The sequence below is a fragment of the Pseudophryne corroboree genome, chromosome 9 (genome assembly GCF_028390025.1).
Source record: "Pseudophryne corroboree isolate aPseCor3 chromosome 9, aPseCor3.hap2, whole genome shotgun sequence".
NCBI classification, from domain to species: domain Eukaryota; kingdom Metazoa; phylum Chordata; class Amphibia; order Anura; family Myobatrachidae; genus Pseudophryne; species Pseudophryne corroboree.
In genome coordinates this window covers 11,259,031-11,389,197 of record NC_086452.1, presented here as the reverse complement: position 1 = coordinate 11,389,197, position 130,167 = coordinate 11,259,031, and the positions used below count along the sequence as shown (strand labels likewise).

At 48.5% G+C, this 130,167-nt stretch overlaps 2 protein-coding genes across 3 annotated transcripts; one reads left to right on the top strand and one right to left on the bottom strand.

Annotated features, from left to right (window-relative positions):
* Window positions 1–12,966: 12,966 nt before the first annotated feature.
* Window positions 12,967–62,025, top strand: SAMD13 (sterile alpha motif domain containing 13). 2 transcript variants are annotated; one of them, XM_063938968.1, is made up of 4 exons: window positions 12,967–13,082; window positions 41,453–41,537; window positions 48,997–49,108; window positions 56,674–62,025. In XM_063938968.1, exons 1-4 carry the CDS (start codon window positions 12,995–12,997, stop codon window positions 56,815–56,817), a joined length of 429 nt encoding a protein of 142 aa, XP_063795038.1. In that variant the 5' UTR covers window positions 12,967–12,994; the 3' UTR covers window positions 56,818–62,025. The 2 variants fall into 2 exon arrangements, with proteins under 2 accessions (XP_063795038.1, XP_063795039.1); XM_063938969.1 differs by having other exon boundaries at window positions 13,020–13,053.
* Window positions 62,026–69,474: 7,449 nt separating this feature from the next.
* Window positions 69,475–125,985, bottom strand: LOC134957253 (uricase-like). Its single transcript, XM_063938967.1, has 8 exons — window positions 125,879–125,985; window positions 120,471–120,689; window positions 120,097–120,213; window positions 111,798–111,876; window positions 81,648–81,834; window positions 76,948–77,071; window positions 73,207–73,290; window positions 69,475–69,655 (listed from the first exon to the last, which is right to left on the bottom strand). The coding sequence occupies exons 1-8, from the start codon at window positions 125,894–125,896 to the stop codon at window positions 69,581–69,583; spliced, it is 903 nt and encodes a 300-aa protein (XP_063795037.1). The 5' UTR covers window positions 125,897–125,985; the 3' UTR covers window positions 69,475–69,580.
* Window positions 125,986–130,167: the final 4,182 nt, after the last annotated feature.

Below are 130,167 nucleotides of genomic sequence, written 5' to 3'. Positions count from 1 at the left end.
CTCACATATCCCCCCATTCATGTATCATCAACTAAAATGTGCTCCCCCATTTTGTTGCAACCAAAAGCCGAAAAGAGCTCGGTAAAGTTTGACAGCCCATCCACAGACCCGTACTACGGGATAAGAAGGAATTCAAATGTATACTTCGCAATACCTCGAAGCTTGATTTAAAACACGTACGGCACGATGATACATGACCCCTCAAACATGGACTCATACATACATGCTTCTACTATCTCACTAGGTCATACCTTTTTTTCCACCTTCTTCTCTTCTCCCTTACCCAATCATAGAAATGTATTTTTACATGACATATATTTTTCTCTTTTTGAACTGTTTTTAGGAAGTGGCAGTTATTGATGATTGCCAAAGGGTGGACTGTCAAAGTCAGAAAAATATCACGCTGCACGTTGCCATATATTCACCTCATGCGCGTGCCTGCTGCACGTGCACATTCTCTCCCGTGCGTGCGGATACTCGCAGCCGCGTGATGGCGCCTCGGCCATGCGCTCGAGCGCGTGGTATGTGCATTTACGGTAGAGTTTGTGTGCGTCTAGCGGGCGACTCAATCGTTAGATAATAAATCCATATAGCATATTTTATAGATAATGTTCCCCTTAGTAATAACTGTAAGTTTGTTTAATGTGACTTGTTCACGGACTTGGGAATCCCTCTTTGTATGGTACGAAGGGTCAGACAGGGTTTGAACAGCGGTGTCTGGTACCTAACTGAAGAGTATTTTAATAGCAACAATCCGGTGCTGGTTAGGTAAAGATTAATCGCTCCTGCGTATAGTTATGGCCATTAGTAGATTCTGGACATTTCATATATTTGCGATTCATTATCCATGCGGCGGGAATCCGGAGATTCCCACCCACCTGAGCTGTTTGAAATAGTCACAGCCCACCTGTTCAAACTAACCTATGACCTTTTGATATGATGCGAGGAGACATTCCTGTGTCCAATGAACAATGAGATTGTAGGTCCCTTTGTAGTATACTGTACTCAGTGTATATAAGATCAGCCAGCCTGAACAGCTCCCCCACTCTCCACAAACGGTTTTCATATTGACTAACTTGGAGCTGGTACCAGGCTGCGCTGCGATCGTTCCCAGTGTGTGTAAGTAATTCTCTGTGATTATCTCGCTCTTTGTTTGTATTGGCCACATTCTCTCTCTCTCTCTGTTTAGTTTAAGATTGTAACGTTATTATATATTTCTGTCTAGATATTCTGTTAGAATTATATGTTAGTATGTAGTGTATGACTTGTAACTGTTTTACCCCTTTTCGATATAACTAAAAGCTTGTTAGTAAAGGTGTTGGATCCTTAGCACGGTATTGTGTGTTCATTACATTGCAGAGGGTAATAGGAGCGTCTCGATCGCTCAAACAGCTTTAGTGTTAACAAGGTAAAGCAGCGTTATATCGCTACAGTGTTTCAGTACAAGGTTTACAGTATAAGAATATCCTTTCTGTGTGTTACATTCAAGGTTTACTGATTGTCATCTTGTGAGCGTCTGCGCCGCTCGTGATCTCCTCATGGTCTCGAGCGTCCGCTACGCTGATAGCGTAGCATTACGGTAGTCGCTCGCCTATAGCGTGCTCGACACCACGCATTAAGCTGTGAGCGAGCGTGCCGCATGTGCGTCTCGATCACGGCCTAGCGTATGCTACGCTAAATACGTACCCTTACGGTACCCCATACGCCAATTGCGTACTGTGTCTCTTACCCATTATTGTGAAGTTATAAGGTAATCTAAATCAGCATTATCAACATAATACCCCAGTACAATGCCGGATACACATAATGTCCGCAGTATAGTGCCAGATACACATAATGCCCCAGTATAGTGCCAGATACACATAATATCCTCAGTATAGTGCCAGTTACACATAATCCCCCAGTATAGTGCCATTTATACATAATACCCCCAGTAGTGTCAGATACACATAATGCCCCAGTACAGTGCCAGATACACGTATTGCCCAAATATAGTGCCAGATACACATAATGCCCCAGTATAGTGCCAGATACACATAATGCCCCAGTACAGTGCCAGTTACACATAATTCCCCAGTATAGTGCCAGTTACACATAATGCCCCCAGTAGTGCCATTACACATAATGCCCGAGTACAGTGTCAGATACACATAATGCCCCAGTATAGTGCCAGATACACATAATGTCCCCAGTAGTGTCAGATACACATAATTCCCCAGTATACTGCCAGATACACATAATGCCCCAGTATAGTGCCGGTTACACATAATGCCCCCAGTAGTGCCAGTTACACTCAATGCCCCAGTACAGTGCCGCATACACATAATGCCCCAGTACAGTGCCGCATACACATAATGCCCCAGTATAGTGCCAGATACACCTAATGCCCCAGTATAGTGCCAGTTACATATAATTCCCAAGTATAGTGCCAGTTACACATAATGCCCCAGTATAGTGCAATTTATACATAAGGCCCCAGTAGTGCCAGATACACATAATGCCCCAGTACAGTGCCAGATACACATAATGCCCCAGTATAGTCCCAGATACACATAATGCCCCTGTATAGAGCCAGGTACACACAATGCCCCAGTACCATGCCGGTTACACATAATGCTCTAGTATAGTGCCAGTTACACATAATGCTTCAGTACAGTGCCAGTTACACATAATGCCCCAGTACAGTGTCAGTTACACATAATGCCCCAGTACAGTATCAGTTAAACATAATGCTTGAGTACAGTGCCAGTTACACATAATTCCCCAGTACAGTGTCAGTTACACATAATGCCCCAGTACAGTGTCAGTTACACATAATGCCCCAGTACATAACGCATGCAACCCACGTCCTCCTCGGCTGCCAGGCCATGCCCCCTCCTAGTCCCACCCGCGGTTGCCTTGGCCAGGGTAACCCAGGTAACCCACGTCCTCTGTCGGTTCCCTTCTAGTCCGCCTGCTGCCGTCCCACTAACCCACGTCCTGCCTGCAGTTTCCCTGGGTACCTGGCCGGGCCTGGCAAAATGACTTTGCGGGCCTTATACGGACATTCCCCACCCCTGCCTTAGACTCTAAAGAGACGCAAATCCCAATGGAAAAAAAATAAGAATTTACTCACCGGTAATTCTATTTCTCGTAGTCCGTAGTGGATGTTGGGAACTCCGTAAGGACCATGGGGAATAGACGGGCTCCGCAGGAGACTGGGCACTCTAAAAGAAAGATTAGGTACTATCTGGTGTGCACTGGCTCCTCCCTCTATGCCCCTCCTCCAGACCTCAGTTAGGGAAACTGTGCCCGGAAGAGCTGACACAATAAGGAAAGGATTTGGAATCCCGGGTAAGACTCATACCGGCCACACCAATCACACCGTACAACTCGTGATACTATACCCAGGGAACAGTATGAATAACAACTGAGCCTCTCAAACAGATGGCTCCAAACAATAACCCTTTAGTTAGGCAATAACTATATACAAGTATTGCAGACAATCCGCACTTGGGATGGGCGCCCAGCATCCACTACGGACTACGAGAAATAGAATTACCGGTGAGTAAATTCTTATTTTCTCTGACGTCCTAGTGGATGCTGGGAACTCCGTAAGGACCATGGGGATTATACCAAAGCTCCCAAACGGGCGGGAGAGTGCGGATGACTCTGCAGCACCGAATGAGCAAACTCAAGGTCCTCCTCAGCCAGGGTATCAAACTTGTAGAATTTTGCAAACGTGTTTGATCCCGACCAAGTAGCAGCTCGGCAAAGTTGTAAAGCCGAGACCCCTCGGGCAGCCCCTCGAGCAGCCGCCCAAGAAGAGCCCCCTTCCTCGTGGAATGGGCCTTTACTGATTTAGAGCCCCCTTCCTCGTGGAATGGGCCTTTACTGCAAGTTGAATCATGGAGCAGATCCAGCGAGCAATAGTCTGCTTAGAAGCAGGAGCACCCAGCTTGTTGGGTGCATGCAGGATAAACAGCGAGTCAGTTTTTCTGACTCTAGCCGTCCTGGAAACATAGATTTTCAGGGCCCGGACTACGTCCAGCAACTTGGAGGCCTCCAAGTCCCCAGTAGCCGCAGGCACCACAATAGGTTGGTTCAAATGAAACGCTGATACCACCTTAGGGAGGAATTGGGGACGCGTCCTCAATTCTACTCTGTCCATATGGAAGATCAGATAGGGGCTTTTACAGGACAAAGCCGCCAATTCTGACACCCGCCTAGCCGAAGCCAAGGCCAAAAGCAATATGAATTTAGGAAATCCAACACAACGTTGAGATCCCAAGGTGCCACTGGGGGCACAAAAGGGGGCTGAATATGCAGCACTCCCTTAACAAACGTCTGAACTTCAGGCAGTGAAGCCAGTTCTTTTTGAAAGAAAATAGACAGGGCCGAAATCTGGACTTTAATGGAACCCAATTTTAGGCCCATAGTCACTCCTGACTGTAGGAAGTGCAGAAAACGACCCAGCTGAAATTCTTCTGTGGGGGCCTTCATAGCCTCACACCAAGCAACATATTTTCGCCATATGCGGTGATAATGCTTTGCTGTCACATCTTTCCTAGCTTTTATCAGCGTAGGAATGACTTCAACCGGAATGCCCTTTACCATCAGGATCCGGCGTTCAACCGCCATGCCGTCAAACGCAGCCGCGATAAGTCTTGGAACAGACAGGGCCCCTGCTGTAGCAGGTCCTGTCTGAGAGGCAGAGGCCAAGGGTCCTCTGAGATCATTTCTTGTAGTTCCGGGTACCAAGTCCTTCTTGGCCAATCCGGAACGATGAGTATAGTTCTCACTCCTCTCTTCCTTATTATCCTCAGCACCTTTGGTATGAGAGGAAGAGGAGGGAACACATAAACCGACTGGTACACCCACGGTGTCACTAGAGCGTCCACAGCTATCGCCTGAGGGTCCCTTGACCTGGCGCAATATCCTTTTAGCTTTTTGTTTAGGCGGGACGCCATCATGTCCACCTGTGGCCTTTCCCAACGGTTCACAATCAGTTGGAAGACTTCTGGATGAAGTCCCCACTCTCCCGGGTGGAGGTCGTGCCTGCTGAGGAAGTCTATTTCCCAGTTGTCCACTCCCGGAATGAACACTGCTGACAGTGCTATCACGTGATTTTCCGCCCATCGGAGAATCCTTGTGGCTTCTGCCATCGCCATCCTGCTTCTTGTGCCGCCCTGTCGATTTACATGGGCGACCGCCGTGATGTTGTCTGACTGAATCAGCACCGGCTGGTTTTGAAGCAGGGGTCTTGTCAGGGGCGGATCCAGAAAAAAATTACAGGGGGGGGCACCATAAGGGACGTGGCTTTGTTGGAATGGGCGTGGCTTCGTTTGAATGGGCGTGGTATTGCAGGAAAAGACTACCTTATACCCCAGTTTTGCAACCTGCACGCCCAGACGTTGGCCACCACAGGAAAGAAAAATAATCCTGATTCATGCCCCTTACATTATTTGTCATTTTTCCTCCTTATAGTAATGCCCAGTATACATTATTCCACATACTGCAATGGCCCTTAGACCTTATTCCACACACAATAATGCACATGACACAATATGCACACACTGTAATGCCCCCGACACATTATGCCACACAACGTAATGCCTGTGACACATTATGACAGGAATTGCAATGCCCGTTATACATTATGCTACACACTGCAATGCCCCTGATATATTATAGCACATACAATGTCTGTGACACAGTATGACACACACTGCAATGTCCGTGATACATTATACCACACACTGCAATGCCCGATACATTATAGCACATACAATGCCTGTGACACATTATGCCACACACTGCAATGACCTTGAGACATTATACCACAATGCCCGTGATATAGTATACCATACACCGTAATGCCTGTGACACATACCGCAATGCCCGTTATACCCTATGCCACACACCGCAATGCCCGTTATATATTATGCCACACTGCAATGACCCTGAGACATACCACAATGCCCGTGATATAGTATACCACACACCGTAATGCCTGACACATTATGACACACACCACAATGTCCGTGATACATTATGCCACACACTGCAATGACCCTGAGACATTATACCACATATCACAATGCCAGCGATATAGTATACCATACACTGTAATGCCTGTGACACATTATGACACACACCGCAATGTCCGTGATACATTATGCCACACACCGTAATGCCCATTACACATTAAGTCCTACAGTAAGGCTTCTAATTACTTTTCAAATACCTGCTCGTTGTCAGGGGTTTCATGCACTGGGTGTCATGCTCGTTGCCAGGGGTTTCATGCTCTTGGTTCCATGCACGGTGCCAGGGGTTTTCATGCTCAGGGTGTCATGCTCGTTGCCAGGGGTTTCATGCACTGGGTGTCATGCTCGTTGCCAGGGGTTTCATGCACTGGGTGTCATGCTCGTTGCCAGGGGTTTCATGCACTGGGTGTCATGCTCGTTGCTAGGAGGTAGTCCTTGTTGCTAGGGCTGTGCTCCCAGTGCCACATATGTCCCCAGTGCCAGATATTCCCCCACGGTGCCAGGTACTCACATGCCCCCAGTGCCAAATATAGCCCCCCCCCCCCATGTGCCAGGTACACATATACCCCCAGTGCCAGATATTCCCCGACAGTGCCACATATGCCCCCAGTGCCAGATATCGCCCCCCCCCAGTGCTATATATGCCCCCAGTGCCACATATGCCCCAGTGCCAGATATTCCCCCCCCAGTGCCACATATGCCCCCAGTGCCAGACAATGCCCCAGTGCCAGATATCCCCCCAGTGCCAGATATTCCCCCCAGTGCCAGATATCCCCCCCCCCAGTGCCACATATGCCCCCAGTGCCAGATACCCCCCCAGTGCCAGATATTCCCCCAGTGCCATATATGTCCCCAGTGCCAGATATTCTCCCCCCCCTCCCTGCCAAATATGCCCCCAGTGCCAGATATTCCCCCCCAGTGCGTGCGTGCGTCCCCCGTCCCCCCCCCTTCCTCCGCCGCCGCTGCTGCTCCCCCCGCTCCCCTGCTGTTAGGAGGGACACGGAGGGCACAGTGCACGCCTCCCTGTGTCCCTCCTGTGTCTCCGGCGGCCGCGGGTCACTGTAATAAAGGAAGTGCTCACGAACGGCACTTCCTTTATGAGACCCGCGGCCGCCGGAGACCCAGGAGGGACACAGGAGAGGCGCGCACTGTGCCCTCCGTGTCCCTCCTAACAGCAGGGGACGAAACGAGACCGCAGACTGACATGCGGACGCTCGTCCGCATGTCAGTCTGCACTAAAAATGACAGGGGGGGCATGTGCCTTGGTGCCCCCCCCCTAAATCCGCCACTGGGTCTTGTGTAGGGAAGCCTCCTGACTCGACCATTGTCCCTGGAAGTTTCTTCCCTGTGTGACTGCCCCCCAACCTCGAAGGCTGGCATCCATGGTCACCAGGATCCAGTCCTGTATGCCGAATCTGCGGCCCTCTAGAAGATGAGCACTCTGCCCTTGGAGACAGGGTTATCAGCCGATGCATCTGAAGATGCGATTCGGACCACTTGTCCAACAGATCCCACTGAAACTCCTTGCATGGAACCTTCCGAATGGAATTGCTTCGTAAGAAGCCACCATCTTTCCCAGGCCTCGCGTGCAGTGGTGCACCGACACCTGTTTTGGTTTTAGGAGGTCTCTGACTAGAGATGACAACTCCTTGGCTTTCTCCTCCGGGAGAAACACTTTTTTCTGTTCTGTGTCCAGAACCATCCCCAGGAACAGTAGACGCGTTGTAGGAAGCAGCTGCGACTTTGGAATATTCAGGATCCAGCCGTGCTGTTGAAGCACTTCCCGAGCTAGTGCTACTCCGATCAACAACTGTTCCCTGGACCTCGCCTTTATAAGGAGATCGTCCAAGTACGGGATAATTAAAACTCCCTTTTTCCGAAGGAGTATCATCATTTCGGCCATTACCTTGGTAAATACCCTCGGTGCCGTGGACAGACCAAACGGCAACGTCTGGAATTGGTAATGACAGTCCTGTACCACAAATCTGAGGTACTCCTGGTGAGGAGGGTAAATGGGGACATGCAGGTAAGCATCCTTGTTGTCCAGTGATACCATGTAATCCCCCTCGTCCAGGCTTGCAATCACCGCCCTGAGCGATTCCATCTTGAACTTGAACCTTCTTATATAAGTGTTCAAGGATTTTAAATTTAAAATGGGTCTCACCGAACCGTCCGGTTTCGCTACCACAAACATTGTGGAATAGTTACCCCGTCCTTGTTGAAGGAGGGGTACCTTGATTATCACCTGCTGAGAATACAGCTTGTGAATCACCTCCAGCACTGCCTCCCCGTCCGGGGGAGCTGTCGGCAAGGCAGATTTGAGGAAACGGCGAGGGGGAGACGTCTCGAATTCCAGGTTGTACCTCTGAGATACTACTTGTAGAATCCAGGGATCCACCCGTGAGCGAGCACACTGGTCGCTGAAGTTCTTGAGACGGGCCCCCACCGTACCTGGCTCCGCCTGTGGAGCCCCAGCGTCATGCGGTGGACTTAGAGGAAGCGGGGGAGGACTTTTGTTCCTGGGAACTGGCTGTATGTTGCAGCTTTTTCCCTCTACCTCTGCCTCTGGGCAGAAAGGACGCGCCTCTAACCCGCTTGCCTTTCTGGGGCCGAAAGGACTGTACCTGATAATACGGTGCTTTCTTTGGCTGTGAGGGAACATGGGGTAAAAATGCTGACTTCCCAGCTGTCGCTGTGGAAACGAGGTCAGAGAGACCATCCCCAAACAACTCCTCACCCTTGTAAGGCAAAACTTCCATGTGCCTTTTAGAATCTGTATCTCCTGTCCACTGCCGAGTCCACAATCCTCTCCTGGCAGAAATGGACATTGCGTTTATTTTAGATGCCAGCCGGCAAATATCCCTCTGTGCATCTCTCATGTATAAGACAGCGTCTTTAATATGCTCTACGGTTAGCAATATAGTGTCCCTGTCTAGGGTATCAATGTTTTCCGACAGGGAATCTGACCACGCAGCTGCAGCACTGCACATCCATGCTGAAGCAATAGCCGGTCTCAGTATAATTCCTGAGTGTGTATATACAGACTTCAGGATAGCCTCCTGCTTTCTATCTGCAGGCTCCTTTAGGGCGGCCGTGTCTGGAGACGGTAGTGCCACCTTTTTTGACAGACGTGTGAGCGCTTTATCCACCCTAGGGGATGTCTCCCAACGTGACCTGTCCTCTGGCGGGAAAGGGTACGCCATTAGTAACTTTTTAGAAATTACCAGTTTCTTATCGGGGGAAGCCCACGCTTCTTCACACACTTCATTTAATTCATCAGAAGGGGGAAAAACCACTGGTAGCTTTTTCTCCCCAAACATAATACCCTTTTTTGTGGTACCTGGGGTAATATCAGAAATGTGCAACACATTTTTCATTGCCGTAATCATATAACGAGTGGCTCTATTGGAATGTACAGTAGTCTCATCGTCGTCGACACTGGAGTCAGTATCCGTGTCGACATCTGTGTCTGCCATCTGAGGTAGTGGGTGTTTTAGAGCCCCTGATGGCTTTTGAGACGCCTGGGCAGGCACGGGCAGAGAAGCCGGCTGTCCCACATCTGCTATGTCGTCAAACCTTTTATGTAAGGAGTTGACACTGTCGCGTAATTCCTTCCACATGTCCATCCATTCAGGTGTCGACCCCGCAGGGGGTGACATCACATTTATCGGCACCTGCTCCGCCTCCACATAAGCCTCCTCATCAAACATGTCGACACAGCCGTACCGACACACCGCACACACACAGGGAATGCTCTGACTGAGGACAGGACCCCACAAAGTCCTTTGGGGAGACAGAGAGAGAGTATGCCAGCACACACCAGAGCGCTATATAATGCAGGGATACACACTACACACAGTGATTTTTCCCCTATAGCTGCTATAATACACAGTTTGCGCCTAAATTTAGTGCCCCCCCCTCTCTTTTTTACCCTATTGAGCCTGGAAACTGCAGGGTAGAGCCTTGGGAGCGTCCTTCCAGCGGAGCTGTGAGAGGAAATGGCGCCAGTGTGCTGAGGGAGATAGCCCCGCCCCCTTCTCGGCGGACTTCTCCCGCTTTTTTCAGGATATTTTTGGCAGGGGATTTTACACATACATAGTCTTACTGACTATATTATGTGTTTTTTTGCCAAGCTAAGGTACTCTTATTGCAGCCCAGGGCGCCCCCCCCCCCCAGCGCCCTGCACCCATCAGTGACCGGAGTGTGTGGTGTGCATGGGGAGCAATGGCGCACAGCTGCAGTGCTGTGCGCTACCTTAATGAAGACCGGAGTCTTCAGCCGCCGATTTCCTGGACGTTCTTCTTGCTTCTGGCTCTGTAAGGGGGACGGCGGCGCGGCTCCGGGACCGGACGACCGAGGCTGGGTCTGTGTTCGATCCCTCTGGAGCTAATGGTGTCCAGTAGCCTAAGAAGCCCAAGCTAGCTGTAAGCAGGTAGGTTCGCTTCTTCTCCCCTCAGTCCCTCGTAGCAGTGAGTCTGTTGCCAGCAGATCTCACTGAAAATAAAAAACCTAAATATACTTTCTTTTCTAAGAGCTCAGGAGAGCCCCTAGTGTGCAACCAGCTCGGCCGGGCACAAAATTCTAACTGAGGTCTGGAGGAGGGGCATAGAGGGAGGAGCCAGTGCACACCAGGTAGTCCTAAATCTTTCTTAGTTGTGCCCAGTCTCCTGCGGAGCCGCTATTCCCCATGGTCCTTACGGAGTCCCCAGCATCCACTAGGACGTCAGAGAAATAATAATAATAATAATAATAATAATAATAATAATGAATGGAAGGGGGTAATCTGAGCTAGAAATACATGGGGGATAAACAATTGGGGATTGTTCTGTTAATATATCAGTAATGTCAGTGCCAGTGGCTATGCGTGCCCAAATAGAGCAACACTCAAATTGCTCAGTCAGGTCACATCTAGTGGCTGCCAGCACGCAAACACTTCAATTCCCCCCATAGAGGTGAGGAGCAGCTAATACTTTCATTATATGTATGTCACACAGTTCATTCTCTGAGGGAAGCAGCCAGGAGCTGGTAATGCACCATGGCCCTCATTCCGAGTCGTTCGCTCGGTATTTTTCATCGCATCGCAGTGAAATTCCGCTTAGTGCGCATGCGCAATATTCGCACTGCGACTGCGCCAAGTATCTTTGCTATGAAGAAAGTATTTTTACTCACGGCTTTTTCATCGCTCCGGCGATCGTAATGTGATTGACAGGAAATGGGTGTTACTGGGCGGAAACACGGCGTTTTATGGGCGTGTGGCTGAAAACGCTACCGTTTCCGGAAAAAACGCAGGAGTGGCCGGAGAAACGGGGGAGTGGTTGGGCGAACGCTGGGTGTGTTTGTGACGTCAAACCAGGAAAGACAAGCACTGAACTGATCGCACAGGCAGAGTAAGTCTGGAGCTACTCTAAAACTGCTAAGTAGTTTGTGATCGCAATATTGCGAATACTTCGGTCGCAATTTTAAGATGCTAAGATACACTCCCAGTAGGCGGCGGCTTAGCGTGTGTAACTCTGCTAAATTCGCCTTGCGACCGATCAACTCGGAATGAGGGCCCATATATCTTCCATTGTGAGATCCCTCCACACAGAAAGCTAACTGAGGTTGAGTAAGTTAGGCTTCTGAAATTATTCTCTTTTTGTTTATTGAGACTGCTAGTAACCTGTATATCTTTTCTAAACTCCTTATATTCTTTGTAATCTTTTTACCATTGTAAACCCGAAGATATTTCTTGATTATAATAAACATATAATTAGATCTGACTGCTGTGTTCTTGAACCCAAGTCAAGCCAAGTGAAGTACGTTACCTATGGTTTTCATGAGATATTGAGACAGGTGATCACAGGTGAAGCTAAAGACACCTGCAACGTCCGCAATACGTTGAAAAGTCTTTGCTGGTGGCAGCGGAGATTCGCACGGCGCTGGCGCAACTCTCGGATTGGTGTATCTGGAGAGTGAGGCGGCCAGGGGTCCGTGACAAAGTGGTCTCTATGTACCCCATCTGTCTCACCCCTGTCTGTCTACCCCTCCCCGTTAGAATGTAAGCTCTCACGAGCAGGGCCCTCTTCCCTCATGTGCTTACCCTTTTCTTACTTTAATAATATTCAACTGCACCAAATCCAGCAGTCTTCTGCCACCTGATACTTATTCCAGTGTCATCTGCTGATGGAACTATGTTTATTTACCCTGTACTTGTCCTATACTGTCATCAACTGTAAGTTGCTGTTTTCTTGTTTGATTATTTGTTTATGTACTCTGTAATTGGGCGCTGCGGAACCCTTGTGGCGCCATATAAATAAAGGATAATAATAATAATAATAATTATTATATAGGTTAACACATACTTGCCTAACTGACCCTCTCCATGAGGGAGAAAATGCTCTGTTCCTGGACTTTCCTGGTAATGTGTTATTGCCATCACCTGTGGTGAAACACCTTTCTTATCAATTACCCAGCTCACCACAGGTGATGGCAATAACACATTACCAGGAAAGTCCAGGAACAGAGCATTTTCTCCCTCATGGAGAGGGTCAGGTAGGCAAGTATGGGTTAACATAATAATTAAATTAATGATGGGGTTATTAGTGCATGCATATATTAACATGACACCGCAGTGCCTTAGCCTATGATCCTACTGCACACCAGTGTGACTGCCAGTAACTACATACATGGTACATGTGACTGCCAGTAACTACATACAAGTTACATGTGACTGCCCATGTGATGATGACACACTGCTGTAGCTGTGACTGCCAGTAACTACATACATGTTACATGTGATGATGACACAGAGCAGGGGTGACAGAGGCAGGGAGGAGAGGAGCAGCCACAGGTGAGTGACAGGACAGGACAGGCTGCTGCTGCTGGGAGTAGGATTATTATTCCATTCCCCACCATGCTAGCAGAGACTACAACTCCCGGCATGCTCTGCGGCTGAGGGCGGCTTCTGATTGGCCGGATCGCGGCTTGTAATGGACTGTGCATGTGAGAGAGGAAGCTCAGCAGCAGCAGCGTTGGCCCCTGGCCCCTGGTATGCAGCAGCAGCAGCTATGAAGAGGGGTGAGATGTACCTGCGTTATCCCGAGTATTACCCATTGCTGAGCACTGTACCCTCCCCCTGCTCTGACTCCTCCCCTCTCTGCCTGTAATATATATTATATATATACTCCAACTGTGATGTATATATCCCCAGCACTGACTGTAATATATATTATATATATACTCCAACTGTGATGTATATATCCCCAGCACTGACTGTAATATATATTATATATATATACTCCAACTGTGATGTATATATCCCCAGCACTGACTGTAATATATGTTATATATATATATATACTCCAACTGTGATGTATATATCCCCAGCACTGACTGTAATATATATTATATATATACTCCAACTGTGATATATATCCCCAGCACTGACTGTAATGTATATTATATATATACTCCCACTGTGATATATATCCCCAGCACTGACTGTATGTAATGTATATTATATATATACTCCAACTGTGATATATATATCCCCAGCACTGACTGTAATATATATTATATATATACTCCCACTGTGATATATATATCCCCAGCACTGACTGTAATATATATTATATATATATATATATATATATATATATATATATATATATATATACTCCCACTGTGATATATATATCCCCAGCACTGACTGTAATATATATATATATATATATATATATATATATATATATACTCCCACTGTGATATATATATCCCCAGCACTGACTGTAATATATATTATATATATACTCCAACTGTGATATATATATATATATATCCCCAGCACTGACTGTAATATATATTATATATATATACTCCCACTGTGATATATATATCCCCAGCACTGACTGTAATACAGGTTGAGTATCCCATATCCAAATATCCGAAATACGGAATATTCCGAAATACGGACTTTTTTGAGGTAGAGTGAGATAGTGAAACTTTTGTTTTCTGATGGCTCAATGTACACAAACTTTGTTTAATACACAGTTATTAAAAATATTGTATTATATGACCTTCAGGCTGTGTGTATAAGGTGTATATGAAACATAAATGAATTGTGTGAATGTAGACACACTTTGTTTAATGCACAAAGTTATAAAAAATATTGGCTAAAATTACCTTCAGGCTGTGTGTATAAGGTGTATATAAAACATAAATGCATTCTGTGCTTAGATTTAGGTCCCATTGCCATGATATCTCATTATGGTATGCAATTATTCCAAAATACGGAAAAATCCCATATCCAAAATACCTCTGCTCCCAAGCATTTTGGATAAGGGATACTCAACCTGTATATATTATATATATACTCCAACTGTGATATATATATATCCCCAGCACTGACTGTAATATATATTATATATATACTCCCACTGTGATATATATCCCCAGCACTGACTGTAATGTATATTATATATATATACTCCCACTGTGATATATATATCCCCAGCACTGACTGTAATATATATTATATATATATACTCCCACTGTGATATATATATATCCCCAGCACTGACTGTAATATATATTTCTCTAACGTCCTAAGTGGATGCTGGGGACTCCGTCAGGACCATGGGGTTTAGCGGCTCCGCAGGAGACAGGGCACAATAATAAAAGCTTTAGGATCAGGTGGTGTGCACTGGCTCCTCCCCCTATGACCCTCCTCCAAGCCTCAGTTAGATTTTTGTGCCCGGCCGAGAAGGGTGCAATCTAGGTGGCTCTCCTGAGCTGCTTAGAATAAAAGTTTAAGTTAGGTTTTTTATTTTCAGTGAGTCCTGCTGGCAACAGGCTCACTGCTACGAGGGACTTAGGGGAGAGAAGTAAACTCACCTGCGTGCAGGATGGATTTGCTACTTAGGCTACTGGACACCATTAGCTCCAGAGGGAGTCGGAACACAGGTCTCACCCTGGGGTTCGTCCCGGAGCCGTGCCGCCGACCCCCCTTGCAGATGCCGAAGTTGAAGAGGTCCAGAGGTCCAGAAACAGGCGGCAGAAGACTTTCAGTCTTCATAAGGTAGCGCACAGCACTGCAGCTGTGCGCCATTGTTGTCAGCACACTTCATACCAGCGGTCACTGAGGGTGCAGGGCGCTGGGGGGGGCGCCCTGGGCAGCAATGTATTATACCTTTTTTATGGCTAAAATACATCACATATAGCCCTTGAGGCTATATGGATGTATTTAACCCCTGCCAGATCTCACAAACTCCGGGAGAAGAGCCCGCCGTTTTAGGGGGCGGGGCCTATTCTCCTCAGCACACGGCGCCATTTTCCTGCTCAGCTCTGCTGTGAGGAAGGCTCCCAGGCTCTCCCCTGCACTGCACTACAGAAACAGGGTTAAAACAGAGAGGGGGGGGCACTTATTTGGCGATATGATTACATATGTGAAAATGCTATAAGGGAAAACACTTGTATAAGGGGTTGTCCCTGTATAATTATAGCGTTTTTGGTGTGTGCTGGCAAACTCTCCCTCTGTCTCCCCAAAGGGCTAGTGGGGTCCTGTCCTCTATCAGAGCATTCCCTGTGTGTGTGCTGTGTGTCGGTACGTGTGTGTCGACATGTAGGAGGACGATGTTGGTGAGGAGGCGGAGCAAATTGCCTGTATTGGTGATGTCACTCTCTAGGGAGTCGACACCGGAATGGATGGCTTATTTAGGAATTACGTGATAATGTCAACACGATGCAAGGTCGGTTGACGACAGGAGACGGCCGGCAAACAAATTAGTACCTGTCCAGGCGTCTCAGACACCGTCAGGGGCTTGTAAAAACGCCCATTTACCTCAGTTGGTCGACACAGACACGGACACTGACTTCAGTGTCGACGGTGAAGAAACAAACGTATTTTCCTTTAGGGCCACACGTTACATGTTAAGGGCAATGAAGGAGGTGTTACATATTTCTGATACTACAAGTACCACAAATAAGGGTATTATGTAGGGTGGGAATAATCTACTTGTAGTTTTTCCTGAATCAGATAAATTAAAGTGTGTGATGATACGTGGGTTTCCTCCGATAGAAAATTATTGGAGGTATACCCTTTCCCGCCAGAAGTGAGGGCGAGTTGGGAAACACACCTTAGGGTGGATAAGGCGCTCACACGCTTATAAAAACAAGTGGCGTTACCGTCTCCAGATACGGCCGCCCTCAAAGAGCCAGCTGATAGGAAGCTGAAAAATATCCTAAAAAGTATATACACACATACTGGTGTTATACTACGACCAGCAATCGCCTCAGCCTGGATGTGCAGCGCTGGGGGGGCTTGGTCGGATTTCCTGACTGAAAATATTGATACCCTTGACAGGAACAATATTTTATTGACTATAGAGCATTTTAAGGATGCATTTCTATATATGCGAGATGCGCAGAGGGATATTTGCATTCTGGCATCAAGAGTAGATGTGATGTCCATATCTGCCAGACGATGTTTATAGACACGACAGTGGTCAGGTGATGCAGATTCCAGACGGCACATGGAAGTATTGCCGTATAAAGGGGCGGTCCATCGGACCTGGTGGCCATGGCAACAGCTGGAAAATCCACTTTTGTTACCCCAAGTCACATCTCAGCAGAAAAGGACACAGTCTTTTCAGTCTCAGTCCTTTCGTACCCATAAAGGCAGGCGGGCAAAAGGCCAGTCATATCTGCCCAGGGTTAGAGGAAAGGGAAAAAGACTGCAGCAGGCAGCCCATTCCCAGGAACAGAAGTCCTCCACAGCTTCTGCCAAGTCCGCAGCATGACGCTGGGGCCATACAAGCGGACTCAGGTGCGGTGGGGGGTCATCTCAAGAGTTTCAGCACGCAGTGGGCTCACTCGCAAGTGGACTCCTGGATCCTACACGTAGTATCCCAGGTGTACATTGGAAATTCGAGACGTCTTCCCCTCACAAGTTCCTGAAGTCTGCTTTACCAACGTCTCCCTCTGACAGGGAGGCAGTATTGGAAAAAAATTCACAGGCTGTATTCCCAGCAGGTGATAATCAAAGTACCCCTCCTACAACAAGGGAAGGGGTATTATTCCACACTATATTGTGGTACTGAAGCCAAACGGCTCGGTGAGATCTAAAAGATTTGAACAATTACATACAAGGGTTCAAATCAAGATGGAGTCACTCAGAGCAGTGATAGCGAACCAGGACGATATGGTGTCACTGGATATCAGGGACGCTTACCTACATGTCCAAATTTTGCCCTTCTCACCAAGGGTATCTCAGGTTCGTGGTACAGAACTGTCACTATCAGTTCAGACGCTGCCGTTTGGATTGTCCACGGCACCCCGGGTCTTTACCATGGTAATGGCCGAAATGATGATTCTTCCTAAAAGAAATATGGACGCTTTCCTGATAAGGGCAAGGTCCAGAGAACAGTTGGCGGTCGGAGTAGCACTATCTCAAGTAGTTCTACGACAGCACGAGTGGATTCTAAATATTCCAAAATCGCAGCTTTTTCCGACGACACGTCTAATGTTCCTAGGAATGATTCTGGACACAGTCCAGAAAAGGATGTTTTCTCCCGGAGAAGAAGACCAGGGAGTTATCCGAGCTAGTCAGGAACCTCCTAAAACCAGGAAAAGTATCAGTGCATCATTGCACAAAGGTCCTGTGAAAAATGGTGGTTTCTTACAAAGCGATCCCATTCGGTAGATTTCACGCAAGAACCTTTCAGTGGAATCTGCTTGGAAAATGGTCCGGATCGCATCTTCAGATGCATCAGCGGATAACCCTGTCTCCAAGGACAAGGGTGTTTTCTTCTGCGGTGGCTGCAGAGTGCTCATCTATGAAAGGGCCGCAGATTCGACATTCAGGACTGGGTCCTGGTGACCACGGATGCCAGCCTGAGTGGCTGGGGAGCAGTCACACAAGGAAAAAAAAAAATTCCAGGGAGTGTGATCAAGTCTGGAGACTTCTCTCCACATAAATATACTGGAGCTAAGGGCAATTTACAAGGCTCTAAGCTTAGCAAGACCTCTGCTTCAAGGTCAGCCGGTATTGATCCAGTGGGACAACATCACGGCAGTCGCCCACGTAAACAGACAGGGCGGCACATGAAGCAGGTGGGAAATGGCAGAAACTGCAAGGATTCTTCGCTGGGCGAAAAATCATGTGATAACACTCTCAGCAGTGTTAATTCCGGGAGTGGAAAACTGGGAAGCAAACTTCCTCAGCAGGCATAACCTCCACCCGGGAGAGTGGGGACTTCAGCGGGAAGTCTTCCACATGATTGTAAACCGTTGGGAAAAACCAAAGGTGGACATGATGGCGTCCCGCCTGAACAAAAAACTAGACAAATATTGCGCCAGGTCAAGGGACCCTCAGGCAATAGCGGTGGACGCTCTGGTAACACTGTGGGTGTACCAGTCAGGGTATGTGTTCCCTCCTATGCATCTCATACCAAAAGTACTGAGAATCATAAGAAGGAGATGAGTAAGAATGATACTCGTGGTTCCGGATGGGTCAAGAAGGACTTGGTACCCGGAACTTCAAGAGATGCTCACGGAAGAACCGTGGCCTCTACCTTTAAGAAAGGACCTGCTCCAGCAGGGGCCTTGTCTGTTCCAAGACTTACCGCGGCTGCGTTTGACGGCATGGCAGTTGAACGCCGGATCCTGAAAGGGCATTCCAGATGAAGTCATCCCTACCCTGGTCGAAGCCAGGAAGGATGTAACCGCAAAACATTTTCACCGCATTTGGCGAAAATATGTTGCGTGGTGTGAGGCCAAGAAGGTCCCTACAGAGGAATTCCAACTGGGTCGTTTCCTACATTTCCTGAAAACAGGACTGTCTATGGGCCTAAAATTAGGGTCCATTAAGGTTCAAATTTCGACCCGGTCAAATTTCTTCCAGAAAGAACTGGCTTCAGTGCCTGAAGTTCAGACGTTTGTAAAAGGGGTACTGCATATACAGCCTCCTTTTGTGCCCCCAGTGGCACCTTGGGATCTCAATGTTGTTTTGAGTTTCCTAAAGTCACATTGGTTTGATCCACTCACCACTGTGGAATTAAAATATTTCACATGGAAGGTGAAGATTCTATTAGCCCTGGCTTCAGCCAGGCGTGTGTCAGAATGGGCGGCTTTATCATATAAAAGCCCTTACTTAATTTTTCATTCTGACAGGGCAGAATTGAGGACTCGTCCTCAATTTCTCCTTAAGGTATTTTCTGTTTTTCACATGAACCAACCTATTGTGGTACCTGCGGCTACTAGGGACTTGGAGGACTCCAAGTTACTTGACGTTGTCAGGGCCCTGAATTCCAGGACGACTGGAGTCAGAAAATCTGACTCGCTGTTTAGCCTGTATGCACCCAACAAGATGGGTGTTCCTGCTTCTAAGCAGACGATTGCTCGCTGGATTTGTAGTACAATTCAGCTTGCACATTCTGTGACAGGCTTGCCACAGCCAAAATCAGTAAAAGCCCATTCCACAAGGAAGTGGGCTCATCTTGGGCGGCTGCCCGAGGGGTCTCGGCTTTACAACTTTGCCGAGCTGCTACTTGGTCAGGGGCACACCCTGACTGAGGAGGACCTGGAGTTCTCTCATTCGGTGCTGCAGAGTCATCCGCACTCTCCCGCCCGTTTGGGAGCTTTGGTATAATCCCCATGGTCCTGACGGAGTCCCCAGCATCCACTTAGGACGTTAGAGAAAATAAGAATTTACTTACCGATAATTCTATTTCTCGTAGTCCGTAGTGGATGCTGGGCGCCCATCCCAAGTGCGGATTGTCTGCAATACTTGTACATAGTTATTGTTACAAAAATCGGGTTATTCTTGTTGTGAGCCATCTTTTCAGAGGCTCCTTCGTTGTTATCATACTGTTAACTGGGTTCAGATCACAGGTTGTACGGTGTGATTGGTGTGGCTGGTATGAGTCTTACCCGGGATTCAATATCCTTCCTTATTATGCACGCTCGTCCGGGCACAGTACCCTAACTGAGGCTTGGAGGAGGGTCATAGGGGGAGGAGCCAGTGCACACCACCTGATCCTAAAGCTTTTATTATTGTGCCCTGTCTCCTGCGGAGCCGCTAAACCCCATGGTCCTGACGGAGTCCCCAGCATCCACTACGGACTACGAGAAATAGAATTATCGGTAAGTAAATTCTTATTTATATATATACTCCAACTGTGATATATATCCCCAGCACTGACTGTAATGTATATTATATATATACTCCCACTGTGATATATATCCCCAGCACTGACTGTAATATATATTATATATATACTCCCACTGTGATATATATCCCCAGCACTGACTGTAATATATATTACGGTATATATATACTCCAACTGTGATATATATATATATATCCCCAGCACTGACTGTAATATATATTATATATATACTCCCACTGTGATATATATATATCCCCAGCACTGACTGTAATATATATTATATATATACTCCAACTGTGATATATATATCCCCAGCACTGACTGTAATGTATATTATATATATACTCCCACTGTGATATATATCCCCAGTACTGACTGTAATGTATATTATATATATATATACTCCAACTGTGATATATATCCCCAGTACTGACTGTAATATATATTATATATATACTCCAACTGTGATGTATATATCCCCAGCACTGACTGTAATATATATTGTATATATACTCCCACTATGATATATATATCCCCAGCACTGACTGTAATGTATATTATATATATACTCCCAGTACTGACTGTAATGTATATTATATATATACTCCCACTGTGATATATATATCCCCAGCACTGACTGTAATATATATTATATATATACACCAACTGTGATATATATATATATATATATATATATCTATCTATCTATCCCCAGCACTGACTGTAATATATATTATATATATATATACTCCCACTGTGATATATATATCCCCAGTACTGACTAATGTATATTATATATATACTCCCACTGTGATATATGTATATCCCCAGCACTGACTAATGTATATTATATATATACTCCCACTGTGATATATATCCCCAGCACTGACTGTAATATATGTTATATATATATACACCAACTGTGATATATATATATCCCCAGCACTGACTGTAATATATATTATATATATATATACTCCCACTGTGATATATATATATCCCCAGCACTGACTGTAATATATATATATACTCCCACTGTGATATATATCCCCAGCACTGACTGTAATGTATATTATATATATACTCCCACTGTGATATATATATATCCCCAGCACTGACTGTAATATATATTATATATATATACTCCCACTGTGATATATATATCCCCAGCACTGACTGTAATATATATTATATATATATATACTCCCACTGTGATATATATATCCCCAGCACTGACTGTAATATATTATATATATATATACTCCCACTGTGATATATATATCCCCAGCACTGACTGTAATATATATTATATATATACTCCAACTGTGATATATATATCCCCAGCACTGACTGTAATATATATTATATATATACTCCCACTGTGATATATATATCCCCAGCACTGACTGTAATATATATTATATATATACTCCAACTGTGATATATATCCCCAGCACTGACTGTAATGTATATTATATATATACTCCCACTGTGATATATATCCCCAGCACTGACTGTAATATATATTATATATATACTCCCACTGTGATATATATCCCCAGCACTGACTGTAATATATATTATATATATACTCCAACTGTGATATATATATATCCCCAGCACTGACTGTAATATATATTATATATATACTCCCACTGTGATATATATATCCCCAGCACTGACTGTAATATATATTATATATATACTCCAACTGTGATATATATCCCCAGCACTGACTGTAATGTATATTATATATATATACTCCCACTGTGATATATATCCCCAGTACTGACTGTAATGTATATTATATATATATACTCCAACTGTGATATATATCCCCAGTACTGACTGTAATATATATTATATATATACTCCAACTGTGATGTATATATCCCCAGCACTGACTGTAATGTATATTATATATATATACTCCAACTGTGATATATATATCCCCAGCACTGACTGTAATGTATATTATATATATACTCCCACTGTGATATATATCCCCAGTACTGACTGTAATGTATATTATATACATACTCCCACTGTGATATATCTATCCCCAGCACTGACTGTAATATATATTATATATATACACCAACTGTGATATATATATATCCCCAGCACTGACTGTAATATATATTATATATATATATATATATATATATATATATATATACTCCCACTGTGATATATATATATCCCCAGCACTGACTGTAATATATATTATATATATACTCCCACTGTGATATATATATCCCCAGCACTGACTGTAATATATATTATATATATATACTCCAACTGTGATATATATCCCCAGCACTGACTGTAATATATATTATATATATACTCCCACTGTGATATATATATCCCCAGCACTGACTGTAATGTATATTATATATATATACTCCAACTGTGATAAATCGGCGGCAGAAGACATCCTGTCTTCACCAAGGTAGCGCACAGCACTGCAGCTGTGCGCCATTGCTCCTCAGCACACTTCACACTCCGGTCACTGAGGGTGCAGGGCGCTAGGGGGGGGCGCCCTGAGCAGCAATAAAAACACCTTGGCTGGCGAAAATACATCACATATAGCCCCCAGGGCTATATGGATGAATTTTAACCCCTGCCAGATTCCACAGAAAAATGGGAAAAAAGGCCGCCGAGAAGGGGGCGGAGCCTATCTCCTCAGCACACTGGCGCCATTTTCTCTCACAGCTCAGTTGGAGGGAAGCTCCCTGGCTCTCCCCTGCAGTTACTACACTACAGAAAGGGGTTAAAAAAGAGAGGGGGGCACTAATTAGGCGCAGTATAACAATACAGCAGCTATAAGGGGAAAAACACTTATATAAGGTTATCCCTGTATATATATAGCGCTCTGGTGTGTGCTGGCATACTCTCCCTCTGTCTCCCCAAAGGGCTAGTGGGGTCCTGTCCTCTATCAGAGCATTCCCTGTGTGTGTGCTGTGTGTCGGTACGTTGTGTCGACATGTATGAGGAGGAAAATGATGGGAGGCGGAGAAATTGCCTTTAACAGAGATGTCACCCCCTAGGGAGTCGACACCTGAGTGGATGAGCTTATGGAAGGAACATGTGACAGTGTCAGCTCTTTACAAAAGATTGATGACATGAGACAGCCGGCGACTCAGCCTGTGCCTGTCCAGGTGTCTCAAAAGCCATCAGGGGCTCTAAAACGCCCGTTACCGCAGATGGCAGATACAGACGCCGACACGGATACTGACTCCAGTGTCGACGATTAAGAGACGAATGTGACTTCCAGTAGGGCCACACGTTACATGATTGAGGCTATGGAAAATGTTTTTAAACATTTCTGATAATACCAGTACCACTAAAAAGGGTATTATGTTGGGTGAGAAAAAACTGCCTGTAGTTTTTCCTGCATCTGAGAAAGTAAATGAAGTGTGTGATGATGCGTGGGTTTCCCCCCAAAAAACTGTTAATTCCTAAAAAGTTATTAGCATCATACCCCTTCCCGCCAGAGGATAGGGCACGTTGGGAAACACCCCCTAGGGTGAATAAAGCGCTCACACGCTTGTCTAAACAGGTGGCACTACCGTCCCCGGATACGGCCGCCCTTAAGGAACCTGCTGATAGAAAGCAGTAAAATGTATATACACTCACACGGGTGTGATACTGCGACCAGCAATCGCCTCAGCCTGGATGTGCAGTGCTGGGGTGGCTTGGTCGGATTCCCTGACTAACAATATTGATACCCTAGATAGGGACAATATATTACTGACTATAGAGCATTTAAAAGATGCATTTCTATATATGCGTGATGCACAGAGGGATATTTGCCGACTGGCATCAAGAGTAAGTGCGCTGTCCATTTCTGACAGAAGAGGGTTATGGACAAGACAGTGGTCAGGTGATGCTGATTCCAAAAGGCATATGGAGGTATCGCCTTATAAAAGGGAGGAGTTATTTGGGGTAGGTCTAACAGACCTGGTGGCCACGGCAACGGCTGGGAAATCCACATTTTTACCCCAGGTAGCCTCTCAACATAAGAAGTCCTTTGGGCCCCATAAGGGCAAGCGGGCAAAAGGCTCCTCATTTCTGCCCCGTGGCAGAGGGAGAGGAAAAAGGCTGCAGCAAACAGCCAGTTCCCAGGAACAGAAGCCCTCTCCCGTTTTCTGCAAAGTCCTCAGCATGACGCTGGGGCTTTGCAAGCGGACTCAGGCACGGTGGGGGCCCGTCTCAAAAATTTCAGCGTGCAGTGGGCTCACTCACAGGTGGACCCCTGGATCCTTCAGGTGGTATCTCAGGGGTACAAATTGGAATTCGAGACGTCTCCCCTTCGCCGTTTCCTAAAGTCTGCTTTACCGACGTCTCCCTCCGACAGGGAGGCGGTATGGGAAGCCATTCACAAGCTGTATTCCCAGCAGGTGATAATCAAGGTACCCCTCCTACAACAGGGAAAGGGGTATTATTCCACGCTGTTTGTGGTACCGAAGCCGGACGGCTCGGTGAGACCTAATTTAAATCTGAAATCCTTGAACACTTACATAAAAAGGTTCAAATTCAAGATGGAGTCACTCAGAGCGGTGATTGCAAACCTGGAAGAAGGGGATTATATGGTGTCTCTGGACATCAAGGATGCTTATCTCCATGTCCCAATTTACCCTTCTCACCAAGGGTACCTCAGGTTTGTGGTGCAGAACTGTCACTATCAGTTTCAGACGCTGCCGTTTGGTTTATCCACGGCACCCCGGGTCTTTACCAAAGTAATGGCCGAAATGATGATACTCCTTCAAAGGAAGGGAGTTTTAATTATCCCTTACTTGGACGATCTCCGGATAATGCAAAATCCAGGGAACAGTTGGTAGTCGGGGTAGCACTATCTCAAGTAGTGTTGCGGCAGCACGGTTGGATTCTTAATATTCCAAAATCACAGCTGATCCCGACGACACGTCTTCTATTCCTAAGGATGATCCTGGACACAGTCCAGAAAAAGGTGTTTCTCCAGGAGGAGAAAGCCAGGGAGTTATCCGAACTAGTCAGAAACCTCCTAAAACCAGGCCAAGTGTCAGTGCATCAGTGCACAAGGGTCCTGGGAAAAATGGTGGCTTCCTACGAAGCAATTCCATTCGGCAGATTCCACGCAAGAACTTTCCAGTGGGACCTGCTGGAAAAATGGTTCGGATCGCATCTTCAGATGCATCAGCGGATAACCCTGTCACCAAAGACAAGGGTGTCTCTCCTGTGGTGGTTGCAGAGTGCTCATCTTCTAGAGGGCGCAGATTCGGCATTCAGGACTGGGTCCTGGTGACCACGGATGCCAGCCTGCGAGGCGGGGGAGCAGTCACACAGGGAAGAAATTTCCAGGGCTTGTGGTCAAGCCTGGAGACATCACTTCACATAAATATCTTGGAGCTAAGGGCCATTTACAATGCCCTAAGCCAAGCAAGACCTCTGCTTCAAGGTCAGCCGGTGCTGATCCAGTCGGACAACATCACGGCAGTCGCCCACGTAGACAGACAGGGCGGCACAAGAAGCAGGAGGGCAATGGCAGAAGCTGCAAGGATTTTTCGCTGGGCGAAAAACCATGTGATAGCATTGTCAGCAGTGTTCATTCCGGGAGTGGACAACTGGGAAACAGACTTCCTCAGCAGAAGTCTTCCACATGATTGTAAACCGTTGGGAAAAACCAAAGGTGGACATGATGGCGTCCCGCCTAAACAAAAAATTGGACAGGTATTGCGCCAGGTCAAGGGACCCTCAGGCAATAGCTGTGGAAGCTCTGGTAACACCGTGGGTGTACCAGTCAGTGTATGTGTTCCCTCCTCTTCCTCTCTTACCAAAAGTACTGAGAATTATAAGACAGAGGGGAGTAAGAACTATACTCGTGGCTCCGGATTGGCCAAGAAGGACTTGGTACCCGGAACTTCAAGAGATGCTCACGGAGGACCCGTGGCCTCTACCTCTAAGAAGAGACCTGCTCTATCAAGGACCCTGTCTATTCCAAGACTTACCGCGGCTGCGTTTGACGGCAGGGCGGTTGAACGTCGGATCCTGAAGGAAAAAGGCATTCCGGATGAAGTCATCCCTACCCTGATCAAAGCCGGGAAGGATGTAACCGCAAAGCATTATCACCGCATTTGGCGAAAATATGTTGCGTGGTGCGAGGCCAGTAAGGCCCCGATGGAGGAATTTCAACTGGGTCGATTCCTGCATTTCCTGCAAACAGGAGTGTCTATGGGCCTAAAATTGGGGTCCATTAAGGTTCAAATTTCGGCCCTGTCAATTTTCTTCCAGAAAGAACTAGCTTCAGTTCCTGAAGTTCAGACGTTTGTAAAAGGGGTACTGCATATACAGCCTCCTTTTTGTGCCTCCAGTGGCACCTTGGGATCTCAATGTAGTTTTGGGGTTCCTAAAGTCACAATGGTTTGAACCACTTGAATCTGTGGAGTTAAAATATCTCACATGGAAAGTGGTCATGCTGTTGGCCCTGGCCTCGGCCAGGCGCGTGTCAGAATTGGCGGCTTTATCCTGTAAAAGCCCTTATCTGATCTTCCATTCAGGCAGGGCGGACTTGAGGACTCGTCCTCATTTTCTTCCTAAGGTGGTTTCAGCGTTTCATCTGAACCAACCTATTGTGGAACCTGCGGCTACTAGTGAATTGGAGGACTCCAAGTTGTTGGACATAGTCAGAGCCCTGAAAATATATGTTTCCAGGACGGCTGGAGTCAGAAAATCTGACTCGCTGTTTATCCTGTATGCACCCAACAAGTTTGGTGCTCCTGATTTTAAGCAGACTATTGCTCGTTGGATTTGTAATACAATTCAGCTTGCACATTCTGTGGCAGGCCTGCCACAGCCAAAATCTGTAAAAGCCCATTCCACAAGGAAGGTGGGCTCATCTTGGGCGGCTGCCCGAGGGGTCTCGGCTTTACAATCTTTGCCGAGCAGCTACTTGGTCAGGGGCAAACACGTTTGAAAAATTCTACAAATTTGATACCCTGGCTGAGGAGGACCTGGAGTTCTCTCATTCGGTGCTGCAGAGTCATCCGCACTCTCCCGCCCGTTTTGGGAGCTTTGGTATAATCCCCATGGTCCTTACGGAGTTCCCAGCATCCACTAGGACGTCAGAGAAAATAAGAATTTACTTACCGATAATTCTATTTCTCGTAGTCCGTAGTGGATGCTGGGCGCCCATCCCAAGTGCGGATTGTCTGCAATACTTGTACATAGTTATTGTTAACTAAATCGGGTTATTGTTGCTGTGAGCCATCTATCCAGAGGCTCCTCTGTTATCATGCTGTTAACTGGGTTCAGATCACAGGTTGTACGGTGTGATTGGTGTGGCTGGTATGAGTCTTACCCGGGATTCATAAATCCTTCCTTATTGTGTACGCTCGTCCGGGCACAGTATCCTAACTGAGGCTTGGAGGGGGGTCATAGGGGGAGGGGCCAGTGCACACCAGGTAGTCCTAAAGCTTTACTTTTGTGCCCAGTCTCCTGCGGAGCCGCTATTCCCCATGGTCCTTACGGAGCTCCCAGCATCCACTACGGACTACGAGAAATAGAATTATCGGTAAGTAAATTTCTAATTTTTTATATATATATATATATATATATATATATAATATACTCCCACTGTGATATACAGTATATATCCCCAGCACTGACTAATATATATATATATATATATATATATATATATATATATATTCAACTGTGATATATATATCCCCAGCACTGACTGTAATATATATTATATACTCAACTGTGATATATATATCCCCAGCACTGACTGTAATATATAATATATATATATATATATATATATATATATATATATATATACTCCAACTGTGATAGATATATATATATATATATCCCCAGCACTGACTGTAATATATATTATATATACCCTAACTGTAATATATATATATATATATATATATATATATATATATATATCCACAGCACGGACTGTAATATATATATTATATATGTCCCCAGCACTGACTGCCTGTAATTTATATTATATATATCCCCAGCACTGATTGCTTGTAATGTATATTATATATATCCCCAGCACTGACTGCCTGTAATATATATTATATATATATCCCCAGCACTGACTACCTGTAATATATATTATATATATCCCCAGCACTGACTGCCTGTAATAAATATTATATATATATATATATATATATATATATATATATATATATACTCCAACTGTGATATATATATATATATATATAAAAATAGAAAGGAATTACTGCGCCACTTGTGTTCATCAACGTTTACGTATCCTGAATGTGAAATGTACCATACAAATTAATCTGACACTCCCTAAAAAAAAATTTAAAATTTAAAAGGGCATCTGCTTACCCCCAGACAGGGATGGCGGTTCCCTGGAGCATAAAATTAAATACACAAATGGGGGGGGGTGTTTAGCGACCACTGGTGTCTAAAATGATAAGGACTCACACTATAGGTGAATAAGTAAAAATATAAAATACAGTTTATTCACGTACAAATTTAAAACAACAAATCTTTTTCTAAAAAATGGGATAAAAAGTATACACACATAATATAATACCAGTTAAAATATATAAATAATAAAATATATAAATAATAAAATTTTTCTTAACTTGGTATGCAGTCACTGCCAGGTTGCCCAACGCGTTTAGTCATTCAGACTTCATCACCCCTTGATGAAGTCTGAATGACGAAACGCGTTGGACAACCTGGCAGTGACTGCATACCAAGTTAAGAAAAATTTTATTATTTAGATATTTTAACTGGTATTATAGTATGTGTGTATACTTTTTATCCCATTTTTTAGAAAAAGATGTGTTGTTTTAAATTTGTACGTGAATAAACTGTATTTTATATTTTTACTTATTCACCTATAGTGTGAGTCCTTATCATTTTACACCAGTGGTCGCTAAACACCCCCCCCCCATTTGTGTGTATATATATATATATATATATATATATCTATCTATCTATCCCCAGCACTGACTGTAATGTATATTATATATATATATATGCCCACTGTGATATATATATATCCCCAGCACTGACTGTAACGTACAGAGCCGGCCCTAGGCATAGGTAAACTAGGCAATTGCCTAGGGCATTTGATATGCCTAGGGGCATCAGCAGCTTCTGCTGATTAAAATGATATGTGGCATGCCTATATTCTGTGTTTAGCATTTCGTATGCAGATACAGCCACAGTCTTACACAGTATATAGGCATGCCACATATCATTTTAATCCGCAGAAGCTGCTTGTGCATCCTAGCCACATAGCAATGCAAATAAGATGCATTTTCATAAGAAAAATAGGCACCCGACGTTAGCAGAGCTGCCAGTTGACTCACGCCAGGAACTATATGTGTCATTATGTGTATAAGGACATTAATAATGTGTAACATATGTGTAAGGGGCACTATGTGTGTCATTATGTGTATAAGGGCACTAATAATGTGCGGAATATGTGTAAGGGACATTATGTGTGTCATTATGTGTATAAAGACATTAACAATGTGCAGCATATGTGTAAGGGAAATTATGTGTATAAGGGCATTAATAAGGGTTGGCATAATGTGTAAGGCGCATTATGTTTATAAGGACATTAATAATGTGTGTCATGTGTAAGGGGCATTACTGTGTGGTATTATGGGTATAAATGCATTACCAATGTGTGGCATTATGTGTATAAGGTGCTCTACTGTGTGGCGTAACGTATAGAAAGGGCACTACTGTGTGGTCTAATGTGAATAAAGAGCAATATGGTGTGGTGTAATGTGAATAAGGAGCGTTTCAGTATGATATTATGTGAATAAGGGGCACTACTGTGAGGAGTAACGTATACAAGGTAAAGTGGTACTACTGTGTGATGTAATGTGAATAAGGGACACTATCGTATGATAAACTGTGAATAAAGTTGCACTACTGTGTGGCATAATTTGAATTGGGGGTATTATTGTGTGGCCATGCCCCTTGCCAGCAAAACACATACCTTTTTGGGTTATGCGCCGAATGTGCGCACTGTTCTTATTTCAATTACAGGAGGTTTTTTTTTTTTAAAAAGAGGACTGCTATGGGTAGGGGTTGATGGTGCTGTGAAAGGGGTGCAGGGTCAGAGGCGGAACTAGCGGTGGTGCTAGGGGGCACCAGCCAAAATCTTGCCTAGGGCATCATATTGGTTAGGGCCGGCTCTGGTAATGTATATTATATATATATATGCTCAAACTGTGATATATATATATATATATCCCCAGCACTGACTGTGATATATAGTATATATATATATATATATATATATATATATATACTCCCACTGTGATGTATATATCCCCAGCACTGACTGTAATGTATGTATGTATATATATATATATATATATATATATATATATATATAGTTAAGGCCCTGAGGACGGGGCTAGTCCCCGAAACATGTCGGATCAATAAACTGATTTTTCTACATCTGCACCAGCCTGCGTGAGTGCCGCCTTCATTCTCCACTGCATCCACTGAGGAATACACCTCTGGGAGGGCACCGCAGCACCTTAAACAGATATAAGAGGAGTGCCGGGATCTTTTGTATGTATTATATATATATATATATATATATTAGGTGATTGATCGCGCCCTACGGGCGCTCTTCACACCGTCGTAAGGGGCTACTCCCCGGTAAAGTCGACAGCATGTGTTGGTTAGCAGGTGTGGTGCGGACACAGAGTGATGTAATGACGGGGTCCACAGTTAAGGTTCCAGGGCTCCCCACTACCCCAGCACAAAGTGTATGGTAGAGGGAACTGATTTACACACTGTTCCGGGAGGTTCCATCAGCACAATGTCGTGACCCTGTGCACGTGCACATAACCGTGGGGGACAGTGGGCTGTTGGCAGTGTTGTCAATGTGTCAGGGATGGCAGCAGTATCCTGGTGCACCCCCACCCTGGCAAAAGGCACACAGTAATAGATAGCCAGGCCCCCCCCCCCCCCATAATATAAGGCATCCCGCTCCCCCAATATGAGTAATCTTCCCCCCTTTAGAAAGCATTTCACTCCCCCCCCCCTTCCAGCACAATAGCAGCGATCAAGTTACTCCCCCCCCCCCCCCCCCCCCCACCAATATCAGGCTTACTTCCAAGGTGGGGAAGGTGGGGGGGGTGGGTGCTGGCTCCTATATAGAGCAGATATACTGTTGTGTGGCTGATGGTTTTGGGGGCGGGGGGTGGATGGGGAGGGTGGATTGTGGTGGGTGAAAGCATTCCACTTCCCCCCCCCTTCCAGCACAATAAAAGGCATAAAGTTACAACCCCCCACCCCCCACCAATATCAGCCTTACTTCCAAGGTGGGGAAGGGAGGGGGTGGGGGGGGGGTGCTGGCTCCTATATAGAGCAGATATACTGTTGTGTGGCTGATGGTAGTGGGGGCGGGGGGTGGATGGGGAGGGTGGATTGTGGTGGGTGAAAGCATTCCACTTCCCCCCCTTCCAGCACAATAACAGGCATGAAGTTATAACCCCCCCACCCCAACAATATCAGGCTTACTCCGAAGGTGGGGGGAGGGGGTGCGCTACAGGTGGGTGGGGGTGCAGGGGTGGATTAGTGCTGGGTGATGGTGGAGTGGCAGATGGCGGCCGCAGGCAGAGCGGGGCGGGAGGCGCAGGTAGCAGGGAGATCGCTGCGGGTGACGGAGGTGCCACTGGCTTGGTAGTGAGGGAGGCTTGCGCTGCGGTGTGTGGCGCCTCCGTGAGACAGGGTAAGCGCTCTGTGCAGTCCTGTACGAGCCCTCCGTGAGCGCTCTGTGCGGTCCTGTACGGCACCTCCGTGAGCTGTGGGTGACGGGGCTGCTGAAGGGCGGTGGAAGTGAGGGAGCCTGGCTGTGCGGTGTGGTCGGGCTCCGTAAGTCCAGTGTGTGGAGTGATGTGTGCGGGCGTGATGTATTTCGACGGCGCGGCTGCACTGTAATAGATGGTAGGGGGGGGGCTAGCGCCGGACTTGGTAGCGGGTGTGTGTGGCACCGTGGTGGGTAAGGTGGGTGTAGTAGGTGGTGGTGGGTGTTTGCAGGGGAGGGGTGGTGAGGGTGTGTGGGTCTCTTTGCTTACCTGCCAGTGTGGGCCGTCAGTGAGAATGGTGTGTCTGCCTGGTGGTCCCTTCTGCTATGGTGTGTCATGTGGTGTCCTGACACAGATAGGGCAGGGTCTGTGACTCCACCCAGCGTTAGAAATGCAGCCACAGAGTCACAGGGCTAATATATATATATATATATATATATATATATTCCAACTGCGATATACACTGCTCAAAAAAATAAAGGGAACACTTAAACAACACAATGTAACTCCAAGTCAATCACACTTCTGTGAAATCAAACTGTCCACTTAGGAAGCAACACTGATTGTCAATCAATTTCACATGCTGTTGTGCAAATGGAATAGACAACAGGTGGAAATTATAGGCAATTAGCAAGACGCCCCCAATAAAGGAGTTGTTCTGCAGGTGGTGACCACAGAACACTTCTCAGCTCCTATGCTTTCTGGCTGATGTTTTGGTCACTTTTGAAAGCTGGCGGTGCTTTCACTCTAGTGGTAGCATGAGACGGAGTCTACAACCCACACAAGTGGCTCAGATAGTGCAGCTCATCCAGGATGGCACATCAATGCGAGCTGTGGCAAGAAGGTTTGCTGTATCTGTCAGTGTAGTGTCCAGAGCATGGAGGCGCTACCAGGAGACAGGCCAGTACATCAGGAGACGTGGAGGAGGGCAACAACCCAGCAGCAGGACCGCTACCTCCGCCTTTGTGCAAGGAGGAACAGGAGGAGCACTGCCAGAGCCCTGCAAAATGACCTCCAGCAAGCCACAAATGTGCATGTGTCTACTCAAACGATCAGAAACAGACTCCATGAGGGTGGTATGAGGGCCCGACATCCACAGGTGGGGGTTGTGCTTACAGCCCAACACCGTGCAGTACGTTTGGCATTTGCCAGAGAACACCAAGATTGGCAAATTCGCCACTGGCACCCTGTGCTCTTCACAGATGAAAGCAGGTTCTCACTGAGCACATGTTACAGACGTGACAGAGTCTGGAGACGCCAAGGAGAACATTATGCTGCATGCAACATCCTCCAGCATGACCGGTTTGGCAGTGGGTCAGTAATGGTGTGGGGTGGCATTTCTTTGGGGGGCCGCACAGCCCTCCATGTGCTCGCCAGAGGTAGCCTGACTGCCATTAGGTACCGAGATGAGATCCTCAGACCCCTTGTGAGAACATATGCTGGTGCGGTTGGCCCTGGGTTCCTCCTAATGCAAGACAATGCTAGACCTCATGTGGCTGGAGTGTGTCAGCAGTTCCTGCAAGACGAAGGCATTGATGCTATGGACTGGCCTGCCCGTTCCCCAGACCTGAATCCAATTGAGCACATCTGGGACATCATGTCTCGCTCCATCCACCAATGCCACGTTGCATACAGACTGTCCAGGAGTTGGCGGATGCTTTGTCCAGGTCTGGGAGGAGATCCCTCAGGAGACCATCCGCCACCTCATCAGGAGCATGCCCAGGTGTTGTAGGGAGGTCATACAGGCACGTGGAGGCCACACACACTACTGAGCCTCATTTTGACTTGTTTTAAGGACATTACATCAAAGTTGGATCAGCCTGTAGTGTGTTTTTCCACTTTAATTTTGAGTGTGACTCCAAATCCAGACCTCCATGGGTTAATAACTTTGATTTCCATTGATAATTTTTGTGTGATTTTGTTGTCAGCACATTCAACTATGTAAAGAACAAAGTATTTAATAAGAATATTTCATTCATTCAGATCTAGGATGTGTTATTTTAGTGTTCCCTTTATTTTTTTGAGCAGTGTATATTATATATATATATATTCCCCACGGACCGGCACTCCCTCCTCCGTTTGCTACAATGGCTCCGGTGCCCTCCAAGAAAATCCTCATAAACAATGAAAAAGAGGCGGCACTCGGAGACTTAAAAGTTCAAATCGTGTATCCAGCATGGTTGGTTTGCTGAATACACGATTTGAGAGTGCCGCCTCTTTTTCATTGTTTATATATATATATATATATATATATATATACTGTTAGCGGCAGGGTTTGGGTCTCCCTGTATCCCGCTCTCATGAGGTGATACAGCGCTGACTGTAATATATAGTATATATATATACTGTTAGCGGCAGGGTTTAGGTCTCCCTGTATACAGCTCTCATGAGGTGATACAGTGCTGACTGTAATATATATTATATACTGTTAGTGGCAGGGTTTAGGTCTCCCTGTATACAGCTCTCATGAGGTGATACAGCGCTGACTGTAATATATATATATATATATATATATATACACTGTTAGCGGCAGGGTTTGGGTCTCCCTGTATCCCGCTCTCATGAGGTGATACAGCGCTCATTTCCTACCTACCCTGGTGGTATTGTGCAGTTGAAAAGGTGCCTGATGCAAATGAGTGTCTGTGAACCTATATTGCTGTAGTATTCGCTGATCTCCCGGTATGAGGCAGTATTCTTCTTTCCTATCTAATTGTATTGTGTAGTTGAAAAATTTGCTCAATTTTTCCCGATCAGGATCCCGACGTCGGTATTTTGAACCTCTGGATCCCATGCGCCGGCTGTATAGGAGAGGAAACACTGTATGTGACACACAGGCATATTGTGTTTTACAGTGCGATGTGTTACAGTGAGACAAGACGCGGCGCAACAAAGCTGATGTTTAACAAGAAATGTGTTTATTTGCGCAGACATTCTAACATGGACCGTAAGCGTCAGCCTGGGGCTCATCCTCTATACAGGTCTGGACGGTATGCGGTGTATGGATCTACAGTATCTAGTTACACAGGCAATAGGTCGACATGCATTAGATTGACATGGCCATTAGGTCGGCAGTGCTTTTGGTCAACATTAATTTTTTTTCTTCATATTTTTGTGTTTATTTTTCATACTTTACCATCCACGGGGACTACGACTGGACATAGTAACCTTGCTGGAAGCATGGTCACTGTGTCCCCCGCGCAGCTTTCTGTATCTGCGCACAGCTTTCTGTGTGTCCCCCGCGCAGCTTACTGTGTGCTTGCACAGCTTTGTGTTTCCCCCCCGCGCAGCTTTCTGTATCTGCGCACAGCTTTCTGTGTGTCCCCTGCGCAGCTTACTGTGTGCTTGCACAGCTTTGTTTCCCCCCGCGCAGCTTTCTGTATCCTCGCACAGCTTTCTGTATCCTCGCACAGCTTTCTGTATCCTCGCGCAGCTTTCTGTATCCTCGCGCAGATTTCTGTGTGTCCCCCGCGCAGCTTTCTGTATCCTCGCGCAGCTTTCTGTATCCTCGCACAGCTTTCTGTATCCTCGCACAGCTTTCTGTATCCTCGCACAGCTTTCTGTGTGTACCCCTCGCAGCTCTCTGTATCCTCGCACAGCTTTCTGTATCCTCACACAGCTTTCTCTGTCGTCCTAGTGGATGCTGGGAACTCCGTAAGGACCATGGGGAATAGACGGGCTCCGCAGGAGACTGGGCACTCTAAAAGAAAGATTAGGTACTATCTGGTGTGCACTGGCTCCTCCCTCTATGCCCCTCCTCCAGTTAGAATCTGTGCCCGGCCAGAGCTGGGTGCTCCTTGTGGGCTCTCCTGAGCTTGCTAGAAAAGAAAGTATTTGTTAGGTTTTTTTATTTTCAGTGAGATCTGCTGGCAACAGACTCTCTGCTACGAGGGACTGAGGGGAGAGAAGCGAACCTACCTGCTTGCAGCTAGCTTGGGCTTCTAAGGCTACTGGACACCATTATCTCCAGAGGGATCGAACACAGGGCCTGACCTCGATCGTCCGTTCCCGGAGCCGCGCCGCCGTCCCCCTTGCAGAGCCAGAAGACAGAAGAAGGAGATGAAATCGGCGGCAGAAGACTCCGGTCTTCATTAAGGTAGCGCACAGCACTGCAGCTGTGCGCCATTGCTCCCACTGCACACCACACACTCCGGTCACTGTAGGGTGCAGGGCGCTGGGGGGGGGGGGGGGGGGCCTGGGCAGCAATAAAAATACCTTTGGCATAAAAATACACATAATACAGTCTGTGACTGTATATGTGTAAAACCCCCGCCATTTTTCAGTCACAAACTGCAGGGAGAAGCCCGCCGCTGAGGGGGCGGGGCCTTCTTCCTCAGCACACCAGCGCCATTTTTCCTTCACAGTTCCGCTGGAAGCAGCTCCCCAGGCTCTCCCCTGCAGTATTCCTGATACAAGAAGGGTAAAAAAGAGAGGGGGGGCACATAAATTTAGGCGTAAATAAGATATTTAAGCAGCTATTGGGTAAATCACTTTTTATAGTGTAAATCCCTGTGTTATATAGCGCTGTGGTGTGTGCTGGCATACTCTCTCTCTGTCTCCCCAAAGGAGACCCCCTTTGTGGGGTCCTGTCCTCAGTCTGAGCATTCCCTGTGTGTGTGCGGTGTGTCGGTACGGAGGAGGCGGAGCAGGGGCAGATAAGTGTGATGTCGCCCCCGACGGGGCCGACACCTGATTGGATGGATATGTGGAAGGTCTTAACCGACAGTGTCAACTCCTTACATAAAAGGTTTCGATGACGCAGCAGCCTTGGGACAGCCGAGGTCTCAGCCCGCGCCTGCCCAGGCGACTCAGAAGCCGTCAGGGGCTCATAAACGCCCGCTAGCTCAGATGGTAGACACAGATGTCGACACGGAGTCTGACTCCAGTGTAGATGAGGATGAGACAAATGTACAGTCTACAAAAGCCATCCGATGCATGATTACTGCAATGAAAGATGTATTGCACATTTCTGATATTAACCCGGTTACCACCAAGAGGGGTATTATGTTTGGGGAGAAAAAGCAGCCAGTGACTTTTCCCCCATCTGATGAATTAAATGAGTTGTGTGAAGAAGCGTGGAGTTCCCCTGATAAGAAACTAGTGATTTCTAAGAGGTTACTGATGGCGTACCCTTTCCCGCCAACAGATAGGTTACGTTGGGAAACATCCCCTAGGGTGGACAAGGCGCTAACACGCTTATCTAAAAGGGTGGCACTGCCGTTTCAGGATACGGCCGCCCTAAAGGAGCCTGCGGACAGAAAGCAGGAAGCTATCCTGAAGTCTGCCTATACACACTCTGGTACTCTACTGAGACCTGCTATTGCTTCACCCTGGATGTGTAGTGCTGCAGCAGCATGGACTGATACCCTGTCAGACAACATTGATTCCCTCGACAGGGATACTGTTTTGCTAACCATCGAACATATAAAAGACGTCGTCTTATATATGCGGGATGCCCAGAGGGACATTTGCCTGCTGGCATCTAGAATTAATGCAATGTCCATTTCTGCCAGGAGAGTTTTATGGACTCGGCAGTGGACAGGTGATGCTGATTCTAAAAAAACACATGGAGGTTTTGCCTTATAAGGGTGAGGAATTGTTTGGGGACGGTCTCTCGGACCTCGTATCCACAGCAACAGCTGGGAAGTCGACTTTTTTACCTCCGGTTCCCTCACAGCCTAAGAAAGCACCGTATTATCAAGTGCAGTCCTTTCGGCCTCAGAAAGGCAAGCGGGTCAGAGGAGCATCCTTTCTGGCCACAGGCGGAGCCAGGTGCGGTGGGGGCGCGTCTCCGAAACTTCAGCAACCAGTGGGTTCGCTCACAAGTGGATCTCTGGGCTGTACAAATTGTATCTCAGGGATACAAGCTGGAGTTCGAGGCGACTCCCCCTCGCCGTTACCTCAAATCAGCCTTGCCAGCTGCTCCCAGGGAAAGGGAGGTAGTACTGGCGGCAATTCACAAGCTGTACCTCCAGCAGGTGATAATCAAGGTTCCCCTCCTTCAACAGGGCAGGGGTTACTATTCCACAATGTTTGTGGTACCGAAACCGGACGGTTCGGTGAGACCCATTCTGAATTTAAAATCCTTGAACACTTATATAAAGAAGTTCAAGTTCTAAATGGAATCGCTCAGGGCGGTTATTGCAAGCCTGGAAGAGGGGGATTTTATGGTGTCGCTGGACATCAAGGATGCTTACTTGCATGTCCCCATTTACCCACCTCGCCAGGAATACCTCAGGTTTGTGGTACAGGACTGTCATTACCAATTCCAGACGTTGCCGTTTGGTCTCTCCACGGCACCGAGAATATTTACCAAGGTAATGGCCGAAATGATGATACTCCTTCGGAAGAAGGGAGTTATAATTATCCCGTACTTGGACGATCTCCTCATAAAGGCGAGGTCCAGAGAGCAGTTGTTGGTCAGCGTAGCACTCTCTCAGGAAGTGTTGCAACGGCACGGCTGGATTCTGAATATCCCAAAGTCGCAGCTGATTCCTGCGACGCGTCTGCTTTTCCTGGGCATGATTCTGGACACAGAACAGAAGAAGGTGTTTCTCCTGGTGAAGAAGGCCCAGGAATTGTCATCTCTGGTCAGGGACCTCCTGAAACCAAAACAGGTGTCGGTGCATCACTGCACGCGAGTCCTGGAAAAGATGGTGGCTTCTTACGAAGCAATTCCCTTCGGCAGGTTCCATGCAAGGATCTTTCAGTGGGATCTGTTGGACAAATGGTCCGGATCGCATCTTCAGATGCATCGGTTGATCACCCTGTCCCCAAGGGCCAGGGTGTCTCTGCTGTGGTGGCTGCAGAGTGCTCATTTTCTCGAGGGCCGAAGGTTCGGCATACAGGACTGGGTCCTGGTGACCACGGATGCAAGCCTCCGAGGATGGGGGGCAGTCACTCAGGGAAGAAACTTCCAAGGACAGTGGTCAAGTCTGGAGACTTCACTACACATAAATATACTGGAACTATGGGCCATTTACAACGCCCTGAGTCAAGCAGAGCCCCTGCTTCAAAACCACCCAGTACTGATTCAGTCAGACAACAAAAAGCTAAAAAAATATTGCGCCAGGTCAAGGGACCCTCAGGCGATAGCTGTGGACGCACTAGTGACACCGTGGGTGTACTAGTCGGTTTATGTGTTCCCTCCTCTTCCTCTCATACCCAAGGTACTGAGGATAGTAAGAAAGAGAGGAGTAAGAACTATACTCATCGTTCTGGATTGGCCAAGAAGAACTTGGTACCCAGAACTACAAGAGATGATCTCAGAGGACCCATGGCCTCTGCCTCTCAGACAGGACCTGTTACAGCAGGGGCCCTGTCTGTTCCAAGACTTACCGCGGCTGCGTTTGACGGCATGGCGGTTGAACGGGATCCTAACGGAAAAGGGCATTCCAGATGAAGTGATTCCTACGCTTATAAAAGCTAGGAAGGATGTGACAGCAAAGCATTATCACCGCATATGGCGGAAATATGTCGCTTGGTGTGAGGCCAGGAAGGCCCCAACAGAGGAATTCCAGCTGGGTCGATTTCTGCACTTCCTACAGTCAGGAGTGACTATGGGCCTAAAATTGGGGTCCATAAAGGTCCAGATTTCGGCCCTATCTATTTTCTTTCAAAAAGAACTGGCTTCACTGCCTGAAGTTCAGACGTTTGTAAAGGGAGTGCTGCATATTCAGCCCCCTTTTGTGCCTCCAGTGGCACCTTAGGATCTTAACGTTGTGTTGGATTTCCTGAAATCACACTGGTTTGAGCCACTTAAGTCCGTGGAGCTAAAGTATCTCACGTGGAAGGTGGTCATGCTGTTGGCCTTGGCTTCAGCTAGGCGTGTGTCAGAATTGGCGGCTTTGTCATGTAAAAGCCCGTATCTGATCTTCCATATGGACAGGGCAGAATTGAGGACTCGTCCCCAATTTCTCCCAAAGGTGGTATCAGCGTTTTATTTGAACCAACCTATTGTGCCTGCGGCTACTCGGGACTTGGAGGATTCCAAGTTGCTGGACGTAGTCCGGGCTTTGAAAATTTATGTTTCCAGGACGGCTGGAGTCAGGAAAACTGACTCGCTATTTATCCTGCATGCACCCAACAAGCTGGGTGCTCCTGCTTCTAAGCAGACTATTGCTCGCTGGATCTGTTGCACGATTCAGCTGGCACATTCTGCGGCTGGACTGCCGCATCCTAAATCAGTGAAAGCCCATTCCACAAGGAAGGTGGGCTCTTCTTGGGCGGCTGCCCGAGGGGTCTCGGCTTTACAGCTTTGCCGAGCTGCTACTTGGTCGGGTTCAAACACATTTGCTAAATTCTACAAGTTTGATACCCTGGCTGAGGAGGACCTTGAGTTTGCTCATTCGGTGCTGCAGAGTCATCCGCACTCTCCCGCCCGTTTGGGAGCTTTGGTATAATCCCCATGGTCCTTACGGAGTTCCCAGCATCCACTAGGACGTCAGAGAAAATAAGAATTTACTCACCGGTAATTCTAATTCTCGTAGTCCTTAGTGGATGCTGGGCGCCCGTCCCAAGTGCGGACTCTCTGCAATACGTATATATAGTTATTGCTTAATAAAGGGTTATGTTATGTTGGCATCCATTGGTTGATGCCCTGTTGTTGTTCATACTGTTAACTGGGTAAGTTTATCACGAGTTATACGGTGTGATTGGTGTGGCTGGTATGAGTCTTACCCGGGATTCCAAAATCCTTTCCTTGTTGTGTCAGCTCTTCCGGGCACAGTTTCCTTAACTGAGGTCTGGAGGAGGGGCATAGAGGGAGGAGCCAGTGCACACCAGATAGTACCTAATCTTTTCTTTAGAGTGCCCAGTCTCCTGCGGAGCCCGTCTATTCCCCATGGTCCTTACGGAGTTCCCAGCATCCACTACGGACTACGAGAAATAGAATTACCGGTGAGTAAATTCTTATTTTCTGTATCTGCGCACAGCTTTCTGTGTGTACCCCGCGCAGCTTTCTGTATCCTCGCACAGCTTTCTCTATCTGCGCACAGCTTTGTGTGTGTCCCTTGCGCAGCTTTCTGTATCCTCGCACAACTTTCTGTATCCTCGCACAGCTTTCTGTGTGTACCCCGCGCAGCTTTCTGTATTCTCGCACAGCTTTCTGTATGCTTGCACAGCTTTGTATGTGTCCCCTGCGCAGTTTTGTGTATCCTCGCACAGGTTTGTGTCTCTCTGTGCACTACTCTTCTCTTGCACTAGTCTTCTCTTGCACTAGTCTTCTCTTGCACTAGTCTTCTCTTGCACTAGCCGTCTGCTTGTATATTTAGAAAGCCCTCCCCATTGAATTGTGTAAACCTATCAATCTCCTGTAGCTTAGATGACGCATGTTCTGGCGCTGCGTAGGCCTGGAGCCTCTGCAGGTAAGTGTCCCATGCTAGTTAGTGCAGGTATGTCAGCATTCAGCCGGCAGCATCTGAGTGACTTTCTGTATTCTCTTGTACAACAGTTATAGAAACCAAAGACACCCCCAGCCAACCCCGGGATACAGGGAATATGGAGAGGAAGGAGAACGGCTCCCTGGACGCTAAGAAGTAAGTTCCCCCTGGTTCATTGCTCTCTTCTGATTCCTTTATTCTCCTCAATGCACCAGACCCCCGAGTCTAACCCCTTGTAATATTCTACGTAGTGACTTACACCCCTGCGCATTTCTCAGTGTCGTTCATTGCACCAAGGGCTGGACGTGACCAATTCACAGAGGACAACCCACGAAACGTTTCTCCGTTATATGGGGGGGGGGGGGGGGGGGGGATTCAGACCTGATCGCTGCTCTGCATTTTCACACAGCGGGCGATTAGGTCCTGACTGCTCATGTGTATGCACCGCAATGCGCACGCACTTCGGAGAATAACAAAGGGCATCGCCGGTCAGCGACAAGATGGTGCGAAAAATCCGATCATACGAGCGTTTGCAAGGTGATTGATAGGAAGAGGCCGTTTGTGGGTGGCAACTGAGCGTTTATTGGGAGTGTCCGGAAAAACGCAGGCGTGCTCAAACGTTTTCAGGGAGATGTGTGACGTCCGCTCCGGCCCCGATCACCTGTTCTCATTGCACTGTAGGAGTAAGTCCTGGGCTGCGCACACACTGGATTTTTACAGCTCAGCGTACACATAGCATCGCACACTTGCACGGTGAAAATACACTCCCCCTGGGCTGCAAAATTTGCAGCCCAGCGATCAGATCTGAATCCCCCCCTATGAGAGAATAAATGTGATAACAAGACCCAACATCAATGACTGTAGAGGAAGCGAAGACAGAACTCAGATGGAGAGAATGCAGGCTTTCCAAGTAATACCATTTATTGTCCGTGGGGTATATAGCAAAGCTGTGTAGTGCTCTGGGGCAGCTGAGGAGCCTGAAAGCAGCTGTGTATAGAGGGAGAATAGACTGTATAAGTCAGGGTCTGTATGTTATATAGGAGAAACACCTTCATTATCTGAGGCCGTACAATTAAGCTAAACGAGAGTGACGGTACAATTATGTCCTGGACCCCTAAGGTAAGTGACAATGTGCGGCAACGCTCTGTCCTCCATTCTATGTCCTGCGTCCAGCGCTAGTAACAGGACTGACCGGCACATTGTATAATAAAGAAAAACATTAATGACGGACAGATGTAGCGAGGAATAATTCTGTGCCTCCTCCCACCAGCGTCACACATGCTAATTACTCACAAATATATTCCAGAGATTATTTGTGTAGTTAGTAATTCATTAAACCACAAAATAAATAACAATAAATGTAATCACAAATAACACACATATAGCATAAAATGCAACAATGAACCAATATTTCTCTTATGTCCTAGAAGATGCTGGGGTCCATATTAGTACCATGGGGTATAGACAGGTCCATCAGGAGCCATGGGCACTTTAAGAGTTTGAGAGTGTGGGATGGCTCCTCCCTCTATGCCCCTCCTACCAGACTCAGTCTAGAAAATGTGCCCGAGGAGACGGTCACAGCTAGGGGAGATCCTAGAGCTTCGTTAGTTTTATTATTTTCTAAGAGTTAGTTAGACACAGGGAGGCTGCTGGCAATAGCCTACCTGCTTCGTGGGACTTAGGGGGGGAGTAGTGTCCGCCCTGCGGGCTCTGAGCCACTATCTCCACTGACAGGACATTGAGCTCCTGAGGGTGATGATCGTTAGCCCCCGAGGCGACCGCTCACTCCCCCAGCATGCCGCCACCCCCTAACAGAGCCAGAAGATCGCGGTGGTGAGTGTGTCACCGGTGACCCGACAAGCGGGGAGCCGGTGTACATGGCGGCATCCGGGTGGGAGCACAGTACTGACACTGCACCGGGCGGCTCAGCGGTACATCAGGTGCGGCGCTATGAGGGGCATCCCTGGGCCAGCGCATATACCCTAAAAACTGGTCACATCTCCTATCAGGGACGTTAGTTCTACTGCTAGAACGCATTTTATCAGGCCAGTATAATCCTGTAAAGTGCGGGAAGCAGCGCCATGTTTGGGGGCGCGGCTTCTCCTCAGAGTGGACCCAGTAGCTCGCCAGCACCATTTTCTTCCTGCAGTTCATCACTAAGAGACGCTGACAGGGAGCGCTGCCCTCCACACGACTGCAGCTATCCTGTGCGGTACCAGGGGGTTATAGAAGGGGGGGAGGCTGTAAATTACTGTGTAGTTCTATTAAGTGTACACAGTCAGCGCCAGGCAATTACTCTGTAACTGTCTACTGAGGCGCTGTGTGTGTGTGTGTGTGTGTGTGTGTGTGTGTGTGTGTGTGTGTGTGTGTGTGTTTGTGTGTTTGTGTGTGTGTGCTGGCTCCAATCTGTGTTTCTCTGAAGGTACTTGGGGGAAACTGTGTCTGACATCTTCGTGTGTGTGTAAATGATCACACTACCATGTCCAGGGACTCTGTGTCTTGTGCGGCATAATATGTATCTTCTCCAGAGGAATACATTCCATGTACTCAGGAATGTAATATTTTGTCTCAGCCTTCCGAATCCGAGCCCCAGTGGGTAGCTTCTATTAAGGGATTAATATCCCAGATTTCTACTAGGATTGCACATTATGAGACGGAATCACAGATTTTAAAACAATCTGTGGAGGTTTTGTCTGGTTCTGTGTGTCCAAGAAACGTGCGCTTGCTCAGATTATGCAGGTCGACGCGGACACCGACTCTGACACGGCAGAGGGTGATGCGGATTTGCGGGGGGGTGAGGCTTCCCTGGGCAAGAGGGGTGCAATTCATGATTGAGGCTATTAGGGATGTGTTACACATTACTGACAAACCACCTGAACAGGTAGAGGAGGCTTACTTTACAGACAATAAGAAAACCTCCCTGACCTTCCCTGCGTCTAAGGAATTAAACGCATTATTTGAAAAATCCTGGGAAAATCCAGAGAAAAATTCCAAATCCCAAAGAGTGTTCTGGTGGCTTTTCCTTTCCCTGAGGATGATAGGAAAAAGTGGGAAAACCCACCTATAGTAGACGCTTCTGTATCTAGACTGTCTAAAAATGTGGTTTTACCTGTCCCGGGGTCAAGATTGAAACTACGCTCAAATCCATATACACTGCTTCAGGAGTGGCGTTAAGTCCCACTATTGCCTGTGCATGGATTTCTAAAGCCATAGTAATGTGGTCAGGCACATTACTAGAGGACTTGGATTCTATGGATAGAAGTGACATTGAATTGTATTTACGTAACATGCAGGATTCGGCGGGATTCATGGTGGAGGCCATGAAGGACCTGGGTAATCTGACTGCAAGGACATTGTCCATGGCTGTCTCCGCACACAGGGGACTCTGGCTACGCCAATGGTCTGCAGACGCGGAATCCAGGAGAAGTGTGGAGAACCTACCCTTCACAGGTCAGGCTCTCTTTGGGGAAGCATTGGATGCGTGGATCTCCACGGCAACAGCTGGTAAGTCTACCTTTCTTCCCTCAGCTTCTCAGACGACGAAGAAACCCTTTTCTACGTCTTCGGTGCAGTCCTTTCGGTCTGCAAAAGCTAAGAAGTCCAAGACTCCTACCACGTTCTTCAGGGGTGGCCGAGCTAGAAAACCGGCACCTGCAGGTTCCCAAGACCAGAAACCTGCCTCTGTGTCCTCAAAATCCTCAGCATGACGGTGGACCTCCCTGTTGGGAGAAAGGGCAGGTGGGAGTGAGGCTCAGACGTTTCAGTCATGTCTGGGTGTCGTCCGGTCTGGATCCCTGGGTACAGGATATTGTGTCCCAGGGGTACAAACTGGAGTTTCAAGAGCTCCCACCCCACAGGTTCTTCAAATCAGGTCTGCCAGCTTTGCTGGCAGACAGGGCTATCCTTCAGGAAGCCATTCACAAATTGGAAAGGGCAGATATAATTGTTCCAGTTCCACCTCATCTGGTAAACCAGGGTTACTATTCAAACCTCTTTGTGGTACCGAAACCGGATGGTTCGGTCAGGCCAATTTTGAACCTGAAGTCGCTAAACCCTTATCTACGGGAATTCAAGTTCAAAATGGAATCTCTGGGAGAGGTGATCTCAGGGCTGGAGGAGAGAGAGTTTCTGGTATCCTTGGACATCAAGGATGCATACCGCCACATTCCGATTTGGCCGCCACACCAGGCTTATCTCAGATTTGCGCTGTTGGACTGTCACTATCAGTTCCAGGCACTGCCGTACGGCCTCTCCACAGCACCGAGGGTGTTCACCAAGATAATGGCAGAGATGATGATCCTCCTCCGCAGGCAGGGGGTGAATACAATTCCTTATCTGGATGATCTGCTGATAAAGGCATCTTCCAGGGAAAGGTTGTTGCAGTCCATTGCTCTCACGACTCGACTGCTCAGGGAACATGGATGGACCCTGAATCTTCCAAAATCACATTTGGAGCCGACAAGGAGATTGTCTTTCCTGGGGATGGTCCTCGACACAGAAGTGCAGAGGGTATTTCTACCTGTGGAAAAGGCATTGTTGATCCAAAGTATGGTCCGGGGTGTCTTGAAGCCTACCCGGGTATCGGTTCATCAGTGCATTTGCCTTCTGGGGAAGATGGTTGCCTCCTACGAGGCTCTTCAGTACGGAAGATTTCATGCACGGTCCTTCCAACTGGATCTCCTGGACAAGTGGTTGGGATGTCCTCTACACATGCACCAGAGGATACGTCTGTCGCTGAAAGCCAGGATTTCACTCCTGTGGTGGCTACAATTCCGTCACCTTCTAGAGGGTCGAAAGGTTCGGGATTCAGAACTGGATCCTTCTAACAACGGATGCAAGTCTCAGAGGTTGGGGCGCAGTCACCCAAGTCTGGAATCCATTCTTCCAATCAACATTCTGGAACTAAAGGCCGTGTACAACGGTCTTCTGCAAGTGGCACATCTTCTACAAGATCGGGCCATTCAGGTGCAGTCGGACAATGTAACTATGGTGGCCTACATAAACCGACAGGGCAGAACGAAGAGCAGAGCTGCAATGTCCGAGGTAACAAGAATCATCCTATGGGCAGAAAGGCATGCATTGGCAATGTCCGCAATCTTCATTCCGGGAGTGGACTACTGGGAAGCAGACTTCCTCAGCAGACACGATCTCCATGCAGGAGAGTGGGGCCTCCATCCGGAGGTGTTCACGGAGGTGACAAATCTTTGGGGTGTACCTCAAATAGACATGATGGCCTCCCGTCTCAACAAGAAGCTTCAGAGGTACTGTTCCAGGTCAAGAGATCCGCAAGCAGTGGCGATGGACGCCCTGGTGACTCCGTGGGTGTTCCAGTCAGTGTATGTGTTTCCTCCACTTCCACTCATTCCCAGGATTCTAAAGATCATAAAGAGAACAAGAGTTCAGGCAATCCTCATTGCGCCGGACTGGCCAAGAAGGGCTTGGTACGCGGATTTTCTGGATCTACTGCTGGAAGATCCGAGGCCTCTTCAGAGATATTGTTCCAGGTCGAGAGACCCTCAAGCAATAGCAGTGGATGCACTGGTGACCCAGTGGGTGTTTCGATCGGTATATGTCTTCCCTCCACTTCCACTGATTCCAAAAGTTCTAAAAATCATAAGAAGAACAAGAGTTCGAGTAATCTTCATTGCCCCGGACTGGCCAAGGAGGGCTTGGTACCCAGATCTTCAGGAGTTGCTCATAGAAGATCCTTGGCCTCTTCCTCCTCGCGAGGACCTGCTGCAACAGGGGCCGTTCGCTTATCAAGACTTACCGCGGCTACGTCTGACGGCATGGAGGTTGAACGCCAGATATTAGCTCGTAAGGGCATTCCGAACAAGGTTATTCCTACCCTGATACAGGCTAGGAAAGGAGTAACGTCTAAACCGTACCATTGCATTTGGAAAAAGTATGTATCTTGGTGTGAATCAAAGAAGTTTCCTACAGTGGAGTTTCAACTGGGACGGTTTCTCCTCTTCCTGCAAGCAGGTGTGGATATGGGCCTGAAGTTGGGATCCGTAAAGGTCCAAATTTCGGCCTTATCCATTTTCTTCCAGAAACAACTGGCTTCCCTCCCTGAGGTTCAGACTTTCTTGAAAGGGGTTCTGCACATACAGCCTAGCCTCCCTTTGTGCCGCCTACGGCACCCTGGGATCTTAACGTGGTGTTACAGTTCTTCCAATCGGATTGGTTCGAGCCTCTACAGGAGGTTGAGGTCAAGTTTCTCACGTGGAAGGCTGTCACTTTGTTGGCCTTAGCTTCTGCTAGACGTGTGTCGGAGTTGGGGGCTTTGTCTTGTAAAAGCCCCTACTTGATCTTCCATGAAGATAGAGCTGAGCTATGGACACATCAGCAATTCCTTCCAAAGGTTGTGTCGGCTTTTCATATGAACCAACCTATTGTGGTGCGAATTGCTACTGACTCCTCAATTCCGTCAAAGTGCTTGGACGTGGTGAGGGCTCTGAAAATCTATGTGAAGAGGACTGCTTGTCACAGGAAATCGCATTCTCTGTTTGTCCTGTATGATCCCAAGAAAATTGGGTGTCCTGCTTCTAAGCAGACGATCTCTCGCTGGACCAGGGTCACTATCCAGCATGCATATTCTACCGAAGGATTGCCGTGTCCAAAATCTGTTAAGACCCACTCTACTCGTAAGGTGGGTTCTTCCTGGGCGGCTGCCCGGGGTGGCTACTTGGTCTGGGTCGAACACGTTTGCAAAGTTCTACAAGTTCGATACTTTGGCCTCTGAGGACCTGAAGTTTGGTCAATCAGTTCTGCAGGAGCCTCCGCGCTCTCCCTCCCGTTCTGGGAACTTTGGTACATCCCCATGGTACTAATGTGGACCCCAGCATCCTCTAGGACGTAAGAGAAAATAGGATTTTAATTACCTACCGGTAAATCCTTTTCTCGTAGTCCGTAGAGGATGCTGGGCGCCCGCTCAGCGCTTCGTGATCCTGCAGTGGTTACTTAGTTCAGTACTCCCTTGGTCTTGGTTAAGTACTGTTTTGTTACTTGGTTCAGTAATGTTGTTCAGCAGTTGCTGATGTTTCAAGCTCGTTAGCTTGGTTTACCTTGTATGTGTGAGCTGGTGTTATTCTCACCACTATCTGTGTATAATCCTTCTCGAGAAGATGTCAGTCTCCTCGGGCACAGTTTCTATACTGAGTCTGGTAGGAGGGGCATAGAGGGAGGAGCCAGCCCACACTAGCAAAGTCTTAAAGTGCCCATGGCTCCTGGTGGACCCGTCTATACCCCATGGTACTTATATGGACCCCAGCATCCTCTACGGACTACGAGAAAAGGATTTACTGGTAGGTAATTAAAATCCTATTAAATGCCACAATGAAATCACTGGCTCCGTTCTCTCAGATACGCCGACTGATAAATGAGATGGCCTCAACCAATAGTGTCATATCGGCCATAACGAAACGCCGGCTCGTTGTGGGAGGGCAGAGTGCATTGTGGGTATACTGTATAAACGTTGTTACTGATTGTATGTACGGGCTGTGTATTAATACGCAGATAGAGAATATTACTTGTAAAATAATAACATATAATATAGAGTGATCTGTTCGCTGGGACCCAGATCCTGACTGTCCTCTGCTTGTGTCTGCTCCAGATCCGTAGAGAATGGACGGCCGCCGGACCCTGCGCACTGGGCTGTGGATGACGTGGTCAATTACTTCAAAGCTGCCGGGTTTGAAGAACAAGCCAGCGCGTTTAAGGATCAGGTACGTGTAGACGGTAGACCGGAAAGGCCTTCCTGCAAAATCTTGGTTTATTTTCTCATGCAGACAGACGAATGTGCTCAGTGCTGCGGCACAGCCACTAGAGGGCACTGTGTTGTATCGTCTCTACTCATGCTTATTTCTCTCTATGGGGGATATTTACTAAAAGTCGGGTTTGGGGTTTTTGTCGCTGTACTGTTGGTTTTGCAAACCGACCATTGACTTAAGGCAAAATGACCAAAAATCCGACTTTGGAACATCGGACCAACAATTGGATTTTTTCACATAGAGAAGAATAGGATCCGCAGATTTACTAATGTTTGGTTTTAAAACTGACCAAGAAACGATGGAAAACCCACACAAACAGCAGTCGTGCCTGCGGCCGGCGACTTTGGGGGAAGCACGGCACCGATCACTATGATCTGCAGGCTTTGTTAGGATTCAAATAACAGAAAGTAGAAAAAAAAATTTAAAGATGCGTGAGGACCCCCTTCCTCCCCTAAATCAATAACTGCTCCCTGGACCTCTCAGCCTCGGCTGGCAATGAAAAACCGTAACGCTCAGGACTGCCCCAGCTGGGGCTGACACTATCGTGGGGAGACGCCTACCGCACACTGCACAGATTATAGTGACCTGTGCTTATGTTTGGAGGGGTTTCTTGTGTCCCCACTTTCCTCCCTCTAATGACAGGCAGATTGGCGCAGCCTCCTCCCCGCCATTTGCACGATCCTGCCGCATTCAGCCACCCTACAGCTCTGTCCATGTCTCACAGGTGGGGAAGGATGGAAGGACATCATACTGTCCCCATTTAGACAGAACAGTCCCAATTCCGGGGGCTCTCTCCTGATTTGGTATAACAGGTATATCAAAGCGGCCGGGAATGGTGCGTGTGACAAATGATGGGTGGTCTTTTGGGGGAGGTCCAGTGTGTTGCGAGTGCTTTGTCCTGGTTCCCCAGCTTGAACATGGAGGTATAGGATGTGTGTGATTGGATGGATCAGGTAAAGCCGCCTGTACCCTCCAGCCTCTGATCGCCACGAGCCGTGATGCAGGCCAGCCTCCCAGCAAGCGCCAGTTACATTTAGTCTAGGGGGAACGTACTTGGCTTTTAATACAAATAACATGTTTGTAGGAGCTGATTCTCATATCCCGATGTATCACGGCCAGCAGACTTACTGTCATAGAACGTTTATTTACATTACGTCTGAATATGTTTCCTGTGTGACTGTCACCAGCACCTAGTGGGTGTCCGCGTCTCGTTTACTCCGTGCAAAGATCACCGGACACCAGAATATTCCTCCTGATTATACTATAGGTTATTTCTACCACAGAGGGCGCTCTCATCCCATTAACTATTATTATTTCTCCTACGTCCAAGAGGATGCTGGGGACTCCAAAAGGACCATGGGGTATAGACGGGATCCGCAGGAGACATGGGCACTTTAAGACTTTAATGGGCATGAACTGGCTCCTCCCTCTATACCCCTCCTCCAGACCTCAGTTAGATTCTGTGCCCAGAGGAGACTGGTCACACACTAGGGGAGCTCTACAGAGTTTCTCTAAAAAATACTTTTGTTAGGTTTATTATTTTCAGGGTGCACTGCTGGCAACAGTCTCCCTGCTTCGTGGGGCTGAGGGGAGAGAAGCAGACCTACTTCTGTGAGTTCAAGGGCTCTGCTTCTTAGGCTACTGGACACCATTAGCTCCAGAGGGTCTGATCACTTGGTACGCCTAGCTGTTTGTTCCCGGAGCCGCGCCGCCATCCCCCTCACAGAGCCTGAAGTAAGAATCCGGGTGAGTAGCAGAAGCAAGAAGACTTCAGAGGCGGCAGAAGACTTCAGTTCTTCCTTGAGGTACCGCACAAGGCGCCATTGCTCCCACACACACAAGGCACTACATGGGTGCAGGGCGCAGGGGGGGCGCCCTGGGCAGCAATAAAACCTCTACTGAGACTGGCAAGTTGGTATCCATTGCATAGGCACTGTATACAGACCCCCGCCAGTATAAAGAAAAGCGGGACACAAGCGCGCCATTGAGGGGGCGGGGCTTCGTCCTCCAGCTCTAACCAGCGCCATTTTATCTCCACAGCTTGCTGCAGAGGCACTGCTCCCAGCCCTTCACTGCTGTCACAGTAACAGGGTGCAAAAACACAAGGGGGGGGGGGGGGGCACAGCAATTTGGTGTTGATTACTATTATATAAAAGCGCTTATAGGTCTGGGGCATTATTTAATTCTTCCAGACCGGTGAGGCGCTGGGTGTGAGCTGGCAAACTCCCTCTCTGTCTCTCTGAAGGGCCTTACTGTGGGTCTGTCCCCTATAGCCCAGTGTGTTTGTGGGTGTCGGTACGCGGGTGTCGACATGTCTGAGGCCGAATGCTCTTCCCAGGAGGAGGCTGTGGTGGGGGCTAAACAGAATGAGGGAGTGACTCCGTCGGCACTGCTGATTGGGTAGAGTGTGGCTTTGTTGCACAAGAGGTTGGACAAATCTGAGGCTCAGAACCAAGCATGGAGACAATCCATGGGAGATGTTTTGTCACAAGCTCAGACCCCCTCAAGGTCCCAGAAACGTTCATTTATCCAGATAGCAGACACAGATACCGACACGGATTCCGACTCCAGTGTAGACTATAATGATGCCAAGTTACATCCTAAAGTGGCTAAGAGTATTCAGTACATGATTGTGGCAATTAAAGATGTGTTACATATCACAGAAGACCCCACTGTCCCTGAGACAAGGGTCTGTATGTTTAAGGGAAAGAAACCTGAGGTAACGTTTCCTCCCTCTCATGAACTGAACGCTCTTTTTGAAGAAGCTTGGTAATCTCCTGACAAGAGACTACTGATTCCCAGGAGGATTTCTATGGCGTATCCATTTCCCTCGGGGGATAGGTTACGGGGGAATCCTCCCCTACGGTGGACAAAGCCCTGGCGCGTTTGTCCAAGAAGGTGGCGCTACCGTCCCCGGACACGGCAGCACTTAAAGATCCTGCCGATCGTAAGCAGGAAACTACCTTGAAATCTATTTATGTCACATCAGGGACGCTGCAGTCTATCTAAAGGACGCTGCAAGAGATATTGGCCTCTTGGCTTCAAGGGCCAATGCCATGGTAATCTCGGCTAGGAGGGCGTTGTGGATGCATCAATGGAATGGTGATGCTGATTCTAAAAAGGCTATGGAGGCTCTGCCCTTCAAAGGTGAAGTTTTGTTTGGTGAAGGCCTCGCGGACCTGGTATCTACAGCTACTGCGGGTAAGTCGTCCTTTTTGCCTTTTGTCCCTCCACAGCAAAAGAAAACCCCTCAATACCAGATGCAGTCCTTTCGGTCTCATAAATTCAGGAAAGGACGAGGGTCCTCTTTCCTTGCTGCTAGAGGTAAGGGAAAAGGAAAAAGATCGCCGGCTGTGGCAAGCTCCCAGGAGCAAAAGTCCTCCCCGGCTTCTGCCAAATCCACCGCATGACGCTGGGGCTCCGCTGCGGGAGTCCGCACCGGTGGGGGCGCGTCTTCAGCTCTTCAGTCAGGTCTGGGTTCACTCGGGCCTGGATCCTTGGGTGCTGGAAATTGTGACCCAAGGATACAAACTGGAGTTTCAAGACATGCCTCCGCACCGATTTTTCAAATCGGCCTTGTCAGGTTCTCTTCCAGAAAGTGAGGTAGTGTGTGCGGCAATACAAAAGCTGTGTCGGCAGCAAGTCCTTGTCGCGGTACCCCCGTTACAGCGGGGGGAAGGGTTTTATTCAACCCTGTTCGTGGTTCCGAAACCGGATGGCTCGGTCAGACCGATTCGGAACTTAAAATCCCTCAATCTGTATTTAAAAAGATTAAAATTCAAGATGGAATCTCTCCGAGCAGTGATATCCAGTCTGGAGGGGGGTGGGAGGGGGGATTTTATGGTGTCAGTCGACATAAAGGATGCTTACCTACATGTCCCCATATATCCTCCACATCAGGCGTTTCTGAGGTTCGCTGTTCAGGATTGTCACTACCAATTTCAGACGTTGCCGTATGGTCTTTCCACGGCTCCAAAGATTTTCACCAAGGTAATGGTGGAAATGATGATACTCTTGCGCAAGCAAGGGGTCACAATTATCCCGTACTTGGACGATCTCCTGATAAAGGCGAGATCACAGGAGCAGTTGCTAAAAAACGTTGCGCTCTCCCTGACAGTTCTGCAACAACATGGCTGGCTCCTAAATTTGACAAAGTCGCAGTTGATTCCGACAACACGACTGTCGTTTTTGGCCATGATTCTGGACACGAAACTACAGAGAATTTTTCTCCCATTGGAAAAAGCTCTGGAAATCCAGAACATGGTCAAGCAGCTTCTGAAACCGGCAAGAGTGTCGATTCATCGAGTGCTGGGGAAAATAGTGGCAGCCTACGAAGCCATTCCGTTTGGCAGGTTCCATGCAAGAACTTTTCAGTGGGACCTGTTGAACAAGTGGTCCGGGTCCCATCTACACATGCACTGGAAGATAAGCCTGTCCCCCAGGGCCAGGATTTCTCTCCTGTGGTGGCTCCAACTTTCTCACCTTCTAGAGGGTCGCAGGTTCGGGATCCAAGATTGGATCTTGGTGACCACGAATGCGAGTCTCCGAGGTTGGGGAGCAGTCACACAGGGGGTAAATTTCGAGGGAAAATGGTCAAGCCAAAAAGCATAAACATTCTGGAATTAAGGGCCATCTACAACGGCCTTCTACAAGGGGAACATCTGCTGCGCGGCCTACCCGTCCTGATTCAGTCGGACAACATAACAGCGGTGGCGCACATAAACCGCCAAGGCGGAACAAGGAGCAGAGCGGCGATGGCGGAGGCCACAAAGATTCTTCGCTTGGCGGAAAAACATGCAAGCGCTCTGTCAGCGGTCTTCATTCCAGGCATGGACAACTGGGAAGCAGATTTCCTCAGCAGACACGATCTCCATCCAGGAGAGTGGGGTCTTCATCAAGAGGTCTTTGCAGAAGTGACAGGTCGTTGGGGAATTCCTCAAATAGACATGATGGCGTCTCTCCTCAACAAGAAGCTTCAGGCATGTTGGGGGTAATTCCAAGTTGATTGCAGCAGGAAATTTTTTAGCAGTTGGGCAAAACCATGTGCACTGCAGGACGGGCAAATATAACATTTGCAGAGAGAGTTAGATTTGGGTGGGTTATTTTGTTTCTGTGCAGGGTAAATACTGGCTGCTTTATTTTTACACTGCAATTTAGATTGCAGATTGAACTCACCACACCCAAATCTAACTCTCTCTGCACATGTTATATTTGCCTCCCCTGCAGTTCACATGGTTTTGCCCAACTGCTAACAAAGTTCCTGCTGCGGTCAACTCAGAATTACCCCCATTGTTCCAAGTCGAGGGACCCTCAGGCAGTAGCTGTGGACGCTCTAGTGACACCGTGGGTGTTTCAGTCGGTCTATGTATTCCCTCCACTTCCTCTCATCCCAAAGGTGATAAGGATCATAAGAAGAACAAGGGTTCAGGCGATACTCGTTGTTCCAGATTGGCCACGGAGGGTCTGGTATCCGGATCTTCAGGAATTGCTCATAGGAGATCCCTGGCCTCTTCCTCTAAGAGAGGATCTATTACAGCAGGGGCCGTGCGTGTTCCAAGACTTACCACGGTTGCGTTTGACGGCATGGCGGTTGAACGCCAAATCCTAGCTCGAAAGGGTATTCCCGGAGAGGTCATCCCCACTCAACTGAAAGCTAGAAAGGAGGTAACGGCGAAGCATTACCACCGTATTTGGAGAAAATATGAGTCTTGGTGCGAATCCAAGAAGGCGCCTACAGAAGAATTTCAGCTGAGTCGTTTTCTCCATTTTTTTGCAAGCTGGTGTGGAAGCGGGTCTTAACTTAGGCTCCATTAAAGTGCAGATCTCGGCCTTATCTATTTTCTTTCAAAAGGAATTGGCCTCACTTCCAGAAGTACAGACTTTCGTGAAGGGCGTGCTGCACATCCAGCCTCCATTTGTGCCCCCGGTGGCACCATGAGACCTTAACGTGGTGTTACAGTTCCTAGCGTCACATTGGTTTGAACCTTTACAAAAGGTTGAGTTGAAATTTCTGACTTTGAAAGTGGTCATGCTATTGGCCTTGGCGTCCGCAAGGCGGGTGTCAGAGTTGGCGGCTTTGTCTCACAAAAGCCCCTACTTGGTTTTCCATGTAGATAGAGCGGAGTTGAGGACTCGTCAACAATTTCTCCCAAAGGTGGTTTCTTCGTTTCACATGAACCAACCTATTGTGGTACCTGTGGCTACTGAAGCCTTGGCTGAGTCAAAGTCTCTCGATGTGGTCAGAGCTTTGAAAATTTATGTAGCCAGAACGGCTCGTATTAGGAAAACAGAGGCGCTGTTTTTCCTGTATGCTTCCAACAAGGTTGGGGCTCCTGCTTCTAAGCAGACTATTGCACGCTGGATCTGTAATACGATACAGCACGCTCATTATACGTCTGGATTGCCGTTACTGAAATCGGTGAAGGCCCATTCCACTAGGAGGGTGGGCTCGTCTTGGGTGGCTGCCCGGGGTGTCTCTGCGTTACAACTTTGCCGAGCAGCTACTTGGTCGGGTTCAAACACTTTTGCAAAATTCTACAAGTTTGATACCCTGGCTGATGAGGACCTCATGCTTGCTAAATCGGTGCTGCAGAGTCATCCGCACTCTCCCGCCCGGTCTGGAGCTTTGGTATAGACCCCATGGTCCTTTTGGAGTCCCCAGCATCCTCTAGGACGTAGGAGAAAATAGGATTGTAATAACTACCGGTAAATCCTTTTCTCTTAGTCCGTAGAGGATGCTGGGTGCCTGTCCCAGTGCGGACTTTTTTCTGCAGTACTTGTTAATGGTTATTGCTTTTGTTACACAAAGGTTGTGTTTGGTAAGGGTCAGCCTGTTGCTGATCTCTTTGGTTCACACTGTTACCTGGTTTTAGTTAAATGCCACGTTGTACGGTGTGTATGGTGTGGGCTGGTATGTGTCTCACCCTTAGTTTAAAAAAATCCTTTTCCTCGAAATGTCCGTCTCCTCTGGGCACAGTTCCTATAACTGAGGTCTGGAGGAGGGGCATAGAGGGAGGAGCCAGTTCACACCCATTAAAGTCTTAAAGTGCCCATGTCTCCTGCGGATCCCATCTATACCCTATGGTCCTTTTGGAGTCCTCAGCATCCTCTACGGACTAAGAGAAAAGGATTTACTGGCAGGTATTAAAAACCTATTTATTATTATTATTATTATTATGCTGTGTTTTACACTAAGGGAATCCTGACACAATGGCACCAAACAGGAGGTAAAGTCCCGTTCAAAAGAGCTTGCAATCAAATTCCGGGAAGTGTGGTTGCTGGGACAGGTGGGGTTGGATTAAATAAGGGGCCAAATGTGGACCCCAGGAGCAGAATTTGAGCCTTGTTAGCAAATGTAACATAATTTCAACAGACGATTCGTTACTGATTAATGTTGAGTAGAACAGAATCATTAGGTGTAAATAATCTGCAGCGGGAGTGTAATACTCTGATTATCACCATGTGTCGCTCTGCAGAAAACACTGACCCCTCTCTCTCCGTCTCTTCATTATCATTATCAGGAAATTGATGGAAAATCTCTTCTGCTTATGACCCGGAACGATGTACTAACCGGACTGTCACTAAAGCTGGGCCCCGCGCTGAAGATCTACGAGTATCACGTGAAAGCGCTGCAGACGCAGCACCTGAAGAGCGGCTCTCCGTAACGCAGGGAGGAAATGTTCCTTATGTGGCCGCAACGCATTTATTTTGTTTGATCGCCACTAAGCCGAATCGTCAGACAATCCAAGCCAAATATAAACTCTACGCCGACCGAGGGACGGAACACGGCGACCTGCTGGACGCTCTCCGGGCCGTGCGTTACCCAATAGCAAGAGGACAGGACTCTTCTGTATGTTGTGATTTGCAGGAAAGACAGAGAACTCAGTCGTTATGTACATAAAAAAAATATTTTTAGAGATGTGCGCACAGCCATTTCCAGGGAATCTGCCTGTTTCCGGATTCACGTTACTTCTGAGTATAATGGGCCTCATTCAGACCCGATCGCACGCTGCATTTTTTCACAGCCGTGCGATCGGCTCTGTACTGCGCATGCTTGTGACCCGCAATGCGCAGGTGCATCGGCCGCCGTCGCCGGGCAGCGACGAAACGAACGAAGAAAGCGATCGCAAGAAGATTGACAGGAAGGCGGCGTTCGTGGGCGGCAACTCACCGTTTTCTGGGAGTGTCCGGAAAAACTCAGGCGTGACCGGCCGTTTCCAGGGAGGGTTCCTGACGTCCGCAACATCCCGGATCGTCGCAGCGGCTGAGTAAATCCTGGGCTGTGCAGAGACTGCACAAACCTCTCTGCACAGCCGATCGCACCCCTGCACAGCGATTACCCCCTCCCCTGTAGGCGGCGATTACCTGGTCGCAACAGTGCAAAAAGTAGCCTTCGTGTGACCAGGTCTGAATTAGGCCCAATGAACGGAACAGCTGCAATGACTTGGAACTTGTCCCACAGGCAAATGAACCGGGAATGTCAGTTATTGTAAAATAGGGGCAAATGGAATGGTGGGGCAATTGGTAGACAACAAACCTTGCCCCCCTCAGATTGAGTACCGTGTACCCTAAGTATTAGATTGCATCAATTAAATGCAGGCGTTACTGTACTATAGAGCTTTAATAGTGCCCAGCAACAGACCGTGGAGGAAACCATTTGTGGGTGCACCATATTCAGCACAAAGTGCCTTGTGTCTCTAGAATTATTGGGCGTTATATTGGCCCGGTGATGTCGCTAGCTCCTAGCAAATCGTCTGATTGAAACAATACACAATATGGCTGACTCTAGTGTCCGGAGGTGACCGTAATTCCATCCAGACCTCTGTACTAAAGCCGAGTGTTTTACTATTGGTTCCATTTCTCAAAAGCGGTGCACCAGTCTAATTAAGGGACACTGCATTGCAACACAAGGAATTGTGGGGCATGACCTACACAGACGGCACACTGAACGAGCGCATTGCGTGACAGGTTACGCTGTGACCGTCGCACTTCCAATATAGGACTTCCTTACTGGCAGACCAGAATCTCTCAAGGCTACGTCCAAACAGAACATTTCGTGAGGTGTTTTGGTTAAGTGTAGGAGCGCGTCGGCTCTTGGTGCGTGCAACGCGCCTCTGTGCGGACATTCCTGAAGGCGCAGTTTCAGTTGATCTAATATTGCAGACTTTGTACATATTTTCTTCCAGCTATAATTACACTTTGCTCTCTAAGGACTTTCAGGAAGACAATCGTGTGGCACACAGAACATTTTGTAGTTCATTTTTTACTAAGGGCGTAAACTTAGACATTATTTCCTGCTTGTCTCATAGCTGAGGCGGCCATTTTGTGAGCTCAGGCAATATCTGGCCAATCCGTGCCATTGGTTTTCAGCGAACCGATAGGCTGCACTCTCGTGGTACTGCTTTAGCCCGCCCAATGGCTGCCTCTACCGATCAGCCGAGCGCTGCACCCTATTGTGTTTGTGTTGATAGGAGGTATAAATACAGGTGTGAACGTATTCTGGGCCTTCAGCGAGAGACAGGTATTTTTGCAGCGTGTGAGACGATTCTCTCCTGTGTAATGCTAAATATAGATATATTTTTCCCCCAAAAAAATCTAAGAAACACTTTGTAGTGGGAGTCTTCGGCCGGCGCCTCCCGGCAGTTGCGTCGGCCTGTTTTATTTCTAGGGTATCCGGCTAATGTGCTGGAGAACTGACAATCTAAATATTACTCACATGCTTATTGTACAGCGGGAGCACCCGGCGCCATTTTGTGTTCATGAGGATATATATTACAGAGCAGGAACTGGTCCCCTTATTGGTGTGTGGTAAGGGATTAGACTGTAAGCTCCTCTGCACAGGGACTGGAGTGAATCATTACGTATTCTCTGCGTAATAAAGGTGTGTAATACGTCTGCAGCTTGGAGCGCAATGTATAGTATGGTGCAGTTTCTACGTAAGAGGCTGGACTTGTGGCCCGACATGCGCGTCTCTGTACAGCGCGTAGGCACCGGGCGCTCTCAGATCTGCTATCGGGGATCTATAAGCTGGGAACTGATGGATGGTAGGTCTCTGGTCTCTCAGTAATTCATTTTCTAAAAGGCTTATTTTATAATATAGTGCAGATGGCCGCCGCAGCAAATAGGAGGCCCTAGCCCCCCCATGTATGACGGGAACGCAGGCTAAGCGCGGGCTCCTGCCACCGTGTTCTCATTACAGCGCAGATGTCTCCACAGCCTGTGAGCAGAACCTCCCTGTGTGTGGGTCACATCTTCCTGATGCCCTAGGGGTAGAGCGGGCACCTGCGGACCCTGATATACCATATCTTACATACCTGTATGTATGCTGTGTGTGGGTCACATCTTACTGATGCCTCAGGGGTAGAGCGGGCACCTGCGGACACAGATATACCATATCTTACATATCTGTGTGTGGGTCACATCTTACTGATGCCCCAGGGGTAGAGCGGGCACCTGCGGACCCTGATATATCATATCTTACATACCTGTATGTATGCTATGTGTGGGTCACATCTTACTGATGCCCCAGGGGTAGAGCGGGCACCTGCGGACCCTGATATACCATATCTTACATACCTGTATGTATGCTATGTGTGGGTCACATCTTACTGATGCCCCAGGGGTAGAGCGGGCACCTGCGGACCCTGATATACCATATCTTACATACCTGTATGTATGCTGTGTGTGGGTCACATCTTACTGATGCCCCAGGGGTAGAGCGGGCACCTGCGGACACTGATAAACCATATCTTACATACCTGTATGTATGCTGTGTGTTGGTCACATCTTACTGATGCCCCAGGGGTAGAGCGGGCACCTGCGGACACTGATAAACCATATCTTGCATACCTGTATGTATGCTGTGTGTTGGTCACATCTTACTGATGCCCCAGGGGTAGAGCGGGCACCTGCGGACACTGATATACCATATCTTACATACCTGTATGTATGCTGTGTGTGGGTCACGTCTTACTGATGCCCCAGGGGTAGAGCGGGCACCTGCGGACCCTGATATACCATATCTTACATACCTGTATGTATGCTGTGTGTGGGTCACATCTTACTGATGCCCCAGGGGTAGAGCGGGCACCTGCGGACACTGATATACCATATCTTACATACCTGTATGTATGCTGTGTGTGGGTCACATCTTACTGATGCCCCAGGGGTAGAGCGGGCACCTGCGGACACTGATATACCATATCTTACATACCTGTATGTATGCTGTGTGTGGGTCACATCTTACTGATGCCCCAGGGGTAGAGCGGGCACCTGCGGACACTGATATACCATATCTTACATACCTGTATGTATGCTGTGTGTGGGTCACATCTTACCGATGCCCCAGGGGTAGAGCGGGCACCTGCGGACCCTGATATACCATATATTACATACCTGTATGTATGCTGTGTGTGGGTCACATCTTACTGATGCCCCAGGGGTAGAGCGGGCACCTGCGGACACTGATATACCATATCTTACATACCTGTATGTATGCTGTGTGTGGGTCACATCTTACTGATGCCCCAGGGGTAGAGCGGGCACCTGTGGACACTGATATACCATATCTTACATACCTGTATGTATGCTGTGTGTGGGTCACATCTTACTGATGCCCCAGGGGTAGAGCGGGCACCTGCGGACACTAATATACAATATATTACATACCTGTATGTATGCTGTGTGTGGGTCACATCTTACTGATGCCCCAGGGGTAGAGCGGGCACCTGCGGACACTGATATACCATATCTTGCATACCTGTATGTATGCTGTGGGCGATTTCTCGTGTCCATGTTTCCTCCAATTACAGTTTAGTACATGTTACCTATAAAATGGCTTTGTATGATAGCTTACTATACATGCGCGCTCCCTCCGCGCGTGTTGTGCGCTCCCTCCGCGCGTGTTATGCGCTCCCTCCGCGCGTGCTGCTAATTGCTCTGCTTTACTGAATAAGCCTCTGGAATTTGCTCTGAGTTTTTCTTATTGTTTTTTTTTGGGGGGGGGGGGACTGGCAGCAAAGTTATTATATTATTATTATTATTATAGCAGAATGCTCTGCTTCCTGCGCTCCTGGAAGGCAGAATTCACGTGATGAATGTTCTGCCCGCCGTCTCTTGCTGGTGTTCTGTGTCTGTGTTACCCGCGGGTCTCCCGGCTTTGCGGAGTTTTACGTAAGACGTTTTCCAGCGCTATTTCTGATTTTGTACAGATGATTTTATACAGCGACACACGGCGGGTCTGGTGCGAGATAAGACTTGTAGATCCGGTACCTTTATTGTACGACCTTTAAACCTAAAATGGACCTAAGGCCTAAAAGCGCTATTAATAGCAGACAGAAATATATATTAATGCTCCCATCGTACCGACTGTTGTGCCGCTGAGCGCAAACTATTCTCTGCGCTTAGTGCTCCATTCATGTACGGGCCTTTGCCCACGGCATCAACATCCGCTTGTAACATTTTGTACCACAAGTAAATGGGACACTGACCCTGTGGCCACTGGCATTTGCAGATGGGGCCGTGTGCGGTTTTTCTGTCGTCTGTTCCATGCACTTGGCGCACACCGCAGGAGAATGCGACGGAGTCAGTGGGTTGTCTTCCATTGTGAGCACACGCTGGCATTAGTGCCAGGCTCGTGGGTGAAGGCTGAACGAGGCACGTGGTCCGGTGAGAGCGTTAATACAGAGAGAGAGCAGACGTAACCAGAACTATTCCAGTGACAATCAGCCGATACATGGGACCCCGTAACTTCCCTGATAATGGTGCTTCAATATTCCTGGTGCTGAAACCTCACAAGAAATAAATGTATTTTATTACATAGAAGTGATAGGATCCTGTTATTGCTGCGGAATAAATGTATATTATGGCATCAACGCCTTGTACTGTGGTCCCTGGTTCCAGCTTCCTGGAGATACTGTCTGCTCATGACATCACCTGCTCACTGCACAAAATACACGGGGGAGTCGCGCTATTATCACCGCCCCCTACATGTGACATCGGCAGCGTGTAGACCATTAAGTACGTCACGTGTTCTGCGCTGGCGTGGTGGGTATATAAGGTGTGTGATAGGCCGAATGCACGCACATCACTCGTTGCTGTCATGGGTAAAAGGGGCGATTTATCAGAGTTGCAGAAAGGGATGATTATCGGCTTTCGGGACAAGGGTGGCAATTTCTGACACAGCGCAGTGTGTGACCTGTCCGCGTGCTGCTGCAGTGACGTTGTATCGTGACTGGACCATTGCAAATAACCGGCGTGAAAACTGCGGAGCCACACGTGCCATTGATGTGAGAGGTGAACGTCGGCTACAAAGGTGCGTGAGAGCCGACCGACGCGCTACAGCGGAGCAGCTCACCGACACAGTGACCCTGGGGGCTACCAGACGTGTGTCTATAGTGACAGTTCAGCCTTCTAGCTGCTGTCCGCGCCGCACACGGCGGTTACTCTGGGTATTAGCTGTCCGTCATAATAATGTGACTCCACCTGCTGGGCATTTATTTCTCAGCACAGCTATTTACTAACATTCCCTATATACAACATATTATAGAACCTAGTATAACATTCTGTGTGACCCCACAGTTTAGTCACTGCTGTCAGTCGCTCCGCCAGAGTCACCTTCTCCGGCCTGACCGGGCATGGGGCCCTGTTACTGCAATTGGCAGATGTGCGCTGGCGGGCAGAGAGTGACTCTTTGTCATACACACTTACACAAACAATCAGCATCTTTAGCAAGCGTGTCACATTTTACCAATCAACATCCATTATCCAGGGGGCCAGGTAACCAATCAGCATTCCGGTTCTGACGGAAGCTGTAGACATCTGACCACCTGATCAATCAGTTCCAATCGCAATTCAGCTAAAGTGTTACAATGAGTCCAGAATCACGTTGCAGAAGTTCTGTTGTTCCAGCAGCAAAACGTGGGGAAGATTGTGCGATATACTGTACTATGACCGGAACATAGAGGGGCTTATGTAATATCCTGCCAGGTGCAGGCTGTGCGGGAATTCCGGCGAGTGTGTCCATCTTATTAAAGCGGCAGTCATTTATAGGGCAAAACCAACTTGGTTTTGGCTGGTTTTGCTGCTTTAAGAATATGGGCAAACTTGCCGTAATTCCCGCACAGCCTTCATCTCGCAGGATATTACATAAGCCCTGGAAAAAAGGTACACTGTCACAATACAGACAGACTACACACTGATACCATGACACAGCGCCACCTGCTGACCCACCAGCATAGCTTCCAAGCAACACTTAGCCTGTAGCTGTTGCTATACTCCAGCAAATCATCTGTGATTAACTTCTACTATATAAAGCAACACAAATGAAAATAGCATCCATCATCGGTCGTGTCATGTATATGCAGAAAACTGGGAGACCCCTGTGTCGTGAAGACCCTCGCCCCCATGTTTCTTGTATTCCCCAGGAGGGGGGGAATACTTTTTCTCTAACGTCCTAGTGGATGCTGGGGACTCCGAAAGGACCATGGGGAATAGCGGCTCCGCAGGAGACTGGGCACAAAGTAAAAGCTTTAGGACTACCTGGTGTGCACTGGCTCCTCCCCTATGACCCTCCTCCAAGCCTCAGTTAAGATTTTGTGCCCGAACGAGAAGGGTGCAATCTAGGTGGCTCTCCTGAGCTGCTTAGAGTAAAAGTTTAAATAGGTTTTTTTTATTTTCAGTGAGACCTGCTGGCAACAGGCTCACTGCATCGAGGGACTAAGGGGAGAAGAAGCGAACTCACCTGCGTGCAGAGTGGATTGGGCTTCTTAGGCTACTGGACATTAGCTCCAGAGGGACGATCACAGGCCCAGCCATGGATGGGTCCCGGAGCCGCGCCGCCGGCCCCCTTACAGAGCCAGAAGACAGAAGAGGTCCGGAAAATCGGCGGCAGAAGACGTCCTGTCTTCAATAAGGTAGCGCACAGCACCGCAGCTGTGCGCCATTGCTCTCAGCACACTTCACACTCCGGTCACTGAGGGTGCAGGGCGCTGGGGGGGGGCGCCCTGGGACGCAATGAAAATACCTTAAATGGCTAAAAATACATCACATATAGCTCCTGGGCTATATGGATGTATTTAACCCCTGCCAGTTTTCCACAAAAAAGCGGGAGAAAGGCCGCCGAAAAAGGGGCGGAGCCTATCTCCTCAGCACACAAGCGCCATTTTTTCCTCACAGCTCCGTTGGAGGAAGGCTCCCTGACTCTCACCTGCAGTCCTGCACAACAGAAACAGGGTAAAACAAGAGAGGGGGGGGCACTAAATTGGCATATTAATATATACAGCAGCTATATTAGGGAAAAACACTTATATAAGGTTATCCCTGTATATATATATAGCGCTCTGGTGTGTGCTGGCAAACTCTCCCTCTGTCTCCCCAAAGGGCTAGTGGGGTCCTGTCCTCTATCAGAGCATTCCCTGTGTGTGTGCTGTGTGTCGGTACGCTGTGTCGACATGTATGAGGAGGAAAATGGTGTGGAGGCGGAGCAATTGCCTGTGTTAGTGATGTCACCCCCTACGGAGTCGACACCTGACTGGATGGTCTTATGGAAAGAATTACGTGATAGTGTCGGCACTTTACAAAAGACTGTTGACGACATGAGACAGCCGGCAAATCAGTTAATACCTGTACAGGCGTCTCAAACACCGTCAGGGGCTATAAAACGCCCGTTACCTCAGGTCGATACAGACACTGACACGGACACTGACTCCAGTGTCGACGGTGAGGAAACAAACGTATTTTCCAGTAGGGCCACACGTTACATGATCACGGCAATGAAGGAGGTTTTGAACATTTCTGATACTACAAGTACCACAAAAAAGGGTATTATGTGGGGTGTGAAAAAACTACCCGTAGTTTTTCCTGAATCAGATGAATTAAATGAGGTGTGTGATGAAGCGTGGGTTTCCCCTGATAAAAAACTGCTAATTTCTAAAAAATTATTGGCATTATACCCTTTCCCACCAGAGGTTAGGGCGCGTTGGGAAACACCCCCTAGCGTAGATAAGGCGCTCACACGCTTATCAAAACAAGTGGCGTTACCGTCCCCTGATACGGCCGCCCTCAAGGAACCAGCTGATAGGAAGCTGGAAAATATCCTTAAAAGTATATACACACATACTGGTATTATACTGCGACCAGCAATCGCCTCAGCCTGGATGTGCAGTGCTGGGGTGGCTTGGTCGGATTCCCTGACTGAAAATATTGATACCCTGGACAGGGACAATATATTATTGACTATAGAGCATTTAAAGGATGCATTTCTATATATGCGAGATGCACAGAGGGATATTTGCACTCTGGCATCAAGAGTAAGTGCGATGTCCATTTCTGCCAGAAGAGGATTATGGACGCGACAGTGGTCAGGGGATGCGGATTCCAAACGGCATATGGAAGTATTGCCGTATAAAGGGGAGGAGTTATTTGGGGTCGGTCTATCGGACCTGGTGGCCACGGCAACGGCTGGAAAATCCACCTTTTTACCCCAAGTCACCTCGCAGCAGAAAAAGATACCGTCTTTTCAGGCTCAGTCCTTTCGTCCCCATAAGGGCAAGCGGGCAAAAGGCCACTCATATCTGCCCCGGGGCAGAGGAAGGGGAAAAAGACTGCAGCAAACAGCCTCTTCCCACGAACAGAAGCCCTCCCCCGCTTCTGCCAAGTCCTCAGCATGACGCTGGGGCCTTACAAGCGGACTCAGGCACGGTGGGGGCCCGTCTCAAGAATTTCAGCGCGCAGTGGGCACACTCGCAAGTGGACCCCTGGATCCTGCAGGTAGTATCTCAGGGGTACAAATTGGAATTCGAGACGTCTCCCCCTCGCCGGTTCCTGAAGTCTGCTTTACCAACGTCTCCCCCCGACAGGAAGGCGGTATTGGAAGCCATTCACAAGCTGTATTTCCAGCAGGTGATAATCAAGGTACCCCTCCTACAACAGGGAAAGGGGTATTATTCCACGCTGTTTGTGGTACCGAAGCCGGACGGCTCGGTGAGACCCATTTTAAATCTGAAATCCTTGAACACTTACATAAAAAGGTTCAAGTTCAAGATGGAGTCACTCAGAGCAGTGATAGCGAACCTGGAAGAAGGGGACTATATGGTGTCTCTGGACATCAAGGATGCTTACCTCCATGTCCCAATTTGCCCTTCTCACCAAGGGTACCTCAGGTTTGTGGTACAGAACTGTCACTATCAGTTTCAGACGCTGCCGTTTGGATTGTCCACGGCACCCCGGGTCTTTACCAAGGTAATGGCCGAAATGATGATTCTTCTTCGAAAAAAAGGCGTCTTAATTATCCCTTACTTGGACGATCTCCTGATAAGGGCAAGATCCAGAGAACAGTTAGAGGTCGGAGTAGCACTATCTCAAGTAGTACTACGACAGCACGGATGGATTCTAAATATTCCAAAATCACAGCTGATTCCGACGACACGTCTGCTGTTCCTAGGGATGATTCTGGACACAGTACAGAAAAAGGTGTTTCTCCCGGAGGAGAAAGCCAAGGAGTTATCCGACCTAGTCAGGAACCTCCTAAGACCAGGCCAAGTGTCAGTACATCAATGCACAAGGGTCCTGGGAAAGATGGTGGCTTCTTACGAAGCGATTCCATTCGGCAGATTCCACGCAAGAACTTTTCAGTGGGATCTGCTGGACAAATGGTCCGGATCGCATCTTCAAATGCATCAGCGGATAACCCTGTCTCTAAGGACAAGGGTGTCTCTCCTGTGGTGGTTACAGAGTGCTCATCTCCTAGAGGGCCGCAGATTCGGCATTCAGGATTGGGTCCTGGTGACCACGGATGCCAGCCTGAGAGGCTGGGGAGCAGTCACACAGGGAAGAAATTTCCAGGGCTTGTGGTCAAGCATGGAAACGTCACTTCACATAAATATCCTGGAACTAAGGGCCATTTACAATGCCCTAAGTCAGGCAAGACCTCTGCTTCAGGGTCAGCCGGTGTTGATCCAGTCGGACAACATCACGGCAGTCGCCCACGTAAACAGACAGGGCGGCACAAGAAGCAGGAGGGCAATGATGGAAGTGGCAAGGATTCTTCGCTGGGCGGAGAATCATGTGATAGCACTGTCAGCAGTGTTCATTCCGGGAGTGGACAACTGGGAAGCAGACTTCCTCAGCAGACACGATCTTCACCCGGGGGAGTGGGGACTTCACCCAGAAGTCTTCCACATGATTGTGAACCGTTGGGAAAAACCAAAGGTGGACATGATGGCGTCCCGCCTCAACAAAAAACTGGACAGATATTGCGCCAGGTCAAGGGACCCTCAGGCAATAGCTGTGGACGCTCTGGTAACACCGTGGGTGTACCAGTCAGTGTATGTGTTCCCTCCTCTTCCTCTCATACCAAAAGTACTGAGAATCATAAGAAGGAGAGGAGTAAAGACTATACTCTTGGCTCCGGATTGGCCAAGAAGGACTTGGTACCCGGAAATTCAAGAGATGCTCACGGAAGACCCGTGGCCTCTACCTCTAAGAAAGGACCTGCTCCAGCAGGGACCATGTCTGTTCCAAGACTTACCTCGGCTGCGTTTGACGGCATGGCGGTTGAACGCCGGATCCTGAAGGAAAAAGGCATTCCGGATGAAGTCATCCCTACCCTGATCAAAGCCAGGAAGGATGTAACCATACAACATTATCACCGTATTTGGCGTAAATATGTTGCGTGGTGCGAGGCCAGGAAGGCCCCTACAGAGGAATTTCAACTGGGTCGTTTCCTGCATTTCCTGCAAACAGGACTGTCTATGGGCCTCAAATTAGGGTCCATTAAGGTTCAAATTTCGGCCCTGTCAATATTCTTCCAAAAAGAACTGGCTTCTGTTCCTGAAGTTCAGACGTTTGTCAAGGGAGTACTGCATATACAGCCTCCTTTTGTGCCTCCAGTGGCACCTTGGGATCTCAATGTAGTTTTGGGATTCCTAAAATCACATTGGTTTGAACCACTCACCACTGTGGACTTAAAATATCTCACATGGAAAGTGGTAATGCTGTTAGCCCTGGCTTCAGCCAGGCGTGTCTCAGAATTGGCGGCTTTATCCTATAAAAGCCCTTACCTAATTTTTCATACGGACAGGGCAGAATTGAGGACTCGTCCTCAATTTCTTCCTAAGGTGGTTTCAGCATTTCACTTAAACCAGCCTATTGTGGTGCCTGCGGCTACTAGGGACTTGGAGGATTCCAAGTTGCTGGACGTAGTCAGGGCCCTGAAAATATATGTTTCCAGGACGGCTGGAGTCAGAAAATCTGATTCGCTGTTTATCCTGTATGCACCCAGCAAGCTGGGTGCTCCTGCTTCTAAGCAGACGATTGCTCGTTGGATTTGTAGTACAATTCAGCTTGCACATTCTGTGGCAGGCCTGCCACAGCCAAAATCTGTAAAAGCCCATTCGACACGGAAAGTGGGCTCATCTTGGGCGGCTGCCCGAGGGGTCTCGGCTTTACAACTTTGCCGAGCAGCTACTTGGTCAGGGGCAAACACGTTTGCTAAATTCTACAAATTTGATACCCTGGCTGAGGAGGACCTGGAGTTCTCTCATTCGGTGCTGCAGAGTCATCCGCACTCTCCCGCCCGTTTGGGAGCTTTGGTATAATCCCCATGGTCCTTTCGGAGTCCCCAGCATCCACTAGGACGTTAGAGAAAATAAGAATTTACTTACCGATAATTCTATTTCTCATAGTCCGTAGTGGATGCTGGGCGCCCATCCCAAGTGCGGATTGTCTGCATTACTTGTACATAGTTATTGTTACAAAAATCGGGTTATTGTTGTTGTGAGCCATCTTTTCAGAGGCTCCTTCTGTTATCATGCTGTTAACTGGGTTCAGATCACAAGTTGTACGGTGTGATTGGTGTGGCTGGTATGAGTCTTACCCGGGATTCAAAATCCTTCCTTATTGTGTACGCTCGTCCGGGCACAGTATCCTAACTGAGGCTTGGAGGAGGGTCATAGGGGGAGGAGCCAGTGCACACCAGCTAGTCCTAAAGCTTTTACTTTGTGCCCAGTCTCCTGCGGAGCCGCTATTCCCCATGGTCCTTTCGGAGTCCCCAGCATCCACTACGGACTATGAGAAATAGAATTATCGGTAAGTAAATTCTTATTTTAATCTGTTTAGATCCCAATGCCACAGGTATAAAACTAGAAGACCCGGGAATTGGAGCTGCAGGAAGAATTACAGTAAAAATCAGGACTGTGTTGGACAAATGAAACTGAAGCGTGTCACCTGGTGTGATGCAGCCAATCGTCACACAGTCGTCTCCATGTAACCAATCGGACTCTTTCAATTGGTTTAATAACTACAAACCAGCAATGAACACAGTATAGTGTGAGAAACGGGTCATCACCGGCCGGCTGGCATTACAGCTTCTTTATTCATCTGGATAATGGAACGCCAGTGCTGACCCCACGCTCTGTCAGTTATATTATATCACAGCTTGGACAAGGTTCTTCTGCGCACGCTGCCAGTGATGTTTCCGTAGGGTTTGTCTGACGGCAGCAGGATCTGTTAGAGATATTGCAGGTTACATGATTAAAGCAATTTGTTGCCACCATTTTCTGCATTATAAATACTGTGTGCGTTCATCATTCCCGTTCTTATATCGCAGGTATTTCCGCATAGGTGACTATCCATGCATGCAAGCTATAGGGTAAGCCAATGGTCACGCAACTAAATCCATCAGTAATATCACTAAGGTACTCTGTGCAGGCGTGACGCCATAAATCCGGCCAATGAGGGCACTAAAGCTACTGTAGGTACACGCTATGTAATAATCTGGCGTGGGGGTAGGGGGGTAGGTATTGTTCCATAACCAGTCAGATGAAATGATGGGATCTGACCAGCTGCACAACAAAGAGCTGACATTGGGCCTGATTCAGGGTTGTTAGCAATTGGGCAAAACCATGTGCAGTGCAGGTGGGGCAGATGTAACATGTGCAGAGAGAGTTAGATTTGGGTGGGGGGTGTTCAAACTGAAATCTAAATTGCAGTGTAAAAATAAAGCAGCCAGTATTTACTCTGTACAGAAACAATATAACCCACCCAAATCTAACTCTCTCTGCACATGTTACATCTGCCCCACCTGCAGTGCACATGGTTTTGCACTGCAGAAACGTAATGGGGGTTTCATTTGCACTGCAGACCATTACCACAATGAGAATTCGGTTGCTAATGGGGATGTGCGGAACACAACAAGTGAGCTGGTGATTTCCAGCCCGATATCTGGGTATAGAAATGATCTGGTGCAGTCATATAAGATAAGAGTCCCTATCAGACAGGAAATGGTGGCAGTGTGCAATGCCGGGGTGGATTAGAGGGGACTAGGGGTGTGGTCTGTGCGGGTCAGGGGCGGGGCTTATTGTGTCCTGGTTTCCCCAGAATAATTATTGGGAGGTAAGATATAGATGCGGATACATGCGGAATTCCTGGTCTGGGACGTCCGCTCCTCTGAAGCAGAAATTCCAGACCTAGATGTTGTGATCTGATTTCTGGATCTATTCCTGGAGCAGGAGTCAGAGTTCTAGGAAAATGATCCTTATACACGGGATGCGGTCAAGATCCCGTCGGATGGAATCCCGGCGGTTGAAATACTAACGCCGGAATCCCGACCGGCACAATCCCGACACATTCTCCCTCCGTGGGTGTCCACGACACCCATAGAGGGAGAATAAATTAGTGTGCCCGCAGCATGGCGAGCGAAGCAAGCCCGCAAGGGGCTGCGTTCCGCTCGCCACCCCTGTCGGGATTGTGTGGTCGGGATTCCGGCGTCGGTATTTCGACCGCCGTGATCCCGTCCAGCGGTATTTAGTACTGATCCCTTATACACTGGGGTAAATTTACTAAGGTGGGAGTTCTTCAGAACTGGTGACGTTACCCATAGCAACCAATTAGATTCTATCTATTATCTTCTAGAAGCAGCTAGATAATTGTTAAGTAGAAACTGATTGGTTGCTATGAGCAACATCACCAGTTCTGAAGAACTCCCACCTTAGTAAATTTACCCCATTGTTCTTACAGTATATAAAGATCAATGTACAGTGTATCCAGAAAGTATTCACAGCGCTTCACTTTTTCCACATTTTATGTTATGTTACAGCCTTATTCCAAAATGGAATAAATTAATTTATTCCCTCAAAACTCTACACACAATACCCAATAATGACAACGTGAAAAAAGTTTTTTTGAGATTTTTGAAAATGTATTAAAAATAAAAAACTAAGAAATCACATGTACATAAGTATTCACAGCCTTTGCTCAGTACTTTGTTGATGCACCTTTGTCAGTAGTTACAGCCTCAAGTCTTTTTGAATATGATGCCACAAGCTTGGCACACCTATCTTTGGGCAGTTTCGCCCATTCCTCTTTGCAGCACCTCTCAAGCTCCATCAGGTTGGATGGGAAGCGTCGGTGCACAGCCATTTTCAGATCTCTCCAGTGTTCAATCGGATTCAAGTCTTGGCTCTGGCTGGGCCACTCAAGGACATTCACAGAGTTGTCCTGAAGCCACTTGTTTGTTTGATATCTTGGCTGTGTGCTTAGGGTCATTGTCCTGCTGAAAGATGAACCGTCACCTCAGTCTGAGGTCAAGAGCGCTCTGGAGCAGGTTTTCATCCAGGATGTCTCTGTACATTGCTGCATTCATCTTTCCCTCAACTAGTCTCCCAGTTCCTGCCACTGAAAAACATCCCCACAGCATGATGCTGCCACCACCATGCTTCACTGTAGGGATGGTATTGGCCTGGTGATGAGCGGTGCCTGGTTTCCTCCAAACATGACGCCTGGCATTCACACCAAAAAGTTCAATCTTTGTCTCATCAGACCAGAGAATTTTGTTTCTCATGGTCTGAGAGTCCTTCAGGTGCACTCTGGCAAACTCAAGGCGGTCTGCCATGTGCTTTTTACTAAGGACTGGCTTCCGTCTGGCCACTCTACCATACAAGCCTGATTGGTGGATTGCTGCAGAGATGGTTGTCCTTCTGGAAGGTTCTCCTCTCTCCACAGAGGAATGCTGTAGCTCTGACAGTGTGACCATCGGGTTCTTGGTCACCTCCCTGACTTCTCCCCTGATCCCTCAGTTTAGTCGGCCGGACAGCTCTAGGGAGAGTCCTGGTGGTTCCGAACTTCTTCCATTTACGGATGATGGAAGCCACTGTGCTCATTGGGACCTTCAAAGCAGCAGATATTTTTCTGTACCCTTCCCCAGATTTGTGCCTAAGGACAATCCTGTCTCGGAGGTCTACAGACAATTTCTTTGACTTCATGTTTGGTTTGGTTTGTGCTCAGACATGCACTGTCAAGTATGGGACCTTATAAAGACAGGTGTGTGCCTTTCCAAATCATGTCCAATCAACTGAATTCACCACAGGTGGACTCTAATTAAGTTGTAGGAACATCTCAAGGATGATCAGTAGAAACAGGATGCACCTGAGCTCAATTTAGAGCTTCACGGCAAAAGCTGTGAATACTTATGCACATGTGATTTCTTAGTTTTTTATTTTTCATAAATTTGCAAAAATCACAAAAAAACTTTTTTCACATTGTCATTATTGGGTATTGTGTGTAGAATTCTGAGGGGAAAAAAAAATATTCCATTTTGGAATAAGGCTGTAACATAACAAAATGTGGAAAAACGGAAGCGCTGTGAATACTTTCCGGATGCCCTGTATACTGTATGTGTACAATGCCTCTGCAACATCACCGTCCACAAGCAGCTTGTTTGCAGAAGTGGCTTCCCGTTACTCTCGTCAGCCTTTACATATATATGGTAACGAGATGTAGTTATGTCACCGGTAGTCACAAGAGCGGCTCCTACATCCCCCCCCCCTCACAATCCGTACAGTCGGCATGCCGACTAACGGACTATTCTCCACGACACCCATAGGCTGGGAATAGAACCTACCGAGCCCGCAGCGTGGCGCGCACAGCCCGCAAGGGGCTTCCTTGCGCTCCCCCTCCTCCGCTGGGCGGCATCGTTATTGGGAGACCGCCGGTCACGCAACACACACCCATAGTAGCGGTTACTGACTGCAGGAAAAGTGCTGGAACCCTGTTATTACCTCATCGTGGTTGCTCAGGCCGTACTTGGTCATGTCCACGGTGAAGTAGTGCTTGTTTGGCATCACAATGCTGATTTCTTCAATCTGAAATGCATGAACGTGTTACTGTTGCTGAGATCAGTATAATAGACAAGAGACATCATAGACCCGGGCTGCCCAGATACAAGCTACGCTAGAGCGCCAGCGCCGGATATCACACCGGTAAAACCTGTTCCTGGCTCTGGGAATGGGGCTGATTTACCTGTAGGTGGAAATTGCTGCCTTGGTGCTGACCTAGATTCAAAGCAAAACACGTTCTACTGCAAGCAGTGCCAGTGCAGACATTTGTTGCATGCAAAGCAAATGCTGCATCCCCCTGCCCAATAAATCCCTCTGCACGCTGCATCTCCCTGCCCGCTACATCTCCCTGCTCGCTACATCCCTCTGCATGCTGCATCCCCCTGCCCGCTACATCCCTCTGCACACTGCATCCCCCTGCCCGCTACATCCCTCTGCACGCTGCATCTCCCTGCCCGCTACATCCCTCTGCATGCTGCATCCCCCTGCCCGATAAATCCCTCTGCACGCTGCATCTCCCTGCCCGCTACACCTCCCTGCTCGCTACATCCCTCTGCACGCTGCATCCCCCTGCCCGATAAATCCCTCTGCACGCTGCATCTCCCTGCCCGCTACATCCCTCTGCACGCTGCATCCCCCTGCCCGCTACATCCCTCTGCACACTGCATCCCCCTGCCCGCTACATCCCTCTGCACGCTGCATCTTCCTGCTTGCTAAATCCCTTTGCACACTGCTTCTCCCTGGCCGCTACATCCCTCTACTCACTGCTTCTCCCTGCCCACTACATCCCCCTTCATGCCGCATCCCCCTGCACGCTGCATACCCCTGCATGCTACATCCCCCTGCACGCTACATTCCTCTGCCTCTCCCTGCATGCTACATCCCCCTGCACGCTGCATACCCCTGCACGCTACATTCCTCTGCCTCTCCCAGACTCCCTGCACGCTACAACCCCCTGCCCGCTACATCCCCTTGCCCGCTACATCCCCCTGCACGCCACATCCCCCTGCACGCTACATCTCCCTGCACGCTACATCCCTCTGCACGCTACATCCCTTTGCCCACTAAATCTCCCTGCATGCTACATCTTCCTGCACGCTACATCCCTCTGCCCACTACACCTCCATGCACACTACATCCCCCTGCATGCTGCATCCGCCAGCCCGCTACATCCTCCTGCACGCTGCATACCCCTGCATGCTACATCCCTCTGCCCGCTGCATCTCCCTGCATGCTACATCCCCCTGTACGCTACATTCCTCTGCATGCTGCATCCCCCTGCCCACTACATCCGCCTGCGTGCTGCATACCCCTGCATGCTACATCCCTCTGCACGCTACATTCCTCTGCCTCTCCCTGCATGCTACATCCCCCTGCATGCTGCATACCCCTGCACGCTGCATACCCCTGCACGCTACATTCCTCTGCCTCTCCCTGCACGCTACAGCCCCCTGCCCGCCACATACCCCTGCACGCCACATCCCCCTGCACGCTACATCCCTCTGCCAGCTACATCCCTTTGCCCACTAAATCTCCCTGCATGCTACATCTTCCTGCACGCTACATCCCTCTGCCCACTACACCTCCATGCACACTACATCCCCCTGCACGCTGCATCTCCCTGCACGCTACATCCCCCTGCACGCTACATCCCTCTGCCCGCTGCATCTCCCTGCACGCTACATCCCTCTGCATGCTACATCCCTCTGCACGCTACATCCCCCTGCACGCTACATCCCCCTGCATGCTACATCCCCATGCTACACTGCATCCCCCTACACACTACATCCCTCTACCCGCTGTATCTCCCTGCCCGCTACATCCCCCTGCACGCTACATCTCCCTGCACGCTACATCCGCCTGCACGCTACATCCGCCTGCACGCTACATCCGCCTGCACGCTACATCCCTCTGCCCGCTGCATCTCCCTGCATGCTGCATCCCCCTGCTCGCTACATCCCCCTGCACGCTGCATCCCTCTGCACGCTGCATCCCTCTGCACACTGCATCCCCCTGGCCGCTACATCTCCCTGCATGCTACATCCCTCTGCACACTGCATCTCCCTGCAAGCTACATGCCCATGCCCGATACATCTCTCTGCCCGCTACATCCCTCTGCACACTGCATCTCCATGCATGCTGCATCCCTCTGCACGCTAGATCCCCCTGCATGCTACATCCCCCTGCATGCTACATCCCTCTGCCCGCTGCATCTCCCTGCACGCTGCATCCCTCTGCACGCTGCATCCCCCTGCTCGCTACATCCCCCTGCACGCTACATCCCTCTGCACGCTGCATCCCCCTGCTCGCTACATCCCCCTGCATGCTGAATCCCTCTGCACACTGCATCCCCCTGGCCGCTACATCTCCCTGCATGCTACATCCCTCTGCACACTGCATCTCCCTGCAAGCTACATGCCCATGCCCGATACATCTCTCTGCCCGCTACATCCCTCTGCACGCTGCATCTCCATGCATGCTGCATCCCTCTGCACACTGCATCCCCCTGCCCGCTACAACCCTCTGCCCGCTACATCTTCCTGCATGCTACATCCCCCTGCCATCTACATCTCCCTGCATGCTACATCCCTCTGCCCGTTACATCCATTGCCCGCTACATCTCCCTGCCCGCTGCATCCCTCTGCATGCTACATCGCTCTGCATGTTACATCTCCCTGCACGCTGCATCTCTCTGCCCACTACATCCGTCTGCCAGCTACATCTCCCTGCACGCTACATCTCCCTGCACGCTACATCTCCCTGCACGCTACATCCCTCTGCACGCTACATCCTTCGGCCCCGTACATTTCCCTGCATGCTACATCCCTCCGCATCTCTCTGCACGCTGCATCGCCCTGCCCGCTACATCCCCTTGCCCGCTACATCCCCGTGCCCGCTACATCTCCCTGCATGCTACAACCCTCTGCACACTGCATCTCCCTGCACGCTACATGCCCATGCCCGCTACATCTCTCTGCCCGCTACATCCTTCTGCATGCTGCATCCCCCTGCCCGCTCCATCCCTCTGCCAGCTACATCTCCCTGCACACTACATTCCTCTGCACGCTACAGCCCACTGCCCGATACATCTCGCTGCCCGATACATCTCACTGCACGCTTCATCCCTCTGCACACTGCATGTCCCTGCACACTGCATTTCGATGCCTGCTGCATCCCTCTGCCCGCTACATTCCTCAACACGCTGCATCCCCCTGTCCGCTACATCCCCGTCGGGATAAGGGGTTTTCAGACAACTGGAAACCCCTCCTGCGTGTGCCTATGCCCTGCTTCCTTTAACTCGCGGACACACACCTTGGATAGAGGAGCGGCGCCTCTTTGATATTCTGTAGCCCCTTTGTAGTTATTGTCTCGTAACCAGCACCACAATTTAAAAAAGATAACATCCTTGTAACAGGTGACAACTTCACCGGCTTTGTTAAGAAACTTCATGAACAAAAAGTCAAAATCAGAATACGCGTGGCAATATAAAGTGGATAACGTGTAATGAAACGGATACATTTTAGTGTTGTGCAGAGAATATACCTGGTGGCACCTGGAGGTAGTATAAATATGTGTGTGATTAAGGGAGCAACGCATTTATTGTGTATTCATTGTAAGATGTTTGCCGTGTCTGTTGGTGAATTGTGAAACGCGTGTCATGTACTGTTGCTATTGGTACAATACCTGGGGAACGTTGCTCAGGCCCAAAATCTGGATGTCATAGAGAGTCTTCTGCACGGACGGGGAATATTCTCCTTTATCACAAGGACCCGCAAATTTATCAAGGATAATGTTCCGCATGATTCTCCTTAAGGATAAAAGAAATACATAAATAACCCTCCTCCAGCCACATCTATAACGCAGGACATTCTATAGCTCGTCCAGCCGTGTCACCTACAGCAGATTCCTCTCATTCCTTCAGTTACTTATTCTGTGCTGATGCCAGGCAATGTGTGACCTCTGCGCTGTACACGGGCAATGTGTGTGACCTCTGCGCTGTACACGGGCAATGTGTATGACCTCTGCGCTGTACACGGGCAATGTGTGTGACCTCTGCGCTGTACACGGGCAATGTGTGACCTCTGCGCTGACACCAGGCAATGTGTGTGACCTCTGTGCTGACGCCAGGCAATGTGTGACCTCTGCGCTGTACACGGGCAATGTGTGTGACCTCTGCGCTGTACATGGGCAATGTGTGTGACCTCTGCGCTGTACACGGGCAATGTGTGACCTCTGCGCTGTACACGGGCAATGTGTGTGACCTCTGTGCTGACGCCAGGCAATGTGTGACCTCTGTGCTGATGCCGGGCAATGTGTGACCTATGTGCTGACGCCAGGCAATGTGTGACCTCCTTGCTGTGCACAGGCAATGTGTGACCTCTGCGCTGTACACGGGCAATGTGTGTGACCTCTGTGCTGACGCCAGGCAATGTGTGACCTCTGTGCTGATGCCGGGCAATGTGTGACCTATGTGCTGACGCCAGGCAATGTGTGACCTCCTTGCTGTGCACAGGCAATGTGTGACCTCTGTGCTGACGCCAGGCAATGTGTGACCTCTGCGCTGACGCCAGGCAATGTGTGTGACCTCTGTGCTGTGCACGGGCAATGTGTGACCTCTGTGCTGACGCCAGGCAATGTGTGACCTCTGTGCTGTGCACGGGCAATGTGTGACCTATGTGCTGACGCCAGGCAATGTGTGACCTCCTTGCTGTGCACAGGCAATGTGTGACCTCTGTGCTGACGCCAGGCAATGTGTGACCTATGTGCTGACGCCAGGCAATGTGTGACCTCCTTGCTGTGCACAGGCAATGTGTGACCTCTGCGCTGTACACGGGCAATGTGTGTGACCTCTGTGCTGACGCCAGGCAATGTGTGACCTATGTGCTGACGCCAGGCAATGTGTGACCTCCTTGCTGTGCACAGGCAATGTGTGACCTCTGCGCTGTACACGGGCAATGTGTGTGACCTCTGTGCTGACGCCAGGCAATGTGTGACCTCTGTGCTGATGCCGGGCAATGTGTGACCTATGTGCTGACGCCAGGCAATGTGTGACCTCCTTGCTGTGCACAGGCAATGTGTGACCTCTGTGCTGACGCCAGGCAATGTGTGACCTCTGCGCTGACGCCAGGCAATGTGTGTGACCTCTGTGCTGTGCACGGGCAATGTGTGACCTCTGTGCTGACGCCAGGCAATGTGTGACCTCTGTGCTGTGCACGGGCAATGTGTGACCTATGTGCTGACGCCAGGCAATGTGTGACCTCCTTGCTGTGCACAGGCAATGTGTGACCTCTGTGCTGACGCCAGGCAATGTGTGACCTCTGCGCTGACGCCAGGCAATGTGTGTGACCTCTGTGCTGACGCCATGCAATGTGTGTGACCTCTGTGCTGTGCACGGGCAATGTGTGACCTCTGCGCTGATGCCAGGCAATGTGTGTGACCTCTGTGCTGACGCCATGCAATGTGTGTGACCTCTGTGCTGTGCACGGGCAATGTGTGACCTCTGTGCTGATGCCAGGCAATGTGTGACCTCTGTGCTGATGCCAGGCAATGTGTGACCTCTGTGCTGACGCCAGGCAATGTGTGACCTCTGCGCTGACGCCAGCAATGTGTGTGACCTCTGTGCTGTGCACGGGCAATGTGTGACCTCTGTGCTGACGCCAGGCAATGTGTGACCTCTGCGCTGATGCCAGGCAATGTGTGTGACCTCTGTGCTGATGCCAGGCAATGTGTGTGACCTCTGTGCTGTGCACGGGCAATGTGTGACCTCTGTGCTGATGCCAGGCAATGTGTGTGACCTCTGTGCTGTGCACGGGCAATGTGTGACCTCTGTGCTGATGCCAGGCAATGTGTGACCTCTGCGCTGATGCCAGGCAATGTGTGTGACCTCTGCGCTGTGCATGTGACTTGTTTGTGACCTCTGTGCTGATGCCAGGCAATGTGTGACCTCTGTACTGTGCACGGGACATGTGTGTGACCTCTGTACTGTGCACGTGACTTGTGTGTGACCTCTGTGCTGATGCCAGGCAATGTGTGTGACCTCTGTACTGTGCACGGGACATGTGTGTGACCTCTGTACTGTGCACGTGACTTGTGTGTGACCTCTGTACTGTGCACGGGACGTGTGTGACCTCTGTACTGTGCATGGGACATGTGTGTGACCTCTGTACTGTGCACGGGACATGTGTGTGACCTCTGTACTGTGCACGGGACATGTGTGTGACCTCTGTACTGTGCATGGGACATGTGTGTGACCTCTGTACTGTGCACGGGACGTGTGTGACCTCTGTACTGTGCACGGGACATGTGTGTGACCTCTGTACTGTGCACGGGACGTGTGTGACCTCTGTACTGTGTACGGGACGTGTGTGACCTCTGTACTGTGCACGGGACATGTGTGTGACCTCTGTACTGTGCACGGGACATGTGTGTGACCTCTGCACTGTGCATGGGACATGTGAAAGCCCCACCCTGAGTGGGACATGTTGCACAATGATCCGTTCTGCACAGCTGCCATTTCTTCTGATTCTGCAATGTGCTGCGTTCCGCTCGGCTACATGTGAAAGACACCCACTGACTGAGACCGTCACAGGGCATGGGCAGCTGACATAGGTGATAGGCCAGGATGGAAGCCGCTTGCCCGCTGCGTGGCCATGTTAGCCGTACAGGCACAATGCCGCGCTATCCCATCAGGGTGACAACCTCCATTTTTATTGTGTGCTGTGGAAATGACATCGTAACCTGGCGTGTGTGTACCATGTCCTGGCTGTGTGATAGAATTACAGAGGGGGAAATGCATCGAAGTTTGGCGAGAGATAAACTGGAGAGAGATAAAGTACCAACCAATCAGCTCCTGTCATTTTGCAATCACAGGCTGTAACAGGAGATGATTGGCCGGTACTTTATCTCTGATCCATCATCACCACCACCGATTTATCATACTTACCTACTTTTATCCTTACTTCCTCTCTGGGGGGACGACATGGTCTGCTCCCCCCACCCCCCTCATGGCGCAGTACCACAGATCATGACATCACACAGAGGGGGCTGGTCTATGATGATGTGAGTCACTGAGATTAGCGTCATCATACACAAACACACGCACACACGGGATGTACTGTGCTTGTTGGCACTGACTGCACACCTCCCAAGATTTTGTAGACTGAACTCGGGACACCTGCCAAAAATGGGGTGTGGCCTCAAGAAAAGGGGGTTGGTTTCGCGGGAATGCAGCGACCGCGAGCCACGCTTCCCATTTTCCGGGAGTTTGGAGATTTGGGTGGGGTGTTCAAACTGAAATCTAAATTGCAGTGTAAAAATAAAGCAGTCAGTATTTACCCTGCACAGAAACACTATAACCCACCCAAATCTAACTCTCTCTGCACATGTTACATCTGCCACAACTGCAGTGCACATGGGGGTTCATTCCGAGTTGATCGCTCGCTGAAGATATTCGCAGTGCAGTGATCAGGTGAAAAAAATGGCATTTCTGCGCATGCGTATGCTCCGCAATGCGCACGCGCGACGTATGCTCCGCAATGCGCACGCGCGACGTATGCTCCGCAGTGCGCGCGCGCGACGTACGGGTACAAAGCTCTTTGTGGTTGTGCTCAGGTTCTTGTAAAGTTTTCCTTCGCACTGGCGGCCGCAAGAAGATTGACAGGCAGGGGGCGTTACCTGGTGTCAACTGACCGTTTTCAGGGAGTGTTTGTAAACACAGGCATGTCTGAAAAAACGCAGGCGTGGCTGGGCGGGTGTATGACGTCAAATCCGGACACGAATAGGCTGACGTCATCGCAAGCGCTGAGTAGATTCAGAGCTACATTGAAACTGCACAAACTGTTTTTGCAGAGCTCAGCTGCACAAGCGTTCGCACTTCTGCTAAGCTAAAATACACTCCCAGCGGGCGGCGGCATAGCGTTTGCACGGCTGCTAAAAACTAGCTAGCGAGCGATCAACTCGGAATGACCCCCTTGGTTTTGACTAGTTGCTAACAAACCTGAATAACCCCCATTATTACTTCTATGGGCTCCTGTAAAACATAGAATGACACCAAATACGCTACATATGAACCCAACACTCCAATATCACATCTCATAGGACGGGAGAAATACCTGGGGGGAAATTTACTAACGGTCAGCTTTAATCGACTTAAGATCGTTGAAAATCATTCTCAATTGATGTTGGATTTCAGGGAAACTCACCTTCGCTAACAGGTGTTTTTATTTTATATTAATTTTTAAATATTAATAAATCTGCGTTTTGGCCCTGGAAGTACAACATCGACCTTTAGTAAATGTACCGCCTGGTATCTGATGCATAACACGTATTTACCCTGATATATAGGGGTGTCAGGAGTCATACATGGCGTCTGTATACGCACTCACCACGTGGAGTCAAAGTTGATCCCTTTAGGGGTGTTGTATCGCCACTTGCAGTTGACCACGGTAGAGAAGCAGCGATCCTTCACCTCCGGGAGCGTCGTGTATCGGTCTTTAACAAAACCTTCAAATCCAGACTGCGTCGTTTTCAGGACTCTGAGCTCTTCGATTCCAGAGTAAATGACAGGCCGGCCTGCAGAAACATGGAATGTGACGGCAGATAAGAACCACTTGGCCCATCTGGTCTGCCCTGGCCATGTACACGCTAGGGTTACATTTTTGTCAGGAGCCAATTTACCTACCAGTATATTTTTGGATTGTGGGAGGAAACCGGAGTACCCGGAGGAAACCCACGCAAGTACGGAGAGAATATATAAACTCCACACAGTTCGGGCCGTGGTGTGACTCAACCCCATGACCTCAGTGCTGTGAGGCAGTAATGCTAACCATTACACCATCCGTGCTGCCTGAAATATCCATTCCATACACTGTGCTGCATCATAACACCATACATAGACAAGCAATGTCAGTATATCTGGCAGAGACTGGCCGGCCATCGCCTTGTCCGATAGACAACCTGTGTGTAAGTCATGGGAAGATTTGAATAAAACTTGTAAGGGAGAGGAACCCGCGGGATTAATATAGAGAAGTCACATGATGCTCTGCCTGACCTGCTGGCTTTTGCAGTTCCACAGCAGCTGGAAACTTAAAGGAAGAGCCACTAGTTGTCTTCCTATGGTCTTTTTTATGGATAAAGAGAAAGCAGGACAGGATTGTCAGCCTTACCTGTTTATTCGTTTTTTTCTTTTCTTTTTTAACACAATACCGTTTCATAGGCTTTTCAAAAATATGTATTTATTGAGTGCATTATTTATTGGCGGTGGAAGTGTGTGTGGGGGGGGAGGTCATTGAAAACGTGATGTTTATCATTTGGAAATGGACGAATCTTTGTTTAAAACAGGATGAAATGAGTATGTAAAGGATGGGAACTTTGGGGGTCATTCCGAGTTGATCACTCGCTGGCTAGTTTTAGAAGCCGTGCAAACGCTATGCCGCCGCCCACTGGGGAGGGTATTTTAGCTTAGCAGAAGTGCGAACGCTTGTGCAGCCGAGCTCTGCAAAAACAGTTTGTGCAATTTCTGAGTAGCTCTGACCCTACTCAGCGCTTGCGATCACTTCAGCCTATTCGTGTCCGGATTCTACGTCATACACCCGCCCAGCCACGCCTGCGTTTTTTCAGACATGCCTGCGTTTTTATAAACACTCCCTGAAAACAGTCAGTTGACACCCAGAAACGCCCCCTTCCTGTCAGTCTTCTAGAACCTGTGCACAACCGCATACGCATGCACAGAAAATAAGAATTTACTTACCGATAATTCTATTTCTCGTAGTCCGTAGTGGATGCTGGGGACTCCGTCAGGACCATGGGGATAGCGGCTCCGCAGGAGACAGGGCACAAAAGTAAAAGCTTTAGGATCAGGTGGTGTGCACTGGCTCCTCCCCCTATGACCCTCCTCCAAGCCTCAGTTAGGATACTGTGCCCGGACGAGCGTACACAATAAGGAAGGATTTTGAATCCCGGGTAAGACTCATACCAGCCACACCAATCACACTGTACAACCTGTGATCTGAACCCAGTTAACAGCATGATAACAGCGGAGCCTCTGAAAAGATGGCTCACAACAATAATAACCCGATTTTTGTAACAATAACTATGTACAAGTATTGCAGACAATCCGCACTTGGGATGGGCGCCCAGCATCCACTACGGACTACGAGAAATAGATTTATCGGTAAGTAAATTCTTATTTTCTCTGACGTCCTAATTGGATGCTGGGGACTCCGTCAGGACCATGGGGATTATACCAAAGCTCCCAAACGGGCGGGAGAGTGCGGATGACTCTGCAGCACCGAGTGAGAGAACTCCAGGTCCTCCTCAGCCATGGTGTGCCCCTGACCAAGTAGCAGCTCGGCAAAGTTGTAAAGCCGAGACCCCTCGGGCAGCCGCCCAAGATGAGCCCACCTTCCTTGTGGAATGGGCATTTACATATTTTGGCTGTGGCAGGCCTGCCACAGAATGTGCAAGCTGAATTGTACTACACATCCAACTAGCAATCGTCTGCTTAGAAGCAAGAGCACCCAGTTTGTTGGGTGCATACAGGATAACAGCAAGTCAGTTTTCCTGACTCCAGCCGTCCTGGAAACCTATATTTTCAGGGCCCTGACAACATCTAGCAACTTGGAGTCCTCCAAGTCCCTAGTAGCCGCAGGTACCACAAGAAGCTGGTTCAGGTGAAACGCTGACACCACCCTAGGGAGAAACTGGGGACGAGTCCGCAGCTCTGCCCTGTCCGAATGGACAATCAGATATGGGCTTTTGTGAAACAAAGCCGCCAATTCTGACACTCGCCTGGCCGAGGCCAGGGCCAACATCATGGTCACTTTCCATGTGAGATATTTCAAATCCACAGATTTGAGCGGTTTAAACCAATGTGATTTGAGGAATCCCAGAACTACGTTGAGATCCCACAGTGCCACTGGAGGCACAAAAGGGGGTTGTATATGCAGTACTCCCTTGACAAACTTCTGGACTTCAGGAACTGAAGCCAATTCTTTCTGGAAGAAAATCGACAGGGCCGAAATTTGAACCTTAATGGATCCCAATTTGAGGCCCATAGACACTCCTGTTTGCAGGAAATGCAGGAATCGACCTAGTTGAAATTTCTTCGTGGGGCCTTCCTGGCCTCACACCACGCAACATATTTTCGCCACATGTGGTGATAATGTTGTGCGGTCACCTCCTTCCTGGCTTTGACCAGGGTAGGAATGACCTCTTCCGGAATGCCTTTTTCCCTTAGGATCCGGCGTTCAACCGCCATGCCGTCAAACGCAGCCGCGGTAAGTCTTGGAACAGACATGGTACTTGCTGAAGCAAGTCCCTTCTTAGCGGCAGAGGCCATGAGTCCTCTGTGAGCATCTCTTGAAGTTCCGGGTACCAAGTCCTTCTTGGCCAATCCGGAGCCACGAGTATAGTTCTTACTCCTCTACGTCTTATAATTCTCAGTACCTTAGGTATGAGAAGCAGAGGAGGGAACACCTACACCGACTGGTACACCCACGGTGTTACCAGAACGTCCACAGCTATTGCCTGAGGGTCTCTTGACCTGGCGCAATACCTGTCCAGTTTTTTGTTCAGGCGGGACTCATGTCCACCTTTGGTTTTTCCCAATGGTTCACAATCATGTGGAAGACTTCCGTGTGAAGTCCCCACTCTCCCGGGTGGAGGTCGTGCCTGCTGAGGAAGTCTGCTTCCCAGTTGTCCACTCCCGGAATGAACACTGCTGACAGTGCTATCACATGATTTTCCGCCCAGCGAAGAATCCTTGCAGCTTCTGCCATTGCCCTCCTGCTTCTTGTGTCGCCCTGTCTGTTTACGTGGGCGACTGCCGTGATGTTGTCCGACTGGATCAGCACCGGTTGACTTTGAAGCAGAGGTCTTCCTAGGCTCAGAGCATTGTAAATTGCCCTTAGCTCCAGTATATTTATGTGGAGAGAAGTCTCCAGACTTGACCACACTCCTTGGAAATTTCTTCCCTGTGTGACTGCTCCCCAGCCTCTCAGGCTGGCATCCGTGGTCACCAGGACCCAGTCCTGAATGCCGAATCTGCTGCCCTCTAGTAGATGAGCACTCTGCAGCCACCACAGAAGAGACACCCTTGTCCTTGGAGACAGGATTATCCGCTGATGCATCTGAAGATGCGATCCGGACCATTCGTCCAGCAGATCCCACTGAAAAATTCTTTCGTGAAATCTGCCGAATGGAATCGCTTCGTAAGAAGCCACCATTTTTCCCAGGACTCCTGTGCATTGATGCACTGACACTTGGCCTGGTTCTAGGAGGTTCCTAACTAGCTCGGATAACTCCCAGGCTTTCTCCTCCGGGAGAAACACCTTTTTCTGGACTGTGTCCAGAATCATCCCTAGGAACAGCAGACGTGTCGTCGGAATCAGCTGCGATTTTGGAATATTTAGAATCCACCCGTGCTGTCGTAGAACTACTTGAGATAGTGCTACTCCGACCTCCAACTGTTCTCTGGACCTTGCCCTTATCAGGAGATCGTCCAAGTAAGGGATAATTAAGACGCCTTTTCTTTGAAGAAGAATCATCATTTCGGCCATTACCTTGGTAAAGACCCGGGGTGCCGTGGACAATCCAAACGGCAGCGTCTGAAACTGATAGTGACAGTTCTGTACCACGAACCTGAGGTACCCTTGGTGAGAAGGGCAATTTGGGACATGGAGTTAAGCATCCTTGATGTCCAGGGACACCATATAGTCCCCTTCTTCCTGGTTCGCTATCACTGCTCTGAGTGACTCCATCTTGATTTGAACCTTTGTATGTAAGTGTTCAAAGATTTCAGATTTAGAATAAATCTCACCGAGCCGTCTGGCTTCAGTACCACAAATAGTGTGGAATAATACCCCTTTCCTTGTTGTAGGAGGGGTACTTTGATTATCACCTGCTGGGAATACAGCTTGTGAATTGTTTCCAATACTGCCTCCCTGTCGGAGGGAGACGTTGGTAAAGCAGATTTCAGGAACCTGCGAGGGGGAGACGTCTCGAATTTCCAATCTGTACCCCTGGGATACTACTTGTAGGATCCAGGGGTTCACTTGCGAGTGAGCCCACTGCGCGCTGAAACTCTTGAGACGACCCCCCCCCACCGCACCCGAGTCCGCTTGTACGGCCCCAGCGTCATGTTGAGGACTTGGCAGAAGCGGTGGAGGGCTTCTGTTCCTGGGAAGGGGCTGCCTGCTGCAGTCTTCTTCCGTTCCTCTACACCTGGGCAGATATGACTGGCCTTTTGCCCGCTTGCCCTTATGGGGACGAAAGGACTGAGGCTGAAAAGACGGTGTCTTTTTCTGCTGAGATGTGACTTGGGGTAAAAAGGTGGATTTTCCAGCTGTTGCCGTGGCCACCAGGTCCGATGGACCGACCCCAAATAACTCCTCCCCTTTATACGGCAATACTGCCGTTTGGAATCTGCATCACCTGACCACTGTCGTGTCCATAAACATCTTCTGGCAGACATGGACATCGCACTTACTCTTGATGCCAGAGTGCAAATATCCCTCTGTGCATCTCGCATATATAGAAATGCATCCTTTAAATGCTCTATAGTCAATAAAATACTGTCCCTGTCAAGGGTATCAATATTTTCAGTCAGGGAATCCGACCAAGTCACCCCAGCGCTGCACATCCAGGCTGAGGCGATCGCTGGTCGCAGTATAACACCAGTATGTGTGTATATACTTTTTAGGATATTTTCCAGCCTCCTATTAGCTGGCTCCTTGAGGGCGGCCGTATCTGGAGACGGTAACGCCACTTGTTTTGATAAGCGTGTGAGCGCCTTTAATTTTCTATCGGGGGAGACCCACGCATCATCACACACTTCATTTAATTTATCTGATTCAGGAAAAACTACAGGTAGTTTTTTCACACCCCACATAATACCCTTTTTTGTGGTACTTGTAGTATCAGAAATATGTAACACCTCCTTCATTGCCCTTAACATGTAACGTGTGGCCCTAATGGAAAATACATTTGTTTCTTCACCGTCGACACTGGAGTCAGTGTCCGTGTCTGTGTCGACCGACTGAGGTAATGGGCGTTTTAAAGCCCCTGACGGTGTTTGAGACGCCTGGACAGGTACTAATTGGTTTGCCGGCCGTCTCATGTCGTCAACCGACCTTGCAGCTTGTTGACATTATCACGTAATTCCCTAAATAAGCCATCCATTCCGGTGTCGACTCCCTAGAGAGTGACATCACCATTACAGGCAATTGCTCCGCCTCCTCACCAACATCGTCCTCATACATGTCGACACACACGTACCGACACACAGCACACACACAGGGAATGCTCTGATAGAGGACAGGACCCCACTAGCCCTTTGGGGAGACAGAGGGAGAGTTTGCCAGCACACACCAAAACGCTATAATTTTACAGGGACAACCTTATATAAGTGTTTTCCCTTATAGCATCTTAATATGTAATAATATCGCCACAAAAATGCCCCCCCCCTCTCTGTTTTAACCCTGTTTCTGTAGTGCAGTGCAGGGGAGAGCCTGGGAGCCTTCCCACCAGCAGTTCTGTGAGGGAAAATGGCGCTGTGTGCTGAGGAGAATAGGCCCCGCCCCCATTTTCGGCGGGCTTCTTCTCCCGTTTTTCTGACAACCTGGCAGGGGTTAAATACATCCATATAGCCCCAGGGGCTATATGTGATGTATTTTTAGCCAGCATAGGTACTTTCATTGCTGCTCAGGGCGCCCCCCCCCCAGCGCCCTGCACCCTCAGTGACCGTTGGTGTGAAGTGTGCTGAGAGCAATGGCGCACAGCTGCAGTGCTGTGCGCTACCTTAAGAAGACTGGGAAGTCTTCAGCCGCCGATTTCTGGACCTCTTCTCTCTTCAGCATCTGCAAGGGGGTCGGCGGCGCGGCTCCGGTGACCCATCCAGGCTGTACCTGTGATCGTCCCTCTGGAGCTAGTGTCCAGTAGCCTAAGAAGCCAATCCATCCTGCATGCAGGTGAGTTCACTTCTCTCCCCTAAGTCCCTCGATGCAGTGAGCCTGTTGCCAGCAGGACTCACTGAAAATAAAAAACCTAACAAAACTTTTACTCTAAGCAGCTCTTTAGGAGAGCCACCTAGATTGCACCCTTCTCGGCCGGGCACAAAGATCTAACTGAGGCTTGGAGGAGGGTCATAGGGGGAGGAGCCAGTGCACACCACCTGATCCTAAAGCTTTTACTTTTGTGCCCTGTCTCCTGCGGAGCCGCTATCCCCATGGTCCTGACGGAGTCCCCAGCATCCACTTAGGACGTCAGAGAAATACCGATTTTTAGCCTGAGCGCTGCGCTGCAAACAACGGCAGCTAGCGATCAACTCGGAATGACCCCCTTTGTCGGTAAAGGTGCCAATAACACCTTTGCTTAGGGCTTGACATCTGGGGATATGCAGAGATTAGGGGGGATGGGACCACCGTTGTGCTATCTGTGGAAGAGAATATATGTGCAATATCATTTATATTATAGTTCTCTTTTAAGGCTAATGCTGTAGCGATCGTTAACGATAACAATACATTTGGAACCTTCGCTGTAACCCATATGTGAAGTGACAGTTACTATGTGATACCTAATTGGCGCATCGTGGATTGTCGCACCATGTATTTATAGAAGCCGCTGTAACTCTATGACAGACAATCAGTATAAAGAGGAAGTGAATCTATAGATCGCTGTCATGCAATGTACTATTAATTCACATTTCCCAGAATAGTTCTGGTTACTTAGAAAATAATTTACTCGTCATTCCTGCTGTTCTGAGAAATCCCGGCCAAGTCCCTGGATGACATATTAATGTTAAGTATTCTTTGCTCCCTGGCGAGGAAATGTCTAATATATGCACTATATATATATATATATATATATATATATATATATATATATAAAAGTATAATGTTTGTGATGGTTTTACTGTTGTGCAGAGCCGGATTATCCTAGGGGCGACACCACACACTGTGTTATAAATCGGAGCAGTCTCTGTCAGCAGCCGCCGTGTACAGAGTGTACACGGAGCTCTGTACACGGAGCTCCTCGTCGCCTGCTGACAAAGACTGCTCCGATTTAAAACGCTGTCTGTGCGGGGGCCCCTAACGTGTGACTCAGTAACGCACGCTGGTGGCTCAGTCAGTGTCTCGCGGGATTTCACTTTACTACCCCGCGAGACACTGAGCCGCCGGCGAGCGCTGTTGTGAAGCTGCTGCTCCGTATGTGGGTGAGTATGTATGTGTGTGTGTGTGTGAGTGTGTGTATGTGTGTGAGTGTGCGAGTGCCCGCCGACCCGCCCACACATGGGGGGGGGGGGGGGGTTCTTTGGCCGCAATTTATAGTGGTGGGGGCCCCCACACGTTCGTTGCCCAGGTCCCCCACCAGCCTTAATCCGGCCCTGCTGTTGTGTGAAGGTTGGGGAGTACTAACAGGGATATTTATCAACATTATAGACCTGATTCATGTTTGTAAGTAAAGCAAACTATCAAGCAACTGGGAAAAACCATGCTGCACTGCAGGTGGGGCAGATGTAACATGTGCAGAGAGAAATGAGTAACATACTGCAGTGCAGGTGGAACAGATGTAACATGCGCAGAGAGAAATGAGTAACATCATGCTGCAGTGCAGGGGGGGCAGATGTAACATGTGCAGAGAGAAATTAGTAACATCATGCTGCAGTGCAGGTGGGGCAGATGTAACATGTGCAGAGAGAAATGAGTAACATCATGCTGCAGTGCAAGTGGGGCAGATGTAACATGTGCAGAGAGAAATGAGTAACATCATGCTGCAGTGCAGGGGGGGGGGGCCAGATATAGCATGTGCAGAGAGAGTTAGATTTGGATGGGTTATAGTGTTTCTGTGCAGGGTAAATACTGGCTGCTTTATTTTTACACTGCAATTAAGATTTCAGTTTGAACACACCCACCTACTTGATAATTTGCTTTACTTAAATACATGAATTTTAATTAACATCATGTGAAGAACGGTGTTTTCACATTATTTTAGTAACACCTAAATGTACTAAAGGGCAATTGAGGGGAAATTCTACTTTAAACCCTTACATTTCCAATTTTTTAGTAATCAGATAACATTTATACAGTACTTGTAATGGGAAATGCGATCTGGACGAATTTACTAAAAGAAAAATTTAACAAAATACCTGAGGGAGCCCTGTGATAATAACGCTATCTTGAGATGGCATTATGCAGGGTCCCCCCACAGTTCCCCTACTCCTGCTTTGACAAGCAGAGCAGAGCTGGGAGTCGGCCTCTGTGATTAGCTTTCTGGTCTAAAAACAGTAGACCACAAGCTGATCCCTATATAAAAAAAAGTGGGATTTTGGTACTTAGGGCCTTATGCAGACCTGATTGCTCCTCTACAAATTTGCAGAGGTCTGCGATCAGATAGTCACCGCCCAGACAGTGAAAACCCGCCCCATTCATGTGTGCAAATGCATGCATTCGTCGTGCGAAAACTTCACCAGACAGCGGACAGCTGCAAATCCGTTCACAACTCACTCACCATGGAATGATTTTTACAGTCTGTGCATAGCCCAGAACTTACTCCTACAGTGCGATACAGACAAGCTGTTTTTCCTGACCAGTTACCACCCCCAAACGTCCGCTTCCTGTCAATCACTTTTCATACGCCTAGCAATTGAACTTTCTGCACCATTCTGTCGCTATTTGGCGTCACGCCTGCGCATTGCGGTGCATACGCATGCGCAGTCATTCGATAATCGGCCGCTGCGTGAATTCGCACAACAGCGATCAGGTCTGAATTAGGCCCTTACTGATAAATCCATTTCTCTGGATTCCACAAGGGACACTGGAGGCAGCAGAAGAAGTGTGTAGCTCCTCCCCCTCTATCCCCCATCAGCCCTTAGTTTTAAGAAAATTGAGCCGAGAGGAGACGGAACAAAAGGAAGAGAATCAGAAAAAAGTGGAGAGTAATACACACACACACACACACACACACACACACACACACACACACACGAACAAAACCATGTAACCTCTGTATCAATTATCAAGGCAGGTGAACAGCGCTGGGCGGGTGTCCAGTGTCCCCTGTGGAATCCAAATTAACAGATTTTTATTGGTAAGTACCAAAATTCCATTTTCTCTCATCCACTAGGGGACACTGGAGGTAGTAGACTAAGGGGTTGTCCCAAAGTTTTCCCCCTGGGTGGGAGAGCGCTGAGGAACCTGCAAAACCAATTGGCCAAAACGAGAATCCATAGTACAAAACCGAACAAAGGTATGTATTCTGGACCAAGTTGCGCCTGGCAAAGCTGCGTCATAGTAGCCCCACGAGTCGCAGCCCAAGATGTACCCACAGCTTGTGTGGAGTGCGCCAAAATTGAAGCAGGTGGTGGTTGAGCATTGCTTAAATAAGCTTGATTGATGGTCAGCCTAATCCACCTAGCCAAAGTCTGTTTGGTAGCTGGCCACCCTCGGCGAGGTGCATCATAAAGAATGAACAGAACATCTGACTTGTGTGAAGGTTCTGTTCGAGCTACATAAATCTTTAACACTCGAACAACATCAAGGAGTGGAAGACGACCCCGATTCATCCAGGGAGTAGGAACCACAATTGGCTGGTTTATATGAAATGTGGAGACAACCTTTGGGAGGAAGGTTGGACGAGTCCAAAGTTCCGCCCTATCCTCATGAAGATGAGATAAGGTGGTTTGCAGGATAATGCACACAACTCAGAGACTCGTTGAGCTGAAGCCAAGCCAACAAAAGGACCATTTTTTTCAGGAGAGGTATTTAAGGTCCACTTCCTCTAGGGAGGCTCAAAGAAAGGAGATTCTAGGAAATCAAGTACAGGGTTTAAGTCCCATGGGGCCACAGGTGGTACAAAGGGAGGTTTTGTATTTGGAGTACTCCTTGCAGGAACGTTTGCACTTCTGGAAGGAGCGCCAAGTTGCGCTGGATAAAAATGGATAAGACAGACACCTGGACCTTAAGCGATCCCAAACGGAGATACAGTCCTGCTTGAAGAAACAGAGCAAAATACAGGACAGACCAAATGACCCTGTTGGAAGACTACGCTGCTCACACAAGGCCACATATGATCGCCAGATGCGATTGTAGTGAGCAGCCGTAACAGTTTTTCTTGCCCATAACATGGTGGGAATGACAGTCTCCAGTATACCTTGATGCCTCAAGATGCCGACGTCAACAGCCACCCCATTAAATGCAGCCACGGTAAATCGGGTGAACTAATTGGCTTTGTTGCAATAGATCCGGGTATAGAGGTAGTGACCATGGATCGTCTGCGAGCAATGCACGCAGATCTGAGAATCAGGCCCTCCAAGGCCAATCTGGTGCTACCAGAATTGCCATGGCTGACTCCCACTTCAGCTACTCGAGGAAGAAGCGGAAGCGGTGGAAACAGGTAAACAAGGTCATATGGCCAGGCGGCTGGTTGAGCGTCCATTGCTTTGGCCTGCTGATTTCGTGTTCTGGACACATACTGAGGAAGTTGGTGATTTATCCTGGATGCCATGAGGTCCACTTGTGGGACACCCCACCATCGAACCAGTGCTCTGAACACATCTGGATGGTGAGCCCATTCTCCCGGATGAAGATCTTGATGGCTAAATAGTCGGCCTCCCAGTTGTCCACTCTCGGAATAAACATGGCTGAGAGAATCAGTTTGTTGTGTTCGGCCCACCTGAGAATCGCTCAACCGCTCGCATGGCCATGCGACTTCGGGTTCCGCCTTGTTTGTTGACATAGGTGACTGCTGTTGCGTTGTCCGACTGTATTCTTACTACTCTTGATTAGAGTAAGTGGGTGGCCTGTAGTACAGCATTGTAGATGGCTCTCAGTTCCAATACATTTATCGGTAACACTGTTTCCTGGTCTGATCAAAGACCCTGGAATTGAAAATCCAATACTACTGTGCCCCAAACTCTGAGACTGGCATCGGTCATTAGGATAATCCAATCCCACAATCCAAATCTCTTGCCTGCTAGAAGATTGTCTATCTGAAGCCACCAAAGTAGCGACACTCTTGTCCATGGTGTTAAACGTACCATCCTGTGAAGTGGCAGATGAGACCTGGACCATTGGTTCAGGAGGTCCAGTTGGAAAGGTCGTGAATGGAACTGACCAAACTGTAGAGCTGCGAAAGCTGCAACCATCTTCCCCAACAGATGGATGCAGAAGCGTACCGACACCAACTGTGGTTTACGAACCTTCCGCACCAAGAGTCGAACAGTCTGAAACTTGTCCTGAAGCCATTGGTGACGGCTGAAGGTTGGATTTGTTGAAATTGATTATCCAACCATGTTGTACTAAGATGTTGTAAGTGAGCAACGCATGTTCCTGGAGAAGATCCTCGGACTGAGTCTTTTTTTTTTTTTTTTTTTTAATGTTTTTATTGCAAATTTGACAAGAAACATCAACAAGTGTGAACACAGTTGTCCATTGCATACATTTTCTAACATTTTCTGCCTCTTGATGTAACAACATAGATATACATAGTGAATTTTACGTTGTAAAAGTATGTTACTGACATTAGTGATCAATAAAATTACTATTACAGTCTCTTGGTTATTTTTGTTATGACTTATCTGCATACAATAGATGATAGTAGTTTAACATCTGATTAATAAAAGTTGGAGAAAACAGAGAAAGAAGGAAAGGGGGTAGAGAGAGTAAAGAAGGGGGAGTAAGGGGGGAGGGGGTAAAGCCATGCGCGTCCGAGCCATTCGCCACGTCTCAATTCAAAGTAATTGGTGGGTCCTGTATGAACAATCTAGTCTCATACCAAACGTTCATACGAAAACATTTATTTATTTGCTGTCTAGTTTCAATGGGTAAAGTGTCTATATAACTTTCCCACACTGAAAAGAAGTTCTCAATCTGGGAGTCTTTATGAAGTGTGGTTTCAGTCCATTCAAGTTTAAACAATTGAAACAATTTTTCTTTAAACATGGTGAGGGACGGGGGCGTGGGAGAAATCCATTGCTGCAGTTTGCATTTTCTGGCTACCGAAGAGACAAACAGCAACAATTTTTTGCAACCAATTGAAATTTTTGCAAAGTTTGGTAAAAGTCCGAAGATTGCCCAATCTGGGGTCAATAATAGCAAGTTCACCAGGTGATTAATTGCAAATTGTCTTATCGCCAACCAGAAACGCTGAATCATGGGACATTTCCACAAACAATGGTATAAGGTTGCTTCAGGGCAAGCACATTTGTGACAAACGGATGTAGTACTCATACCAATTAAGTTACACCGGCGGGGAGATAGGTATCCTCTATAGAATATCTTAAAAAACATGTCCTTGTAGGATGTAGCTGAAATTGTTTTCATAGAATACAATAGACTTTTCAAAATATCCTCTTCCTTCAAATTGGGAAAGTGTGTTCGTCATTTTGTGATGCCCGTTTGAAACTGGCCAGTATGATAAGGCAGCCTTAATATTCTGTAGAAGAAAGATATGGCTTTCGTGGAGTAACTCACATTTAGAAAAGCGTCATCCAGCGGATTACACCAGTCCTCCTCGCTTAAAAACTTTAATACTTTACTAGTGTAATGCTGCGCCTGGAGGAAGGCCAAATTGCACACTGGCAAAAAATCATATCGAGATTTTGCTTGTATATAAGTAAGAGGTTTTTTTGTTTCCAAATTTGCAAGGTGTCTGACTGAACGTAATCCCTGTTCATGCCACGATCTAAATGGTTGTGTTGCAAAGCCATGTTGGAAGCTGACTTTGCCCAAAAAGGGAAGATGTAAAGAATATAGAGTGTGAAGTTTAGCTTTATTGCATATTGTGTGCCATGTTGACCATGTCGACATGAGCAAGGGATTGTCTAGTACAGCGGTGGCCAACCCGCAGCTCTCGAGCCGCATGCGGCTCTTTCATCCTCCGCATGCGGCTCGATCTGCTCCCGGCCACTGCTGCTGCCTGACACAGCCTGGAAGGCTTCTTGGTCTCCTCCGGCGGCAGTGATCATCTGAATTCAGTGCCGGCCCGTGAGCCAATCAGTGCTCACGGTCCGGCAGTTAAGGGTCCTGATTGGCTGCCGGACCGTGAGCTCTGATTGGCTCACCGCCGGCGCCGCTGGAGAGTGAGGCTGAGGAGCAGGCCCTCCCCTCATATGCAGCAGCATGGTGAGCAGCTCAAGGGGGGAGCGCACTGTGAGGGCATATCTGTCACTACAGGGACATATGTGGCTGGCACTGGGGGCATATCTGTCACTACAGGGACATATGTGGCTGGCACTGGGGGCATATCTGTCACTACAGGGACATATGTGGCTGGCACTGGGGGCATATCTGGCACTGCAGGGACATATGTGGCTGGCACTGGGGGCATATCTGGCACTGCAGGGACATATGTGGCTGGCACTGGGGGCATATCTGGCACTGCAGGGACATATGTGGCTGGCACTGGGGGCATATCTGGCACTACAGGGACATATGTGGCTGGCACTGGGGGCATATCTGGCACTACAGGGACATATGTGGCTGGCACTGGGGGCATATCTGGCACTACAGGGACATATGTGGCTGGCACCGGGGGCATATCTGGCACTACAGGGACATATGTGGCTGGCACCGGGGGCATATCTGGCACTACAGGGACATATGTGGCTGGCACCGGGGGCATATCTGGCACTACAGGGACATATGTGGCTGGCACCGGGGGCATATCTGTCACTACAGGGACATATGTGGCTGGCACCGGGGGCATATCTGGCACTACAGGGACATATGTGGCTGGCACCGGGGGCATATCTGGCACTACAGGGACATATGTGGCTGGCACCGGGGGCATATCTGGCACTACAGGGACATATGTGGCTGGCACTGGGGGCATATCTGGCACTACAGGGACATATGTGGCTGGCTCCGGGGGCATATCTGGCACTACAGGGACATATGTGGCTGGCACTGGGGGCATATCTGGCACTGCAGGGACATATGTAGCTGGCACTGGGGGCATATCTGGCACTGCAGGGACATATGTGGCTGGCACTGGGGGCATATCTGGCACTGCAGGGACATATGTAGCTGGCACTGGGGGTATATCTGGCACTGCAGGGACATATGTGGCTGGCACCGGGGGCATATCTGGCACTACAGGGACATATGTGGCTGGCACCGGGGGCATATCTGGCACTACAGGGACATATGTGGCTGGCACCGGGGGCATATCTGGCACTGCAGGGACATATATGGCTGGCACTGGGGGCATATCTGGCACTGCAGGGACATATGTAGCTAGCACGGGGGGCATATCTGGCACTGTGGGGACATATGTAGCTGGCACTGGGGGCATATCTGGCACTGCAGGGACATATGTAGCTGGCACTGGCGGCATATCTGGCACTGTGGGGACATGTGTATCTGGCACTGTGGGACATATATGTATCTGGCACTGTGGGGACATGTGTATCTGGCACTGTGGAGCATATGTGTACCTGGAACTGTGGGGCATGTGTATATGGCACTGTGGGGGCACATATGTATATGGCACTGTGGGGGCACATATGTATCTGGCACTGTGGGGGCACATATTTATCTAGCACTGTGGGGGCATACATGTATCTGGCACTGTGGAGGCACCCGTTTGGCGTTTTGATATGTATGTGGCACTGTACTGGGGCATTATATGTATGTGGCACTGTACTGGGGCATTATATGTATGTGGCACTGCACTGGGGCATTATATGTATGTGGCACTGTACTGGGGCATTATATGTATGTGGCACTGTACTGGGGCATTATATGTATGTGGCACTGTACAAAATGACTAAAAACGGTGTTATGACACAAGGTCATACTCCTACAAACGTCATACCAAAAGGTGTGCGCACAAAAATGGGGTGTGGCTTTGTGACAACTAGGCCACGCCCCCATTTTTGTGCACGTGCCTTCGGCGCGTGCATGATAGTGGCTCTTCCCCTTGGCTACAGATCTTTTCTGGCTCTTTGCCTCTGACTGGTTGGCCACCCCTGGTCTAGTATATGTGAAGGAATCTCATGTTTGGGTAAATGTAAGAAGCAGGTCAAGTCCAGTTTAGGAAGAAAATAAGAATTTACTTACCGATAATTCTATTTCTCGGAGTCCGTAGTGGATGCTGGGGTTCCTGAAAGGACCATGGGGAATAGCGGCTCCGCAGGAGACAGGGCACAAAAAGAAAAGCTTTAGGATCAGGTGGTGTGCACTGGCTCCTCCCCCTATGACCCTCCTCCAAGCCTCAGTTAGGATACTGTGCCCGGACGAGCGTACACAATAAGGAAGGATTTTGAATCCCGGGTAAGACTCATACCAGCCACACCAATCACACTGTACAACCTGTGATCTGAAACCAGTTAACAGTATGATAACAGCGGAGCCTCTGAAAAGATGGCTCACAACAATAATAACCCGATTTTTGTAACTATGTACAAGTATTGCAGATAATCCGCACTTGGGATGGGCGCCCAGCATCCACTACGGACTCCGAGAAATAGAATTATCGGTAAGTAAATTCTTATTTTCTCTATCGTCCTAGTGGATGCTGGGGTTCCTGAAAGGACCATGGGGATAATACCAAAGCTCCCAAACGGGCGGGAGAGTGCGGATGACTCTGCAGCACCGAATGAGAGAACTCCAGGTCCTCCTTAGCCAGGGTATCAAATTTGTAGGATTTTACCAACGTGTTTGCCCCTGACTAAATAGCCGCTCGGCAAAGTTGTAAAGCCGAGACCCCTCGGGCAGCCGCCCAAGATAAGCCCACCTTCCTTGTGGAATGGGCATTTACATATTTTGGCTGTGGCAGGCCTGCCACAGAATGTGCAAGCTGAATTGTATTACACATCCAACTAGCAATAGTCTGCTTAGAAGCAAGAGCACCCAGTTTGTTGGGTGCATACAGGATAACAGCAAGTCAGTTTTCCTGACTCCAGCCGTCCTGGAACCTATATTTACAGGGCCCTGACAACATCTAGCAACCTGGAGTCCTCCAAGTCCCTAGTAGGCGCAAGGCACCAAAATAAGCTGGTTCAGGTGAAACACTGACACCACCTTAGGGAGAGAACTGGGGACGAGTCCGCAGCTCTGCCCTGTCCAAATGGACAACCAGATATGGGCTTTTTTGAGAAAAAAAAACCACCAATTTGACACTCGCCTGGTCCAGGTCACTTTTCATGTGAGATGCTTCAAATCCACAGATTTGACTGGTTTTAAACCAATGTGATTTGAGGAATCCCAGAACTACGTTGAGATCCCACAGTGCCACTGGAGGCACAAAAGGGGGTTGTATATGCAATACTCCCTTGACAAACTTCTGGACTTCAGGAACTGAAGCCACTTCTTTCTGGAAGAAAATCGACAGGGCCGAAATTTGAACCTTAATGGACCCCAATTTGAGGCCCATAGACACTCCTGTTTGCAGGAAATGCAGGAATCGACCGAGTTGAAATTTCTTCGTGGGGCCTTTCTGGCCTCACACCACGCAACATATTTTTGCCACATGTGGTGATAATGTTGTGCGGTCACCTCCTTTCTGGCTTTGACCAGGGTAGGAATGACCTCTTCCGGAATGCCTTTTTCCCTTAGGATCCGGCGTTCCACCGCCATGCCGTCAAACGCAGCTGCGGTAAGTCTTGGAACAGACATGGTACTTGCTGAAACAAGTCCCTTCTTAGCGGCAGAGGCCATAAGTCCTCTGTGAGCATCTCTTGAAGTTCCGGGTACCAAGTCCTTCTTGGCCAATCCGGAGCCATGAGTATAGTTCTTACTCCTCTACGTCTTATAAGTCTCAGTACCTTAGGTATGAGAAGCAGAGGATGGAACACATACACCGACTGGTACATCCATGGTGTTACCAGAACGTCCACAGCTATTGCCTGAGGGTCTCTTAACCTGGCGCAATACCTGTCCCGTTTTTTGTTCAGACGGGACGCCATCATGTCCACCTTTGGTATTTCCCAACGGTTTACAATCATGTGGAAAACTTCCCGATGAAGTTTCCACTCTGCCGGGTGGAGGTCGTGCCTGCTGAGGAAGTCTGCTTCCCAGTTTCCATTCCCGGAATGAAACACTGCTGACAGTGCTATCACATGATTTTCCGCCCAGCGAAAAGTCCTTGCAGTTTTTGCCATTGCCCTCCTGCTTCTTGTGCCGCCCTGTCTATTTACGTGGGCGACTGCCGTGATGTTTTTCCCACTGGATCAATACCGGCTGACCTTGAAGCAGAGGTCTTGCTAAGCTTAGAGTATTATAAATTTACCCTTAGCTCCAGTATATTTATGTGGAGAAAAGTCTCCAGACTTGATCACACTCCCTGGAAATTTTTTCCTTGTGTGACTGCTCCCCAGCCTCTCGGGCTGGCCTCCGTGGTCACCAGCATCCAATCCTGAATGCCGAATCTGCGGCCCTCTAGAAGATGAGCACTCTGTAACCACCACAGGAGAGACACCCTTGTCCTTGATATAGGGTTATCCGCTGATGCATCTGAAGATGCGATCCGGACCATTTGTCCAGCAGATCCCACTGAAAAATTCTTGCGTGAAATCTGCCGAATGGAATTGCTTCGTAGGAAGTCACCATCTTTACCAGGACCCTTGTGCAATGATGCACTGATTTTAGGAGGTTCCTGACTAGCTCGGATAACTCCCTGGCTTTCTCTTCCGGGAGAAACACCTTTTTCTGGACTGTGTCCAGAATCATCCCTAGGCACAGCAGACTTGTCGTCGGGATCAGCTGCGATTTTGGAATATTTAGAATCCACCCGTGCTGTTGTAGCAGTATCCGAGATAGTGCTACTCCGACCTCCAACTGTTCCCTGGACTTTGCCCTTATCAGGAGATCGTCCAAGTAAGGGATAATTAAGACGCCTTTTCTTCGAAGAAGAATCATCATTTCGGCCATTACCTTGGTAAAGACCCGGGGTGCCGTGGACAATCCAAACGGCAGCGTCTGAAACTGATAGTGACAGTTCTGTACCACGAACCTGAGGTACCCTTAGTGAGAAGGGCAAATTTTGGACATGGAGGTAAGCATCCCTGATGTCTCGGGACACTATATAGTCCCCTTCTTCCTGGTTCGTTATCACTGCTCTGAGTGACTCCATCTTGATTTGAACCTTTGTAAGTGTTCAAATTTTTTTTTTTTTTTTTTAGATTTAGAATAGGTCTCACCTAGCCTTCTGGCTTCAGTACCACAATATAATGTGGAATAATACCCCTTTTCTTGTTGTAGGAGGGGTAATTTGATTATCACCTGCTGGGAATACAGCTTGTGAATTGTTTCCCATACTGCCTCCTTGTCGGAGGGAGACCTTGGTAAACCAGACTTCAGGAGCCTGCGAAGGGGAAACGTCTCGACATTCCAATCTGTACCCCTGGGATACTACATGTAGGATCCAGGGGTCCTGTACGGTCCCAGCGTCATGCTGAGAGCTTGGCAGAAGCGGTGGAACGCTTCTGTTCCTGGGAATGGGCTGCCTGCTGCAGTCTTCTTCCCTTTCCTCTATCCCTGGGCAGATATGACTCTTATAGGGACGAAAGGACTGAGGCTGAAAAGACGGTGTCTTTTTCTGCAGAGATGTGACTTAGGGTAAAAACGGTGGATTTTCCAGCAGTTGCCGTGGCCACCAGGTCCGATGGACCGACCCCAAATAACTCCTCTTCCTTTATACGGCAATACACCTTTGTGCCGTTTGGAATCTGCATCACCTGACCACTGTCGTGTCCATAAACATCTTCTGGCAGATATGGACATCGCACTTACTCTTGATGCCAGAGTGCAAATATCCCTCTGTGCATCTCGCATATATAGAAAATGCATCCTTTAAATGCTCTATAGTCAATAAAATACTGTCCCTGTCAAGGGTATCAATATTTTTAGTCAGGGAATCCGACCAAGCCACCCCAGCTCTGCACATCCAGGCTGAGGCGATCGCTGGTCGCAGTATAACACCAGTATGTGTGTATATACTTTTTATGATATTTTCCAGCCTCCTGTCAGCTGGCTCCTTGAGGACGGCCCTATCTATAGACGGTACCGCCACTTGTTTTGATAAGCGTGTGAGCGCCTTATCCACCCTAAGGGGTGTTTCCCAACGCGCCCTAACTTCTGGCGGGAAAGGGTATACCGCCCATAATTTTCTATCGGGGGGAACCCACGCATCATCACACACTTCATTTAATTTATCTGATTCAGGAAAAACTACGGTAGTTTTTTCACATCCCACATAATACCCTCTTTTGTGGTACTTGTAGTATCAGAAATATGTAACACCTCCTTCATTGCCCTTAACGTGTGGCCCTAATAAGGAATACGTTTGTTTATTCACCGTCGACACTGGATTCAGTGTCCGTGTCTGTGTCTGTGTCGACCGACTAAAGTAAACGGGCGTTTTAAAACCCCTGACGGTGTTTCTGAGACGTCTGGACCGGTACTAATTGTTTGTCGGCCGTCTCATGTCGTCAACCGACCTTGCAGCGTGTTGACATTATCACGTAATTCCCTAAATAAGCCATCAATTCCGGTGTCGACTCCCTAGAGAGTGACATCACCATTACAGGCAATTGCTCCGCCTCCTCACCAACATCGTCCTCATACATGTCGACACACACGTACCGACACACAGCACACACACAGGGAATGCTCTGATAGAGGACAGGACCCACTAGCCCTTTGGAGAGACAGAGGGAGAGTTTGCCAGCACACACCAAAAACGCTATAATTATATAGGGACAACCTTATATAAGTGTTTTCCCTTATAGCATCTTTTATATATTTCTAACGCCAAATTAGTGCCCCCCCTCTCTGTTTTAACCCTGTTTCTGTAGTGCAGTGCAGGGGAGAGCCTGGGAGCCTTCCCTCCAGCCTTTCTGTGAGGGAAAATGGCGCTGTGTGCTGAGGAGATAGGCCCCGCCCCTTTTTCGGCGGGCTCGTCTCCCGCTCTTTAATGGATTCTGGCAGGGGTTAAATATCTCCATATAGCCCCCGGAGGCTATATGTGAGGTATTTTTAGCCAAAAAAGGTTTTCATTTGCCTCCCAGGGCGCCCCCCTCCCAGCGCCCTGCACCCTCAGTGACTGCCGTGTGAAGTGTGCTGAGAGGAAATGGCGCACAGCTGCAGTGCTGTGCGCTACCTTAAGAAGACTGAGGAGTCTTCTGCCGCCGATTCTGGACCTCTTCTCGTTTCAGCATCTGCAAGGGGGCCGGCGGCGAGGCTCCGGTGACCATCCAGGCTGTACCTGTGATCGTCCCTCTGGAGCTAATGTCCAGTAGCCAAAGAAGCCAATCCATCCTGCACGCAGGTGAGTTCACTTCTTCTCCCCTAAGTCCCTCGTTGCAGTGATCCTGTTGCCAGCAGGACTCACTGTAAAATAAAAAACCTAAGCTAAACTTTTCTAAGCAGCTCTTTAGGAGAGCCACCTAGATTGCACCCTTCTCGGCCGGGCACAAAAATCTAACTGAGGCTTGGAGGAGGGTCATAGGGGGAGGAGCCAGTGCACACCACCTGATCCTAAAGCTTTTCTTTTTGTGCCCTGTCTCCTGCGGAGCCGCTATTCCCCATGGTCCTTTCAGGAACCCCAGCATCCACTAGGACGATAGAGAAATTGCTTTTCAAGTGTATAATTTGCATATTGATCTCTCTCATGGAGCCAGTCCTTAATATATCTACAGGTGGCTGCTTGGTTATACAATTTAACATTAGGAAAAAATATTCCACCCTCTTCTCTAGTCTTTTGTAATATCTTTAAACTAATTCTTGGCCCAGATAAATTTTCGGAATAATTCCACAATTTTTTTTTCATCAGACAGAGTAAGTATGAGTGGGAGAACTTGCAATGGGTATAGTAACTTTGGAAAAGTGATGAGTTTGATTAAATTGGCTCTTCCCAGATACGACAACTGTAGGTGTTGCCATCCCTCTAGTTCTGTTTCAATTTTTGCAATAAGTGGGGTTATGTTTGCGTAGTACAAATTATGGATATTTTTGGTTAGGTATATCCCCAAGTATTGTATCTGGGAAGAGGTCCACTGCAATCCTCCAAAGGGATTAGACGGAGTGTAGGGACGATTGCCTAAAGCCATTGCCTTCGACTTAGATAGGTTAATCCGAAACCCTGAAATTGAGCCAAAATGGATGAAGGTATTAAACAAAGGGTCCAAACTCACTTCGGGGTTAGAGACAAAAAGTATTAAATCATCGGCAAAGGCTTGAAATTTTAATTCCTGGTCACCAATTTTTGCCCCTTGAAGGGTCAGCCAATGTTGTAAATGGCGTAACAGAGGGTTCAATGCCAGGTTGAACAGCAGAGGTGATAATGGACACCCCTGGCGTGTCCCTCGCTGCATCTGAAATGGCTTGCCGAGAAGGCCATTGATCAACAATCTGGTACTGGGCTCTAAGTAGAAATATTTAATCATCTCCACAAAGAGAGTACCAAATCCTATGCAGTCTAGCACTTTGAACAGATATTCCCATATGACTTTGTCAAAGGCCTTCTCGGTATCCAAACTCAATATTATAGTTGATGAAGCTTTGTTTGCTGGTGCCGAAGCTAATACCGCTATAGCAGAACGAATCCCTAAGACAGAGTGTTGACCCGTTGTGAAGCCCAATTGGTGTGGAGTTAGAAGAGAGGGCATTAAATTTTGTAGTCTGGTAGATAATATTCTAGCTAGAATTTTGTAATCTTGATTTAACAATGCGATCGGTCTGTAAGATTCCATAAGAGAGGCATATTTTCCTGGTTTAGGTAATAATAATGTTATGGCTTCGTTAAACGATGGGTAAGGAACCTTATTATTAAAAATCTGCTGGAATAGAGTGGAAAGTGTTGGGACCATTTCAGGTTTTATAATTTTGTAATAATTTGCATTTAAACCATCTGGGCCTGGTGCTTTGTTTAATTTCAGAGAATCAATGGCTACAAGAATTTCCAGCTCTGTAATTGGACTATTAAGGCCTTCCCTCTGTTCTGTTGTTAGTTTAGGTAATCCTACTTTCTCTAGAAAGGCATCTATGGTCTGTTGATTGGGCTCACTAGATCTATACAGGTCAGTGTAGTAGGACTCTAGTAAGTTTAGTATGTCTGGGCAGGGCCGTCTTTTCGTATGGGCTCAATGGGCTCTTGCCCAAGGGCCCCAGGAGTATAAGGGCCCTAGGCTTATAGCTGAGGGTCCCCTCTTTCCAGGGGTACCAGATTTTTGAAAATCGGCCCTGGGGAACCAGAGATATTTGACTTCAAAGCAGTGGACCCCATCCAAGCCTGTTAATTGCTCTTCCCAGCCAGAAATCTCAGGTTCTGTCTAACTTAGAGTGTTTCTGAAAAGTTGGGGCTCTCCTCTTTCAGTGGACACTGGCAGCTTGTCTCTACTATGCCCAGAACCAGAGATATCAGCCATCAAGCAGGTGGACACTGCCCCAGATCCACATGCCTGGTATGCAGTTTTATATTTTTATTGGTGGATTGCTCTGGCTCCTGAACTCTGATCCCCAAGTCCCCAGTACCTCCTGAAAGGGGAGCTCAATAGCTTTTTTTTTTTTTATCCCATTCAAAGCTATGAAATCAATTTCCAGGAACTTGAGATATGAGTCTGCAGTCAAGCAAGATGCCCTCCCACCAGAAAATGATAAATATTAAGCCCACTCCACTATCCTACCCTACCCTACGTATTAAACACCCCATAGCACCCTGGAAGTCATGTACCAGGGTCCCTTCATTCAGCCCAATGCCCCCTTCTACAGTTTAGTGTTCTCCCTCCCGCTCCATCTGTGTAGTAAAGGAATAATTAGCAGAAATTACTGCTCCAGGTCCAACATGCTGAGCGGAAGATAGAACTCCCCTACCGCCCACGGGACATCAAAGCTGTCGCAATAGCACCCTCCACCCCTACTGCTGGAGGATGGGTAGGGGGCCCAGTGCATTGCTGTGCCCAAGGGCCTACAGTACTGTTAAGACGGCCCTGTGTCTGGGTGAGAAGTGACAGTTACTCCGGAACCCTGGTCTAGTAATTTAGTTATATAGCATTTTTTCTTTTGCTGTTTTGCCATAAAGGCCAGAAGTCGGCCAGACTTGCCACCCCATCGATGATATTGATTTTTCATATATTCAGTCTTAAGTTTTGCTTCTTGTAAGAGAAAGGCTTCCAATAACCCCTTCTCCTGCAGATATACGGATTTATTTTACTCTATAGCAGAGAGTATATATTGTTGGTGTGAGTGGCGTAATCTTTTAGTTAAAGAATGTAATTGTTTTCTTATCTTTGTTACATTTAGCTACATATGATATTATGTGCCCTCGCATTACTGCTTTGGAAGCTTGCCAAAATAGAACTATATTGTCCCAGTGTTGTATGTTGTCATCCACATAAGCTTGCCAATTAGTTTTGAGATATTTTTGGAAATCCTCATTTTGTGACAGGTATATCGGGAAGCGCCATAGTTTAGAGGTGTGTAGTGGATCTCTCCTCTCTATATCACACAATATCGGGGCATGGTCTGAAATTATGATGTTATCTATAAAAGTGTGGGTAACTCGTGTAAACAGGGATTCTTCTAGGAGAATATGGTCCAATCTCGTAAAGGTGCCATGTACTCGTGAGTGGTATGTATATTCTCTGCTAAAACCATTTTGGAGCCTCCAGACATCCAACAAAGAATGCTGAGAGCATAAAAGGGAAATGCCTTCTTTATTATGAGAAGACGGATTCACCTGAGATTTGGAATGGTCTAGGGTAGTATCATGTAGTGAGTTCATGTCACCTCCGATGATTAAGTTAGGTGTGGCGTGCTGCATTAACAAATTAGATATTGTCTGAAAGAATGTAAAATTAGGTGAATTCGGTGCATATATGTTGAGAAGTATAAATTGTTCACCGTGTAGTGTTACATTTAGCATGAGGTATCTGCCTTCTGAGTCAGCGATAGTTTTGGTCACTTAAAAATGTAGTTTCCTGGCAAATAAAATTGCTACCCCTCTTTTTTTTCTTACAATAAGAAGCCGAAATACAATCAGGGGCTCTTTAAAGTGGGGTTTGAGTTTTTCAGCCAGTGGGTTTCTTGTAGGAATATTATATCTGGATGAGCTTGTTTTAAGTGTGTCAACACTCTACGCCTTTTGATAGCCGAATTCAGGCCTGCTACATTCCATGATAAAAATCTAAAGGAATTTGAGGTGACCTGCGGAAACTGCATTTTAGGTGGCTGTGTTTGTGTCATCCTATGCCAATTCTAACAAGACTCGTGTGTGAGTTGACTTGAAAATACAGCACAACCGCTCCGTCCCAGCTAGCAGAGCACATGTGAGATATCTTACCAGATTGAGAATGAGACTCGGACGCGCATGGCTTGAGAAAAAGGGGTAAAGCAAGGGGGAAAGAAAAAAGAAGAACAACCAAATTAACATCAACAATAACAATATTACATTTGGTTCAGGTTTAACACCCATTGTTGCTGGGTGAGACATCTGGAATTACACCAGAATTAATTGAATAGTGTGGTATCACTAGCCTTAGTAACTTATAGTAGTCTAAGCTATCACCCATTTGGGGGCGGATTGTTGGCTGGGGTGAGTGGAGTGAGTTTAAGACAACTTCTGGCCTGAGTAGGGTCATCAAATATATGTGTTTTGCCATCAGTGGTTACTCTGAGTTTGGCAGGATATAAAAGGGCAAATTTGATGTTGTTTTCAAAAAGATGTTTACAGATAGGTGTAAATTCTCTATGTTTTTGAGTAACTGCATTAGAAAAATCCTGAAAGATCAGGATTTGGAAGTTACGCACTAGGAGAGTACGTCGTCTGCGGTAGGCCATTAGAACATTTTCTTTATCCCTATAGTTCAAAAATTTTGCTATGACCGGTCTTGGCCTTACATCTCGGTTCTCTCTTTCGGGTCCTATACGATGTGCTCTTTCAATCATAACTGCGCCTGATGAGGTGGGAACATTCAGTATGGATATGATGTCAGTGCTAAGGAGATCCATTAGGTCTGTTCCCTTAATGGATTCTGGGATGCCTAAGAACCTCAGATTACTTCGTGTGGTTCTATTCTCTAAATCTTCTAATTTAGATTCTAGTTTGATGTTAAGTTGGACTTGTGCCTCAGCAAATTGTTTGAGTTCAGAAATGGCATCTTCATTGGTACTGGTACGTTGTTCCACCTCAACCAAGCGTTTAGTGTTTGTTTCTAGATGTGTTAGGATAGTGTTAATAGAGGCCTGAATGGCATCCAGTTTTTGTTCAATTTGTGTTGTTTGTGCTGGATTCAGCAAACTAGAGGTACCACCTGTGCCTCCCAAAGGGGGGCTTTCTGGAGGTGTGATGGATGGGGAGAAGCTAACCGAGCCACGTGTAGTGGAGCTTAAAGGTTGGGTGTTCTTACCCTTGTTCTTATTTTTCATGGTTGACATTTGAGACCTGTCTAGAAATCTGTCCATGCTATGAATGGCTGTCCTTGGCCAGAAATTGAGTGTGCCCCCAAAGAAGGGAAAGAAGAAAATAAAATAAAATATCACATAATATGATAGTTAGGCTAGCGACCCATGTAACCTTTGAATCACATTATTGTGCCAAATTGAATGTCAAACACTCTGCGAAATCTATGATGTTGAAGGACTTGCGGAGTCCTATGCACCATGACTGATGTTACTATTGGTGCCAAAAAAAAAAAAAAAATGTTACTAATAAATATATATAGAGAATTAAATGAAAAATACAGCAGCTGTCAGATATCCTTTCGTAGGGAGCATGTAGTTACAGACTTGTACCACAAGATGGCAGCCTCTGACTTTCAATGTTACAGTTGGCAAAAATAAATATCAAACTGTTATGAGATAGGGAATTGCAGTAAGTTGGGAAAAAACCAAAACATAATACAACAGATCAAGTGTCTTATATTATACAAAGTATTGAAGTATAACAGAATGAATCTGGAATAGCAAGCTCGTTTATGCTATGGTTCTGCTGTTTGTGCACTCAATCTCCCTGGAGTACACAAAAGCATTAGCCACAGCAAAGTTATCCTGTGATGTACCTTAATCACCACTAGATGGCAAATGTGCACCGTGTTATTCTAAGGAACAAACCGATAAGAAAAGAAGTGAATAGAAAAGAAGAGAAACGAAAAATAAATAAATATATGTATATGAAGTCAAACCCCATACACATCTATATCCCAAAATATATATATGAATAATCTATTCTTTAGAAAGTATACAGTTATATGAAGAAAAATCTGCCTCAACCACCACTATGTCAAAGTGGCTGTAAGTTGTACTCCTGTAGCCACCCCCAGTCAGGGCCGGTCCTGGGGCTCTGTGCGACCCGGGCGGCAATAGGGGGCGTGGCTTCGTACAGGGGGCGTGGTCATTTACGCCCCCTGTACAGACTGAAATGATGTGCGGTGCGCTATGACGTCATCGTGCACCGCACAGCAAAGGTCCTCTCCACGAAGGGAAACTAGACGCGTAGGAAGAGAAAGGAGAGATGGTCCGGAGAAGGTAGGAACCAACACCAGAAAGAGTGGAAGGAGTGAAGTAAACCAAAGCAGTTAATATAAAACTAACACTAGAAGAGTCTGTAGGAAGTCGTCTCTGACAGCACAGACACCAGCACTACCTGTAGGGATATCTCAATGCCGAGATTGTGTCCTAACCAGGCTCTCCCCCAGTCAGTAGCTGATGTAGTCTCCTTTCTACTTCTCTCCGATGCGGCGTATCACTGCTGTCCACGGCCACACCACCGCTGTGATAAGGTAACCTCCCGCAGTAATGGTGCCCTAGGCACCGCGTTATGAACCAGATGTCTGGCAGAAGGCACAGTGGGTAAAGGTGTCACGGCTATGCGACAGCACACCCCGCACGTACGGGGACACGGTTTTCTCCCCCGTGGCTTTGGATCTCCGTCAGGCCGGTCTCCGCTAGATCTCCGCTCCAGGTTCGGGCGCCAGGCAGCCTCGATAGTTGGAAGGCAGGCACAGCACCGGCGTTCGCTCCCGCAACTCCAATCCTCCTTCCACGTGGCTCATCAGCAGTGGCAAGCCGCGACCGTCCAGGTGTAGTTCGATCCTCCCAGTCTCACTGTCCAGGATACCCCGCAGTGTGAGCCGGTCCGGTCAGCGCGTCCACGGCAACAGGAGCTGGGTACGTCTTCAGCGGCGAGCCCCGCACTCAACAAGGGCCCGGCTCTCTCCCCAGTGATCGTCTCCTCGGTCTCTGCAGTGTGCAAGACAGTCACCCGAGTCTTTACGGTAAGGTTTTTAGAGCTTGGTGAGGTTCAGGGAGGGGGAGCAGGCTCAGCTCCGGCATTCGTGCCCGTGGCTCCGATCTCCCCTTCACGCGGCGCGTCAGTAGTCGTCCAGGTGGGGCTCACGATCTTTCACTGCCCGGGACAGCCAGCAGCGTGAGTCAGTCCGGTCAGCGTATCCATAGCAGTAGGAGCTGAGTACTTAACAAGATCCCGGCTCTCTCCCCAGTGAACCCCTTCTCGGTCTCCCCAGTGTAGAGGATGGTCAGTGGAGTCCTCCCGGTAAGGTTTCCAGAGCTAGTTATGTCTCAGGGAGGGGAAGCAGGCCCAGCCCTAGTGAGGCAGCAGGGCCGGCAATGGCGCCGGACCACGCCACTGGGAGACAGGTAGGCCTCAGATTTAGCAGGCTGGATTCCGGTGGATAACTGCCTCGATCTTCCCTATATTCGGCTCGTTATGTAGAGCTGAGTCTCCACTACACCCTCCGATATTTTTTGTCAGATTTGTGTGAGATCTGCTGCAGGATGGAGGCAGATTTAATCATAGGGAGACATAGACATCTGTAAAAAGTGGCCATCACGATGCTCTGCCCACCAGAAGTCCCTCGGACTGAGTCTTGATGAGAAGGTCGTCTAGATACGAGATAATTGTGACCCCTAAAGATCTGAGATGTGCAATCATGACTGACATGATCTTGGTAAACACTTGGGGTGCTGAGGACAGACCGAATGGGAGAGTTCTGAACTGGAAATGATCCTGGCGTATCGCAAACTCCAAATACGCCTGATGTGGTTTCCATATCGGGATGTGGAGGTACGCATCCTTTATGTTCAGGGATATCATAAATTCCTTAGGTTCTAGACTCGCAATGACGAATTGATTGATTCCATCTTGAATCGGTAGTAGTCCACAAACTGGTTTAAGGATTTTAAATTTAGGATGGGTCTTACCGATCCATCCTGCTTTGGAACTACACACAGACTTGAATAGTAACCAAAGCGCCAAAGCAAACTTCAGGCCGTGATAGCAGAAGCTGAGAACTGACTTGTCCAATGTCTCTAGAAGCTTCTCCGAGATAAATTGACGATTCTCTAATGTGTTCCACTAAGACAATTAAGTCATCGCCTGGAACCCCGGACTGTAAGTCCTTGACCAATTTAACGGCCCAGTGTTCCACTGCTTTGATTACCCAGGAACTAACTAGTGTCTGAGCAATACACACGCAGCTGTATATATAGACTTCAGGGTGGTCTCCAATTTCCGGTCGGGTGGCTCCTTTAAAGACGTGGCACCTGGGACTGGTAGAGCAGTCTTTTTGGACAGCCTTGATACTGAGAAATCCACTTGTGGGGGATGTTCCCATTTTTCCATTTTAGATGCAGAAAACTGAACTCAGCCTGACCGAGGTATTTTGCAAAAGCGCGGAGTGGCAGGGAGGGGGGGGGGGGGGGCGCCAGGAGCAGCGCTGCACAGTAAACTACTCACCAAGCAGCCAGCCTCAGGTGTGCGGCAGGGGGGGAGTGAAGGAACGTGGCAGAGTTTCTCCCACAAGAGTGTAGGGCTTCAGAGACCCGGACCCCACTTCTCAGTAAGTGGCAAAGGATTCTTCCTGAGGCAGGTGTAGAAGAAGAATATCTGACCTAACGTGACCGGCTCCCTCGGCACGTTTCTAAAAACTAAGGGCTGATGGGGGATAGAGGGGGAGGAGCTACACACTTATTCAGTTTTCTTAAAGTGCCAGCTCTCGATAGCCACCTGTCTATACCCCAGTGTCTACTGCCTCCAGTGTCCCCTAGTGGATGACAGAGAAAAAAAATTGCTAAAACAAAAAAATAAAGAAATACTTACCTGCACCCAGGGGTCCGGTCATTGCTGATTGCTGAGTCTCTACACCGGTCAGCTGGTCGCTGGGCTCCTGCTCTGTGACCCGGTCACCTGTGCTGTAAACCGGCATATCACTTTACAGCATATACAGCTGACCGGGGTCACAGAGCAGGAGCCTGGCGACCAGCTGACCAATCACCGGGCTGGTAAGTATAAAGGGAGGGGCTATCCGGCAGCAGTGCATGCGCGGTATAATCTCAGGATATTTTTCACAAAAACTACCCTGAGGATTGCGATATCCGGATTTCCAGGGACGGCGTTTTCTCACAGGCCCTGCCCCCACATGTGATAATGATACATCCCTTAAATATATTCATTTATCGCATTGCAGATTGGGGCAAAATAATCACAGCCCATCCGCATCTGAGATGCACATTGTGATAAATCCCTACACTAATAAATGCAAAATGAATGAGAATGCACAGGAGCAGAATTCCAGCTCTTACCTCCTCGTTTCTGGTTTACGTCACAGTAATGAAGCCCTTCCGGTGCGTAGATGAAGGCGTGGACGTGCTGCACCCCGTCCTAAGACAAGAGATGGAAATGGGTCATGTTTAGAGCGGTAACATTGTGCAAACCCGGGTTTTGTTCCCTATGGCAGTACCGGCACCCAGGGGTAACGCAATACCAGCACCCAGGGGTAACGCAGTACCACCACCCAGGGGTAACGCAGTACCGGCACCCAGGGGTAACGCAGTACTGCCACCCAGGGGTAACGCAGAACCGGAATCCAGGGGTAACGCAGTACCGGCACCCAGGGGGAACGCAATACCGGCACCCAGGGGGAACGCAGTACCGGCACCCAGGGGTAACGCAGTACCGGCACCCAGGGGTAACGCAGTACCGGCACCCAGGGGTAACGCAGTACCGGCACCCAGGGGTAACGCAGTACCGGCACCCAGGGGTAAAGCAGTACCGGCACCCAGGGGGAACGCAATATCGGCACCCAGGGGGAACGCAGTACCGGAATCCAGGGGTAACGCAGTACCGGCACCCAGGGGGAACGCAATATCGGCACCCAGGGGGAACGCAGTACCGCGCCCAGGGGTAACGCAGTACTGCCACCCAGGAGTAACGCAGTACCGGCACCCAGGGGTAACGCAGTACTGCCACCCAGGGGTAACGCAGTACCGGAATCCATGGGTAACGCAGTACCGGCACCCAGGGGGAATGCAATACCGGCACCCAGGAGTAACGCAGTACCGGCACCCAGCGGTAACGCAGTACCGGCACCCAGGGGTAACGCAGTACTGCCACCCAGGGGTAATGCAGTACTGCCACCCAGGGGTAACGCAGTACCGGAATCCAGAGGTAACGCAGTACCGGCACCCAGGGGGAACGCAGTACCGCGCCCAGCGGTAACGCAGTACTGCCACCCAGGGGTAACGCAGTACCGGCACCCAGGGGTAACGCAGTACTGCCACCCAGGGGTAACGCAGTACCGGAATCCAGGGGTAACGCAGTACCGCCACCCAGGGGTAACGCAGTACCGCCACCCAGGGGTAACGCAGTACCGGCACCCAGGGGTAACGCAGTACCGGCACCCAGGGGTAACGCAGTACCGGCACACAGGGGTAACGCAGTACCGGCACCCAGGGATAACGCAGTACCGCCACCTTTCATTTATTTTAAGTATAATTTATAATTCTTAGGACTAGTTCTGGAACAGGAAGAAATCAGGAAGTCTCGCACAGAGGGAAGGAAGCTGCTATAAGACTATGGGGCCCATTTATCAATGATCATATATTGAATGCGATCTGGGCGGGATCTCACCACCCAGGTTCACATTGCAATATGCGATACCTTCAGATGAATGTATCACCCGGCACCCGCAGGAACAGGGGCTCTGAGAGGATGTGCTCAACGGGCGTCCGGGGGTCCTGCGCATGAGGCGATGCACAGAGGCTGTCTGGCGGAGGGTTCCCGGGGAACTTCTTCCCACGCTCTGTAGCCCATAGGCTACAATGGGTAGCTGCGGAGAACAATATCGGGAATACATCGGGTAGCATCGCATCCCCCATAGAAACCTATGGGGGATGTGACTGCGGGCGGAGATGAAGGGATCGCACCTGCTGTGATCCCTCCTTTATACATTCAGGAGATCCCAAATATTTGTGGCTAACCCCCAAAACGGGTGTTATTAAACGTAAAGGGTTATGTCCTATCTATCGTGGGGAGGTTACCCCGACAGTGATAAGGTTCACCAAGGATGTATCCGGAACCTTCTCTAACAAGGAGTCACCAATAAATCTAAATAATAATAAAAAACTGAGGCCCAGATTTATCAAGCCTGGGAGAGTGATTAATTGCACAGTGATAAAGTCGCAGCCAATCAGCTCTCAGCTGTCATTTGTCCGACACACTATGTAACATGACAGTTGGGAGCTGATTGGTTGGTACTTTGTCACCGTGAAATTTATCACTCTCCAAGGCTTGATAAATCTGGATCTTTATTATTTGAATAGAGCAACTTTTTAATTGTAAAATAAGATTTTACTTACCGGTAAATCTATTTCTCGTAGTCCGTAGAGGATGCTGGGGACTCCGTAAGGACCATGGGGAATAGACGGGCTCCGCAGGAGATAGGGCACTTTAAGAAAGACTTTGGATTCTGGGTGTGCACTGGCTCCTCCCTCTATGCCACTCCTCCAGACCTCAGTTAGGGAAACTGTGCCCAGAGGAGACGGACAGTACGAGGAAAGGATTTTAGTTAATCTAAGGGCAAGATTTACACCAGCCACACCAATCACACCGTACAACCTGTGATAACTATCCAGTTAACAGCATGAACAACAACATAGCCTAGGTTCAAACCGATGAAGCTATAACATCACCCTTATGTAAGCAATAACTATATACAAGTCTTGCAGAAGAAGTCCGCACTTGGGACGGGCACCCAGCATCCACTACGGACTACGAGAAATAGATTTACCGGTAAGTAAAATCTTATTTTCTCTAACGTCCTAGAGGATGCTGGGGACTCCGTAAGGACCATGGGGATTATACCAAAGCTCCCAAACGGGCGGGAGAGTGCGGATGACTCTGCAGCACCGATTGAGCAAACAGGAGGTCCTCCTCAGCCAGGGTATCAAACTTATAGAACTTTGCAAAGGTGTTTGAACCCGACCAAGTAGCAGCTCGGCACAGCTGTAGTGCCGAGACCCCTCGGGCAGCCGCCCAAGACGAGCCCACTTTCCTAGTGGAATGGGCCTTGACTGATTTAGGCAACCCAGCCGTAGAATGCGCTTGCTGAATCATGTTACAGATCCAGCGAGCAATAGTCTGCTTTGAAGCAGGGGCACCAATCTTGTTGGTCGCATACAGGATAAACAGTGTATCTGTTTTTCTGACTCTAGCCGTTCTGGCTACGTAAATTTTCAAAGCCCTGACCACATCAAGTGACTCGGAATCCTCCAAGTCACGCGTAGCCACAGGCACCACAATAGGTTGGTTCATATGAAAGGATGAAACCACTTTTGGCAGGAATTGAGGACGGGTCCGCAATTCCGCTTCATCCATATGGAAAATCAGATAGGGGCTTTTATGTGACAAAGCCGCTAATTCCGACACTCGCCTAGCCGAAGCCAAGGCTAATAACATGACCACCTTCCAAGTGAGATATTTTAACTCCACCGTTTTAAGTGGTACAAACCAGTGTGACTTAAGGAACTTAACACCACGTTAAGGTCCCAAGGCTCCACCGGAGGTACAAAAGGAGGCTGAATATGCAGCACTTCCTTCACAAAAGTCTGAACTTCTGGGAGAGGAGCCAATTCTTTTTGAAAGAAAATGGATAGGGCCGAAATCTGAACCTTAATGGAGCCTAATTTAAGCCAAATTCACTCCAGTTTGTAGGAAGTGAAGGAAACGGCCCAGATGGAATTCTTCCGTAGGAGAATTCCTGGCCTCATACCAAGAAACATATTTTCGCCATATACGGTGATAATGTTTTGACGTTACATCCTTCCTAGCCTTTATCAGCGTAGGGATAACCTCAACCGGAATGCCTTTCTCTGCTAGGATCCGGCGTTCAACCGCCATGCCGTCCAACAGAGCCGCGGTAAGTCTTGGAACAAACAGGGCCCCTGCTGCAACAGGTCCTGTTTTAGAGGAAGAGGCCACGGATCTTCTGTGAGCATTTTCTGCAGATCTGGATACCAGGTCCGTCGTGGCCTATCTGGAACAATGAGGATTGTTCTCACTCCTCTTCTTATTATCCTCAACACCTTGGGTATGAGAGGAAGAGGAGGAAATACATAGACTGACTGGAACACCCACGGTGTCACTAGGGCGTCTACCGCTACTGCCTGAGGGTCTCTTGAACTGGCGCAATAACTCTGCAGTTTTTTGTTGAGGCGGGACGCCATCATGTCTATCTGTGGCAATCCCCACCGAATTGCAATCTGTGCAAAGACTTCCTGATGAAGTCCCCACTTTCCAGGACGTAGGTCGTGTCTGCTGAGGAAGCCTGCTTCCCAGTTGTCCACTCCCGGAATGAACACTGCTGACAGTGCGCTTACATGATTCTCCGCCCAGCGAAGAATTCTGGTGGCTTCCGCCATCGCCACTCTGCTCCTTGTGCCGCCTTGGCGGTTTACATGAGCTACTGCGGTGACGTTGTCTGACCGGATCAGAACCGGTTGGTCACGGAGTAAGGTCTCCGCTTGACGTAGGGCGTTGTATAAGGCCCTTAGTTCCAAGATGTTGATGTGAAGACAAGGCTCTTGACTTGACCAAAGACCTTGGAAATGTCTTCCCTGTGTGACTGCTCCCCAACCTCGAAGGCTCGCGTCCGTGGTCACCAGGATCCAGTCCTGAATGCCGAACCTACGGCCCTATAGAAGGTGAGCACTCTGCAGCCACCACAGGAGAGATACCCTGGCCCTGGGGGATAGGGTGATCAACTGATGAATCTGTAGATGTGACCCGGACCACTTGTCCAGTAGGTCCCATTTGAAAGTCCTCGCATGGAACCTGCCGAAGGGAATGTCATTCCCATGACTCGAGTGCAGTGATGCACTGACACCTGTCTTGGTTTCAATAGAGTCATGAGTTCCTGGGCCTTCTCTATCTGAAGGTAAACCCATTTCTGGTTCGTATCCAGAATCATACCCAAGAAGGGCAGACGAGTCATAGGAACCAACTGTGACTTCAGGATATTGAGAATCCAGCCGTGTTGCTGTGACACCTTCAGCGAAAGTGACACGCTGTTCAACAACTGCTCTTTTGATCTCCCCTTATTAGGAGATCGTCCAAGCATGGGATAACTGTGACTCCTTGCTTGCGTAGGAGCACCATCATTTCCACCAATTACCCTGAAATTGGTAATGACAATACTGTACCGCAATTCTCCGGTACGCCTGATGGGGTGGATAAATGGGAACATGAAGGCATGCAGCCTTTATGTCTAGCTACACCCTAAAATCCCCCCCTTCTAGGCAGGAGATGATCGCTCTGAGCGATTCCACTTTAAATTTAAACCTTTTCCAGTATAGGTTCAGAGATTTTAATTTTAAAATAGGTCTGACCGAACCGTACGGTTTCAGGACTACAGCCAAGGTTGAGTAATATCCCCTTCCTTGTTGCAGGAGGGGAACCTTGAGCACCACCTGTTGGAGATACAATGTGTGAATTGTATTTGATATTATCTCCCTTTCTGGGGGAGAAGCCGGTAGGTCCGATAAGGAAAACCGGCGAGGAGGCACCTTTCGAATTCCAGCTTGTAACCCTGAGAAACAATTTTTATTGCCCCAGGATCCACCTGTGAGTGAACTCAGATGTGGCTGAAGATTCGAAGACGTGCTCCCACTGGGACGGACTCCCTTAGCGGAGCTCCAGCATCATGCGGTGGATGTAGTAGAGGCCGGGGAGGACTTCTGTTCCTGGGAACTAGCTGTGCCCTGTGCCCTTACCTCTGGTAAGAAAGGACGCTCCTCGTACTTTCTTGTTTTTCTGCGACCGAAAACACGACATTTGATAATGTCGTGCTTTCTTAGACTGTGAGGGAATATAAGGCAAAAGATCCGAATTACCAGCTATAGCTGTGGAGACCAGGTCCGAGAGCCCTTCTCCACACAATTCCTCAGCCTTGTAAGGTAAAATCTCCATATGCCCCTTTTAGTCGGCATCACCTGTCCATTGCATGTTCCACAGGACACGTCTAGCAGAAATCGGCATAGCGTTGACTCTAGAACTCAGTAGACTAATGTCTCTTTGGGCATGTCTTATATACAAGACAGCATCTTTTATATATATATATATATATATATATATATATATATACACTAGGGCCAATAACATGGTATCCTTATCTAGGGTTTCAATTTCCGCTGATAAGGTATCTGTCCACGCTGCTACAGCGATATAAACCCATGCCGACACAATCGCCGGTCTGAGTAGTGTACCAGAATGTGTGTAAATGGACTTCAAAGTACTTTTACTGCATGCTATCTGCAGGATCCCTGAGGCATACTTGCCTACTCTCCCGGAATGGCCGGGAGGCTCCCGAAAATCGGGTGACCCTCCCGGCCCCACGGAAGAGCAGACAAGTCTCCCGGTTTTTAACTTACCCCCTGCCCAGCCGCCCACTTTGAGAGTAAAGTGGGCGGTCCGGACAGTAGATGACGCGATTCTTGTTGAATCGCGTCATCATAGTCACGCCCCCTGCTATAAAATGCCGGTTATAGCGGCATTACCGAGCGGGGGCGTGGCTCAATGGTGTAACCCCGCCCTCGTTTCGCCTCTGTCCCTCCTTCACCCCGCCACGTTCCGCCTCCTCCCCGCCCACTCCTCGTAATTTTCCTGCCTGGAGAGAGCTGCCAAAAAGTAGGCAAGTATGCCCTGAGGATAGCTGTTAAGTCAGCGCTACCTTTTGGGTAAACGTGTCAATCCACCCCAGGGGAAGATTCCCATCGTATCCTGGCCCTAGTAGGGAAGGAATACTCCCTGAGAATTCTTTTTGGGAAACTTCAGTCTCTTGTCTGGAGATTCCCGCTCTTTTTCTTCATGAGAGGAGGGAAATTTACCTCAGCATTCTTCCCCTTAAACATGTGTACCCTCGTGTCAGGGACAGATGAGTCATCAGTGATATGCAAATCCTCTTTTATTACAATAATCATATAATGAATACTTTGCTGCCAGTTTTGGCTGTACTTTGCATTATCGTAGTCGACACTGGAGTCAGACTCCGTGTCGGTATCAGTGTCTATTATTTTGGATAGTGAGCATTGAGAAACACTGAAGGTCTCTGCGACATAGGGACAGACATGGGTAGATTCCCTGTCTGTTCTCTAATCTTTTGTGCAATAAATTTACCTTAGCACTTAATTTCACATATCCAATCAGGTGTCTGCGTTGTCGACGGAGACACCACACACACACACACACACACACACACACACACACACACACACACACACATTTGCTCCATCTCCTCCTTAGGAGAGCCTTTTACCTCAGACATGTCGACACACACGTACCGACACACCACACACTCAGGGAATGCTCTTCTGAAGGCAGATCCCCCACAAGGCCCTTTGGAGAGACAGAGAGAGAGTATGCCAGCACACACCCCAGCGCTATATGACCCAGGAAAACACACAGCAATTTAATGTTTACCCAGTAGCGCTGTTATTATTATCTGCGCCGAATTATGTGCCCCCCCTCTTCTTTAAAACCCTCTCTTCTACCGTGGTATAAGCAGGGGAGAGTCCGGGGAGCTTCCTCTCAGCGGTGCTGTGGAGAAAAACATTGCGCTGGTGAGTGCTGAGGGAGAAGCCCCGCCCCTTCGGCGGCGGGCTTCAGTCCCGCTAAAAGTGTAAAATTGGCGGGGGCTCATGCATATATACAGTGTCCAGCTGCATATATGCTATACTTTTGCCAAAAAGAGGTTTATATTACTGCCCAGGGCGCCCCCCCTGCGCCCTGCACCCTTACAGTGACCGGAGTATGTGAGGTGTATGGGAGCAATGACGCACAGCTGCAGTCCTGTGCGCTACCTCAGTGAAGCACCGAAGGCTTCTGCCGCCTGAGACGTCTTCTGTTTTCGTTTCTTCTGGCTCTGTGAGGAGAACGGCGGCGCGGCTCTGGGGTGAACGCCCAGGACGAACCTGTGTTCCACTCCCTCTGGAGCTAATGGTGTCCAGTAGCCGAGAAGCAGAGCCTAACATTTAAGTAGGTCTGCTCCTCTCTCCTCAGTCCCTCGATGCAGGGAGCCTGTTGCCAGCAGTGCTCCCTGAAAAAGAGAAAAAATCCTAACAAAAATGCTTTCTAAACAGGAAACTCAGGAGAGCTCCCTGCAGTGCACCCATTCTCCTCTGGGCACAGTCTAAAACTGAGGTCTGGAGGAGGGGCATAGAGGGAGGAGCCAGTGCACACCCAGAATCCAAAGTCTTTCTTAAAGTGCCCTATCTCCTGCGGAGCCCGTCTATTCCCCATGGTCCTTATGGAGTCCCCAGCATCCTCTAGGACGTTAGAGAAATAGAATATATATAAAAATATCTATATATTTACAAATTTTTAAACTTTCTTAACTTTTCTTTAACAATTTTATTGTGTTTTTTTGGGTAATAGTGGAAGCCTAATTCAACTGTGTATGCGCAGTCCCTTGCGCCTAGCCCAGCAACGCAGTAAGCGTAGCTCTATCGCCCCGTGTTTGATAAATTGTGGTGATGACAGATTTCCAATCTCTACACATTGATAAATAGGTCTGATAATGAGAATATAGCTGTCTGGGCTGTCGGGTACCTTCTCGAAGCGCCTCCAGGGAGCCTCCTGTATGTGGACGTTCGCTTCCGTTACATGGTGGAACGTTGTGAGGAAATGATTACAGATCTCCATAGAGAAGTCTTCAATGGTTTTTATCTAAACACAAAAATGAGCGAGCGTTATGCAATATACAATGTATCACTTTGCTTTGTCAGGATTCAGCCAGTGATGTCACAGTGAGCAGGAGGCTACAGGACAGTGGCCCTAGGCAAAATTAGGGGGGATTCCAGTTGCCCAGAAACAACCTCCTCTTGGCAAGTCGCTCACATTATGACAATACTAATGGTATATAATATGATTACTAGAGCTGCCGCCACATCATGCAGTTTAATGGACAGATAAACAGGAGTTACCCCTTTCAGTTTCGCCAGGGCATAGACCGTATTCTTCATGGTGTCTGTGGGAATTATGTCAGAATTATCCCCAACCAAATAATCTTTCTTTGATCTCAGGGTGAGCTGGACGGAGGCTTCGATCTCCTTGATAAAGTGCTGTTTTCCATCTCGTTTAATCTGAAGGACTTTAACTGCGTCCTTCCCATAACCTGTGCGCACAAACTCCACATCTGCGTCCTGAAAATAATAATAATAATATAGTAATAATCATTTATACAGGTTTTATGGGAAAACGTATGAGTAGCAGAAAATGTGAGGTTGTGTCGGCACTTCATATCGCGCTGCTGGGTGAGGGCAGTAAGGCAGGCAGGCAGGCAGGTGTCGCCATAGTAGGCAGCATAACACATATTTAAAAATGCAACAAAAACAAACACCCATTGGGACGTGGCCCGGCGCCAGGGTTGGACTGGCCCACAGGGGCACAGGGAAACCACAGATGGGCCCTGCTGCCTGGGGGCCCACCCCCCTCCTCCAGGGATCAGGTTCCAGACTGTGCTGTTACTAATCTAGTGCATTATCAATCATGCATGCACTGCAGTATTTACTGTATATATTTATCTAGGGGACCAACACTTGCAAAATGGATAGGCAAACCAATGTGGTGGCTGGGCACACCCCCTCTAGAGACTGGCCACACCTCTAAACATGGGCCCTACATGCCCCAGTCCGACACTGCCCGGCGCCATCTCGCCGTGCAATCCCTTTTTTATTCGCCAACACTTTTTATTACGATCTGTTGCATAGTTAGAGCCGACACGTAAAGTGCAAATGCTGAAACGTGGCTTTCTTATATTATATCAATATATCAGGTGAGCCTCCAGCGAGTCCCAATTTCTGGTCACAGGAGGCAGAATCGGCTGTAGACCCCGTGGGGCCCTAAGGAACATGCTGGTTTGGCCCCTTCCCACCTCAATTTGTCTCACACACTACACGAAACCGGTTTCGTGATCTGGCCCAGCAGCTGTGACCCGGGGATCACATTGTATATTATAGCTGCCAGCATGTTACAGTCATATCCATCTACACGTGGACGCATCCAAACCCGTCCCATGTGCACCTACAGCCTCCACTACGGTGTGTTCTCTACATATAGGGGCTAATTCAGGTTGGATCGCACTGTCGACTTTCCATATGTTGACCTTTTCTAGCTGTAAACCTGATGCATGTCGACTATATGGTGTTGACTTACGACACTGTCTATCGTCCAGATGCCGTACATTCATGAAAAATGGGAACATCCGTGTGTGTCCAGAGTGCTGTGGCCGGAGGCGTGGGTGTCCAGATTGCTGTGGCAGGAGGCGTGGGTGTCCAGAGTGCTGTGGCAGGAGGCGTGGGTGTCCAGAGTGCTGTGACCGGAGGCGTGGGTGTCCAGAGTGCTGTGGCAGGAGGCTTGGGTGTCCAGAGTGCTGTGACCGGAGGCGTGGGTGTCCAGAGTGCTGTGGCCGGAGGCGTGGGTGTCCAGAGTGCTGTGGCCGGAGGCGTGGGTGTCCAGAGTGCTGTGGCAGGAGGCGTGGGTGTCCAGAGTGCTGTGGCAGGAGGCGTGGGTGTCCAGAGTGCTGTGGCAGGAGGCGTGGGTGTCCAGATTGCTGTGGCAGGAGGCGTGGGTGTCCAGAGTGCTGTGGCAGGAGGCGTGGGTGTCCAGAGTGCTGTGGCCGGAGGCGTGGGTGTCCAGATTGCTGTGGCCGGAGGCGTGGGTGTCCAGAGTGCTGTGGCAGGAGGCGTGGGTGTCCAGAGTGCTGTGGCAGGAGGCGTGGGTGTCCAGATTGCTGTGGCCGGAGGCGTGGGTGTCCAGAGTGCTGTGGCAGGAGGCGTGGGTGTCCAGAGTGCTGTGGCCGGAGACGTGGGTGTAGAGAGTGCTGTGGCAGGAGGCGTGGGTGTCCAGAGTGCTGTGGCCAGAGGCGTGGGTGTCCAGAGTGCTGTGGCCGGAGGCGTGGGTGTCCAGAATGCTGTGGCAGGAGGCGTGGGTGTCCAGAGTGCTGTGGCAGGAGGCGTGGGTGTCCAGAGTGCTGTGGCCGGAGACGTGGGTGTCCAGAGTGCTGTGGCAGGAGGCGTGGGTGTCCAGAGTGCTGTGGCAGGAGGCGTGGGTGTCCAGAGTGCTGTGGCAGGAGGCGTGGGTGTCCAGAGTGCTGTGGCCGGAGGCGTGGGTGTCCAGAGTGCTGTGGCCAGAGGCGTGGGTGTCCAGATTGCTGTGGCAGGAGGCGTGGGTGTCCAGAGTGCTGTGGCAGGAGGCGTGGGTGTCCAGAGTGCTGTGGCAGGAGGCGTGGGTGTCCAGATTGCTGTGGCAGGAGGCGTGGGTGTCCAGAGTGCTGTGGCAGGAGGCGTGGGTGTCCAGAGTGCTGTGGCCGGAGGCGTGGGTGTCCAGATTGCTGTGGCCGGAGGCGTGGGTGTCCAGAGTGCTGTGGCAGGAGGCGTGGGTGTCCAGAGTGCTGTGGCAGGAGGCGTGGGTGTCCAGATTGCTGTGGCTGGAGGCGTGGGTGTCCAGAGTGCTGTGGCAGGAGGCGTGGGTGTCCAGAGTGCTGTGGCAGGAGGCGTGGGTGTCCAGAGTGCTGTGGCCGGAGGCGTGGGTGTCCAGAGTGCTGTGGCCGGAGGCGTGGGTGTCCAGAGTGCTGTGGCCGGAGGCGTGGGTGTCCAGAGTGCTATGGCAGGAGGCGTGGGTGTCCAGAGTGCTGTGACCGGAGGCGTGGGTGTCCAGAGTGCTGTGACCGGAGGCGTGGGTGTCCAGAGTGCTGTGGCCGGAGGCGTGGGTGTCCAGAGTGCTGTGGGCGGAGGCGTGGGTGTCCAGATTGCTGTGGCAGGAGGCGTGGGTGTCCAGAGTGCTGTGGCAGGAGGCGTGGGTGTCCAGAGTGCTGTGGCCGGAGGCGTGGGTGTCCAGATTGCTGTGGCCGGAGGCGTGGGTGTCCAGAGTGCTGTGGCAGGAGGCGTGGGTGTCCAGAGTGCTGTGGCAGGAGGCGTGGGTGTCCAGAGTGCTGTGGCAGGAGGCGTGGGTGTCCAGAGTGCTGTGGCCGGAGGCGTGGGTGTCCAGAGTGCTGTGGCAGGAGGCGTGGGTGTCCAGAGTGCTGTGGCCGGAGGCCTGGGTGTCCAGAGTGCTGTGGCAGGAGGCGTGGGTGTCCAGAGTGCTGTGGCCGGAGGCGTGGGTGTCCAGAGTGCTGTGGCAGGAGGCGTGGGTGTCCAGAGTGCTGTGGCAGGAGGCGTGGGTGTCCAGAGTGCTGTGACCGGAGGCGTGGGTGTCCAGAGTGCTGTGGCCGGAGGCGTGGGTGTCCAGATTGCTGTGGCAGGAGGCGTGGGTGTCCAGAGTGCTGTGGCCGGAGGGGTGGGTGTCCAGAGTGCTGTGGCCGGAGGCGTGGGTGTCCAGATTGCTGTGGCAGGAGGCGTGTGTGTCCAGAGTGCTGTGGCCGGAGGCGTGGGTGTCCAGATTGCTGTGGCCGGAGGCGTGGGTGTCCAGAGTGCTGTGGCCAGAGGCGTGGGGTATGTACAGGCCAGAGCAGAAACTTCCCTTGTGCTACAACTAGTGCACACAGCAGTGCACATCCCACACACATAGGGGGTAATTCCAAGTTGATCGCAGCAGGAATTTAGTTAGCAATTGGGCAAAACCATGGGGGTCATTCCGAGTTGTTCGCTCGATAAATTTCTTCGCATCGCAGCGATTTTCCGCTTAGTGCGCATGCGCAATGTCCGCAGTGCGACTGCGCCAAGTAAATTTGCTATGCAGTTTGGAATTTTACTCACGGTTTTTTCCTCGTTCTGGTGATCGTAATGTGATTGACAGGAAGTGGGTGTTTCTGGGCGGAAACTGGCCGTTTTATGGGTGTGTGTGAAAAAACGCTACCGTTTCTGGGAAAAACGCGGGAGTGGCTGGAGAAACGGAGGAGTGTCTGGGCGAACGCTGGGTGTGTTTGTGACGTCAAACCAGGAACGACAAGCACTGAACTGATCGCAGATGCCGAGTAAGTCTGGAGCTACTCAGAAACTGCACAGAGAAGTCTTATCACAATATTGCGAATCTTTCGTTCGCAATTTTAATATGCTAAGATTCACTCCCAGTAGGCGGCGGCTTAGCGTGTGCAAAGCTGCTAAAAGCAGCTTGCGAGCGAACAACTCGGAATGACCCCCCATGTGCACTGCAGGGGAGGCAGATATAACATGTGCAGAGAGAGTTAGATTTGGGTGGGTTATTTTATTTCTGTGCAGGGTAAATACTGGCTGCTTTATTTTTACACTGCAAATTAGATTGCAGATTGAACACACCCCACCCAAATCTAACTCTCTCTGCACGTGTTACATCTACCCCACCTGCAGTGCACATGGTTTTGCCCAATTGCTAACTAAATTCCTGCTGCGATCAACTTGGAATTACCCCCATAGTGCCCTGGCACGTTTCACCATAATGCTTGAGAGTTCAGGATTCGTGTAATGCATAATCATCTGGGAACTTGTTCATTATCCGGGCGCCACGTGTAGAAAACATAATTCTGCTGAACAAATCAAAATCCCTGACACCCCCCTCCCCCCCCAATCTGACCCCTCTTAAGTGCCAATTTCTGTGTCTGTGTCCTGGATCACTGAGGGTCTCCCTGGGCTCCAAGAAGTCTGGTAATAAGGGGGCATCGTGTCCTCCCGAGGTGTCTGCTCCCCAATACTTTCAACAGCGCAGAGCCAACCCTCTCCCCAGCACCCCGTGCTCCATTTATTAGCTTCCCTTTCCGCAACAGCAGCAGTTACAGATATAGCCATGCGTATCTTACTGCGACGCAGCATTCTGCAACACGGCGAGTATTCGCAGCCGGCCTGGCACACCATGCACTATGTCGAGATAAAACATGCCGCATTGCAGTAAGATGAGCTTGGCTACATCTGTAACTGAATAACAGGTGAGTGGGGTCCACCAGTTGGGGCCCGTATAATTAACAAGTGTCCTTGTGTGCATTGCCTGCTGTATATGTATCACAACGGTTATTGTGGCATCTGGCAGAATAAATAAGAATTAAAATTCTATTTATACCTGTGATATTACTTAGCGTTCCCTGTAGGTACCACTACTACTACTGTCAGCCCTACAATTAGTACCAAACACCCTATTTATTCCTGTTCCGCCCCAGATGGACACAAGTCATTAGGATAAGCAGGGACTGGCGAAGGAATCATTGCTACAATTGCAACATATTACACCGTTGTGATATCATGAATAGAATCAAATATAATACGGCTTTGTATCAGATCTCCAAGGAAATTTCTGCTCAGAATTTCTAGATCCGTAATTATATTTGTACACAGGATGAACTCAATATTTTGTGTATATAAAGCTGATATTACTTATATTAAATGTATTCTGCAGCGTTATTTAGTATAAGTGAGTTTGGTCCTACCTTCACGTATTCCGCCATCCTCCCTGGATTATCAGTCACTGTGGATGTAAAATGACAAATACCTCTGTACCTTAGAGCAGGTGACTGTGAGGGGGGATTGCCTGAAGGGTGGATATTGTACCAGGGATCCCAGCCAATCAGCTTCTGTTTGTTTGCCTGAAGCGTAACCTCCACTCAGATGGGGGTAATATTTGTCAGAGTCAATCATTGCTTAGCTGGAAGCTTCAGACACTTTCTGGTACAAATTTCCGGAACCTCTCAACCGGAGACGTAACGTGTTTTCCTCAGTGCTTTACGCCAATGGATCAACATTTGTCCCAACCTTCCTGATTTCACAGCCCATACCCAAAAAGCATTTAGCGGTTTTGTGTGCAGAACTATTCAGGATGATAGTTCATTTTTTTTTTTTTTTTTTTAAACCAAATAAAATTATTTCTTTTTCTGGCTCATACTGATAGAAAATAGTGTAAAAAGAACTTTATTCTTGTTGGCACGGGGTGTTTTATGTAGGTATGGAAGATTGTAACATTGGTATTGACAGTAATAGCAAGAATGCCAATAGCAAGACGTAGAAAGTGACAAGTTTTATTTTACATTTATTGTGCATTATTTAAAAATGCAGATTAGTTTTCTAACAGAACAGACTTCGCTGGATGCAGTAACGGTACATGGTAACGTGACCTGAAGAGTCTGCCGAAATCAGGATAAATAGCCTGCCGGACTGATATGCTTGAAAAATTAATGAATAACATAATACCTTCTTACTCACATCTCTTATCAAACGCACCACATTTCCAACAATATATACCGCCGCACCTGTGTATAATGCCCACATGTATATACTGCTGCACCTGTGTATACTGCCCACATGCATATACTGCTGCACCTGTGTATAATGCCCACATGTATATACAGCTGCACCTGTGTATACTGCCGCACCTGTGTATAATGCCCACATGTATATACTGCTGCACCTGTGTATAATGCCCACATGTATATACTGCTGCACCTGTGTATAATGCCCACATGTATATACTGCTGCACCTGTGTATACTGCCCACATGTATATACCGCTGCACCTGTGTATAATGCCCACATGTATATACCGCCGCACCTGTGTATAATGCCCACATGTATATACCGCCGCACCTGTGTATAATGCCCACATGTATATACTGCCGCACCTGTGTGTAATGCCCACATGTATATACTGCTGCACCTGTGTATAATGCCCACATGTATATACTGCTGCACCTGTGTATAATGCCCACATGTATATACTGCTGCACCTGTGTATACTGCCCACATGTATATACCGCTGCACCTGTGTATAATGCCCACATGTATATACCGCTGCACCTGTAATGCCCATATGTATATACAACTACACCTGTGTATAATGCCCACATGTATATACTGCTGCACCTGTGTATAATGCCCATATGTATATACCGCTGCACCTGTGTATAATGCCCACATGTATATACCGCCGCACCTGTGTATAATGCCCACATGTTTATACTGCTGCACCAGTGTATAATGCCCACATGTATATACTGCTGCACCTGTGTATAATGCCCACATGTATATACTGCTGCACCTGTATAATGCCCTTGCCCACATGTATATACCGCCGCACCTGTGTATAATACCCACACGTATATACTGCTATCTTTTATTAAGAAAAATTGCAACATACATTACATAAATATGGTAAAACTCATAAAAATAGGACATACAATATACATTAAATTGTTGCCCAATAATCTAAACCAAAAAGCAACAAAGCTTATATAACTATACGCAGTGTCAATATTGCTTAACCTCTAAGCAAAAAAACAACCTACTACAGGTTGAGTATCCATATCCAAATATTCCGAAATACGGACTTTTTTGAGTGAGAGTGAGATAGTGAAACCTTTGTTTTCTGATGGCTCAATGTACACAAACTTTGTTTAATACACAAAGTTATGAAAAATATTGGCTAAAATGTCCTTCAGGCTGTGTGTATAAGGTGTATATGAATTATAAATGTATTCTGTGCTTAGACTTGGGTCCCATCACCATGATATCTCATTATGGGATGCAATTATTCCAAAATACGGAAAAAGCCCATATCCAAAATACCTCCGGTCCCAAGCGTTTTGGATAAGGGATACTCAACCTGTATATATAAACAACACATCTCATAACCATAAGCAATGAACAGATGAATGAAGTCTTTTAGTCACATGCAAACCGCTTTAATGAAAAAAAACAGAAAAAAGAAAATCTACGGGAAGGTGAAGGATAGGAAGCCATAAGATGAACAAGAAAAGGACTTCTACTACCCACTCAAGGGGGTTTCAGGTGGCGCCAGAGCCTGGACCACCTGACAGCATCCAACCTCTTCCTGTCCATATCCATCATCCTCTTAACCTTGTGCAGAATATTTCCCACCACCTCCTCACAGGGGAGGACCTTTGCTCTGAGGGAAACCTGACACCGTGCACCCCATGTGTGAAACCTAACTGCTAAACTAACTATAAAAATTGTGGTTAAATCAAACCTTCTATACCCTTTGAACGCCCCATAAACCCACTCAGGGTAACTAAGCCCCGAAAGGCACGGGATGCATAAGGCCCTTGATACCGCTCTGTAAACCTTTATATTGAAGGGACACTCAAGGAGGAAATGGTCCATTGTCTCCACCTCCCCTAGACATTCCTCACGTGGGCAGCCACAATCATTGGCACTTCGACACTTGAGGTTACCCTGCACATAAAGCCTCCCTTGGAAGGAAAGCCAGGCAATATCTCTGAACTTCAGTGGGATTCTTTGAGAATTAATCAAAGACAACCCATCTGAGCAGACACTGCCAGGGCAGTCCCTTAACGACAGCGGAGCATAAAAGTTAGTCTGAAAAACTCTTCTCTCCAACTCCCTTCTAGAGAAGTTTTTGACTTCATCCACCTCCAGCCCCCAAAGCCTCGTCATCTTCAATCACAGTATAACCTAGATCGGGAGGTAGTCATGCCGGACTCGAAAGGTTTTTACTTGGCCACCATCCATCCATAACCTGAGGAAGAGAAACACCCAGGCCCTAAAACTCTCTACCCATTGAGGGGGAGTTCTTAGAAACGAACTCCCAGTTTTAAAAACGTTGTAGCAAAAAAACACCACAGGGTTGACCATACTCAGCCCCCCCTGTTCCCTCGATCTGTAGGTGATCCCTCTCTTGACCAGAATCATTCTATTCCCCCTTAACATCAGGAAGAATAAAGAATTCATCTTGGTCCACAAAGACTGTGGCAAGAAGCACACATAACTGACATACAGAAAAAGTGGAATCAGATAGGTTTTGCATAAGTCAAACCTCTCCCTGAGAGAAAGTTGCCACCTTCTCCAGGACTGCACCTTCCTGGTAGCATCTTCCAGTCTCTTCTCCCAATTCTGAGTGGCATTATCACCACGGCCAAATTGGATACCTAGAATTTTTATTTCTGGACTGGCGCGGGGCAGGCTTTCTGGAAGGGTAAACACATCACCTTCCTCCCCCATCCAGAAAGCTTCACACTTATCCTTATTGATTCTGGAGCACGAAGCCTTAGAGTACTCACAGATAACATGTTCCATGCCACGTGCCTCTGCCACAGATGACAGGACCACAGTAACATCGTCTGCATAGGCCACCACCCTAAGCGGCAACCCAGGGCCCAGCTGCACCCCTGCCACAGCACCGCTCTCAATCCTCCGCACAAAAGGATCAACTGCAAATACATATAGAAGGGGGCTCAGGGGACACCCCTGATGGACACCCGAGTCGACCGCGAAAGCAGGGCTTATCCAGCCATTGACAAGTGGGAAGCTCTCAGCCTGATTGTAAATGACACGTAGCCAATCTACCACCCTCACTGGAAGACCATACCTCTCCAGCACAGCCCACAGGTACTGTTGGTTAACTCGGTCAAAAGCCTTGGGCTGATCCAATGCCAGCAAATACTTACCCCACTTTTCAGCACGACATTGCTCCACAGCCTCCCGGATGCCAAGGACAGCACTAAAGGTGCTTCAGCTTTTCACAGTGCAATGCTGAGACTTCCATCAGCTGATTAAAAAGTACCTTTGACAGAATATTTCTGTCCGTATTGAGTAGAGCGATGGGGCGCCAGTTCTCAACACGCACCGGGTCCCTACCTTTAGACAATAATATGAGAGCAGAGGATCTCATAGAGGGAGGGAGTGATCCCTTACCCAGGCTTTCAGTAAATACCTCCATGAGATGAGGAGCCAAGATGTCTGAAAAAGCT

Excerpts from the sequence above, each read along its gene's own strand:
- SAMD13 (XM_063938968.1), top strand. The coding sequence starts at position 12,995 with ATGGACTGTGCATGTGAGAGAGGAAGCTCAGCAGCAGCAGCGTTGGCC. Across the intron at positions 41,538-48,996 it reads GGCTCCCTGGACGCTAAGAA|ATCCGTAGAGAATGGACGGC; the intron begins GTAAGTTCCCCC and ends TGTCTGCTCCAG. Across the intron at positions 49,109-56,673 it reads CCAGCGCGTTTAAGGATCAG|GAAATTGATGGAAAATCTCT; the intron begins GTACGTGTAGAC and ends TATCATTATCAG.
- LOC134957253 (XM_063938967.1), bottom strand. Across the intron at positions 120,214-120,470 it reads CCCTGGCGAAACTGAAAGGG|ATAAAAACCATTGAAGACTT; the intron begins GTAACTCCTGTT and ends TTTTGTGTTTAG. Across the intron at positions 77,072-81,647 it reads ATCAACTTTGACTCCACGTG|GAGAATCATGCGGAACATTA; the intron begins GTGAGTGCGTAT and ends TTTATCCTTAAG.